Source organism: Ochotona princeps, chromosome 6 (assembly GCF_030435755.1).
Source record: "Ochotona princeps isolate mOchPri1 chromosome 6, mOchPri1.hap1, whole genome shotgun sequence".
NCBI classification, from domain to species: domain Eukaryota; kingdom Metazoa; phylum Chordata; class Mammalia; order Lagomorpha; family Ochotonidae; genus Ochotona; species Ochotona princeps.
This window is the reverse complement of record NC_080837.1, coordinates 68050026-68194204: the sequence shown is the minus strand read 5'-3', so window position 1 is coordinate 68194204 and position 144179 is coordinate 68050026. Positions and strand designations below refer to the sequence as shown.

General features: G+C 40.9%; 1 protein-coding gene across 2 annotated transcripts; it reads left to right on the top strand.

Annotated features, from left to right (window-relative positions):
- The first annotated feature begins 45295 nt into the window (after positions 1-45295).
- On the top strand, positions 45296-143780 carry TRIM9 (tripartite motif containing 9). 2 transcript variants are annotated; one of them, XM_012926846.2, is made up of 14 exons: positions 45879-46891; positions 97744-97839; positions 99643-99765; positions 112169-112279; positions 113285-113438; positions 120540-120697; positions 123121-123259; positions 130827-130862; positions 133418-133606; positions 135946-135987; positions 136420-136443; positions 137275-137578; positions 139944-140106; positions 143476-143780. In XM_012926846.2, exons 1-14 carry the CDS (start codon positions 46070-46072, stop codon positions 143536-143538), a joined length of 2424 nt encoding a protein of 807 aa, XP_012782300.2. In that variant the 5' UTR covers positions 45879-46069; the 3' UTR covers positions 143539-143780. The 2 variants fall into 2 exon arrangements, with proteins under 2 accessions (XP_004584873.2, XP_012782300.2); XM_004584816.2 differs by lacking the exons at positions 130827-130862; positions 133418-133606; positions 135946-135987; positions 136420-136443 and having other exon boundaries at positions 45296-46891.
- The last annotated feature ends 399 nt before the right edge of the window (positions 143781-144179 follow it).

Genomic DNA, 144179 nt, shown 5'->3' with positions numbered 1-144179 from the left:
AAGATCATCAGCATTCCCAACTGAAGTCATGTTATGTCCTAGGTTATCATGACCATTGCTTTGGGCTAAGACATTAGCTTCTACATGATTCTGAAAAACTGCAATTATGCCTTTCAGGGAGAAGTATGTTTTATAAATCATATTTGTATTTTACATTCTGCTTGCTTCTCAGAAAACATGAAGCAGCCCACATTAAAAACAAAACAAAACAAAATAGGATCTTTACCATAAGAGTATTAGTATAGAATCACATAAAGGAAAAACTAAGTCCCAAACCTAGATTAACATCATAACTGTGCTTAAATATTATATGATTATCATTTGCTAACAGGAAATACACTAGTTTTTTTTAAGCAAAGATGATCTGTTGCTAAATTATTGATTTGCTTTTCCTTATTTTTTATGAAAGCAGAGAGAGAGACTGAGACCAGCAGAGCTCTCATCAATTTACTCCCCACCACAGCCATGGCTGGGTTGCAACTGAACTCGGGAGGCAAGAAAGCAGCCCAGGACTCCCACATGGTGACCAGGCGACAATTATTTAAGCCATCACTGCTGCCTCCTGGATTCTGCATTAGCAGCAAGTGGGAATCAGAACCTAGAGCCAAGTGACAGATTTCATATGTTCCGATATGGGACATGAGAAACTGAAAGATCTTTCATTTGCTCATTCGTCCTCCTCATGCTCAAATGCCTGCAATAGACATAGAAAGGCCAGGCTGAACTCAGGAGCTAGGAATTGCATCCAGGTCTCCCAGATGGGTGGTAGGAATCCAAGCATCCAGGCCAGTGTCTACTGCTCCCAAGTATATCCACAGGAAGCTGAATTGCAAATGGAGAGGAGCTGGAACTAAAACAAGGCCCTCTGATACAGAATGCAGGCATCCCAAGCAGAGGCCTAATGTGCTGTGCCATCACAGTCACACCTGACATGAACATCTTCTCTGGTGTCTTAAGCATTTAGACCACATACCCACCAAAAGGGACCCTTGTATATATGAAACAAAATAATGAACTTTTCTTCCAGTTACTTAGGAAAAAATTAAAATCATGTCCACATAGCCTTGTATCATTGACTGGAAGATATGAAGCTATAACTTCAAAATAAAATGCAGTAATGTCAACAATAGAATTCCTTAAAACATTCAATGGCAATAAACATATGAAGTCACCCTACTTAGGTAGACTTAGTGAGAAAGCACTACTAGAACAAAAAAAGCTAGATTTTGACAGGAACACATAGCAACAAAGGCCAGCTTATGAGGGCTGTATTAACCAGAAAAAAAAGAACCAATATATTTCTTTGCTTACTTATTATGAGAATTGGCTCACAAAGTTATGGAGGACAAAATGTCTCATGGTCTGGTAAGCTGAAGGCCCAGGAAATCTGGTGATCTAATTCAGTCATAGTCTGAAGGCCTATGAATTGGAGGTAAGAGTAGGGTACTAGTGTAAGTTCAGGAGTCCAAAGGTTATAAAACTTTGACATCTGAGTCTAGTAGCAGAAATGGGCCGATGATTTCCAGGATCCACTCCAATGTTACAGTGGTGTATCTAATTTGATGACCAGCAGTTGACACACTGCTGTTTATATTTGCCTATAGCGCCATTGTGCATTAGGGGGAGTAATGAGAGGAGAAGGAAGGTAGTTTAAGCTTGAAATTCTCTTCTCCATTAGATATAAATTTATCAATGGAAGAGGACACTTTTGATCTCTCTTGGAATCTTTAGTTCCTAATATAACAGCCTACAAGTAGTTGACACTTACGACCTACTCATCGAATGGACTGATAGATAATAACCTCCGGCATCTCAGGAAACTTCACCCTGGCTGGGATTTCAGGGGTGCTACTCTTACAATTTTGGAACTGAAAAAGGAGACACCTAATTCTAAGGGGGTATGAGAAGGAGATCAAGGCACCATCCCTGCCTCTCCATTTCCCTCACCATGCTTTTGGGAGCAGCAGCTCAATCTATGTCAGCATCTCTTATTTGGCTCTGTAGATAGTTGGCTATTTCTGTAGCCTCTTTTCTGGCAAAGTGGTTCAGATTAAGGGATATAACAATATCCCAAGTTTAGCAGCAGGAGGAAGTGCAAGTACCTCCTGCAAGAAAGCATGATCAAGACCAGAGTGAAGGACATGAGTGATGGCAGGCCCCTGCAGGCAGCATAGTAAGAGAATAAGCCCAGAAAAGTCCAAGAACTGTAGGATTCCGCACTACTCTCCTAGGATGACTTCACTCACCCCTGGAATTCTGGCCCCTTCTCTGTATTTCTCCAGTGGCCACAGCTCCCTAGATACTTAGGCTTACAATGTTTCACTAAATGTCAGGGTATGATAAGGTGGACAGTTGACCTCATTCAGCTGAACTTGGCGAGTGTCCTTGGATGCAGCTGACTTTTGGGTCCTTTCCATCTTTTCTGTCTTGCCTGAAAATATGTCACCAGGGGCTAAAAAGCCAAAGGGCTCTCTCAAGGAGCAAGTCTGACTTCTTCTGATCTGCTATGTTTTGTCTGCAATGGTACTGATTCTGACAACTAATTGCTACCTAAAAATTTGCACACAGCATTATTTGAAAGTAAAATTCTTCCTTCCCTGGGAAAATTCTACCCACACCAAATCCCTTCTGTTGTTGTTCTTCTAAAGTTCTCTTACTCTTTATCCAAATGCCCCAATTTCCTAACATCGCGAGGCTTGACTCATTGCCTTACCTGATGAATGTTAACACATTTAGTGTAGGAATTTATCCCACTCGCATTTATTTTAACCATCAATACATTTAGTCATATTCCTGGCTTTAAAATTGAATTATTCATTTTTTAAAAATATTTCTTTTTTATTGGAAAGTCAGATATACAGAGAGGAGGAGAGACAGAGAGGAAGATCTTCCATCTGCTTGTTCACTCCCCAAGTTGTTGCAATGGTTGGAGCTGAGCCAATCCGAAGCCAGGAGCCCAGAGCTTCTTCTGGGTCTCCCACACAGGTACAGGGTCCCAAGGCTTTTGGCCATCCTCAACTGCTTTCCCAGGCCACAAGCAGGGAGCTGGATGGGAAGTAGGGCTGCTGGGATTAGAACCGGTGCCCATATGGCATCCCGGTGTATGCAAGGCGATGAGTTGAGCCCCTAGGCTTCTATGTCAGTCCAAAATTATTTATTTTTTCATTATTTCATTTTATGATGTTGTTTCTTACTTTTTTTGTGATTCCTGGAGGAATCAGCTTTGCTTTTTCTTTTTCTGTACAGCAGGGGCACTTTTATCTATTATGGGCCAGATGACACTTTAGGCTCTGTTGGTCATTCAGCCAGCTCAGCTCTGATGTTACAATGGTGAGACACACAGTGTATGTGAAAGATTTTGGCTGTGCTCCAATAAAACCTTTTGGTACAAAAACAAGCAATAGGCCAGATTTGTCCTGCAATCATAATCTACCAACCATTGTAGAAAACTAGATATCTTACACAATTTATTTTAAGCAAACACATTTATATTTATTAGAATATACATTTAATTTCCATAGCAGATCATCTAAACACTATGGCTTTAAAACAGATTTGTTCTTTTAATTTTATGTGAGCAAGTCAGACCTGCTGCCACCTTCCCAGGGTCCTTTGGGCTGGGATTCTCGCTCGTCATGCCTGGTCATTAAAATATTCCCCTCACTTATATCCACATTTTCATCTACATTTCTATCAGTGGGAAGGAGGAAGGGGAAGTGGACAGCACGGTCTTCTCCATAGTACAAAGCCAAGAAGATGAGCCCCTTGTTTGTGCATGCAGTGTTGAAGTCAGAAATTAGTTTAAATCTCACCTGGCTCAAAAGAGAGCCTGGAAGACATAAACAAACTTGCAGACCTTGGAAACTGGACCAACTTCTATGATTATTTAGGAAAGGGGAGAATGTTTGGGACATCAATCAATTTCTTTGGTTTTCTGACTTGTTGTATGATTAGAAACTAAAAGCTGCTATTAATAAAAACAAAATTGTTAGCATGTATCAGCCCACTTGCAATCCAGTGTCTTAGCCTTTCATCTCTATAAGAAAATACATAAGACAAGACACTTATAGAAGGAGGAAGTGGAGTTTAACTCAGGGGTTCAAAGGCACACAGTTCAAGACTGGGCAGGCCCCATTGGTTTGGCCACCAGATAAGTTCAAAGCACAATCATGGTGGTGTATGATGGAGCAAGGACCACATGGCAAGCCAAGAAGCAGAGAGGCACATCACATGTGTTTATGTTTTCTCTTCTCTGAAAACTACTATGCTTTGAACACAGAGGCTACACCCTACTAACTTAGTCCTACCTAATCACTTCTGATAGATCCCATCTCAGATAACATTACTCCATAAACCATAAATGTCAATCCATTAGCCACTAACATAAAACCTTGGGGACCAACCCTTTGACAGATGGGCCTCTGAAGGACACCCAAACTAATAACCAAGCTATAGGATCTACTCAGCATCTGTGTTGCACTTGTCTCCCCAGCTCTTCTAAATCTAATTTGAAGTATTGGTAATAGATCTGACTGCTTCCTTGATGATCCTTTTCTGAGGCAGGAACAAGGTTGCATTTCCTCCTCGATGATCCTTTTCTAAGAGCAGGCCTCGAAATGTTCAGAATAACTTTCCTGCATTTTCTCCAACTTTCATTGAGAAAACAGCAGAACATGTGTGGAACTTAGTATTTTTATTTTGAAAGAGCTGGGTTTTCATTATGATAATTTACATCTGAGATTTGTGGTACATGGCAAACAACATGAAATGAAATGTTTGTTAATGTGACATTACACTAACTGAAGGGACAGCCCTCCCCAGACAACATGTGTCAGTGAATTACCTCTCTGCAGTGGTAACTTCTCAGAATCCCAGTCATCATCCCCTTTGTGAATAATTTTCCATTTGCATGTATGGATGTCTGACAGTTTGTTTACATGCACAAATGGAAGAAAAGCCAAAATTATTTGGCTCGGCGTCAAAACCCATCTCTATTTTTGTTTGCAGTGCCCTGATTCAATGTGTTTTAATGAGTTCTTGACAATGCATGAATTTGAGTCAGAGGAATGACAGGAAAGGTTGCGACAACACATGCATATTAAGGGTATAAATGGCAGAAACGTCATCTATTGTTCACTATGCCAACAACTCTTAATGCCCTTTCCCCCTTCAGAACAGAATCATTCTCATTACGACTGGGTGCAAGAGACTTAATATAGTTTAATGTGCTCCCTCCCTACATAACATTAATGGTTTGGAGTTTATTCTGTGGGGCTGTATCTAGGTCCATGAGAAACACGGTGCTGTTTCCATACTAGCTGAAATAATCCATATTTCTTTAGACTTGTCCTCTGCTTTTTGTCATATGGCATTGAACCAATAACGAACCATAAACTCAAACTCTTATAGCATTGAGGTATATTTATTTTTTCTTAAATGCAAACGAAATTTGGATTCCTTCACTGAAGTCTCAATGAGTGGCCTCTACATCAATTAAACCACTTTATTTAAGCTGCCTACAGCTTCTTCCAGCTGATGAAGGCAGAGTTGAATTTTAAGTTGCCAAACACAGAAATGTGCCACCCAGAGGATCACAGCATCTCCTGGCACATGGAGGCAGACCCTGCGAGCATGTCTGTGGACGAGGCCTTGTGAGTATTCACACTACAGACAGATGTAAAGGTGATCATTCTAAAATCCGAAACAACACTAATATAGATGCCTCAGACTGAGAGGTTCTCATTCCACTGAGTAGCAGAAGTTGGGTACCTTCAGCAAAACTCTGCTTTGAAGAAACAGGTCTTTTCTCCAAATATGTATTGGGACTGAATTGAATATTATTCCAAAGGTGTAATCATTTTAGAGTGAACCACATAGACTCCAGTTAACATGATGCCCATTAATTACTGTGACTGCCTTGCAGGGGAGAATATGGGGCATCAAATCATGCCATTTTCCTCCTCGGCCATATTGGGGTGAACCTGGCGTGATGGCTCAGTTAGTGTCCTGGTTGCTCTACTTCCTATCCAGCTCCCTGCTTGTGGCCTGGGAAAACAGCAGAGGATGGCCCAAAGCCTTGGGACCCTGCACCCATGTGGGAAACCTGGAAAAAAGCTCCTGGCTTCAGATTGGTTTAGCTCCAGCCACTGTGGCCTCTTGGGAAGTGAAACAGTGGATGGAAGATCTTTCTCTCTGTCTCTGCTTTGCTCTGTAAATTTGCCATTCCAATAAAAATAAATAAACCTTTAAAAAAGAGAATTTCTCTCTTCGAATGACTAAGATGGTAGAAAACTAGGAGGAAAAAACATGTTATATGTTATTTGTAGGGCATTCAGGTGGAGCTTGTACCTGGTGACAGGGGTAGTGAACTACAGGGGACTTCTGTGAAGAGGCCTGATCCATTGGTCTACATAGTTCTTTAAGCCCAGAATTTTCCACTCATTGAGGCAAGGAACCTCACTATATAAAATTTGTTAATATACCATCAAATGCCTTTCTCAAGAACGTACCAAAGGAAATGGTACGAACCACATTTCTTCCTAGCAGGCATCAGAACTGCCTGAATGAATTGCTAGACCATATATGGCTGACTCCACCTCCAAAGTGTTAGATTCAATTGGCTAGACAGCTTTGAGAAATTGACCATTCTAGCAAGTTCCAGGCCCATGTTGATGCTGCCATGGCCAGGAACCACACTTCAAGAACAAATCACAGATGGAAATGGTCTGATTTCTCCTTTGTCTTGCTGGAGTAACAAAGCCAATGATGAAGTAATTGTAGAGTTTCCATCATGAACAGGATCTGCTCTTTCCTAGAAACATGAAAGCATCCTGATTCAGAGGACCTCAGAGCCAAAAAGTCACGGGCCTTCCTGGTTCATTGCAAGGCAGTTTTAAAAACCAGTAACACATGCCACATTAGTTACATTTCTCGGTTGCTTTGGTCATTTCACAGTACCATCATGTTTTTGTTTCAAATATAAAATCATTTAGAGGAGAAGCAGGTATTGTGGCGCAGTGAGTGACACCACCACTTGGAATGCTTCCATTTTGCATCAGAGCATGTAGAATTAGTTCCCTCCTCCTCCACTTCTGACCTAGCTATGTGTTAATGAACTGGCAGGCAGCAAATGATGACTCAAGCACTTGGGGCCTTGTCATTCTTGTGGGAGACATGGATGCAGTGCCTGGATCATGGGGTTCAGCCTGACCCAATCTTGGATTTTGAGGTCATTTGGGGAAAAAAGTCCAAATGGAAGAAAGGAAGAGCTTGCTTTCTCTCTGGCATTCTGCCTTTCAAGTAAACAAATCTTCTAAGAAATAATTGAGAGGAAATGGCATTTTATGCATTAGTATTAGCTCTAGAGCATTTTCTGAGATCTTGCCACCTGAAGAGCCATTTGGGCATGCTGGTTTATGTTGTCATAGCAGTCCAACAACTAGCCAATTAAATCTGAGGGAACCCAGTTAGTCATTAGGCAATTTGGAATGTGTAACAATAAACAACTGATTCTGCTGATTGCTGTTGAATTGATTAAATGCCTCTGAGAAAGAGTAGGAACACTTCAGTTAATATGGCATCTTTACATTTTTGCTTTCCAGTAATTATAGTCTCTGTTGAGCCAATACTTCCAGAGGAAATAGTGTGTAACGTTCTGAACTAGCCTCTCGTTTACAATGTGTTATTATCCTCATTATATTTACCTAAAATAAAGAATGAACCAAAACAAAACTGAAGTACATCAGAAAACTGAAGTACATCAGAATAGATTGGTTGACCATCCACAGCCAAAGTTCATCTAGACAAGTTTAAATACACAGAATAACTATTTTAGTTTCTGCAAGGCAAGGAAAAAATTATGCACTTGCATCCTATGAATTCAAATATGCTTTGTTCCAAGTTGCTTTAGGCAGTGCCTCTCGGCACAGCTGCATATAGCAATGTGCTTCAAGAAAATGTCAAGGTCAGTCACTCTGTGTTTCAGAGATTTAGGAAATCATCCAGCTATGTTCCTTCTTGTAATGTGTATCTTGCAACTGTGGTGACCTTGAATTTAGGCCACTCAAATTAACTAATGTGATGAACATCCTTGACTAGCAGCTGCTAGTCTGGAGCCACAATCATTTGTACAGTAATTCCCATGGGTGCTCCCAATCCATGACTGAGTATAATGGAGACACAAATGCAGTCCTACTCTCATGAGACATAAGTGGCCTTTCTGTGGTTTACAATTGCTGGTGAAAACAAATCACTAAGGTGACAGTATTGGAAGGTAGGGCTTTTGAGAGGGGATTGGGTAGGGGACCCCTCCTTCATAAATGGAATTGGGTTCTCTAGAAAGGATTTGTGGGACAGTTTCCCTCTCTTCTGCTCTTCTTTGGAGTGAGGACAATCCATCTTTTTGCCCTTCCTGTTTAAGGCTTCTACCAGACATAAGAGATCAGGACCTTGATCTTGAACCTCCCAGCCCGCAAAAACAAAGGCAATAAATTTCTTGCGGGGTCTCCCTCACAGATTCCTCTAGTACCCTACTGCCAGAGGGTGTGAGCCTACTGCCCCACCATCTATCCTCCCAACACCTGAGAGACACACAGATGTGACAGGGGTTCTCTCTAAGCAGTTCCAGTTTATTTGTGAAATACACACTCTTACATAGGGCAGCGAATAACCTCAGGCCAGGAATTCCAGAACTAGGAGCCAATCCTCATCAGCACGACTGCGGAAGCCACCTCCCATAGGCCAGGGCAGGTGAATGAAATGGCCCTGGCCGGTCAGTCTTTCTTTGAAATGGCTTGACCACGCCCTTGTTCACGCCCAGGGCTCTGTCCTTGGCCGCCATCTTGCTCGCCACGTGTAACATAGTGACCTTGACTGTTGATCGCTATCTTGTTGACTTATTGACTTCTTCATCCTTTGAGCCCCATAATTTGAGTTTTTTTAATGTATTAATTCTGCAGCTATTCTATTATAGTAGCATGAACAGAGTGTGTTCTTCAGTTGAGAACTGCCCTGGCCTGGTGTCCACATGGATCAGACCTTACTTTTGCTCTGCAAACTCAGCCTCCAGTAGACCTCTTCTCCTTGTCCTTCCTCAGCATTCCTCCAATAAACCTTCGCTGATCTAATCTAGGTCCTTACTTTTCAGAAAAATTAAGCTAGCTCAATGACCAAGACTTGTTATAAAGGACAAAACCAAAAACCTTGAAAGCTTTATAGTTTTCTTGTTAGCATCACAAGTTAAGTAAAATTAGTTGATGTTTTTACATGTTACTGACTTCATACTTAGTGTGTCAAATATCCAAGATAATGTGGTACTAGGATTATCTTCCTTGTTCTTAATGTACTGATTCTTTTTTTTTTTGACTTTTTTTTATTAATTATTATGCATTATGTGACAGTTTCATAGGCTCTGGGAATCCCCCCACCCCTCCCCACGCCCCTCCCCCCTGGTGGATTCCTCTACCTTGGTGCAGTATTACAGTTCAAATTCTTTTTTTTTTTTTTTTTTTATATTCATTTATTCATTAATTACATTGCATTACATGACACAATTTCATAGGTACTGGGATTTCCCCCCCTTCACCCCAAACCCTTCCCCCATCATGAATTCCTTCACCTTGATGCATAACCACAGCTCAAGTTCCGTTGAGATTCCCTAATTAAAAGTTTACACCATACAGAGTCCAGCATCCCACTTGTCCAGTTCAAGTTCAACCGCCTCTTAGGGAGGCCCTCTCAGGTTTGTAGGCAGAGCCAGCAGAGCGTCACCTCGATCAATTAGAAGCACCAACATATCATCAGCAACAGTCCAGGTATGATGAGGCTGGTGCAGAGTCCACTGATTGACATAGTCCGTCTTAGGGTTTCCCCTTGTCCAGTTTTCCGCTGCAAGCATAAAGCTGAGGTGGTTGATTCATCTACTCCATTTTCCATCTTTTTTTGATTAATGCTTTGATTCCTCCATTTTGTTCAGGGGAATCCCCCTAAAAAAAACTTTGAGGCATTCCCAGTCCAGGCTCCTACATGTACTACTAGTAAGCACAGTGCCCGCCACCGTCCATCACTCCGATCAGCTGATGGTTTTAACCCCTGGGTTGGTTCTCTTCTGAGCCCCGACCTCTATTGGAACCAATGAGTATCGCATCTCTCCCCGGCTCTGCCCATCACACTCTTGTCCCTCGCCTAAACCAGTGGGAGGAGTGCTGGTCGGGTGTTGCATTCCCTGCTAGCACAGGCCATTTCACCTTGGCATTTTGTGTTTTGTACTGTTTTTTTGTTTTTTTTTTTTGTTTTTTTTTTTTTTTTATCGCAACCAAACACGGCCAGGCCCCCACACAGTTTCAGCACTTGGGCTTGCCAGTGGATGACGTGAACCGACTCAGCCTGGTCTGCCCCAACCCGAGCCAAGTGTATTCCAGTGGGTCACATTCCAAAGCCTCTTCTGGGTTATTTACCTCCATGCTTCTTGCGTTTATTTGTAGAGTCAGTGTCCTGTCAGAGGATCTGTTCAGGTTCCTCCCTCCAACTCCTTCATGGTGTCGGGCTTCACGCATTCCAGCAGGTCCTTCGGCCAGCACCGCGCTTCAATCCATTCTGGTTCCTGCTGTTGAGAGTTTCAGCCCAGCCACGGCTCGTCCATACCCACGCATATCTCATATATGGCTCAGATGGGGTTGAGGCCTAGCCGAGCCCGTCCAACGTCTATCCTGGTCCTCCAGAGCACCAAACTGTGCTGTGGTCTAATCCGGCATGGTGCGTCAAAGCCGAATTGATATTTGTGCCAAGGGATTACAACTGTGACCCGACCAGAACTCAGCCTCCCTCCAGTTCCTGTGCCCCTTAGTGGTAGGCTCCACGCAGCCAAGGCCTCCACCACGCTCTCCAAACAGGCCTGTTGCCAGCCAGTGTTAACTATGCCAGAGGTTGCTCTGGTCAGCCCAGAGCGTCCTATAGACTGTCATGCCTCCTGCATAGACTCCACCGGCCCTTCTAAACCGTCCAATGGGGTCAGAGTGTCAGGGCATTGGTCCACGTATGCCTTACACATTCTAGCCCCGAGTATGGTTCTTGAATGCCAGTCAGTGTCATAGTAATGCCTTCTGTGACCCCTCTGCTGATCCCTCATCCTATCAGGTAATGGGGCATCCTGCTGGAAAAGCCCGGAATTTTGCCTTTTAAGTGAGCTGATGTTGGCGATCGGCACTATAAAGTGACTACAGGTTCTTCAGAGGAAGATTAAATGCCTTTGAAAAGCTTAAGGACTAATACATATTCTCAGAGTACTGTGGGTTCAGCACGGAGCGTCTCATGCAGCATATCAGAGAAACCAAATTCCAGAACTTCCTGGCCGGGCGGCCAGCAGGCAAAGCCTGGCGCCAAATGGCGCACTGGCCGCCCGAGAGCCTCGCACCCCATGTACCTGCGCAGGTGGTGGAAAGCTTGGCTGTGTTAGGCTGGAATCGTGGCAGGGACCCTCGCACCCGGGCCGCGGCCCGGGGCCAAGCTGCTTGGGCCCCCGCCTGGATCGTGCTAGCTAGCTCCACCCCCACTCCAGCCCCTGGCATGGCGGCTCAGAGGCGTTCCCAACCCGCTTCTCAGGGTCCTGGGACAACCTTCCCGCTACAGTTCAAATTCAATCAAGATTCTTTCCTTGCAAACATATACCAAACATAGAGTCCAGCTACTTATTGTCCAGATGGGTTGAACAGTTTCTTGGGGAGACCATTTCTGGTCCAAAGTTAGAGCTGGTAGAATATCATCCCAGTCAATTAAGAGTCCCAATATAACATTAATAGCAATTTGTAACATTATGGAATTGACATGGTTTTGCGTAACCAGTATGTTAAAAAAAAAAACAAAAAACAAGTTCTTAACCACAACCTATGATTTGCTCATTGACATTTCAATTTTAGTTTGTATACAGGACCGGCTGCTATATACCTTAAAATGGCTATAAGGTACCATTCAGCTGTCTCGTGTCTATTTCATTTTAGTATTTAGCCATTTGTTGTGTTGAAGTATAATTTTACTGATCTTGGCAGATTTTAGGATAATCTAGACTGGCTGTAACTCTAACAAGACATTTGTCAACTTAGTCACTCTTCACCGTGGTGTTGGGGACTTTCCTGTACACCCCCCCCCACCAAAAAAAAATGTACTGATTCTTATTCGAAGACTGACGTGGAGTCACGGAAAATGTATTCCTATAAAAATGCATAATCTCTGATTACTTTTACTAATATTTTTAGGTTATTTTACTCATTTTATCATTAGGACATTCTTATAGTAATAACGCAAAGTTTACTTTAGTTCCAACATTCTACGATGCTGGAACTAAATCACAGTTACCACTTTAACATGTTTTTGAATGCTTTTTTCTATGTGTATTTATCCATACATAGAGTTAATATACTATGCATATACAAGCTTAGTTATCTTTTTTCTTATTGCTAAAAAAGTCTGAAGGTTTGAAATATCAAAATATTTTTCAGCATATTTGGAAGTCTCATGGAATTCTCAGTGTAATTAACTCCTGATTTCCTTCAATATTCATGTATAATCTATATTTAGAAATTTTCCTTTTTTCTTTTTAAAATTATATTATTTTCAATTATATGTTTTTATAGATATAGGGATTCCCTCATCCACCACCCCTTCTTCTCTCCCCATTTCCCCCCCACCACTGTTTTTCCCCATATTATTACAGTGGTATAGTCATTCAATAACAATCATAAGTTCAACATTCTGCTATTTGAGTGTATCATAGCATTTCAGACACATGCAATGATAAAATGATAAAAATGATAAAAATCTAGTATCCGGGCCCAGCGGTGTGGCCTAGCGGCCTTGCTAAGGATTCCTGAGATAGTTAGTGGCATCATGTCTCTTCCCACTCCTAGGGCTGCGACCTACTAACTGCCATATGTATGCAGAGTAAGAGCCTGTTGATTTTTCTTAAGCCACACATTTATCAGGAAGCCAAAAAGGACTCCTAAGGACATACACTAGTACAAAGGTAACAATTCCAAAATGCAGAGAACATTCTATGGACAAAGATATTCATTGTTGGCCGTTAATAATAGCAACCAGAAGTAGTAGAATCAACATAATCAGAATGTCCATATTACCAAAAGTAACATATAGATTCAATGTGATCACAATAAAAAAACCAACAACATTTTTCTCAGAAATAGAAAAGATTATATAAAAATTAAACTGAAAACTATCCTGAAGAATAAAATAAAGCTGGACGAATCCAATTCCATATCTCAAGACATACTACAGAGCAGTAGTAATCAAAACAGTGTGGTACTTGTACAGAAACTGAGAGGAAGATCAATGGAACAGAATAGAATCCCCAGAAGTGAGGTCTATACATGTATAACCAACTAATTTTTGACAAGAGAACTGAAAATAATCCAGGGAAAAAGTTTGGTCTCTTCAACAAATACTGTTGGGATCTTCCAGTGTCAGCCTTCAAAAGTAAGAAATAAGACCCATTCCTCTCACCTCATATAGAAATCATCTCTAAATGGATCAGTGACCTAAATCTGCACCCAGACTCCACCAAACTACTAGAGGAAGCACTCTACAAGATTCAGGCATTAGTAAAGACTTGTTAGAAAAGTTACCAAACACACAAGCAGTCAAAGCCAAAATGAACAAATGGGATCACTTCAATCTAACAAGTTTCTGTACAGCAGATAAAACAACCAACAAAATGGGAGAAAATTCTTGCACACTACACGACAGATGGGGGATTAATATCAAGGATTTACAATGAGTTTCAGAAACTCAACAAACAGCAAAATAAACAATGCTATTAAGTAATGGGCAAAGGAAATGAGCAGGCATTTTTCAAAAGAACAAAGGGCTAAAAGACAAATGAAAAGATTCTCAGGCTCCCTAGCTATTATGGGAATATAAATACACACTGAGGGTCTCAGCACAATGTCTTAATTGACTAATTCTCCCTCCTTTGAGTGCCAGGTTCCCATATAGGTGCCGGTTCATGTCCCAGCTGCTCTACTTCTTACCCAGCCCCCTGCTCGTGTCCTGGAAAAGTGGTGCAAGGTGGTCCAAAGTCTTGGGCCCCTGCACCATGTGGGATACCTGGAGGAAGCTACCAGCTCCTAGCTTTGGATCAGCTCAGCTGGGGTTGTTGTGGCCATTTGGGGAGTGAACTAGCAGATGGAAGACTTTTCTCTCCCTCCTTATTTCTGTAAATCTATCTTTCCAATAAAAATAAATAAACCTTTAAACACACACACATGCACGCACACACACGCACACACACCCACACACACACACAGTTTCCACCTAATTCCAGTGACACTGGTCTACGATTTGAAATCTACCAACAACACCTACTATCATAGATGTGAGCAAAAAGAAACCCACTATACTCCACTGTTGATGGGAGTGTAGGCTAGTGCAGGCTCTATGAAAGTCAGTATGAAAAGTGCTAAGAACTGAAAATTGATCTCACTCCTGGAAATATATCCAAAGGAAGTAAAATCTGCATAAGAGAAAGTGACCTGCGATCCGCTATTTATAGCAACACAATCCACAATAGCAAAGAAATGGAAACAAGCCAGATGCCCGTCAGAATAGGAATCAATAAGGAAACTACTCCAGAGAATATTACTCAGCCATTAAAAAGACTGAAATTCTACCATTTACAACAAAATGGTCCCAACTGGAGATCACTATGCTCAGTAAATAAGCCAATTCCAAAATAACAAATATCATATGTTCTCTTTGATATAAGATAATCTTTGTGCGAAATACATGATAAATAGATATATAGGTAAACATATATATGCATATATTCTCATAAATAAACTATATAATGGAAACTAGCATACCACTAAGTGAAGATATGTTGCATTATTTATTTATTTTTATTGCAAAGTCAGATATACACAGAGGAAGATACGCCAGGAACCAGGAACCTCCTCTGGGTTTCCCACATGGGTGCAGAGTCCCAAGGCTTTGGGCTTTCCTCCACTGCTTTCCCAGGCCACAAGCAAGGAGCTGGATGGGAAGCAGGGCTGCCGGGATTAGAACTGGCGCCCATATGGCATCCTGGTGCATTCAAGGCGAAGACTTTAGCCACTAGGCTATAGTGCCAGGCCCTTCTGTAGAATCTGATCTTCTTTTTCCATAAAATTAAATAAATCTTTTTGTAAAAAAAAAATGTTTTAAATGAAGTCAAAGAATCAAGGATCTACCCTATATTAACTGTGTCTGGAAGGAACTCTTTATAACAGTATTTCAACTAACACATGAACAGAAAATGACTACAAACAAACCAGAAACAAGCAGTGGTCATTAAAAGCTAACTCACACCAAAGACAAAAGTCAGAGGCCTTTCTTGTCACCTTGAGCAACAACTCCTACTGCTTTGTTGAAGAAATCGAAACTAAGACTAATCCAGTTTCTGGATTTAGCTGCTAATTTGCAGGAAATATAAGAGGAAAGAGGAATGTGTACAATTGCACTAAAATCAACACCATAAGAAATTCTAGAAGTCCAAGAATAAAATATAAAGAAAATACAGGAACGATTAATTTAAGTCGTTAAAAGTTACATATTTTTCTCAGTGGTCAAGGCTAAACTATGATGTCCACAGATGCACAACTGAATGATACAAATACTTGCAGAGCAGCAATTACTATAAAAATAATTGAAAGAAGTATTAAGCAATTAGGAAAGGCTTCTTGGGTAGAAGTTAAATTTTTATTATTTATTTATTTTAAAGGTTTGTTTATTTGAAAAAGCAACAGAGAGGGTAAAAGAAAGAGAATGAAAGATGTTTCATCTACTGGTTCAAGCCTCAAATGGTTGCAATAGCCAGGTCTGAGATATGCAAAAGCCAAGACCCCAGAACTTCATCTGGATCTCCCTTGTGGATGGCAGGAACCCAGGTACTTAGGCCTTCCCAGGCACATTGGTCGGGAACTGGATCAAAAGTAGGGCAGTCAGCACTTGAACTGTTGTTCTAACAGGGGATATTGGCATCACAAGGGCAGTATAACCTGCTAGGTCACAATGCTGGCCTCAAAGTTTTATTTCTTGACTTGGGGAGTAGTGAAAACATTGTTCACTACTATAAAAACTCACAGCTAAACGAACATTTGTCTAGTTTTTTGTATGCGTTTTTTATTTAAATAATTGAGAGAACACTTTTTTTTAAAGATTTATTTATTTTTATTACAAAGTTGGATATACAGAGAGGAGAGACAGAGAGGAAGATCTTCCATCCGATGATTCACTCCCCAAGTGAGCCGCAATGGCCGATTCCTCACCGACAGGAAGCCAGGAACCTGGAACCTCTTCCGGGTCTCCCACACGGGTGCAGGGTCCCAAAACCTAGGGCCGTCCTCGACGGCCCGACTGCCTTCCCAGGCCACAAGCAGGGAGCTGGATGGGAAGTGGAGCTGCTGGGATTAGAACTGGCACCCATATGGGATCCTGGCGTGTTCAAGGCAAGGACTTTAGGCGCTAGGCCACTGTGTCGGGCCTGAGAGAACACTTTTTAAACATAGAAAATTACTTTGGCCGCACATCTAAATAAAATGGCTGGACTTTGGATCCTGATCTGAAGAAATCAGTTGTAGAAAAAAAATGTATTTATGATGTAATCAGGAAAATTAGAACACTAACTCTACCTTTGATGATACTATGAAATCATTCCGTTTCAAGTGTAGTGTCATAAAGATACTGCACATTTTGGAGAAAGAATGCAATTTTTAAATGTGCATATTGAAAATAATTTTAAACAAAGTTTGAGAGTTTCTTTAAAGTGAAGGCACAGGGATAAACATTGTGGTGCAGTGGTTTGAGCTGTTGCTTGGGATCTCCATATCCCTTATTAGAGTACTTGGTTTGCGTCCTAGCTACCTACTCTAGTCTGAATCAATTCCCTTCTAACACATTCTAGGAGACAACATGTGATGACTGAGATAATTTGGCCACTGCCAGCCAACTGAGAGACCCAAATGGAGAACCTGATTCCTGTCTTCAGCATGGCCTACCTCTGTTTGCTGAAGACATTGAGGGGGTTAACCACAGGGTGGAAGAGATCTCTTTGTCTCTCTCTCCAAATCACTCTGTCTTTCAAATAAATAAATAAATAAATAAACAAGTAAATAACCCAACTTTTTAAAATGAGGGCAGAAAATGCAAGTATGAGTATAAATGAAACAAGCTGACAATAGGGCAACGATCAGTGAATCTGATGAGTGAAGCTAGGAAGCTCAGAAAGTTCACAGAAAAATGAAATTAAACCATCAGCCGATTTTGCTGAAAAAAATTGACACCCATGCTTAGTGCTTTCATAATACACACTTTTCATGAACTATTTGAAGATCTCTAGCATGCCTTGATTTTGAAATATTTGTGCCAAAATAAACTTGTCTTTTAATCTCATTTTCCATGAGCTTTATTAATTATGTTTATAGTGTTCCCTGTATTTTTGTGGATTTTTGAAAATTCCCAAAAGTAAATAATTCATTTTTATTGACACAATTTGAACGAGTATCTCCCAAGCAGAAAATATATAACCCTGTTAAGTTCTGTATGTGAGTAACTCAGATGGCTTGCATCCCCGTCAATCAGCTGCTTGGAAAATGTCCCCTTAACGTAGGGCAATCAATTATGTCAAATGAAAATTCAAGGCCAGGTTCGTTTTCCAAATGTTCCAGTATTTTTTCAATATTTGATGGGTAAGATAAATTCATTTTCAATTCTCTTGGGAGGAGTAGGGACAGGGTGAAACAGACTACCGCTGGCATTTGGGACCTGAAGTCTAGGTTGTGCACCTTGCAGACCAGAATCTTCTGTTCCATTTTGCAGAGCCGCAAAGTCTAAGGTGCAGGGCCCAGTGTGATAGCATAGTGGCTAAAGTTCTTACCTTGAACACACTGGAATCCCATAAGGGTACTTGTTTTAATCCTGGCAGTCCCACTTCCCATCCAGCTCCCTGCTTGTGGCCTGGGAAAGCAGTCAAGGACAGACCAAAGCCTTGGGAACCTGCATCCACGTGGGAGACCCAAAAGAAGCTCCTGGCTCTTGGCTTCGGTTTGGCTCCTGGCTTTGGATTGACTCAGTTCTGGCTGTTGCGGCCGCTTGGGGAGTGTACATCCGACTTTCCAATAAAAATAAATAAATCTTTTTTTAAAAAGTCTAGGGAGCAGACCTCAATATATTCCTAAAACATCTTGCACATTCATAGAGCATCTGCTCAATCTCAAGTTAGAACCATAAGTAAACATGATGATGTTTTATCCGCTGCCTGGATTTCATGCTGGCATCAGCATCACATGCCTACTGGTGTGGCAAATTAAGAAGAAAATGTTTCTATGACCATGCCAGTGCTTTTAAAAATAACATCATATGAGCCAGCTGTGATGAGGAAAAAAGTATTAATAATCATTTTCGCAGTTCATTCCTTTCAAACAGTTCAAAAATATTGCCCTATCTTTTCAAAACTGTAGTATGGACATGCTGCAGATGGTGCACCTGATGCTGTCTATTTTAAACAGACTACCCGGAAATTCAGTTTTTTCTAGGTAGGAAAAATTACTTATCCTGGGTCAAAGGGGCAGAACTCAAAAAACTCAAGATTTTGACAAACTGAATCCTGTTTTTACAAGGCAGTGTTGCCAGTTTATGGAGGCAAAGTGATTTGTCCTTCTGCAGTTAGTAAGAAACAGAAATAAAGATGCAGGCCACATCATCAATAAATAATGAATGAAACTGTGCTGAGATGGAATGTTGAGTGTTATGTCATCTTTTTTTTAATTATTTATTATTTAACTTCATTAATTACATTGTATTATGTGACACAGTTACATAGATACTTGGGTTCTCCCCACCCCTCCCCAAACCCTCCCACCATGGTGGATTCCTCCACCTTGTTGCATAACCACAGCTCAAGTTCAGTTGAGATTCCCCCATTGCAAGCATATACTGAACATAGAGTCCAGCATCTTATTGTCCAGTCAAGTTCAACGAGTGTTATGTCATCTTTACTGGGGTCTACAAGAATGAATATGCAACTCATGAGAAGTGTAATTGGAAGGTAAGTATATTTTGGTGAAAAAATGTTTCAAAATTCATGCACAGATTTTTCATAACAGGCATTTTCCATTAACTTTTTGAAGACCCCTTATATGCATTCATTTCAGTTTGTTTCTGTACTAAACTCTCCACAAACCTTTTGAAGTACTCTTGAATGATGATACCCAAAAACATGTTTGAGCAAAACTGTGCAAGAACATGTGGAAGGAGGTGATGTTTGTCCCTCAGAGAAGCTTAAAAATTTAGGAAAATGAGTGTCACAGAATAGGTATTGGCTGTATGCATCATACATTGTTTAACACTGCCAGGGAGCTTCAGGCAACAATTTCAAGTTGGATTAGGTTTACAGCAAGACCAATCCTCCTGTGAGTTACGTGTACCAGGCTATGGAAACTCAATGTCAAGGTCCCCAGTTGGAGCTCTAGCTCATATGTCTATTTGTATATCTCCTGTAGGTTTTCTGGCTAGTATTCAAATTAACTGGAAGTCTTTATAAAGTGAAAAGTTTACACAAGACTCTCCATTTATTGTGTGTTTTTTTAAGTTTAAACAAAAAATTTACAGCACCATGGAGTTAAACATGCCTCTGAATTACTAATGTATCGATGGAGAAATGAAAAAGAAAACACAAAATCTGGGTAAAAGAATGCTAGTATGTGATCTACGAGTCAATGGAGGACTTGATAAGAGAAAAGTGACTATTTGGAAGAGATGAAAAAAACACAAGACTCTCCATTTATTGGTCTCTCTAAAACAATGCATTCCTCTGGGGCAACCACTAGTCAGAATCAGTAGGATCTGTCCTCTGCAGAATGCTCCTCACAGCCTTTGTGAAAATCTTCATGCTGCCCGCCTGTCTCATCACTGGAGGCATCTACCTTGGCTACCCCTTCCACTAGTCAGCTGCCCTCACTTGTAAACGGAGTCCACATTCATCACAGAATATTCTGTTTGCAGCCTGACTTCCTCTGCTGCTCTTCAACAAAGAGAGATCGTGCTGTTTGTGTTGATGTGTAGAGAGCTGCCTAGGTGATGGTTTTATGTGCCATGGGCACAGTGAGAAACTGGCAATCTGATTGTACTTCACAGTCTATCAGGCCACTCCTTGGCAGATGGGTCCTGTCTTGCCACGCCAATGAAGGCAGGGATCCATCTTCAAGGCAAAGACCAAAACCCACTGCTAGGGGCTGGCATAGTGGCATATCATGCTAATCCTATACATACGGCACCAGCATCCCATTTGGACAGTGGGTCTAGTCCTGGCTGCTCCACTTCCCATCCAGTTCCCTGCTAATGTGCCCAGGAAAGCAGCAGAGTCCTCAGGCCCCTACATTCATGTGGGGAACCCAGAAGAAGCTCCTGGCTCCTGGCTTCTGTTAGCCTGGCTATGGGGAGTGAACAAGCAGGTGGAAGATCTCTCTCTCTCTCCCCCTCTCTGCAACTCTGACTTTTGAGTTAAAATAAATAAATCATTTTTAAAGACCCACTGCTAAATTCCTGGTGGTGCTGATGCCTGGTAAAGTGACTTGTGATTGACTTACCCAGCGTCACCATCTAGCATCCCACAAATAGGAATTATCCCATTTGAAATTTTTATGCAGAACACACCTCGTGCGCTGGTTTGGCTGTATAAATCACATTATTTTACAATCTTATACTTCTGCATACAGGGTTATGAATGTGTAAAAACCCTAAAAGGAGAAGATTAGATTAATGCTAGAGCACATATAGTAGAAGTTTCATATCAAATATAAAGTAATCAGAGCCAGTGTAGTAGACTAGCAAGCTATTTCAATAAATAAATAAATAAAAAGAATCTCTGTCCTGGATCATCACCTTTTCCAATCATATAGCACAATATACATTTTGCTTTATTCTTTCGATTAGTGCCATACTTTATAGCTCTTGTGACGAAATTGTATCCTTTTCTGATTCTCTAACTCGGCTGTTCTCCAGTCTGTTAATGTCATTGCTGCTGCAGTCACCCACTAGCCTCCTTTATTTTACAATTTAGAAAATGCCCACCCACATACTGCACCTTAATTGTGTCATCTGCCAAAAAAGCAAGATGATTGGGAAAGAAAACGCTCAAAACACTTCCTACACAATCACATGTGGAGGAGGTCCTGCCTCGTTGGCATTCAGGAGCTCCACTGTGTTTGGGAGAACTTTAGTGGGTTTACACAGGAAGCAACCTTGAGAAAAGATGAACTCTGTAAGATTCTGTTCAGCATGGCTATTGCTGTGTTGACTCATGAAATGCTCCAGATTCTCAGCTCTTGCCACAGCACAGCATCAAATACTGACATCTTGTTCATTCATTCATTCACTCATTCAGAAAGTCTGTGGAGATTATGTATACTCAAAGATCTTTTTCTAATGGGAAGAGAAGTTTGCCTAAGCTATGAATCAGTGACAAAAATGACAAGGATAATAGCAATGGAATAGACAGGACAGTTAAGCTCTTGCAGTCAGATGTTTTATTTCCAGATCTCCAGGCAGCTTACAAGAAATTCCAGCAGGTGCCAAGTAGCTCTATGCCTAAGATGTGTGTTTTCCTTCTGCACAGAGGTGTCTGGTTATCAGACTGGAAATTGCGATAAAATGCAGGCTGAAAGCTGACACCTGCCGAGTTAGCATTTCTGAACACTGTTTCTCAAGGGTTTGAAACACACACTGGAGTGTCAGAAATTCTTCTTCCATCTCCATTTCAAAACAGAGATATACTGCTCAAATACAGAATGCAACAAAAAGTCTTCAATAAAGGCTTACTGAACAAAAATAGCAACAAAGATCTGAGCCCCAAAAGGAAGAGGGATGATGACTTCCCAAATTTCCAAGTTTGGTAAGCTGACAGTCAACGACAGCAACTGCTTTAGAAGCATTAACCTTTATCCCAAATGGGTCACAAGATGGTCCGCCTAGGGTGAGTGAGTTCTCGGCTCGGAACAGGGACCTGGGGCTGCTTTCCACTGAACATTTTCCCAAGTCCGGAATATCTGAGCTTTTGAGCAATAACCTCTGCTATTCTGACCAAAGGATCCATTTCTATTATGGTATCTAATGCCTTGGAGAGGCTGAAAGAACACCAGCAAGGTCTGCAGCATGATGCAAAGAAAACAGAAGGACCATATGAGATGGGATGTGTTAGACCTGATGCATTCATTTACAGAATCACCAATGGAAGCAACACAATCTAAAGGCAACTGGAAGCCAAGAGCTCTGTCTTCAAAAATCCAGCATATTGGAACGTAAATAAAGCTTAAATGTATAAACACGCACATGTTTAATCTTCTCTTCTAGCCTCCTTCTCTTTGTTCTCCAGCCAATTTTAGGCAAGTGAATTATTATTCTATACAAGTTCCTCTAAGAAAGAAAGAGTAAACTTAATTCATCTTCATTTCTCTTCTCTGACAGAGAAGGTAAGACAGTGGATATTTCTAGTTTTCTGATCAATCTTATTAACATAGATTTAATTCCTACCTATTAATGGATGGTGGTAATCAATGCAAAAATATGAAGCACAGCAAAGTGGTAATGGCCATGAATTACAAATTCCTAAACCAATATTAGTCAGCATATAAATTTGTTCTCAATACACTAAGATCAGACCAACCCTGGACACAGTGTCTTTTACACTCTTCTGTACATTTTAATAATGTAATTGATTAAAATATGAAGGAAGGAGCTATTTTAAATATAAATATCTATTCCTAATTTTTTGAAAAGTTATTTCTGTAATGAACAAGAGTAAATAACAGTCCTTCAGTGCTGAAAGCTGTCAAGACACAGGCATGTGGCACAGCAGCCGAGATGCTCCTAAAGACACCCATATCCCATGTCAGAGATGCTGGATTGAGTGGTCTACTTCCAATCCAAGCTTCCTGCTAGTAACCATTCTGGAAGGGAGCAAGTGAGAGTCTAAGTACATGGTCTCTGGCTACCCACGTGGGAGACACACAGTAAGTTAAAGTCCCAAACTTTGCCCTGGCCCAGACCTGGCTATTGTGAGCATCCAAGGGGTAAAAAAGCAGATGCACACTCTCCAGTCTGTGTCTCCGCCTTTCAAATATATAAAATTAGTACATTATTTATTTATTTATTCATTTATCCATTTATTTATGATATAGTTCCATAGGCTCTGGGATTTCCCTTACCCTCTCCCCAAAACCCCTCCCCAACACAAATTTTCCCTACATTATTGCAGTAGTATAGTCCTTCATAAACAGTCCTAAGTCCATCATCCTGCTATTTAAGTGTAACCTGACACTGTAGGTATGGACAAAGGCAGAGATCCCAGCATCCTGTTGTCAAGATATATTAAACAGTTTTATTGGAGTCCATCTTTAGTCTGCAAGTAGAAATGCATATTGCGTTGTATCCTAACATCTGGATATGATAGTCTCCATTACAGTTATTATACATCCCTCTAAATAAAAAGCCATAAAACAAAATCAACCACAGAACAAAAAATAGAAAATTATAACCACATGAAGTTAAATAACATGGTACTGAATGATCAATGCATCATTAAAGAAATGAAAAAGAAAATAAAAAATCATTTTGAAGAAAATGATGCTGCACTCTCCAAGAAATAGGAATGAGGAAAAACTTCTTAGAAAAGATGCCAAAAGCACAGGCAGTCAAAGCCAAAATGAACAAATGGGACTAATTCAAACTAAAAAGCTCTGTACAGCAAAGGAAACAATTAACAAAGTGAAGAAGCAACCAACAGAATGGGAGAAAATTTTTGCACACTACACACGTGATAGGGGACTAATACCCAGGATTTACAAAGAGCTTCAGAAACCAAGGGACAGTAAAAAAAAAAATAATAACCCTGTGAAAAAATGGGCAATGAAAATGAACAGACTTTTTTTAAAGATTTATTTATTTTTATTGGAAAGGCAGATATACAAAGAGGAGGAGAGACAGAGAAGAAGATCTTCCATCTGATGATTCACTTTCCAAGTGGCTGCAACGTCTGGAGCTGAGCCAATCTGAAGCCAGAAGCCAGGAGCTTCCTCCCTCCCAGTCTCCCACATGGGTGCAGGGCCCCAAAGGCTTTGGGCTGTACTCAACTGCTTTCCCAGGCCACAAGCAGGGAGCTGGATGGGAAGCGGGGCTGCTGGGATTAGAACCAGTGCCCATATGGGATCCAGGTGTGTTCAAGACAAGGATTTTAACTATACGCTATCGTGCCGGGCCCTAAATAGACATTTTTCATAAGAACAGATTCAATTGGCTAACAAGAATATGAAAAGATGCTCAGGATACCTAACCATCAGAGAGATACAAATGAAAACCACATTGAGGTTCCACTTAACTCCAGCGAGACTGGCCTACATTCAGAACTCAACTAATAACACCTGTTGGTGTGGATGTGGGGAAACTTGTACCCTCCTTCACGACTGGTGGGAGTGCAGGCTAGTACAACCAATATGGAAAACAGTATGGAGAGTAATTGCAAGTAAACCTGCCATATGATCCAGCTATACTGCTCCCAGGAATATACCTAAAAGAAATTAAAACTACATATGAGAAGGGGATCTGTAATCCTATATTTACAGCAGCACAATCTATAACAGCAAAGACATGGAAACAATCCAGATGCCCATCCAAAGAAGAGTGGCTAAAGAAACTGTGGTACATCTACTCCATGGAATATTATTCAGCCATTAAAAAGAATGAAATTATATAATTACAACTAGATGGTCCCAACTAGAGACCATTATGCTTATTGAAATAAGTCAATCACAAAAATAGAAATACCATGTGTTCTCTCTAATATAAGGAATCCATCATGTAAATTGGAATGTATAGTGGTGGCGTAATGGAGAGTACCATATCCTGAAGTAAAGAAACAATGCATCATGCATCTCTGTTTCCAAACAAAAGATGGACTCCCAACCAAAATGTTGGATATATCTAGACAATGAGATGATGGACTGTCTGACATTGTATCAGCAATGTTGAGGCACACTTACATAGCAGACTGATGGAATTGTAACTCCTTATGAAGAGCTGTGAAATTATGGGAAAAATCAATAAGGGGGTAGAAAATGAGGGGAAGGGAATCCCACACTAAACAAAATTGTGTAACAAATTTCAAAAATAAAAAATAAAATTACAAAAAAGAAAATGATGCTAATATATGAAGTCAGTGAAGAATTTAATAAGAAAAAAATTAATAAAAAAAAGCTATTTTGAAGAAATGAAAATAAAAACAAAAATATCAAAGTCCATGAAATGGAGCAAAAACAGTATTGAAAAGGCTATTGATCTTGTATTTTGCAAGGAGGTTGCCTTATAGCAGAGAGAATATATGATATTTATTCTTTGGGATTGATTTATTTCACTGAGCATAATAGCATCCACAGGCAGAAGGCAAAGAACCTGATACAGGAGCTTTGCTCTGAGTAGTAAAGGGAGGGTACAATTCCTCTTGTGATATTCATAAGCTGCAGAAGTCTCACCTCAGTGGTCAAGTGCTGGAGGGAGGGCCAAGACAACCAAAGGCCCAGCAGTTACCATGGCAGCAGCTGCATGACTGTGGCACGATTTCCAGAAGGAAGTGTCTTGAGAGCTTCTAATGCAGCTATACAATGTGTTCAACCAAATTAAGATGGACTCAGTCCATTTTCTGACTCCCTCCATCAGTTTCATTAGATGTTCTGAGTAGGGCCCGGCATGGTGTCCTGGCTTGTGGCCTGGGAACACAGTCGATGACCCAAAGCCTTGGGACTCTGCACCCGCATGGGAGACCTGGAAGAAATTCCTAGATCCTGGCTTCAGATTGGCGCAGCACTGGCTGCACCAGTCACTTCATCAGCTGGAAGATCTGCCTCTCTGTGTCTCCTCCTCTCTGTATATCTGACTTTGCAATAAAAATAAATAAATCTTAAAAAAAAGATCTGAGAAAATTATGGTGATTTCAGTTGGATGAGTTCTGTGGCCCAGTTTTCAGTTTTGCTTGCAAGGAGCAGGCCCAGCCCTTTCCACCAAGCCTGAATAGGAAATGTAGAAGCAAGCCAATCACTACCACTGTTTAGCACTCTTGACTGAAGTCTGATTATAACATGACTTTTCATGGACGCTACCTGCAAAGTGATTGATCTATTAGTAAAATGGATTGAATTCTTACAGTATTATTGGTATTGTTATTATTATTAATCAAGGAATGCTCCTTGAACCTGACTGTCCTTCAGCAAAAGCAACAAAGAAATATATCTATGTGTTTGTCTTCCTGTGGTGGCTAATTTCATGGGTCAATGTGAGTGCAACCAGGGTTGTCTGGATTATCTACAGATTCTGCATGTGTTTTATTTTGTTTTTGGGTGAGGGTAGCTTGTGAATCAGTGAACTCAGCAAAATACATTATCCTGCTCAATGTGGATGAGCTCATCTGATTAGCCTAAGTTACAGCAAATTTGTTTCTGCCCTGGGACTGGAATTTATTCCACCAGTTACCCTTGTTCTAAAGCCTTTGGGCTTACATTGAATGACGGCTGGACTTGGGTCCTAGCTTGCAGAGGGCAAGATGCAGAAATTCTTGGTCTCCACTATCTTATAGTGATGACAGTTCTAAATTTAGTGACTATACAAAAATTATTGAATAGTACATTTTAAATATTGAGTGATAACATTTTAAGGGCAAAGTATATAGACATCCGTCTCATGCCACAACTTCCATCGACCATGATTCCAGGTAGGCTTAACTGAATTCTCTGCCCTGGATCTCTCTTCAGCATACAGTGAATGTGTGACTATGTTTACATCTGGAGGTTTGATGATGGGTTGGGAGGGCAGTGAATTTGCTTCTAGTCTCACTCAGGTTATGGGCAGAATTCATGTTTTTGCTCCCATAGAATTGAGGCCTTCATTTTCTTGCTGTGTTAGCTAGAGATTGGTCCTACCTTCTAGAATTCACCTGCTATTTCCAACACATGGCCTTCTCCTGAGGCACCTCACAGTAAAACAGCCACTTGCTTCTGTGAGGGCACTTCAAACTATTCATGCAAAAAGGACTGAAGAGGTGACCCAAATTTGAAATTCATGCTTACGTTTTATATAATATGTATTCTACATGAACTTTTTGAAAACTTCCCTCATATAAAAACAGCAGGAGAGCAAGAATAAGAATCTATAACACAGCTCTCTAATGTCAGGATAATCAATCTCCTTTCCGAGGTTCCATTGGTTAGCAGTAGGTCATGGGTCCTGCTCACACACAAAGAGTAGGGGTAATAAGACAGTAGGTCTGTCTGCCACCATTCATATCTGAGTACAGACATTCTGTGGTGCCACATCGTAATAGCATATCAATCAAACAGTTCCTTCATAATGGCAAAGCAGCAACCAACATGTCCATCAATTAGGAACTGGTCACATTCATGATTGATCAAATGAAGCATGACTTATTCCCATGATGTACCTTTCTCCTATCTGAAATGATCTTCACTTTAATATCTTCCTGCAGGAAAGCTTCTCAGAATATTTCTTTTTGTTCAGTTTTTTTCATTTAAAATTTTTGAATTTTATGGTACAATTCCATAGAGTCTGGGATTCCCCCCATAAAATTCCCACCCCTCGACTGATTTTCCTCATGATGTTACAATAGTAGAGTTCTTCATAAGGAGTCATATTTCATATGTGTTCATTTAAAAACACTTATTTGAAAGACAAAGAAACAGAAAGAGATCTTCCACCTACTGCTTCAATCCTTAAATACAGAGAGCAGCCAGGGCTAGAGCAGTTGGAAATCAGGAATTTGGAAATCCATCTGGGTCTCCCATGGAGATGGCAGAGACTCAAGAAGTTCAGCTATCACCTGCTGCCTCCCAGGGTGTGTGTCAGCAGGAATTTGTAATTGGAAGTGAAGTTAGGACTGGAACCCAGACAATCCAATATGCGATGTGGGTGTCCCAAGCAGTATGTTAAATGCTGTGCCAAACACCCATTGCCAGATATTTCATATCCTCATGATGATTTCTTTAGTAAATGCTGGGATATTTTCCATTGTATTAATTTTTATTCACTTTCACTACCCAGTAGTTGAATATTGAGGGCATAATTTTCCAGCACTAATTACTTGTCTTATACATGCCTTTGCCTTTTGGTTCTCATCTAATCTGAATCTGAACTTGATAGTTTGGCTTGTCTTGGCCAACAATAAAATATCAAGCTTGGGCATGATAATGCATTGGGTTAAACTGCTTCCTGTGACTTACAGCATCCCATTTAAGTCTCAGCTGTTACACTCTTGATCTAGCTTCCTGATAATGTGCCTGGGAAAGCAGCAGAAGATAGACTAAGCGCTTGGGCCCCTGCCTCTCATGTGAGAGGCACAGATTTCTAGGGTACTGATTTTGGCCTGGCCCTGTCTCAGCTGTTTGGGCCATCAGGGGAGTGAAGCAGCAGATGGAATATTTTTCTCTCTTTCTGTCACTCTTTTATAACTCTTAACTCTTAAAAGGTACCAACCTCACTCTGTAGCTTTCTTTCAAACACACACACAACACACACACACACACACACACACACACACACACACACACACACAGAGCAGGCCTTTTCTGCTTCCTCCAGGCTACTCTGCTGAAGGATGAGAGACATCAAATGGAGACCAGTCACAACAACTGCAGTTGTCACTGATCAGCAAGCTGCCAACCAATTGACAAGTGAGCCAGCTTCATCCAAGATCAAAGCACTGCCCAGCCAGACCCTGGGGAGACCACAAGCAGCTATTACTTTAAGCTCTTGAATTTTAGTTTGCTACACAGCAACAGCTAACTCATTTACTTAGACATTCCAATTTATCTTTTTCAATAACATGAATAGATTTCCAAACTACTTGTGCTGATTAACTGACATTGACTAGCCTTAAAAATATGACCCACCATTAAGTTTAGGATAATCTACTATTCTCTTAATAGTTTAGTATAGCTTGTATAAGTGTATTTTTTAGCTGAGTTTTTTTTCTTTTGGTCTTTTTCTAATTAGCTACCTCCATTATTTGCAACAGAGAACCAAACATACAGGTGCAAACATATGTATATCCCTCTGAAGAGCAAAGAGTTCAAATGCTGTTTATGAAATGACTGGCTTTAAGGATTTAGTGGTTGAAATTTGTAAAGTTAGGCTGCACTGGTTTTGAGAGCATGGCTATCTGGAAGACAGTGATTGTGAGAAAGGCTGAAGAAAAACATTTGGGGAGGACATCTTAGAAAGTAATCAGTTTTTGAATTTTTTTTCTCTCATTATATTCCAAGTTTCAGCAGTTACTCAGGATCTCAGTTGACACAGAACTGATTTCAAATACAGAAGAGAAGTATACTCAATATCAGCCCATTGAGGTAAAATCATTTTTTTAAAGAGAGAAAAGGAGTTCTTGGAATCAGGGTGAATATGCCTGAATGTGCATTTGATTTTATCTTAAAAAAAAAAAAAACTACAGGCATTTTCACAATGTGGTATAAAACTAATTCATGTAAACTACCTCACACTTTGCATTTTAAAAGCCTGAGTGGGCTCTGGGTGATAGCATAGCGGTTAAGGTCCTCACCCTGAACGCACTGGGATCCCATAAGGGTGCCGGTTCTAATCCTGGCGGCCCTGATTCCCATCCAGCTCCCTGCCTGTGGCCTAGGAATGCAGCAGAGGACAGCCCAAAGCTTTAGGACCTTGCACCCACATGGGAGACCCGTAAGAGGCTCCTGGCTTCAGATTGGCTCAGCTCCAACCATTGCAGCCGTTTGGGGAGTGAACCATCGGATGGAAGATCTTCCTGTATCTCCTCTCTGTATATCCGCCTTTCCAATAAAAATAAATAAATCTTTAAAAAAGCCTGAGTAAGGAGAATATGCAAATATTAATGTTTGTTTTAAATTCCCAATTTTTATATCCACCTGCTACATGCCTTTCCTAGACACTGTCTTTTTCTACATTTTTAAAATCGCTCTAAACACTGATTTTCTCAAACAAAGGAGGACTGATTAGGACTTTGATTCATGCAACAGGTACCCCATTCTCAAAAAGATGGATGTTTTTTCAAAAATCCTTTCCAAACTCTCAAGGCGATTACTCTCCATTTTTAGCAATGCAAAGCAAATTGAACCATTAGTCATTTAATTCAAGTAAAACATACTTGTGAAAGCCACAAAACTATTTTCTTAAAAAACAAAAAGATAAATCAGGTTTATCTAATGGATGGAACTTGATAATTTCTCCATGTGTTATTACTAAAGTCAACGTGGCAGAACTTGCCAAGAGGAAGTGCTGAACAGTAACTCTAAAGAAGGAAAAGCAGCATTTTTAATTGCATCTGTGTTTTAAAGTTTGCCATTTTCACTTATATTTTTACCTAGAATTACGCAAATTTATGAAAGCTTTTTTAAATAATCATTTGTCCCAAAGCTAATCTACAGATAAAGCGGTATTACAATGTAATGTTTTAAGGGTAGAACATATAAATTGAAAAAAAATATTTATTTGACAGAGATAAAAAGAGAAACTCTCATTCATGGGTTCAATCACCTGGGGCTGGGTGAGGCTGAAACCGGGAGCCAAAACTCAATGTGCAGGTCTTCTACCTGGGTGGCAGGAACCCAGCCACTTGAGTCATCATTATATCCCCCAGGATCTGCATTAGCAGGAAGCTGGAGTCAGGAGCTGGAGCTGCACACGGGACAGAGGCATTCTGAGGTGGGATACCTCTGTCTTAATCCACATCCTGACCACTAGGTTAAACACTCATTCAAGTGTGACCTATCTTTTTTTGAAGATTTATTTATTTTTATTGGAAAGGCAAATTAGATGTATGGAAAGTAGGACAGACAGAAAGATCTTTTATCCACTGGTTCACTCCCCAAATGGCTGCAACAGATGGAGCTGAGCTGATCTGAAGCCAGGAGCCTCTCTTCCAGGTCTTCCTTGTAGGTACACGGTCTCAAGGCTTTGAGCCATCCTGTGCTGGTTTTCCACCCTGCAGCAGGGAGCTGGATAGGAAGTGGAGCAGCTGGGACATGAACTGGTACCCATAAGAGATCCTGGCACTTTCAAGGTGAAGATTTAGCCATTGAGTCATTGCACCTGACCCCAGCATGACCTTTTTATATTTGACAAAGCAACAAAATATGCTCATATCTGCATCATTTACTTTCCAAGATGGTTGACATCAGCAATTGGACAGGAAACTGGAACCCTTTACAACAAATGAACAAAGCTATAACAGCATTTTCCAAGTCCAAACTGGATCTCTCAAGTTCATTACCTGTATTCAAAGCAGACTAGCTTCTTCTGTCATTTAAACCATATGCCAAAGAATCTTCCTCTTAGAAGCTGAAAATTCTATTAATTTGTCTCAATTTCTTCTTACTTGACAATGATTTCCCCAAAAAAGTAGTTAAAAATGGCTGCACCAAATCACCTTCCCCAACAGCAGAACGCCACTATCAAAAATGCATATTTGCCTCACAAATCTCCTTTGTTTTAATTTTAAATAGTTTTTTGTATGTATGAAGAGAAAACAGCAAGAAATTGATGTTTCTTTTATAACAAAATGGCGTTCATATTTTGGGACACTGTGTTGTTGAAAGTACCATATTTCATATCTGCTAAACTGAAGTGTGATTCAGACAAAAGAAAATTCTAACAAATTAAGTATTAACATGAACCAAGTGCTTTACATGTTAGCTCATTTAGCCCTCATGAGCACACTCTGTAGTTTAAGTTGTTTAAAAGATTAAATAACTTGTCCAAATCATATGTGCAACCAGAATTTAACCCCACATGGATAAAAGTCCAAAACCAGTAATCTACCCACATCTTAACCAAATTTTAACAAACCTAATTTGAATAAAGCTCATAATCCACTAATAGTTATCTAACTTGGCTTCTTCATCTAAGATTTATTTCTCTTTTTTACTTGGTCTACAACTGGCTTGTATTTGACCCTTCTGAATTGCCCAAAATGTAATACGATTAATTTATGTTCCCATATGACAAAAGTCAAAGCAGGAAAGGCAGACCCTCTGCACATGCTCAGAGGAAGCATCAGGGGGTTAAATTCCCGTCATTAATTAAAATCCTGCTCTACCATTAAGCAACCCCACATTCAAATCATCAGGGGGCTGTTTGAGGACTCAACAAGGCCTGCTATGTAACCATCTGATAACATTATAATTCAATAACTGAAAAGCTGTTTATGGAGTGGCAAACAAAGCTGACCTGATTTCTGACATAATACAGCAAAGGGCTCTGAAAGAGAAGAAATGACAAGTGCAGTGGAAGGGGCAGAGGGAGATGGGCAGGTCTTTGGGGCCATGAAGCAAAATGAACCTCAGAGCCAACAGAGATGAAACCTTCCACTTGACAACATCAAGGGCTAGAGCATTTCGTAATAGCTGGGGCTTGATAAAGCTTTGCTTCCCTGTTAGAGAGCCGTGTAATACCCACTTGAGAGGAAAACCATCACACCTGACAACCAAATTGCTGTCTGACGACAAGGCTGATGAGCCATGGAGCTTGTTGACAGGATAAAATGAGAATATCATCCTCTTTACCCAGGACTATGATTCTCAAATGTGTTTTGCCACCTTCTAACGTGGACAGGCGTATTTGGGGGCAAATGATTTTCTTGCAAATTAGATTTTTCATGTGTTGCTCAGCAGCCCCTGCAGTTTTGACAGGTTCTGGAAAGGAGGTGGAGGTAGGTTTGCAAATCAAGCCATGACGCCACTCCCAACAGTGCAAGGTGGATAATCAGCACGAAGTGCCGACTCAGTTCCTGTTGGCATTTGTTCTGCCACTATGTGAGTGACAAGTTCTGCTTGCAAGAAGCCTTTCTCGGTGAACGCACCCCACCTCCATCTTTCATCCTTCATGGTGAATGGTACCAAGTACATGGCACCAAGCACTGTCCTAAGTTCTGTGAAATAAATTACTTTTCCTCTACAACAGCCTATGAGGTACAACACTGTACCACTCTCATTTTCTAAGTGAGGAAACAGACAGAACTGTTAGGTAATATGTCTGCGGTCCATGCTGTAAGTTTCTGAGCCAGGTGTTTAACCTAAGAACAGACACTAGAGTTCCCATGGCAATTGCATATGCGGCTTTGTACTGGAATCCAGCTCTAATCCCACCTTGGCCACTTTCTCTTCGAACAGCTGCATTTAATGATGGCACACATTGTTACTAGCCTTTTGCTGAAGTGTCTTCAAAATAGGTCTCATTTAAAACAACACCTGGGGAAAATGATTGCCATTATTTTCTTTACAAATGGGGAAACTGAAGCTGACATGATGTAAGGAACTTCCCAAGTTCATAAGATTATTAAGAATTGGAGCTAAAAAAAGTTGGAGCTGAAATTAAACTGACTTCATGCTCTTCATTACTTGCCTCTTGCGCCCTGCCTGTTCTCTTAAGGCCTAAGTTTCTACATCTGTTAGATGGCATCGATACCAACAAGAGCAAGATGTCACTGGAACAAGAAAATATATGTGAAAATGAACTGCAAGGTTCTATACAATGCAGAATTGCTTCAGGTTTGCCTCTTTTCAAATCCCTCATCACTATCTAAATACATGTTTCTTATAGGTAGAAGAGATTATTTCTCTCCTTGTAATGTTTCTTTCATAGAATCTGGCACTTCTTGGGTACTCAGGATTTGACAAATGCTGCTTAAAAACACGGAAATGAGACTGACGCAGTAGCCTAGTGGCTAAAGTCCTCACTAGCATACACTAGAATCCCATATGGGCACCAGTTCTAATCTCAGTGGCCCTGCTTTCCATACAGCTCCCTGCTTGTAGCCTGGGAAAGCAGTCAAGCACAGCCCAAAGCTTTGGGGCCCTGCACCTGTGTGGGAGACCCAGAAGAGGCTCCTGGCTCCTGGCTCCTAGCTTTGGATCAGCTCAGCACTGGCCACTGGGCCACTTAGTGAATCATCAGATGGCAGATCTTCCTCTCTGTCTCTCCTCTCTATATCTGACTTTCTGATAAAAATAAATAAATCTTTTTTTAAAAAAGCATGGACATAAGGGACAGCAATGTTATAGCTGTTTTTATCTCTGAAAGAAGCTTTGCTAAGGCAATCTGCAAAGTTTAATTCAGACATGAAGCCAATAAACAGCCTAGTTTCAATGACTCTGAAATGCACGTGCATTCTTTGAGTTTAGGCCAATAAACTAATAATACATAATAACGTCAATAACAACAACAAATTAAATATATCATAACAATGAATAATAAGACAATTAACTCAAGTAAATTAGCCTCAAATCGATGTTGAAAAAGTTTGGGGAAAACAACCTGAAACCTACAAGCTAAGGCGCCTTCCCCTCTACAGTTCTTCCCCACCACAGACCACGTGACTGGGATAAAGTAAGTCCACTTAATGGAAAACACATGATTAGTTTTTCATGGAGAGTAGAAACAACTTCTCCTTTTCACGTTTCCCAACACAGTCTCTATGAAGACAAATTCTTTAAGTTGCTTTCAGGAAAGTATTTTCTTCCTAATACTAGCTAGCTCACAGTGTGAGCAACATGGCATCAGCAGACACTTTCTTCAAGACATTCTGTAAGTTCTTTTCCTCCCTACGAGTGGATGCAGCAGTTCATAAAGCTGAGAGTTGCGTCACACATGACCCATTACAGTCTAATCAACACGGAGATGTTAAGGTTAAGGAGGGGAGGAAAGAAATGAGGGAGAGTTGTTAGTCTCTCTCTGTTTCACCAACTGGTTTTGTGCAGGAGACCTGAATCCCAGACAGCCATTGAAGCATGGCCCACATCTTCTGTCTTAAAGAAGAGCAATGATAGAATGGCAAATGATGGACCTTTAACCCTCCAGATGTGACAATGTCCTTAGCTGACAGGAGTTTTGAGTTCAATGTTCCCTCTTTCTGGGATGTGTGTTCTCAGCTTTTCCTGTAGCTGCTTCCTTCCCACCTTTCAGATCCCCATCTCATTGAAGTCTTCATTCCTTGGCTAAGATCGTACCCCCAATTCAGTCCTACCCAATAATTTCATTTAAGCATCTCTACAGCACTTATCTGGACTGAGGATACATTTGAGGAAGTGGAACCTGCTGGACTCTGGTGGTGCCCTGTAGTCTCATGGTGATTGGAATGCTGCAGCCATGCCTGCCATTTCCTCAACTCAAATCCTAATCCCACACCCTACCTGTGCTGTTTCAAAGAATCCCTATCATGACTGCCAAGGTTCAAACCCCTTGCTTATTCTCTTGCTGGCTGGATGACCTTGGGCTTGTTATTTGTGCCCACTTGCCCAAGCTTTTCTTGCCCAAGCTTTTCTATCTTTCCAGTAAGAATATATATAGCACCCATGCTGTACAGTCATGCACGTTTAATGAAATAATACATGAAGCCAGTACTTAACCCATTTAACCAGTACTTGGCACAATTCAAGTTCAAATAGATTGTAGTCATGAATTTATTACTGATAATAAGATCCTTTATGCTTATTCCACGATTTTCTCTCCCGAAATGGACCTTACCCACTATAACACTTGTTTTAAAAAAAAGTCAACCTTCTTAATGCTTCTCTTCTCTAGACAGGCATGACCAATCAATCATGTGAAGCTGACAAGCCAGCTGAAGCCCATTAAGCCTTTCTCCTCAGAAATGTCTTAACAGGCTATCAAGCAGGATTATTAAAAGAGCTCAGTGTCCTATGTAAAACAGTGGTTCATTTTGTTTCTGGATAAGTGACAAAGCTAGTAGTACTAATCCTGGACAGATTCATTGACAAAGGAGAAGCAAAGTAATGGGAAAACCTAGCTCTTGAAAGATAAGGATGGGGCCTCCATTGGCTTCCACTATGAAGAGGAAGTAGAAATCAGGACTTTCCAAAAAGTATAATATTGTATTTATTTAAAAGACACAGCTAGAGAGAGAGAGAGAGAGAGAGAGAAGGAAAGAGAGAGAGAGAGAGGTTTCCACCATTTGGTTCATTCCCTAATAGCTACAATAGCTGGGGCTGAGCCAGGCTGGAGCCAGAATCCAATAGCTTCTTTCAAGTCTCTCACATGTGTGCAGGTACCCTAAGCACTTGTGCTATGCTTTGCTGCTCTCCCAGGAGCATTACAGGGATCTGAATCAAAAGTGGGACAGCATTGCAGATAGCCCTTTACTCACTTTGTCATGGCATCAGCCCTCAAAGATTGTTGCAATGCAGAGTATGAGCACTGCTCTGTTTTGTTTATTTGAGAGGCAGAGCGAAAGATACCAAATTCCCATCTGTTGATTCACTCTCCCAAAGTCCAGATTTATTGGGTTGAGCTAGCCCAAAGCCAGGAGCCAGGAACTCAATACAGGTCTTCCGCATAGGCGTTAGGGGTGCAACCAAGCCATCACCATGCCCCTAGGGTATACAATAGAATCAGAAGCCAAAGTGAGCACTGAACCCAGGTACTCTGTGGCATATTGGCATGTTAATGGTTAGGCCAAATGCCTGCTTCTAATTTGTTTTCTGATCAACTTCTTTCAATAAAGCAGCTATGATGGGAATTGAAATTTAACAGAAAAACTTATCCTCGCTGTTTCTTGGCTTCCTGTGAATTCTTATTGAACGTTTGAATACCTCCTAACAATTTCTGGATTCCAATAGAGGTCTAAAATACATTGATTCATTTATTTTCATTGAAAGGCAGAGAGAGGGAGAGAAGGAGAAAGAGAAAACATGCATCCATTGGAACTAGGTCAGGCTCAAGCAACAACCTGGAACTCAATCCAGGTTCCTCGCATAAGTAAAAGGGACTCAAATACTTGAGCCATCACCTGCTGCCTTCTAAGGTGCTCATAAACAGCAAGGTAGAATCACAAGAGCCACGACTCAAATCAAAGAACTCCAATATGGGATTGGGCTATCCTAAGTGGTACTTTAAGTGCGAGGCCAAATACCCATCCCTATCGTTTTGTTTTGGAAGTGACAAAGGTATTCATTAGGAAGCTTCTCTAACAGCTGAGGATCCAACCAGTTTGGCTGGAAGGCACATAAGTTTTCAGAACAAGACAAAGAAAGAAAAGGGGAGAAAATAGCAAAACAAAACATAGAAGCAAAAACAGAAAATGAAGCTGTTTCACTTACTTCCAGAAATCTAGTCCAAAAGCAGAAAGAGAGAGAGATGTCTTTTAGCATCTCTCTTCCTGTCCCCACTTTTGGTGACTTTTCTTCATTCCCTCAAGGTTGCAGAGCCCTCCAATTTCTCCACTAGTGTCATCATCAAAATGTCCCTTCAGGAAATTAGTTGAGGAAAAATCAATTCATACATGAGTGAAAAAGTCTACCTGATTTGGTACTTTTTTCTTGCAGGCAATATCCAGACTGCAGGGTTTAAGTAATTAAAAACTTAGTTGGGCTTCCCTGACAGCAAGATTTCTATGTTCACATCCTATCCTTCAGTACCTCAGACTGGCTGCCTTTGTAGGTAAGATCTTTAAAGAAATAATTAAGGTTCACTAGGTTCATTGTTGTGGACCCTAACCGAACATGACTGGTGTTCTTCTAAGAAGGGATTAGGACACAGGCATAGAGGGAAAAAGATGTGAGAACATAGGAGGAAGATTTCCCTCTGTGAATCATGGAGAGAGTCTTCAGAGGAGATCAATGCTGCAGTTACCTTCATCTTGGACTTCTGGCCTCCAGAAGTGGGGAAACAAATGATCACTGTGGAAGCCTCCCACCATATGAAACTTTGTGATGGATGTCCCAGAAAACAAAGGTAAAGTCTCTGTCAGAATCTGGGCTCTTCTGTTTGGTAACTGTGACCATGCAGTCAGGTGGCAGAGTTGCAGTCTCCTCACCCATAGAAGGAGATGATAAGGCCAAAATGCTTACCCTATGGGGCAGTCCTGAGGGTCAAATAAGATGATTTCCAATATCACTTGGCACAGTGTCCACCTGGCACCAGGAACCTCCCATTTCAGAAGTCTATCACCACTGTGAGTACTATTCTATTGAAATTTTCTATATGAATACAAATGAGTGAAATCAGTACCTCTGTACCATCATTTACCTTTACACAGTAGATGCTAACATGTGAAATTTTTTAATATTCCTTTTAAAAAAATATTTGAAAAGAAATGTTAACAGAGAGGGAGAGAGGCACAGAGAGAGAGAGAGCGAGATTTTACCCACTGATTTACCCTCCAAATAGCTGCGACAACTAGGTCTGCTAGAAGGTCAATGTTAGTTAGAAGCCCAGAACTCAACCTGGAGCTCCCAAGTGGGTGGCAAGGGCCTAAGCACTTCAGGTATCACTGCTGCCTCCCAAGGATGTGCCTTAGTGAGAAGTTAAATTTGAAAGTGGAGCAAGGACTTGAACCTAGGCACTCCAACAAGTGATGTTATTGTTATCATCCCAAGCAGCATTTTCACCACCACACCAACTGCTTTTCCTTTCCTTCATCCACTTCTTAGTAACAGATCACAATGATAGGTAGTTTCCCACTACTAAGTGCCCCTTGATTCTCATTTATATGCCATCAGAAGCTACAGGTATGGCCTTGGTCTCCAAAACACACAAAGAGTTGCAGAAAACAAAACAAACAAACAAACAAACAAAAAAACCAGTCCATTCTGTAACAGCTAAGGTGGAAAACACCATTATTTGTACCAAGAAAAGAAATGGATTTTAAACTCATAGAACTTTGAGTGACTCTGGTTAAACTAATAGCTTATTAAATCATTAATTCTGGTAAGGGAGCACCTTATTTCTAATTAACTTATAATATAAGTCACTTAAACATCAGTTCTGAAGTAAATGCCAACTTGGAAAATAGCCGTCTGAAATTATCACTTCAGGGCAGGCACATTCAACTTCAAACATTCCAAATTTCAACATTTAATGAAATTTACTGTAAATGGTTTCTCTAGCAACCAAACACTTCAAGTATGAAAAGAAGATATCACCAACATTGCAACATTTTTCCTACCTTGCAGTTTTATAAAAACATCATGAGACAGATCACTCAAAGCTAATTACCCACAAGGCAGCATACACAATTAACAGAAATACAATTGTACCTCAGTATCCTCAGGGATTCATACTAAGACCCCTGTAAATTCAAAAATAAAAGAATACTCAAATCCCTTACATAAAATGCACAAAGTACATGTGCACATATTCCTATATACTTTAAATCACTTCTAGATTACTAATAATACTAACACAATATCAGAAGTTACTGTTTTATATTGCTTAGGGGATAATTATAGAGAAACAGTAGGTGGATGTTCATTACAGCCACAAGGCACAGTAATTTTCCCTTTAAATTACTTTTGATCCACAGTTTACTCATAGACTCAGAATCCACAGAGACAAAGAGACAAACATATGTTACATTACCTTGCTTTCTTCCAAGAAGTAGGAACAGAATTATCTTCAGCCTGTGGGCACTGGATCTACTGCATGTTTTTAGTATTAACGAATGTATTAATAAATGGATATAAAGCTGAGATTGAGTTCACTAGCCACATAACACATTGAAATGTAGAATGGGGTGCAGCCTCCTCCTGAGTCACATCCCACAGGTGCATAGTCTGTGTCGAGCTGTTACTCTCCAGCAGTAATGAACGGCCTCAGCCTTGTCTTTTTTACCCCAGTCGTGGCACCTTTCATCAACCTTGAGTCTATAGTGTTACCCACCCTGCAGTTGTGCACTCTGTTGTCTATCCCATGCTCCTCTTTCCAAGCCCTCTCCTCCATGCTCTGGTACCCACAATCCACCACATCTCCTCTTATTCAGAGCATTCTTTATTACCTGTCTCCTTTCACAACACAGTTGGGAGCACTGTGCCACAGCGTCAAGACATACAGAGCAGAGAGGCTTCCAGGAGGGGACAACTGGACCCCATCTGAGCAGGCACTAAGAGCTCCCAGAACTTGACTATGGAAAGTAGGTGTCAACCACACCAAACACATTCCTATAAACGTTAGCACCCATGCACTCACATTAGCTAATTTGGCCTCTTCTATACCTTTTGCCTAACATTCTAACTAACATAGTCTTTCAGTTCTCCAGTTTTAAAATCCTAAAAGAAGAATTTCTGTAACTTAGTGTCTTCCTGCATTGCCACAAACTGTAACAGCCTTTCATGCATTTCAATGGCTTCTACATTTCTCCACAATCTCTACCTACATTCCGTCTTTGACCTTGTCAGGTAACCATGGTTTATATGACGTAGTGTTCATACAATCATATGTATTGAGCTTATATGCCTACCCTTAAGCCACTAACACAGTATCTTCAATACTGTAGCTCTTAGTTAACTCTTAAAATCAGTTAGTATAAATCCTTCAAGTATGATCTTTTTGAAAATAGCTTTCAATGGTATAGATTCTTTGCCTCTTCTAGTAAATTCCAGACCTAGTCTGTCAATTTCCAATCCATCCCTCAGCCTCCCAAAAAATTATTGCTATTGCATTGAATCTATTTGGCATTTTTGGGAAAACTGAGTCTACCAAACTATAAACATGGTATTTATTGAAACAATCTTTAATTTCTTTCTGGAATGTTTCGTAGCTTTTCAGTACAAAATTTTGCAAGTATTTTGTTAATTCAGCTTCATCTCTTTTGATACAACTGTTAACATTATACTATTAGTATCAGTTACTTATTGCTGACAGTATAAGTAAATATAAATGATTTTTTTTGTATATTCAGTAAGCTCTCTTCATTTCTGGATGAAGGGATATGAATTATTCCCGGTTATTGTGTTTGAAGAATTGTTTTTACTAGTATTTCAGTTGTTGCCCAAACCTGGTAGAGTTCCACCCCAAGTTATATTTTGTGTTCAAAGATGCAAACTCCCAAGAAGATATCTGAAACCCTTGCTCTGCTTGGCTCTTTCCTCTTTTAGAATTCTAAGATTCACTATTTCAAAATTCAGTGTCTCCTCAACTTTGAGATTTCCTGGGTTCCACTTCTGTGTATCAAAGTTTGGAAATTGTTATCTGATACAAAGCCTGACTGAAGGTAGGGCTCATGTCTTCAATTTCAGGTAGCCATTATAGCCCTACACTGCCAGTGCCTGGCAAGTATTGTTCCCTGTGGTCAATATTGCTTTTTAGTTATTTTTGGAATGAAGGAGAGTATTATCATACAAGCAAAAGAGGGAATTTTGCTTAAATTTTTATGTAATAAATTGTGTTGCTAGTTCTGATGCTGAGCCACAACCAGTATTCATGGAAAAAAAAAAAACTCTGTTTACATATAGTCTGTTAATCTCTTAACACAATGCTGAAATTCATTTGTATATCCTATTTAACACTTTTACATCTAATATTTAGCTTTTGTCTATGGAGTTTTAAAATTTATTGTATTTATTAGCTATATAATCATATTTTGTAATTGGAGGTATGTTTTCATACAGTGGGCTAAGTAACAGTCTGCATTTCTCCTTAATTAGTATTATTTCAATAACATTTAGTGACTTGCTCTTAAGGTTAACAGAGCTCATTTATGCAATGATCCTATCTTCTTTTAATAAGGAATCTGAAATTACCTTAAAATTTCTTTTATTTGAGTTTGTATATTATCCAGGCTTTCCACTTTGAGTATTTAATTCAGTTAACTTACAATTTTTCAGAAAAGTACCCAATTCCATTCCTCCTTGTTTTAAAATTTGTTGTCATAGTTTCAAATGGTATCTCAAATAATATCTCAAGATGAATCAATTTACAAGTTTTATTGTACTTCCTATTTTATTAATAAATATATTTCCTTTTCTAGGCCTCATAATACTTGCATTCACTTATGACTGTATGAGAAAGAAAAAAAAAGACACTAATTCTTCAGTTCAAACATTCTATTTACTTTCCCATTTCTTCTTTCTCTCCAATATCAGCATCTCAGACTTAAGCCAAATCCTGAAGACTCTATCAGGATTCAGTTACTCAGTACTTAGGAAACCATGGGCAAATCATAAAATACTTGAGATATACCATGACTTAAATGTGTCCCCCACAGTTCACATGTTGGGGAACTCGACCCCCTTTTTGCAGATGTTGGGAGGTGGGTCCTTCCACAGGTGTTTGACACTCTAATATGGAACACAGCATCCCACCTCAATTAGTAGACTAAGTGCTTACCACTCTTTCTAATCTACAAGCTTTTTTTTTGTTTAAGAACTTTCAAGATGTTCATTTTCTTTTCAAAGTTCAAGAATTGTATTTGTATATTTCAGTCTTTTTTCATAAATGCCATTTATAACTGCAAAATCCTTTCCCTCTATAATGTCCTTTCTTTAACTCAGGGAAATACTTTTTTCAACTGTGGTTTTTCTTTACCTTTGATTTTTCTCTTTCTGAGGTTCCTATTATTCACATGTTAGATTTCCTGGATTTACATTCCAACTCATTAGCCTGAACATCAGATTCACTAAACCCCCATTTCCTCAGATTCTCCTTTCTATTTCTCCTAAAGCATTAGTAACTTGTTACTTACAAGTAAAAATATTGCTGATTTTGATTAAATGTATCTTCTCAGATAAAATGCTTTTAATCCAAAATAATAACACAACTTAAATTACCGAAGAATATTAATAATAATAAATGTATGCTATTAAAAGATGGCACAATATATTTTAAGTACAAATCTAAATATTATGGGGGGAAAATGCTCCATAAAAAGAAGTTTCTACAGAATTTCTTTTGAAAAAGAAATATATCCATCCCTCTTCAATGATACAATTTTTACCAAGTACACCAAATAGCACTTTTAATAGCTAAGTACTTGTGTATTTGATATCATAACATCTTAAAGAGTCACAGCCTATCAGCAGCTCCTTTCATTGATTTTTTTCTCTTCTACAACTAAGATGGGTAACTCTAGGAGACAATATGAAGGGAGAATAAGAGAATTCTTTTTCTCTGTTCATTCTTTAGACTCAAAGATATTGTCTGTTATGTTAAAATCAGGTATTAGAGTTGAAAACAATTAGAAAAGTGGCTCAATTTTCCATTTATCTTTTACAAAAATCAAGAAACTTACTGGTGCCGTCTCAGTTTGCTCTACCCTTCATTGACGAATACCATTTGGGGGAATACTAAATTTGAGAGTATATTCAAGTACTTCATACAAATAAGAACATCTGCAGTCACCTCAGGGATGATCAAAGTGGAGTGTTTCATCAAGCCGTGTGTTTCAGGGCACGGACTGATCACTAGCTGGAAAAGAAAGGACACTGCCTCATGGAATGGCATTTTCTATTATATCAGTAACTATGGCCAGATTTTCATTTCCCTTGAAACACAGTTCAGCCGGAGCTTTAAAGCACACTGTAGCTAAACAGTGCAATGTGAGGGAGAACAATCACCAAAAGCCCACCAAAAAGGTCAGAGAAATGACTTCAACAAAAAAAATCAACTGTAATGGAAGAACGATATCATAAAGGTATTTCAAAAATACTGTTTGGGCATTCATTATATAGAGCCTGACATGGAATAGAATTCAGTATTTGTTCAACAAATAAACGAACAGACTTACATGTACCTGGGTTCAAATTCCAGGCTAATACTTGATCTTGAGGACTCACACAGACATCTTCGCCACAGCTTACTCATCTGTAAAATGGAAATAATCATAATTATCTCTTCTTTTTCTCACAGAGACTGAACTACAAACATAGGTCTACTCTCTGGAACAGGGTGAGTTCTTACACGACAGCAATTTTAACAGCTCTATTACAACTGGTTTATAATTCTTGACCCAACAGATCCAACAATGAAATCAAATTAACATGCTATGTAACACATCAAAGCTTTGTATTTTGGCCATATTCGTATTGTGGGAAGGCACTTTGGGATGTCATATCATTATTATTGTTAAATCATTAACCATACACTAAAATTGCCCTTTACTTTGAAATAAAATGTAAGTTTTCTGCTAAAACACAGCCCTCTCACTGTACAGTGATCAGCAAAATTCAAATTCATAAAAATATACAGCCACTCATCCTGCTGGCCCAAAGTTACTGTGATTTGTGGCCAACTGCATACAAAAGCTGAGTGGTCTTGGCACTTCTAACAATTTCTCAGTAATTAGCTATTTGATACAAGTAAGTTCTCTTGAAAACTATAAGTTAGATGAACCCTATAGAAGGGATCGCATACCATCACACTCAAAGAAATTCTATGCCTGTATACTGAATATTACCCCTGTGGCTGCTCTGCTCTCCACTAGTTACAGGTTAGAATAAATCACATAGCACTTACGATTAAAGCAGCTTAAAAAACAATGAAGAGTCTTCTGCTCTACAAAATGATCACACATTAAAATTGGAAAAGGTATTGGACTATTTCTTCTAGGGCAGGCGTGTGTGTGTGTGTGTGTGTGTGTATGCATGTGGGCAATAAAGTGGTTTTAAATTATAAATGTAGCTGCATATAACCAAGTTATCATTTTCTGGAACCTGGAAAACTGGGCGATTTTGTGGAACTCAGGCAGTGTTTTTGCCATTAGCTCATGAATTACTCAGCAAAAGTCAGCCATGTATCATCCCCTATAAGATAGTGCCTCAGAATATCACTTGACTCAATAGATTTTTTTTCCTATTAATTTATTTTGGTCCATCATCAAACCAGTAGTCCAGCCTGCAAGAGACAGAGCCTGTTATCACCAGCTGTATCTGGGAAGAGAATGGAGAAAGTGGATATTTCAAAAAATGCAGGGGAAATAGAATAAAAAGGTTTTTTGATGTAAAACAGTGGGAAATGCTTGCAAAGCTGTTTTCGTAATACCGACTGCCCAAGAGCTTATCGAAGATCTCCCTCGTGCTTGCGGACTAAGGTTGAGAATGGCAGCCCACATCCACTGCCATGGCCCTCACTGGGGGCACCAGGAAGGGCCGGGGCTGGCAGCTGTGCAGACCCTCGGCGCACGTGGCATGGAGTGGCATGAAGGCCCGGGCTCTTGGGCACACTCTGATTTCACTCACAGGGCTAGGTACTAAACCGCAGGCGAACCCAGGCCCACCATCCGGGCCTATGCTGCACTAGAAGTCCAGTTGGCCTGAGGGAAAGAAAGCTCATTCTGGCGAAGGAGGCGCACGGGCCGGTCGGCGCCATAGCGTCGAAAGAGAAGCCCCTCAGCCAAGACTGACTGACTGGAAAGCGCGAAAGGATGACAGGTGCCCGAGCCTTCGTGTCGTTTACCTACTTAAATCTCCCGGCAGCACCAAAGTCCATGTTATTGTCCCTGTCAGAGAGGCCGCGCTGAGGGGTTCTGCCTCCGGCGCCTCAGACTCGGGGGAGAGCCGTAGCCGCTTTCCGGAGGGACAACAGCCCCACTCACCACACGGAAACCTAGGCCCGGGTGAGGCGACCGCCCCTGGCTGCCAGTCTTTGCGGCCCTCGCCCCTGGCGAGTCAGAGCTGGCGGCCCAGCGCACACCTATGTTGACAAGCGCCAGCCGGCGGCCTTCTCGCAGTGCGCAGGGGGTTCTCACGCTCCCTGGCTCCGGGCTGGCTGCGCCGGAGGTCGGAAGGAAGCGGGGCGAAGGATGAGTCATCCAGTTTAATTCCTTCTTTTCGAGCCCCGAGCCTCCGCTCGCCAGCCCCCTCCCGGGATCCTGCAGCTGGCAGCCGAGACACCCCCCCACCCCATTCTTAGGTTCCTCTACCAAACCCCCCGTGGCCTGCGGAGGAGAGGAGACGGACGGGACTCAGAGCCAATGAGAAACTCGCTCTCTCGCCCGCCGTCCAATGGGGCACGGCTGACTGGAGGGGCGGGACCAGGAAGGCGGGAGGGGGCGGCCTGGGGCAGGCGCGCGGCGCCGCTGCTTGGCTTCTCACAGAGCAGGAGCGCCTCGCGGGGAGCCGGCGCCAGGGCTACCCGGGAAGGCGCCACCACCACCTCCGCCGCTGGCCAAGGTGCTGGACGCCACAGGCCCGTGGGGCCCCTCACCAGCTCAGACACCGGTTGCAGCTGCCGCTGCCGCGCTCTCAGCCTGGTCCCCATGGAAGAAATGGAAGAAGAGTTAAAATGCCCGGTGTGCGGCTCCTTCTACCGGGAGCCCATCATCCTGCCCTGTTCTCACAATTTATGTCAGGCCTGCGCCCGCAATATCCTGGTGCAAACCCCGGAGTCCGAGTCCCCCCAAAGCCGCCGGGCCTCGGGCTCCGGCGTCTCCGACTATGACTACCTGGACCTGGACAAGATGAGCCTGTACAGCGAGGCGGACAGCGGCTATGGCTCCTATGGGGGTTTCGCCAGCGCTCCCACCACTCCGTGCCAGAAGTCCCCAAACGGCGTCCGCGTGTTTCCTCCAGCTATGCCGCCACCGGCCACCCACCTGTCCCCGGCTCTGGCTGCGGTGCCCCGCAACTCTTGCATCACCTGCCCCCAGTGCCACCGCAGCCTAATCCTCGATGACCGGGGGCTCCGCGGCTTTCCCAAGAACCGCGTCCTGGAAGGGGTCATCGACCGCTACCAACAGAGCAAAGCCGCGGCTCTCAAGTGCCAGCTCTGCGAGAAGGCGCCCAAGGAGGCCACTGTCATGTGTGAACAGTGCGATGTCTTCTACTGCGACCCCTGCCGCCTGCGATGTCACCCGCCCCGGGGTCCCCTAGCCAAGCACCGCCTGGTGCCCCCGGCCCAGGGCCGCGTGAGCCGACGGCTGAGCCCGCGCAAGGTGTCCACTTGCACAGACCACGAGCTGGAGAACCACAGCATGTACTGCGTGCAGTGCAAGATGCCCGTGTGCTACCAGTGCCTGGAGGAGGGCAAGCACTCCAGCCACGAAGTCAAGGCCCTGGGGGCTATGTGGAAACTGCACAAGGTGAGTCTTCAGCACCCTCAGCCCTAAGTCCCCGCGCTGGCCCTGTCTGGGCTTTGCGCCAGCTGGTCCCCTCTCATTCACGCATAGCGCATCGCAGCAGGGGCGCAGTGCAGGTGCCTGCGATGTTTGCCTCCCCTGGCTGGTGCATTGCAGGAGGCACAAGGGGACCTTAAACGGCACACGGGGAGAATCGAATACCCCCAAGATATACCTGCTCTATACCCCCAAGAGTTGTAGCGAAGAAGCCTTAGAAATCTCGAGCGCCCAGTCTGCGGGGCTGGCTCTGCCGCCTGTGGCTGCCGCACCAAGTGAGAAAGCCCTGTGTGCCTGGGCAAAGCCGCGCGAGTACCAGGGACTGCCAAACGCGCTCGAGGACCGCTGTGAGTGTCCAGAGAGGAGTGCGGTGGGATCCCGTGGATCGCTGAGGCAGACACTGCGTGCTGATGCGCGACTTGGCGGCAGCAGGGGAAACGCTGCAGGCAGAATACTGATGAGCCCCCGCTGGGCCTGGTTTGGATGCATGGTTGGGGTGGAGGGCGCCTCATACTCTAGAAGGGGGGGGAAGATCCTGCAGTCGCCATGGCAACAGGAGCAGCAGGCTTGGGTCTTGACCCTCTCGGAGGGGGACGCAGTGCTGGAGTGGGGGTGGAGTGGGGGACTAAGAGGGGGCAGCGTTACTCCCCCTCTCCCACGCCTTCCTCACGGCCTGAAAGCCAGGCCCAAGTGCGTCTCCCAGGGCAACAGCCTCTTTTGACCCATCCAGACATTTGTTTGCTGGATTCAATTCTTCTTTTAGTAGTTGCGAGTGCACAGTTTGGGACACCTGTTACCACATTTAAGATTCAGGGCTCTTTAGATGAGGCCTCCACCATGGCTATTCAACCAGAGCTCTTCACCAGCATGTTGAGTTAGGTCAACCCTCTGTCCACAGTCTTTTCCCAGGGTTTTCCTAAAATGGTCTGCTGGAGCATCGTGCCCTGACTTCATAGGCCTTCACGCAATGGTTGCCTCTCACTCTTTCCTTTTGCCTCTGTCGTAGTGTGCTGTTGCTGTGCCTCCACTACACCAGGCACTTTCTCACCCCAGTGTCTGCACCACAAAGTCTATTCCCAAAGACTCCTTCATTTACCTCCCTCAGATCTTGGCTAAGCTACCCTCTGGACCTTCCTGTCTGCAGTTGTTGCCACCCACTTCAGATACTAAGGTGGCTTAGTTACCTCCCTGCCGTTTCTCCCAGGTGCAGTTGTCACCACCTGGGCATGCTATATATTTTAATCAGAGTGTTACTTTGTTGCACCCTCGTACACACACACATGAAGTAACTTCATAATGAAAGAGACTGTTACAATATTATGCCTACCCTGCTCAAGAGGAAAGGAGCCAGTCTAGAGATACACCTAAATTTAACTTTGTAAATAAGCCCTGTAGACACGTGGCAGGCAGTGCAGGGGTTCAGGGTGATTGGGGAGTTTCTTTTTGTCATCGAGTTGCAGGTTGAGGCAGGGCAGTGAAGATGGTTTCAGGAATGCCTTGCGAGCAGGACAGGCTGGCCTTCCACAGAGGATAAAGCTGTTATACCACTATTATTGCCTTGTAATTTTAAATGGTTCAAATTCCTGTTTAATATTATTCTTGAATGGATGTATTTGTTTACAGCCAGAAAGAAAGTAAAATATCATTTTCAGCATTCAGTGGAAGTTTTCTTGACTCCTTATCACAGTCGAATGTGGGCTGTGCTTACAGTTGTTCGGGTTCTCTCATATAATTGTTGCAGACCATTTAGTACTAATGGAGATTTAATTCAGGACAAAATTTGAGCTCCATGAGGCACATGACTGCTTTAAAAAAAAAAGTTCTATTTCAGTTTTGTAAAACAACATTTCTTCTTAAAAAGTTTTTGGAACTTTAGTTCACAACCAGTCTTTTCTTCACATGGTGATTTTGCTGTGAATTGCAAACTGTAGTCCATGTTGAATTGTCTTACAAAGTAGCTAAGAAATTCATCACTATGGCTGGAAAAAGAATTTAGGGTTACTCAAAAATTAGGATGGTCAAACCATAGCTTCATTTTTCTGTGAAGAACCTCTCTGTTTTCCATGACGAAGGAATGTGTCAAGCCTGGTAAAGATCTGAAATGTTAAGCCATTTTTTTTTTTTTTTACCAGTAATGTGATTTGGAAATAGTGCGCTTCTGGGTCATTTAAGATTTGGATTTATGTTAGAATTATGTGAAAACCATTGAGACAGGAGGTAATTTAGCTGGAAGACCATTTATTCTCAGATCTTCTGCATATTTTTTTAAGGATTTATTTATTTATTTTTATTACAAAGTCAGATATACGGAGAGGAGGAGAGACAGAGAGGAAGATCTTCTGTCCGATGATTCACTCCCCAAGTGAGCCACAACGGCCGGTGCTGCGCCGGTCCGAAGCCAGGCGCATTCAAGGCGAGGACTTTTAGCCGCTAGGCCACGCCGCCGGGCCCCCTTTCTGCATATTTTGTAAGATTTATTTATTTTGATTGCTGAGTCAGATATATAGAGAAGAGGAGAGACAGAGAAGAAGATCTTCCATCCAATGATTCACTCCCCAAGTGGCCACAATGACCAGAGCTGAGCCGACCTAAAGCCAGGAGCCCAGAACTTCTTCCAGGTCTCCCAGATGGATGCAGGGTCCCAAGGCATTGGGCCATCCTGGACTGCTTTCCCAGGTCACAACCAGGGAGCAGCTGAATGAGAAGTGGGGCTGCCGGAATTAGAACCAGTGCCCATATGGGATCCTGGTGTGTGCAAGATGCAGACTTTAGCCACTAGTCTACCGTGCTGGGCCCTTGCAAATTTTTTTTTTGTTTCAAAATACTAAGTAGGTATAATTTTTTTTTCCTGCCAGTATCAGGAGTATTGAATTGGCAAAAAAGAATAAGCCAAAAATGATGACAGATTTTAACCTTTGCTTGTCATCTGTTAGATGAACAACAAACATTGCTCCCCTACCTTATTTCCGTAACAGGTAGTTAATGTGATAGCTTTTGATTTTCTCACTTAGTGTGTTTGAATTCACAAGTTAATGATACCTGTGTTATCACAACAGTTGAGGCAAGAATGTCTATGTTCTTCAAAACATATGAGAATGAAGAAGTGTACAAAGTAGTTCTTCCCACCTTGAGCAGTTCTTGACACCGGTTATTACTACATCTGAAAAATTTGCATTAATGTTCTAGATATTAATCATCTCTACTCAGAAAGAAAACCCTATGAATAAGTAATTTCCTTCAGGCATAAATCATGATCTTACAGGTTCAAGACAAAATAGCTGAAGTTTATTCCTAAATAGTTTTAAAAACAATTAGTTGAAATTTAGTAATTTTCAATTGAATTGAAATATTTTAAAGTATTTGTGGTTTTCACAATCTATGAAAAATAATAATACAAGAAGTGCCCATGGACATGGGGAGGAGTGGGGGGAACCCCAGAGCCTATGAAACTGTCACATAATGCAAAATAAGTAATAAAAAAAAGAAGTGCCCATGTAAGTTAGTTATCTGATAGCAATTTTAATTTAGCTTCAGTACTTGCTATAATTATTCCTTTATCTAATTGGGCTGTTATGAAGAATGACAACCCAAAACATGATTCTAGACAGTTTCAAATGAGCAGTTTGGATCACTGTTATTACTTTGTAATTGTAAACAATTCATATTCCTAGATTAATACTAATATGAATTCTTGGTTTGTTTTGCTAGTGGTCAGTAACATGTTTCCAGTCATTCTTTTGTGTCTGTGCTGTACAGCAAAGAACTTCTTTTCCTGTGTGTCTAAGTAATTGCTCATGTGAATCATGTCCCAAATGTCATTCTCTATTGCCTTGTTTTCTTGAAAGTGAAGATCTTTGGTTGAAACAGTATTTTTAAATTGTCAGTTGATACGTTTTCAACTCCAAAGTATTCTGGAAAAAAAATATCTGGTTAGTTATGTGGTAGCATGTCATCAAACGTGTAGCAAAATATATTGCGTAATGTCACTGAAATAATATTCAGTTAACATATGAAAATAGTAAACATTTTAATTTCTGTATTCTGATGGTAGATATACTCTCAAATCTTATGCAAATATTAGTGGTTTTCGACTTTTATCTTTTTACTTATAGTTCAATCAGATTGCTTACTGTCAACATCCTTGCAGGTCTTCAGGACAGTGTGACAGAGGGAGAACTATTCCTTTTTCTCCTGAGCCACAGTGGAAAGAGCTGGCTGACAGATGATCCAAGGGCTGGAACTGATGCTGCCACTTGTACTTGGAGACTCTTGAACAAGTCTCAATCTTTCCTTGCTTCCCACCCACAAAAATGTAAAGGAGTTAAGACTATATTTGTGAAAATATTTTCACACATAACATAAATGGTTACATTGTATTAATTTCAGTTTGGTACAAGTGTAAACTGTGTGAAACAGAAGTCAGTGTCTGTCTAGGCAACAGTAACTGCCTAGAAATCTTATCCCCCAACTTGATAGTCCTTTGCTTGCTCTTTTCTGAGCACAAGGTCCAGTCCATAGCTGCCTAAAAGAATAAGGCACATTCTCATGGGTCCAGAAATGATATTCAGTTGAAGTAGGTTCGAAGAATAAGAATATAACAAAGATTTATTTATCAAGCAAAGGTATTTTGTTACTCCTTAACAAAGCAAAAAATGATGGTTTACGTGACTGTTATTCTCCAGCAAACATGTTATCACTTTGAAATAGCAGAGTCTTCCCCACCCTTGCATACACCATGAAAATATTCTATTAATTGAAAGTTCAGGTCAACTCACAATTTGCACAAAGTAGGAGAAAATTACTGTAGCCATCTGTTCCTGGGTAATAAGAATAATATACAGACAGGGATTAGCCTTACCATTGTACAACAAATGGCATTTCTCTCCCTTTTCTTTGCATCTTCTCTCCGCTATTCATTGCATTGGAAAAATCATATCTCATCATCAGGTCGTTTGTTTGGCCCTGGCCTTGCCATGTTTTTAATTTTCCTGGTTTAAAGCACAGCCTGTCAGCTGCAGCCCCATCTGCCCGTCAGTATCTCCTCCTCCCCTTCCTCCTCTACACCACCTGGCCTTCCAGCTTCCCCTGAACCTATCTCTTCAAGTCCACCAGGCATTATTACCTCCACCACTTGATTAGACCAGATCATTGAATCACCCAGACAGCCCACCTGGCCTGGCTTTGCTCAGAATATCCTTGCACTAGACCAATCTGTCTGCCCAGAACTTGTCGCTGTTCCCTTACCCCACAAGAGTCCCTCCAGAACCTGCAGCCTTACCTACCCCAGCTTGATTTTTTTTTTTTTGTAACTATAGAGTGCAAGATAACTTCTTGAGTCTAGTCATGATAAACCACTGATTTTTTTCCCTTCTCAACCCGCCTGTCCGTAGAGATGAATGTACCCCATGGTTCTAATCCTGTTGCCCCTGAATGTCTAAAGCAGATCGGGGCATCTCAGCCTTCTTCTTTCTACTTTGATTTCAAATTGCCTTCCCAGCTTTTTCTTCTGCTCTCCCTCAACCACCAATGCTCTCATATCCATGTTCTATCATTCTTCCATTGCATTATAATTTGCTCATGTTAGACTTATCCCTATTAGGGAAAGGTCATATACTATTTCTTACATTTCTGTCCTCCCATCTCCCCTACTTTTGCACTTGGTAGGTATCACAGTTTGGTTTAATAAAGAAATCAATAAAATGAGTGTTAATGACAATATATTCCAATATTTTAGCTTTCTTTTAGCCTAACAATATGATTGCAGACCTGCTTTCATAATTTTTAAAATGTCCGGAGCATTTACTTACTATATACCAGGCACTGTTCTAAGCCCTTTATAATCACATCTTCCTAACAGAAAATAAGGGCACAGACAGGTAATGAAGTCACCAGTTGTAATGGCACAATAAGGACTTGAACCTAGGCTGTCTGCAGAGCTCACGTATTTAACTACAATTCTGTTGAACTTTCTGATAAGCCCAGGAAATGTATGACCTACAATGTTATAGCCTTAGGAATTAGAATGTCATAACCAACAGCCGAGAATCTTTAGTTCTCCCATATAAAAATCACAAATTTTAGAAGTTATTTTTCTGCTCAGTTTCCCTGTGACAAAACAAAGTGTAAGGAGTGGGAAGGGGGAAGGAAAAGCAGGTGCACTTTGTCTTCCATAGACCAGATCATCAGATGTGTGATGGGTATGAGCAGGTGGGTTTAGTTTGTGAAGGGTCCATCCTGCCTCCCATCAACTCTAAGTGACAGGTTGACAGTAGGGGCCTGTCAGCTCAGCTGTGGATTGTCCCTCTCCTAACAAAATAACATGTCCTGACATTGGTAGGGTAAAACTGACAAGAAAGAATACATAGGTTTTTGAAAAGATATATTTATTATTTGGAAGGCAGAGTTATAAGGAGAAGAAAAGACAGAGAGAGAGAGAGAGAGAGAGAGAGAGAGAGAGAGAGAGATTTCTTCCATGCACTGTTTCACCACCAAAGGAACACCACAGCCAAAACTGAGCTTGGTTGAAGTCAGGAATCTGGAGCTTTCTTGCGTGTTGGCCATGTGAATACAAGCACCAACTACCCAGACCGTCTTCCACTGCTTTACCAGGTGCATAGGTGGGGAGCTGGATCACAAGTGGTTCAGCCGGGACTCATGCCAGGGCCCATAGAGGATGCAGATGTCACAGGCTGCCGCCTAGCCCACTATCACAGTGCCAGCTCCAATAAGGAGATTTTTAAAAGGAAAGTGGTGCATAGATATTTTTGAAGATTTAAAACATTTATGTTACAACATTAAAACATTTACAAGTCCATTTTTGAAGATGCAAAAACATTTAAAACATTAAAGAAGTAAGAAACATATGTTTACTTATTTTTCCTTGTACCTTTTGCCCATGTGGTTAAAGACACATGGGAACTTTATAAAGTTTGTGGGAAAGTAGAATTAAAAGATAAGTTTATCGTGGTGCAAAAAAATATTTGAAATGCATGCACTGTTGTTTTATAATTCACATTTGCCATGAATTTTTTGAAGATGCCCCTCATGTGTATATTTTAGTTCAAGAACAGACTTGCTTGTGACCATAAATATTTTTAAGTTATTTGAGCTGTGAATGTTACTTATATATTATTCACTGTGAATATTCACATATTAGAATATGTGAATATTTTTATGTTTTGCCATTTCAGAATATAATTAAGCTCTACCAAATCAAATTGTTTTTCATAAGGCTTGTTTCTAAAACTTGACTGTGCCCCCTAAAGTTCTTGTGCTCGAGACTCAACCCCCAAAACAGTGGTGGGGAAGTGGAATTTTTAAAGGAGCTTAGGCCCCAAGGGCTCTGCCCTCTGAGTGGCTTAGTGCCATTATCCACCGTGTGGATTAGTTGCAGAAGGAATGAGACCCCGATAAAAGGATGAGTTCAGCCCCCTCTTCACTCCATGTCTTTTATCACATTATGATGCAGCAGAAGACCCTCCCCAGAAGCAGCCCCTCTATTTTGAACTTCCCAGGCTCCACAGCTGTGAGCCAAATACATTTCTGTTCATTATCAATTACTCCATCTACCAAAACAGCACAAACTGGACTAAGATGGTTGCATAGAATCAGAACTGAATATTTTAAACTAACAGCTCCAATGAAAGAACAAACTGTTTCTAGAAGAAATGGCTCTGGGGAGAGAATGCTGAACATTGTTCCTGGGTGTGGGAATAGCTACCTTCCGTCACAGCCAGCACACAGAGATGGGTGTTTCTCATCTGCTGTTGATTTATTCATGTGAAGCTGACTTCCCAGCCTCATAGCATCAATTCTGCTTTATTGGGAATTTTCTTCACTCCCTCTTTACTCTCTTTGATTGCAGCCTGCATTTTAAGAAGTAACTGAATCCAAATAATCATTACGGATTCTTGCTCCCACGTTGCTCTGCACTGTATCACGTACCTATTCTGGTTTTTTTTTTTTTAAGATTGATTTTTATTTTTTATTGGAAAGGCAGATACAAAGAGAGAAGGAGACACAGAGAGGAAGATCTGTCTGCTGGCTTAGTCCCCAAATGGCCGCAACAGTCAGAGCTGAGTCAGGAGCTTCTTGCAGGCCTCCCACACTGGTGCGGAGTTCCAAGGCTTTGGGCCATCCTCCACTGCTTTCCCAAGCCACAAACAGGCAGCCAGAGAGTAAGTGGAGCAGCCAGGACATAAACCGGTTGCCCATATGGAATCCCAGTGGATTCAGTCACTAGGTCATTGTGCTGGGCCCCCCATATTTGTTCTCTGAACAAGGTAGTTGCAGTATGGAGCACATGTGAATGTGAAGGAATAAACAGTTTCTACATAATGCAGGTTTTTTTTTTTAAAAAAGATTTTATTGTTATTGGAAAGCCGGATATACAGAGAGGAGGAGAGACAGAGAGGAAGATCTTCCATCCAATGTTTCACTCCCCAAGTGAGCCGCAACGGGCCAGTACGCGCCAATCCGAAGCTGGGAACCTGGAACCTCTTCCGGGTCTCCCACACGGGTGCAGGGTCCCAAAGCTTTGGGCCGTCCTCGACTGCTTCCCAGGCCACAAGCAGGGAGCTGGATGGGAAGTGGAGCTGCCGGGATTAGAACCGGCGCCCATATGGGATCCCGGGGCTTTCAAGGCGAGGACTTTAGCCACTAGGCCACGCCGCCGGGCCCATAATGCAGGTTTTTGTAATAGGTTTTGAGATTTCATAGGAAACAGAATCTTGGGTGCTTAAATATACAAAGGCTCAACTATAACTCCAACTCACCTAGAGCCAAATGGAAACGACTCTATAATGTAATCTAAATGGTTTGACTGTTCTCTAGTTTCTGTTGATCAATGTAAATAACCAAAAACTGAGTTTACTATAGATTTATGTAGTCTGTTACCTCATAGCATTGATATATATGCTATCACTAAGACACAAAAACTCATGAAACTGATAAAATGATGCTGTTTATGCTATGTACCCTTCCTTGTACACCTGAGATAATTCTCTCAAGAGCATTTGTCACATGAAATCAAAAGGAAAATTGGACTTCTGTCTAGTCTCATAAGTTTTACATAGCTCAGATAAATCCATGATGCTTTTAGCAAGCAGTTGCTATTGATTTATTGACCATCAGTCATCCAGTCAGGACTTATCAGGGAAAGATGGTAACAGCTTTCAGCCTGCCATCAATGCAGTGGGAAGAAGTGTGATGTTGACATGCCACCTGCTGCCACTGTGGAAGTGAATCTACCATGGATGGGATTAAAACATTGTTCAATATTAAGTAAAAAATGTCTCTAGTTTGAAAACCAACCAATATAAAATCTGAAGACTTTTATAACCATTGATTTTCACAAACTCAATTTAAAAAGACTATGACTATCTGCCCTTTAGAATCCTAAAATAGCGCACATTTATTTATTTATTTTAAATTATTTATTTTTTATTTGAAAGGCAGAGAGAGAGAGAGAGAGAGAGAGATTCATCAATCACTGCTGGTTCAGATCCTAAAATGCCTACACCATTTGGAGTTGGGCCAGGCAAGAGCTGGAAGCTAGGAACTTAATCTGGGTCTCTCACATGGATGTTAGCCACCCAACTACCTGCCGCCTTTCTAGGTACATGCTATCAGGAAGCTGGGAGAGGGAGCAGAGCTGAGACTTGAACCCAGGCAGTCCAATATGGTGTGTAAGCATCGTAAGCAGTATATTATCACCAAATCAAGCACCCACCCCAAAATGATACATGTGGAGTAGGATTTGGATTTCTCATTGCTCTGGCTGCTACATATCAAACCAAAGTGTGTTTATTAAAGCATTTGCTATGCAAATAAAAATGCATCACTAAAACTGGTGGTGTTCAGCAGCAAATAAGTACATAAATATTTCACATGAATTAAAAAAAAGATTGAGCTAATGGAGAAAATGAGCATTTCTGGTATTATGATGTTCAATTCTTGTTGACTTTACATTCAATATTTGATGTAATACTAACATAATATTATGAGGTAGAAATTGCCTAACAACAGAGCTTGGATTCAGAATTTCACTCAACTTGACAGGTTGTTCAGTGAATTACCTTAAATATTATTTTGGTTAAAATGTATTTCTTATTGTCCCACTTTGTAAAATTTTAGCCACCAATAATTTTTTGAGTTCAGTTTTGCATTGAACTCAAAATCTAAAGCTTGTTCAGTAGACCTATCTATCTCATACCAACATGCCCCAATGTGAATTCAGCATCTCCCTCCAAATTGTAACTCATAGATATCCTCCACTTGCTTTTAAAATAGGAACCAAAGAATGCAAGCATCTGAATTCTACAGACTGGTGAAGAGTTGTGATCCACAGTATTTCAAAGTATCTCATGTTAAAAATACTTAAAACCCACACTTATTCCAAAGTATTGTCAATAGCAAACAAAGATTTAGTTAATGGAGAAGAACTATAGGTTCTAGAATATTAAAGAAGGAATTGAGACTTATAAAGTCAAATTCTTAAGGTCAGAATCTAGATTCTGTGCTTTCAGTGCCCTAACTTGTACGGCATGGATCCTTTGTTTATGCTTACCCTGACAGAGGTAAGGTTACTTAGAGCACCAATAATGGGGGCAACTGCTCAGTTTCTCACTTTTTTTGTTTACTTGAGCTAAAATGCACAAACCATAAAAACTTACCCTCTTAAAGTATGTAATTTAGTAGTTTTTAGTACATTCACAGAGTTGTGCATTCAGCATCAATAATTCTAGAACATTTTCATTACACCCAAAAGAAACCACATTAACAGTTTGTCATTCAATGCCCTGTCCTTTCCCTAATTTCTGGTAACTGCTTTTTATGTCTGTGGATTTACCTAGTCTGAATATTACATAAACATGAAATCATACATAAACTTCCTTGATATTGTATCTGGGAAACTGGTGGAAGATGGCTCAATACTGGGGTCCCTGACCTGGATGAAATTCCTGAATCCCAATTTCTGTGTGCCCAGCCCCAGCAGGCATTTGAGAAGATGGAAGATATATATCTCTCTGTCTCTCCCTTTTACTCTGCTTTATAAATAAATAAAATAAAGCTTTAAAAATATGGAATCATATCATATGCAGGCTTTTGAGCTTGGTTTCTTAGCATAACATTTTCAATGTTCATTCTCCTTGTAGTGTATATCAATACTTCATTACTTTTTATGATCAGATTATCTACTATTATTGGATATACCGTATTTTGTCTATACATTTGTCAGATGATGAAGTTGGTGGTTTCTAGCTTTGGTTATGATGTGTAGTGCTGTTAGTAACATTCAAATAGTATGCGCTAGTGTGGACATATGTTTTCAATGATCTTTGGAGTTATGGCATGATAACAAATATTTGGAGGTTTTTTCCTTGGCTCCTGGTCCAAAGCACCTGAGACGCTGGGGATTTCTTATTCCAAGTTTGTGTTAATAAGTCTAGGCCTCCCATGAAGCTCCAGGATGGGTGCTGGGCACCAAAATACTAAAAATGATATCAGAGAGTAGGTGCTCTCAGCTCTGACTGCTGACTTCTGACTCCCAGAGATTGCAGGGAGACTGGATATTGAGTTTTATTAAAACTCTTGAATTTCACAACATATGGAGAGTTTCTAGGTTAGTGAGGTACTGGAAGGATGGCGAAATTAGACATGGAAGTACCACTCTTCCCCCATACCTTACCATGTATCTCTTCCCTTTGATCTGAGCTTCTTCTGTCAAACTGGTACATGCAAATAGTTTCCTGAGTTCTGTGAGTAATTCATTGTGATCAGTTATTGAGCATGAGAGTGAGTTCCTGAAGTCAGACAGAACTAGGATTAGTCTGAGAACACACAGCTTGTGACTGATGTTTGAGATAAGGACAGTCTTGGGGAGGCTCAGGAATCTAAAGGTGGGAGGCTAGAGTCAGAACAGGATTGAATTGTTGGATACCTATTGGTCTTAGTTGGAAAATCAAAGCAGTGTATACTTAGGAGTAGAATGGTTGGATTCCATGGTAACGATGTGTTTAATATTTTGAGAACATGTCCAAGTGTTTTCCATAGACAGTGCACCAACTTGCATTCTTATTGTGGTATGTGAAGTTTCCAGTTTCTCCTTGGCCTCAGCAATACTTGTTACTGTCCATCTTTTTTTATTAGAGCCATCCTGGAAAAAGTGACCTATTATCTGACTGTTTATTTGTGGTTCTGATTTGCATTTCCCTAATAATTTGTGGTGTTAATAATCTTTTCATGTGTTTATTGCTTAATTTTTGTCTTTTTTTTAAAGATTTATTTATTTTTATTACAAAGTCACGTATACAGAGAGGAGAGACAGAGAGGAAGATCTTCAGTCCGATGATTCAATCCCCAAGTGACCACAACGGCCGGTGCGCGCCGATCTGAAGCCGGGAACCTGGAACCTCTTCCAGGTCTCCCACACAGGTGTAGGGTTGCAGAGCTTTGGGCCGTCCTCCAGTGCTTTCCCAGGCCCCATATGGGATCCTGGCGCATTCAAGGTGAGGACTTTAGCCGCTAGGCCACGCCGCTGGGCCCTTAATTTTTGTCTTTTTAAAGAGAAATTCTTTGTCCATTTTTCAGTTATATCTCTTTTTTTGTAAGAGTTATTTATATATTGTGGATACTTATTTACTTTTTTTTTTAAAAAGATTTATTCATTTTGTTACAGCCAAATATACAGAGAGGAGGAGAGACAGAGAGGAAGATCTTCCATCCGATGATTCACTCCCCAAGTGAGCTGCAACGGGCCGATGCACACTGATCTGATGCCGGGAACCTGGAACCTCTTCCGGGTCTCCCACACGGGTGCAGGGTCCCAAAGCTTTGGGCCGTCCTCAACTGCTTTCCCAGGCCGCAAGCAGGAGCTGGATGGGAAGTGGAGCTGCCGGGATTAGAACCAGCGCCCATATGGGATCCCGGGGCTTTCAAGGCGAGGACTTTAGCCGCTAGGCCACGCCGGGCCCACTTATTTACTTTTAAAATGGGATGGACCACGGCCAGCATTGTGGTGCTGCAGATTATGATGCTTCAGTCTGTAATGCCAGCATCCCACAATTTATGTGTCTACTTTTAGTCCAAGTCCCTGCTAATGCATATGGGAAAGTTGCAGAGAAAGGACCAAGGACTTGGCATTCGACTATTAATCTGAAATAATCGATGACTTACATAAAGGTGACAAAACCAAAACAAAATTCCCCAATAGTAAACATCATTGTCTTTCTATTATTAACATGCAGAGCACTACATCTACATAAATAGATAAGGCCCAACAATGTGGCAAAGGCAATAAAGCTATTGTGTGTGATATCAGCATCTCACATCCAGCTCCCTGTTAGTGCACCTGGGAAAGCAGCAGAAGGTAACCCAAGTACTTGGGCTCCTTTACCTACATGGAAGGCCGGGATGGAGTTTGAGGACTCCTGGCTTCAGCCTGGCCCAGCCCTGCTTTGCATCTATTTGCATAGCAGACCTGCAAACTGAAGATTCTTTCTGTTTCTTCCCCCCACCTTACCTCTGCCTTTTAAACAAGTAAGTCTTTTAAAAATATTGATAGCAGGGCCCGGTGCGGTGGCCTAGCAGCTAAAGTCCTCACTTTGAACGTGCCAGGATCCCATATGTGTGCCAGTTCTAATCCCGGTGACCCCACTTCCCATCCAGCTCCTGCTTGTGCCTGGGAAAGCAGCTGAGGACGGCCCAAGATCTTGGAATCCTGCACACACGTGGGAGACCTGGAGGAAACTCCTAGCTCCTGACTTTGGATTGGCTCAGCTCCAGCCCTTGCAACCACTTGGGAAGTGAATCATCGGACGGAAGATCTTCCTCTCTGTCTCTCCTCCTCTCTGTATATCTGACTTTGCAATAAAAATAAAATAAATATTAATTTAAAAATATTTATAGCCACTATAGAGGGAATTGCAGATATCACACCCAATAACCCTCAAATAATCTGGTGTGTATTTACTAAGAACAATAGTATTTTCTTCTTGTTATTGAAATTGGGATATTAACACTAATAAAATATTAAATAAATAATAAGTAAAATATTGTTTTCCAATCTGAAGATTGCCTATTCAGAGTTTTCCAGTTGTCCCAGTAATATCTTTTAGTGAGAATATTTTTTTTCCCTAGGAGTGAGTATTTGAAACAGCAGTTAAGACACCATGAAACCAGCATCCAATGTCTGAATATTGGGTCAATTCCTGGCTGCTCTGCTTCTCATCCCACTCCCTGGTAATGCTCCTGGGAAGGCAGCAGATGATGTCCCAAGTACTTGGGCCCCTGGCACACCTTTGGGAGACCTGGGCAGATTTCCTGGCTTCTGTCTTTGGGCTAGCCCAGTTTTGACTGTTGTGGTCATTTAGTGAATGGAAAATGTCTCCCTCGCTCTCTGTAACTATGTCTTTAAAATAAATAGATATTTTTGTGAAAATTGAATGTACAGATATGTGTACCTCTTGTCTCTTAGAGACACTCAGAGGAGAAGAGAAGCCTACATAGACCCAGGAATGAGGGAAAATTTGTCAAAGATTGGCTTTAGGACCTACCACAAATTTTTTGTTTGATAACCCCTAATGAGCCAGTGTTGGGCCACAGCTTGGATACATTTCATCAGAATTGGTTCTGACAAATTGGAAACAGGGACAATTTCAGAAGGAGAATGAAGAGAAATATAATTATGTAGATCCCTAGATATGGCAGTAATTCTTCCTACCTACCCAAGTCTCACTTCTCCTGACTTTGGTAATCGAGATCACCTCGGTACGGTTTCATGGAGTTGCAGTGGTGCTGTTTCTGTCATTCCAATTTCATTGGAATCTTACTAATGTCTAGCACTCTCCATTTCTGGTTACCATTGTCAGAAAACTTTAGAAAACTTATTTAGAGTTTTCCCAAAAGATTAATCTAATGGTAGAATTTTCTATATAAGACTGGAAAAGACAAGAAGTGTAGACATGAGATTTTATCAGTGCTTCCTACACAGAAAGAATTGCTGCACTGCCACCTGGCTGACCTCTTGGAATGGCTGTCTGGTTGGCTTCTGCTCTGGCAAAAAGCACAAAGGAAGATTCTGGAATAAGCAAAACAGACTCCTAGTGCTCCTCTCCCTATTCTTTCACAAAATGTGTTGCTTTCTTGGAATCTTACTAATGACTAGCACTCTCCATTTCTGGTGTCTCCTTCCATCATGGCCTCCTGAGGATTTTCTGGTTCCTGCCTGCCTATCAGCAAGCACTGCTCTGTCTGTGCTGCAAGTGTCTTGCTCCTGACCATCTCCACAGCTTGCTCATATCAGAGTGTGTACAGTCTGCTAACCCAGCTCCAGATCCTTGATCAAGGAACTTCAGGGGACTCTCACTGCCCAGTCCGTGAGGCTTGTGCAACTCCTGCCTCCAGCCTGGTATTCGCTTTTCCAACCCTGGCATCATTCCCACGGAAGGTCCAATGCCAACAACGTCTCAAATAATGCCTTGTGGGCAGTATCTTTAGGGCTGGCACCAGTCCCAGTAATAGATTATTGTAATGTACTTGGCTGGTAACCTGTAATGTTAAAATAAGATTACACCATAAACATCTGGGTTGCATAGAAATGCCCTCACCTAACTCTTTTCTTTGAAAAAATGCCATAAAATTATTTTACTAAATGCAACACAGAATTTATTAATGTGAATCCTCTATTGAAATGAAATGTGACAGATATTTAGCATAGCCTGAAAGTTCTGCTTACTTTAAGAAAACAAAGAATGAACTTATAAATTTCATCTGCACGGAGGGATTGAATTAGTAGGTAGAAGTTTGTTACTAAATTTGGAGGCTAGTCAAAGACTGGACAATTACTGTCTTTTAAAAGGGTCAGGGAGGGGCCCGGCGGCGTGGCCTAGCGGCTAAAGTCCTCGCCTTGAAAGCCCCGGGATCCCATATGGACGCCGGTTCTAATCCCGGCAGCTCCACTTCCCATCCAGCTCCCTGCCTGTGGTCTGGGAAAGCAGTTGAGGACGGCCCAATGCATTGGGACCCTGCGCCCGCGTGGGAGACCCGGAAGAGGTTCCAGGTTCCCGGCTTCGGATTGGCGTGCACCGGCCCGTTGCGGCTCACTTGGGGAGTGAATCATCGGATGGAAGATCTTCCTCTCTGTCTCTCCTCCTCTGTGTATATCTGGCTGTAATAAAATGAATAAATCTTTAAAAAAAAAAAAAAAAGGGTCAGGGAGTTCAGTTATGGTGTGGTTTCTTTTCCTTAAGTCTTTGGTTAGCTTTCAAGAGAAATCAATAATCAGTTTATCATCCATATGATTTAATTTGAATGTTATTATGTAATCATCAATTATTAAGTTTTCTAAAATTCTAGGTATAAGAAATTAATGTGTAATAGCCATCAAAAATCAGTCCAGAATGCTTTTTGTTTTACTTTCTTAATAAATTTCATTACATTGTGTTTTGGTCTACATAAAGGTCACAAAATGATTATCATAATGAAGGACAATAGCATGCTTATCGTCTCATAGTCTTACCATTTTTGGAAGGACAAGAGCAGGTAATATCTACTTATTTGACAAAAAAAGCCTAATGTAATTCCATTTTTTATCTATAGTCTTCATGTATATGTTGCATCTGCACACTTGTTCATCTCACAGTCTTTTGACCCACATCTCCCTGTTTCTTCTCCCATCCACATAGTAACCACTGTCTGATTCTCTATACATTTTATAAATCACAGGTAAGTAAAGTATAGACTATTTCTTTTTCTGTGTATGGATAATTTCATTGAGCATATTGTTCTTCAGCTCCATCCTTGTTGAGCAAATGGCACGATCTGTTGTTTGGAGGCTGAATGCACCATCTCACCTTTTCCATACCTATTTCTTTACTGTTGGACTCTTAGGTCGTTTCCTTATCTTGGCTGTTGTGAATCCAGAAGGCTTTTAGAGAAATCCCTCAGTAAATCTGACAACATTGGTAAAAAATATATATACATAACTACTGGATTTGAAAGCCAGTTTCATGTAGTTGTCTGTATTTCATGATTTTTCTTCAGAGTGTGGATTCATATCTATCATGGGAGTACTATACTCACTGCATTCCTCCCTGCCAGCTGCCCTGACATCCTCTGGCCTTGTTACGGACGTTAGACAATCTTTATTCAGAGCTCCATTCTCACTGCAGTTACCTTAAGACCCAGCATAGACTGAGTGAGGCTACTGCTGCTGTGGATTCAAGTTCATGGAACTGGTGGAGTAACATAACACCCCTGGACTGTTCAGAGATTGAGTGTATCTGACTGCTCACTTGAGAAATTCACACAGTGAGGGAGATTTCTAGATTTCTATACTTTCACGTGAAGAATACATAATAGCTACAATGAAGATTGTATTTGATGTTTGTAATTCCCAAATGCCTCTAGAAGAACTTGTGTTTATAAGAATCTAGAAACTGGGCCTAGTAGCTAAAGTTCTCACCTTGCATGCACTTGGATCCCATATGGGTGCCAGTTCATATCCCAGGAGCCCCACTTCCCATCCAGCAACTGCTTGTGGCCTGGGAAAGCAGTGGAGGGTGGCACAAAGCCGTGAGACCCTGTACCCACATGGGAGACCCAGATGAAGCTCCTGGCTTCAGATTGGCGCAGCTCCAGCTGTTGTGGCCATTTGAAGAGTGAACCAGCAGATGGAAGATCATGCTCTCTTTCCTCCACTCTGTATATCTGACTTTCCAATAAAATTAAAAAAAAAAAAAAAGAATCTAGGAACCAAGTTCATGGAGCAACTGTTGGTTGTAACAAGATTTACTATGTTAACTATATTGTGAAATGTGGTTTCCTAACAATGTCATTCCCATTAGAAATACTTTGTGCAATATGAAGCCGAGACTTAGGATCAGGATTTAAAAAGGTTAAGAGTTTGTGATCACCTTACCTCAAACCTTAAAACAGCACTATGGCCACTATATCATCTGTAGGAAACATGGAAATTTATCCTCCCAACTGCTAAAAACAGCCAGTCAGGTGCACCATTGTACAATAGCCAGATTAATGTCTTTCTGGATTTGAGCAAATGAGAACAAGCATTCTGACAGTATATATAAGCTGGGGGAAAATGAGAAGCACAGAAGAATTCAGGTTAAAAGACAATGAAATATGAGAAACAGGAAATAGAATAAGTATGGCAGAAATGCAGAAATTGGCACAGATATAGATAGATGTAGGAGGAGAGAAAGAGCAAGCAAGGCTTTCCATCTCCTGATTTACTCCTAAACAGCCAAAACAGACAGTGTTGGGCAAGGTCAAAGTCAGGAGCCAGGAGCTTCTTTCCAGTTTCCCACATGATTGCAGGGGCCCAAGCACTTGGGCCATCTTCTGTTGCCTTCCCAGGAATGTTAGTAAGAAGTTGGATCAGAAGTGTAGTAGCTGAGACTCGATGCTTTGCCCATGTGGAATGCACTGCAGGCAATGGCTTAATGTGCAACACTGCAGCACCAGCCCCAGTAAATGTTTTTTAAGACGTGAAAAATTAGTCTCTGGGAAAATCCTTATATAGCAAATGCTAAGATGAACTAAAGCCAGACAATGGGAACCCAGCTGAAGAGATGTTTTCCTTAAAAAGTCATGGTGAGGATAGGCTACATGGTATCAGGCAGTTTACCAGCTAGCCTAGGGCTGGGAGTGCCCAACAAACTGGATTCTGTTCCAAGGTCTTTAACTGTTCAGACATCACAATAGAGGAGTTGATAATACTAATGTCAAAGCATGGGGTTGGGGTGGACAGTGGTTAGGTTAGCTGTGTGTGAACTTAGCTAAATGGGCTCCCTATGTTTCAATGTTCCAGTCCATGAGATGGAAATAATTATTGAACCTACCTTCATGGATTGTTGTACGGATGACAGAATAGTAGACACAAAACCCTGGGAACAGAGCCTGATCAGAATAAGCTGAGGTAATGGGAGCTATTGCTGTTACACAGGGCTGGTAATTTCCACCTATACTGAGCTTGGCAATGAAAGTCTTCTGTGGCAAATTAAGTTTCTCATGATGGATGTGTATCTGTGTCGTAGAGGGCTACACACATGCATCTTACTGGTTGGTCCCCTTCATCTTTGGGTCCCTTCCCTGGAATGAGGGAGAGACATGGTACTTTTCACAGAGCAGACAGAAAGTGAAGGACCAGGGAAAGGGGCCCAGGAGATGAAATCTCTAGCAGGAGATTGTGTCAGTGCCTTACAGTCACTCCTGATATTGAAAAGGCACTATTCCTTGGGAAAAGGGAGCCAGTGCCTTCCAAGAAGGAATCTGGGTTTTAGGGCTAGGAAAGTCTCAGATTGCTTGAGTGTCTTTTGTTAAGAAAATTAACCTACCTGTGCCTCAAGTTCTTCCTCTGTGAAGCAAGAAGCTCACCTCTTCCCAGAACTGTGAGGCAGCTTGTCTTTGAAAAGTGTCTGGCTTTTTTGTTCATAATAGCTTGTCTTTCTGCAAAGGTCATCCAACTATTTATGCTGGTGCTCTAGGAATCCAGCAGTTTGAAAAAAAAATAGATTGTAAAAACTCTGTGCCCATCAAATAAGCATTGAAAAGAACATTTGTTGAATTCCTGAGGCAATTCCCTTTAGGGTGAATGTTCTCTGACAAGTGAGGCCAGGACATTTTTTTTCCCATCCGGGTTTGTATCAAGTGAAGGTGGAGACTGGGTTAGCCAGAAATTTGGCTGAGAGCAGTAAGTTTAAATTGATCAGATGTGCTGCCCCTTCTCCGGAAGCCACCCCTGCTTTTGGTTCCTTGGGAATTATTTCATAGCTCCCTGTCTCTCACCCCTCCCTTCCTTCCTCTCATATTTAAATAGTAAAATTAATAAAGAGAAAGCAAGAAACTTAGAGCTTGAAGCCCTGTCTAGGTCCTGCCCTACACCTTGGACAACCCACTTAACTCTACTGGACTTCCAGCTTGTCATACATAAAGGAAGAATGCAGCATTAGATGAGAGGTAAGGTCCCAGTTAGTGGCAAATTAATTGGGAATTGGAATAATTGATATTCTTCTGAGTCATTTCCTGACAAAACTTTCTTGAATAAAGCTGTCTGCTACCTGCTGCTGTAGCTTTGTTCAGAGACACTTTCAGTTTCCTCCTGTTTTAAATTTCTCAGTGGGGGCTTGAACATTGTAGGATCAAAAGAAGGCAGAGCTGGTATCTGCAACATCTTCCATTCCTCTCCTTTTACCTGGCCTTTGAAAGTGCCCCTGTGGAAGCCAGGGCCCTGTGGGACCCTGTGAAGGAGGCAGAACAGAGCAGGGCAGAATAACTGGAGGCAGCTAAGTGGAGAGAGGAGAACACCTGCTGGCCAGCTTTGAGCTCGGCTTCCCTTTTCCAGTGGAACCACTGGTTGGCTGATCTGTATGTAATATTCTGGCCTCCAGGCCACACCCAGCATCATTTCCTGAAAGAACAGAGCTAGGAATCAAGGAGTGAATAGGAATAAAAATACCCATTTTGACTGTTTACTTCCTAAAATGCGATATCCTGGGTAAAAATGTTTATGCCATTTAATGCTCTTTTAAGGGGATTTTGAAGACAGAGAGTGTGTATTGCCTGGAGTTCCTTGTCTGAGGCCAAAAGCTATAGTGGCTAAATCTCTAAGAATATTGTATTCATTTTTTTTAGTTAATAGATCTTCTACTTCCAGTGATGAGTAGATTCATTTTTTTATGCAGAAAACCAGATCGGCTCAGGTGTTTCGTATTTTTTTTTTAATTGTGGTGTGTTGTTATTATCATTGCCAATATTTATAGTTATGCTGGGAATCTCTTATTTGCAGCTGAGGCCTGTTGCGTGAGGTCACTGACCTTGCAGTTGGGAAGAATTAGAACAAGCCAGCGTGAGCACATCACTGCTTATTTGTATTTTAGCTTAGTCAGATAGGAGGACTGGGTAGGTTGCAAGTTTTCTAAAATTATCTCTAAAATTATTTAATCCTGCAGCTGCCAAAAAAATGTATTTGATAGAGAAATTTTCTTTCCAGAAGTCGTGAATGGGTAGTTCATGAATTTTCCCAAGCTGATCAAACCTGTGTCATTAGCATTACTTCAAGGATCAGAATATCTTCAGTCCTTAGTCTCCAAGAGCCCTGTTCGTGCTACCAGCCACCCCTGGCCAAAGTGAGCCAGCATCCTAACTTCTAACAGCATGCTGATTTTGTTTTTGTATTTCATTCGATGTAATCGTGTAGCAGACAATCTTAGGGATGATCTCTTTTGCTCATCTTTATGTCTGTTAGATTCACATTGTTTATAGTTTAGGTCATTCATTCTCTTTGTTGAGCAGTATTCCTTTTGTGAACATTCCAGTTTATCCATTCTGCCATTGGTGGGCCTTTGCTTTCCAGTAAGCTATAAACCTTATGATATCTGTTGAATGTCTCACAGGAAGGACACTGCTGGGGGACAGGTTGTGCTGCATACACGCTCGGCTATGTACTTGCTGCAGGTGTACCCAGGTAGTGATGCCGTTGTGCTTCTTCACCAACAGTACTTCTCATACTCACTAGCATGTGCTGTTTGTCTTTTCATTTTAACATCTTGGTGAATATATGTTACTGGCTCCATTTTCCAGTAACAAGTAATGTTAAACATGTTCGTACATTTTCTTTATGATCAGAATCTCTTTTTTGGGTATGGTGACTGCTAAATAATTTCCCCAGTTTCCCATTGTTACCTGCCTTTTTCTTGCTCAGTTGTCTCTTTTGTCAAAAAATAATTAATTTTGTTTTTTAAAAGGCAGGCCAGCATAAAGAGGGGGGAAAGGAGAAGGAAAGAGAGAGAGAGAGAGAGAGAAAGATCGATCGATCTTCCATATGCTGGTTCATTACCCAAATAGCTACAGTGGTTGACCATGCCAGGCTTATGGTAGTAACCTAAAACTCTGTCTGGGCCTCAGAAATAGATGGCAGATGTGCAAGTACTTGAAACAACTTCTCCTGTTTTCCCAAGTGCATTGACAGGAATCTGGATCAGAAGAGAGTCAGGCAGACTTGAACCAGCACTCCCATATGGGATGCTGGCATTTGCAGAAAGTAGTTTAATGATGCATCAAAGCCCTGGACCTTCACTTGCATTTTACATTTCTTTACCAGCCACAAATAACAACAACAAAAAAACACACTTTTCTTGAAATAAGCTGCTTTGTCCTTATACTTTGTTGTTGTTTTAAGATTCACTTATTTTTACTTGAAAGAGTTACAGAGACAGGTAGAGAGATCATTTATCTGTTGGTTCACTGCCCAAATGACCACAACAGCCATAACTGAGCTGGTCTGAAGTGGGAAGCCATGGGCTTCTTCCAGAGCTCCTAAATAGGCAGGGGCCCAAGATTTTGGACCTTTCTCTGCTGCTTTTCCAGGCCATAGCATGTTAGCATGGAGCTGGGTCAGCAGTGGAGCAGATAGGACATGATTTAGCACCCATATTGGATGCCACCACCACAAGCTGAGGATTAGCCTCTATAGTCCTTTCCTTATGATTTTATCCCATGAGCTGGAGGCACTAAGCAGACAAGGTTTACCACATCCACATTCTCTAGTAATCCTTCTCTCCATGCAAATCATCTCCTACACTCTGCAGTGCTATCAGATTTTGTGCATATTTCATAGCCTCACTCAGAAATATTATAAAGTAATTTAAGAAAAGGGTTCTTAAGTGCAAACAGTGCAAAAGCAAATCGATTTTGAAAAGATCACAACTCTTGTTTAAATGAAAGCAGGAGCTATTCAAATAGCTTCTAAGAAAGTAATAATGAAGTCGTAATAACCTCAAAGATGTAATTCTGATTTCATAGCAAATGAATTTTAGAAAGTTCCTGGGGTAATTCTTTTTCCTTTCCATTATTTCAGTAGAAAAACCTTATTCCTTATCTATAAATCTTTTAAAGATTTATTTATTTTTATTAGAAAGGCAGATTTACAGAGAGAGGAAATACAGAGAGAAAGATCTTCTATCCACTGGTTAACTCCCCAAGTGACCACAATGGCCATAGCTGAGCTGATCCAAAGTTAGGAGCCGGGAGCTTCTTCCAGGTCTCCCACAAGGGTGCAAGGTCCCAAGGCTTTGGGCCATCTTCCACTAATTTCCCAGGCCATAGCAGGGGATTGGATGGGAAGTGGAGCAGCTGAGATATGAACCAGCACCCACGTGGGATCCTAGCCATTTTTTGTCATAGAGGGAGGGACATTATAGGCACTATAGGGTGGTGACGTTTACTCAGTGGAGCTGCCTCTTGACTTCATTACCGAACTCACAGGTCTAACAACCAAGCATCCCTCTATGTATTATGAAGTGTCCCCAGGACCTGGGGTGTGGCAGGGGTAGAACACAGTTGAGATCCACTGGTCTATATTCACACAGGGGAACAACCTAAAGGCCCTTATAATTCACCTTTCTGTTGTCAGGCTGCAGCTCTCCTCATTGTACAGGTCTTCATCTTCCAGATACATGGCTGCTTCCCTTTTTTGGTATTTGTTCCATTTCTAGACCCTTTTAATTCTCTCACATTCAATTCTTCCTAAATTCTTACCGAAATCCTTACCTCAATACCCCATGTCCTCTCACCTAGACTACTGAAATAGGCTCTTGACTGGGTACTTCACACTAATCTCTTCCTTCTATATTTCATCAGGCCATTCCTGCCAAATTGCTATTTCAAGATGCTATTTTTAATCATGTTGTTAGCCTCATACTACCTCAGCTCCCGCCCCAAAATGTTAATTAGTGCTTCTTTTCACAGAAATTATTGGTACACATCCAGCAGCCTCTGCTGGAGTGCAGTAGGAATAACCACACAGCAATAGACAGGAGCTGTAGAGAGCCAGGTGACCTTGGTTCTGCATTGAGCGCTAGCCTCATCACTTCTCTTTTAATTCTAACCTACTTCCATAACTCTACCTGTGGTGCCAAAGATATGTAAACAGAATTTAAAATTCTTTCAAAAGTTCCTTGACTTTTTTGGTCCTCATTTTGTTATTTGTAAAATGGTGGTAAAAACAATATGTACAGGTTTTTATGAGAATTAATTGATAGTTTCCAGTAATGCACACAAGGTTGTGAGCATTAACTGACAATTTGTCCTAATTTCTAAAGATTATGCCTTAGTGGCTACTCTCAAAATAATATGTAGTCTTAACAAATCATTAAGTACACAATCTGTGACATTATGCATCCTTAATTGATAATAGTCTGCCTAGAGGTAACATTCATACAAAATACCAGAACCTTTCAAGAGATGAGTTCTCCCATCTTTAACTTTTTTGCTCTTATGATACATATTTTAGTTCTACCTACTTATGTTGTAAACCCCCATAAAGTGCAATGATTTTATCTTTAACAATAATATGACTTTTAATAAATGAACTAAGAATATGTATTATATATGTATTTATACTATACTTACTTCCCTATTCTTGATTTATTTCTGCATAGTCCAATCACAATCTTTCATCGTAAACTTTTATCAGTTTAACATTCTCTTACTGTGAGTCTACTAAAGACAAATTCTCTTTGCTTCTATTTATCTGAAAATATCTTTGCTGTAATTTTTAAATTTTATTTATTTCTGCCCATGTAAAAGGTTTATAAGCAGAGGGAATCATTCCTCCCCCTCCTTTTCTATATCCCCTTTCTATTATTTGTTCCCCAAATTATTGTAGTATTATAGTCATTCATTTAACAAGCTTAACTTTCTGATATATAAACATGTCATGATGCATGCTCTAATTTTTGAACATTATTTGTTACGTATAGAAGTCTTTTTCTTTTTTTGCACCTTAAAAATTTGGTTCCATTATCATTTGCTTTCATTTTTTGCTGATGAGAAGCCAGCTATTGTGTTGCCTCTGCCATCTCTGCAGTGTGTCTTTTGCAGCTTAAAATATAATGATATTCTCTTTATCTCTTCTTGGAGAGAATTTTTACAAAGTAAATTTGGGGAAAAATCTTTGTCACTGTCTCATGAAATATTTTTCTGGGTCTGATGTTGTGGTATAGCAAGGTGAACCACCACCTGTGACACTGGCATCCCTTATGGGTGCCAGATTCCCTGACTGCTCCACTTCTGATCCAGCTCCCTGCTAATGCACCTGGTAGAGCAATGGAGGATGGTTCAAGTCTGTGGGCTCCAGAGCCCTTGTGGGAGACCCAGATGAAGCCACTGGCTCCTAACTTTAGCCTGGCCCATCCCTGGCTGTTATGGTCATTTGGGGAGTAAATCAGAGGATGGATGTTCTCTGTAATTGTCATTTTCATATAAATAAATAAATGTTTAAAAATGTTTTTTGCATTTTTCTTTCCTTTTCTCCTTATAACATGTAAGTAAGATGCTACTTATTTTTGTGTAGGTCACTGAAGTGTTCATTTTTGAACTTTTTCCCCCTCTCTTTACATGTGAATAATTACTATTGATTTCTTTTCAGAATCTTTTATTCTGCTAAACCTATTGAATTGATGTCTTACAGATGTTGTGATTTTTCTATTCTAGTAATTCAGTTTGGCTCCTTTTGTCACTTGTACTTTTAACTGAAGTTTCTCATATCGTAACAATTCATGATGATCATCTTAAGTCACCAAATATGTTTATAATAGTTGTGTTGAAGCCTTTGTTTGCCAATTCCAACATATAGGTCATTTCAAGTTCTGTTTTTATTCCTTGAATTTTCTTTTTAAACTGTGGATCTCATTTCCTATTTCTACATGTATCTTATAATGTTTTATTATATATTGAAATCAGTCATTTGTTATCTCATTTGTTCATCATAAGATATATTATAGAAGATGCATTTTTAAAACTCTGGCTTCTGGGCCTGGCGTGATAAGCTGGTAGCTACATCCTCACCTTGAATGTGCTGGAATCCTGTGGGTGCCAATTCCTGTCCTGGATGCTGCACTTCCCATCCAGCTCTGTACTGTGGCAGTAGAGGATGATCCAAAGCCTTGGGACCCTGCACCTGCGTAGGAGACCTTGGAAGAAGCTCCTGGCTCCTGGCTTCAGATAGCTCAGCTCTGACTGTTGTGGCCACTGGAGAGTGAACCAGCAGACGGAAGATCTTTCTCTCTGCCTCTCCTTCTTTCTGTAAATCTGCCTTTCCAATAAGAATAAATAATTTCAAAAACCCTCTGGCTTCTGTAAATCTTTATAGAAAAAGTGTGTTTTCTCTGGTTACACATGTAAATTATTTTATAATCACTTTGCCTTTATAGAGGCTTAGTGTTCTGCTTTGTTGGGATAAACTTTGGAAATTCCAAGGGGATTACCAAATGCTGCACAGTCAGGTCTCACCTTTGGACAGATGGCAGATGTTGTTTTCTTCCAGGCTCCCTGGAGTCTCACCATGCATCTCAGTTAAGATATTAGCTAACCACTGGCTGGAAGCAGGGTGTTAAATACAGGTTGTTGGAAACCTCTCTCTATGATATTCTCCTTTATAGGATAGTCTTTCCTTACCACTGGCCAAAGAGACCTCACTTTTTCTAGCTGCCCTCATCCCAGAGGAAACCTTTGTAAACATAGACCTACATGTAAATCTTTTCCATTTATATCTTTTGGTTGCTTTCCAGTATCTTTAAATTATTTTAATATATATCCGTATTTAACTCAGGGTTTATAATTTATGTGTACATGAGAGTTACTCTAATAAAGGTTGCTCCACCATTAATGTAACTGGCATTTCTGTTCTTTTCTATGTAATTTCTAATATACAATAAAAAACGGAGATATTGGAAGAATCAGGAAATATAAAAAGACAGCTCAGTTTGTTAAGAAAGAATTAAAGCAGTAGTACATACAGCAGACACAAAAATGGTCTGGAGGAACCTGGAGTAGCCTAGTGGCTAAAGTCCTCAGTTGCATGCTCTGGGATCCTTTATGGGGGCTGGTTCTAATGCCCCAGCTGCTTTACTTCCCATCCAGCTCCTTGCCTGTGGCTTGGGAAAGCAGTTGAGGACAGCCCAAAGCCTTGGGACCCTGCACCCATGTGGGAGACCTGTGAGAAGTTCCTGGTTCCTGGCTTCAGATCGGCAAAGTTCCAGTCATTGCAGCCACTTGGGGAGTAAATCAAAAGACAGAAGATCTTTCTGTCTTTCCTTCTCTCTGCATATCTGCTTTTCCAATAAAAATAAATAAATCTTTAAAAAGCATTTAAAAATGTTTTAAATGGCCTAGAGTTAGTATTTTTAGTTGAGGATCTCAAATAACCATATTAAAGGATTTCTTATAAAAACAGAGGAGTGATTTTAGCAGAGAGAAGAAAACCATAAGAAAGAATGAATACAAACACTAAAAAGCAAAAACACTATGACATAAAATAAGAATATGTTCGTCAGGCTGAATGATGGGTGAGACAAAGCCAAAAGAAGACAGTGAAACTGAAGATTTCATCCACACTGAAATATTCTACAGATAAAAAAGTGAAAACACAGCAACAACAGAAACTAAAACAGAGGGTCTGAAATCTGTGGGATAGCATTATGCCCCAAACCATATTAATGTTCTTAGAATCCCAAAACAGTAGAGAGGATGATGGAATAGAACAAGTATCTGAAGGGATGATACTTTCTAGCTTTAGACCCAAACAGCTAACAAGACCCAATGTGGAGTAACTGATGCTAAAATAATTTGATACTACATGCAAAAATAAATGTTAAACCATAAAAAGATAAGCTCCTACTCTGATACACACAAAAGCATCAGTTGTTATAGCATCATAGGCCTACAGTTAGAACCACAAGTATTCTAAAACAAAACTTGAGAACATAGTTTTAGTTTAGAATGTACAAAAAATTTCTTAAAGCACAAAAGTTCTAACTATACAAGAAAAAATCATAGAAATTAATTTTGTCAAAATCTAAATTATTTCTATAGATAAAAAGGTGTGAGGCCAGGTACACAGGCCACAGCTATAGTACTGGCATCCATATTGACACAGGTTCAAGTCTCAGCTGCTCCACTTCTGATCCAGCTCTCTGCTCATGTGCCTAGGAAAGCAGCAGGTGATAGCTGAAGTCTTTGGGACCGAGGATCCATATGGGAGACCTGAAAGAAACTCCTGGCTCCTGGCTTTGATTTGGGCCAGCCCTGGCTATTACAGCCACTTGGGGAATGAACCAATGGATAAAAGAAATCTCCCTCCTTCTCATGCTCTGTAATCCTGCCTTTCAAATAATAAAATCTTTGAAAAAAGAAAAAGAAAAGACTAGGAACAAGCATGACTAGACCTGCATTCTCTCTGTGTGTATGTATTCTGGTAATAAAAAGCAATTTTTAAATGACAAATGACCTGAACAGATAGCTACTCAACTCTTGCTAATGTGGATTCTGAGGTTACATTCATGGCTTTAGTAGTTGGGCCCTGCCACCCTCATGGAAGGCCCAGATTGAGTTCCAGGCTCCTGACTTTGGCTGTTGCAGGCATTTGGTGAGTGAATCAACAGGTGAAAGATTATTTTTTGTTATCTTTCTTTCTGTGTCTCTACCTTTTGGAAAAATGAAAGTAAATAGATTTTTAGAGGGAATTAGTTAGATGGTAACAGAGAAATAGATTGTTATAAGACTTTGAAATCTAGGCTGAATGATAATTGATTAAATACAAAATAAAATATTTAGATTCTTAGCCAGTGAAGAATATGATGAAAAGTCTATTTCTGAAATATTACTCTAGAAGTCAATTACAGTTTAATTTGTGAAAGAAACAGAGAGAAAACCCACTACAATTCTGAAGTTTTCCAGGCAGCAAGTGATTCATCTGTGTATTCCGATTTAATGAAAGCCTACTTTTGGAAAACACCTACAGAAACCTTAAAACAAGCATAAGATGGTTTTATCAAATTTAGTCCATATTTTTCCCTGAATGTACCATTAAGAACCTGGTCTTAGGGCCTTATTAATTATGAATAATCTAAAAGATCTTCACTGAAGGTTAGATAGTCCTAGTAGAGGAATAGGGCAGTAGTTTTTTAAAATCACTTCTTGGGCTGCAAATTCTATGCTGATTTGAATGTTGGTGAACAGTGAGGGGAGTAAATGTCCAAAGACTACATACCATTTGTATTTTTAAGATTAATTGGTTGATTTGAAAAGTATAGTGACAGAGGGAGAGATGGAGAGACAAATCTTCTACCCATGCTTTCATCTTCCAGGAGTCAGGAACACCACTGTGTTCTCCCATGTGGGTGGCAGGGGCTCAGGTAATTAGACCATCATCTGTTGCTTTCTAGGAGCATTAGCAAGAACTTGGATGGAAAGAGCAGAGTAGGTGGAACAAAACTCAAGCCTTCTGAAATGGGGTATGGGCATCCTTAGTGACTGCTTACCCCCACTGTGCTACAACATCCATCCTTGCATTTTTTCCCTCTTTTTTTTTTTTAAGTTGTTCCTCTAAGAGAGAGAGTGTGCTTCCATCACTGGTTGGCTCCCAGGCCCTGGCAACAGCTAGGATTAATGACCTGTCTGAAGGCAGGATCCCCAAATTCAATTCAGGGGGCCCACATGGTAGCGGAAAGACAAGTGCAGGAGCCATCACCTGCTGCTACCAGAATCTGCATTAGCAAGAAGCTGGACTCAGGAGCTGGAGTTGGGTATTGAATCTAGATATGTCTATATGGCACATGGGCACCTTAACTGGCAATTCCCACTCTCAGTGTGCAGATTTTCTTTTTTAACAGATTATCGTTTTCCTGCTATAATGAAGATACTTGGGCTACTTGTTTCCAAATTCTGTTTCTGCAGAGCCGAATCCAGAAATCATGTGGTAACCATAGAAACATGAAGCAAAGCAGTAGCAGTGGGGTTTAGGGGAAATGGAAAATCTCTGTGCCTCCTCTGTTCTCAGATCTTCTTTGCTCCACTGCTTTTCGCCTTAGAGAAAAAAGCTGATTTCCCAGGACTGCTACAGGAGGAGGTTGTACTGGAATTGGGGCTGGTTATTCCATTTCATCAGCTCCTGTTCAGGGAGAGTCTACCCTCAACAACTCAGAGGACTGTGTTGTTTACCTAGGGACCCCACAATCGTTGTTTATTACTACAGTCTCTGAAGAAATAGGCAAAACAGTATCTAAGAGTTACTAATCATATATGGAAAGCTAAGAAAAAAACCAGTAAAATTTGAGAATAAACATTGTTACAGTGTTCTGCTTCTTGAAAATATATCTTGAAGATTTATTTTACTTGGGAAAAGCAGAATTACAGAAGGAGAAGAACCAGGAGGAGGAGAGGAAGAGGAAGGAGAAGAAAGATGCTGTGTATCAGTTTGGCTCTACCAACCTCTTTTTCCACTTCCTCCATCTTGCATAAATGTGTTAATATCTGAAAATTTTAAGACGTCCAGATTTTATATTGTTATGGACAATAGGATACATTACTGGAAAAAAGATAAATAAATTCACATTTTTAAAAATCATGATTTTTATTTCACAAGAAAAATCAATGAAAGTAAAAAGTGATTTTTTTTTTTATTGATTACATTGCATTGTGTGACACAGTTTTATAGGCACTGGGATTTCCCCCCCCCTCCCCAAACCCCCCCCTCCCCATGGTAGAGTCCTCCACCTTGCCACACCACCACAGTTCAAATTCAGCTGAAATTCTTTCATTGCAAGCATCTACCAAGCATAAAGTCCAGCATCTTATTGTCTAGACAAGTTCAACGGTTTCTTGGGAAGACCATCTCTGGTCTGAAGGTAGAGCCGACAGAGTATCATCCTGATCAATTAAAAGCCCCGACATTAAATCAGTAACAATTTATAACGTTATGGAATTAGTTTACATGGTATTAAGTAACCAATATGTTAAAAGAGAAAAAAAAAAAAAGAATGCAAGTTCAGAACCACATCCTGTGACTTCCACATTGACATTTCAATTATTAGTTTATACGCAACCGGGTTCTATATACCTTAAAATGGCTACAGATTACTATTCAGCTGTCTTATGTCTACTTTAATTTTAGTATTTAGCAGTTTATAGCATTGAAGCATAATTTTGCTGAACCTGGCTGTTTTTGGGTAGTCTAACTCTATAACTCTAACAAGACATATGTCAACAGTTTAGGTGAACAGTTTTAGGAGGGGTGTGCAGAGAAATCTTCAATACCCCAGTGAGGAGTAACTAATCTTTGTGTCCCACCCAGTGAGTTATAAGTGCATCTCCGCTGACCGTTTCCTGTCTGTTTCTAAGCTTTCCTTGTTGTTTTCTATCTATTCTAGTTCTTTTGTTTGTTTGCTTGTTTGTTTTGAGGGGTTTCTGGAGCGATCCTGATGGTCATTACGAGAGAGGATGGGGACCCAAAGTCGGAACCAGCCAAGGACCAGAGAAAGCTCCTCTCCCTAGTCCCGAAGGAAGTTTACTGTTCTTCTATTTCTGCGGACCGCTCAGTGCCCCTGCTTGTCGTTCCGATGACCTTGGATCCTGCAAGGCAGGATTTAGGCTTCTTCCATCACATGTGGTAGATCCAGATGAGGGTGGGTGACCTCAGAGTTCTTGGCCTCCGAAGGCACTCCATTTCCCCGTGGTCTCCTTGGCAGTTGGGGTGTAGTCCTCGGTGCTCGTACTGATAGTCCTTGGTGAGGATCTGGGAGTCTTCAGGGTTGGGATACAAGCCTCCTCCTGTCCACCTGCTCCAATCTGGGGTCCTCCCCCGCTCTATGAATATGACCTCCTGTTAAGAGGTTGTTAGGATTGCTGCCTTTGTAGTTTTGCTATTGTCTAATGCTGATTCGAGTTTGTTGTCTATGAGTTACCAGTTATGATCCTAATAGTTTATACTTCCCATCTTCCTCACACCTTCTAGGGTGATGTAAGATTTCTCTGCTCTCCCTCCCCATTTCCGAGTACCATAGGTTTTACAATTCTTTAATGTAGATCATAAGCAGTCTGACTCATATCGATTGTTGGTTCATTGGTTACTTCACGATGTCTTATTGCATGAGATACAGGCTGTTTGGGGTTGAAATAATATTACTGTTTTTCGGATTTTCAAATCTGCTGAAATTTTGATGTCTACTACTATTTCTGCCTATGTATATTCTTATTTAGTGAAGTGGGTCACAGATAAGCAGCTGCTAAACTGGTTTTAAAGAAAAATTTAAGATAAAAAAGCGCTCTTTTATAGTGTTTTATTTTAGCCAACAGAGTATTACTATGAAAAATATTAAAACTCAAGTTGTAATAACACTAATTATGGTGATTTCCAGAAGACAAAATATTTTTACCTGTAAGAGGAAATACTATTGCTCCCATATGTAATCATCTTGAAAGCAATTAAAGGAGTATCTGTAGATATCTTTGGATTATTTTAGATGTCAAAACAATACTTTAATTCTATTTAAAAAAAGTGCAGCATGCCCAATAAGATGCCCTTAGCAGTCTCAGAACAGTGCACTAGATCAGCTGTCATGGCCACTCAAGTTATTTGCTTCTTGTTAGGAATATGGGCAGCATATTCCTACTAAAAAGTTGTGAGGGAATAAAAATAAGCATTGGGAGGCTGAAAACACAGCATTGATGGGCAGGGAGACTTTGTATGTTTGAGGCCATTTGCTGGCTACCTGAAGAGCTAAAAAGGAATCTTCAAATGATTTTGTTAGTGGATAGGAGGTGAGCAGAAGCTAAGCCAAGCCAGATGAATATTCACAGGCATAAAACATCACATTAAATCTCTCTTTCACCTTAGCAAATTCTTGCTTCTTGATCCCAGAAGTTGAAAACTCTCACCTTTGTTCTATTATGTATGAAAGGTTGCAGTGATAAAGGAAACAAAGGGGAAAAAAAATCAAGATCTTGCACAAGTAGCAGTTAAGACCATGGAATTGTAATTGAGAATGATAATGGGCTAAGAGTAGCAAAATAATGTTTTTGCTCAGGTCATTTGCTGAAATGTTGATGCAAATCAAATGACTGTGTCATTAATTTTGTGTTCAGGGTGATGCCCTTTGTGCACACATGAAGTGACATTTCCAAACTGCCTGGAAAGAGGCTGGACGCATTTGCTGAATGTCAGGTCTCATAGATGTGAGATCTGGGATCTGGCATATAACATATGTGACATTGGGGATTATTCATGATGAATTTATTTTAATTTTTTTGAGAAATTCAGTTTTAAATTTAGGAAGTACAAGGGAGACATTTGTATTAAAATAGTGCCTATTGTGCTGCACTTAGAAATACCATGTTGAATTTGATATTCTTTAACTGAAAAACAAAGAATATTTTTTATTTCCAAACAGAATACTCACTGGTGATGAATTAATTTATGATCTAGTTGGAGAGATTTTAAAGCTTTTAGATACTCTGATTTCTTAACCGTATTAAAGATTATCAGTCTATAGTCATACTTTCTTTTCTACATCTGTAATAAATAACAATGAACTAAACATCACAGATATGAGCTATATGTTGAGTGGTGAGATTTATTTTTGGACATGCTAATCTAAATATACACATCCTAGTGAAGGTTGCCCTTATGGCAGATGAATGCATTCTTGAGGTTTTTAGAATTGTCTAAAAATATTCATGAATTACAACTCAACAAATCTTGTGAATTTATATACCTAATAAAATATGAATTCCATAGTATTGCAAATTGCTGTTGATGTTATATTGGGACTCTTAATTGACTGTGATGATATTCTACCAGCTCTAACTTCAGACCAGAAATGGTCTCCCCAAGAAACTGTTCAACCCATCTAGACAATAAGTAGCTGGACTCTATGCTTGGTATATGTTTGCAAGGAAAGAATCTTGATTGAATTTGAACTGTAATACTGCATCAAGGTGGAGGAATCCACCAGGGGGAGGGGAGAGAGAGGGGTGGGGGGATTCCCAGAGCCTATGAAACTGTCACATTATGCATAATAATTAATAAAAAATAAAAAAAATTTTGGATTAAAAAAATAATAAAATATGAATATTATAACTTTGAAATTGTGCAAGTTGTGTGAGATTTGCTTACCATCATAAGCCACACATATTTTGTTTATTAAACAAACATAACTGTATTGCCCTTTACAGTTCTGTAGGTGAGAAGTCCATTGTGGGTCTTGCTGAGCTAAAATGGAGATGTGAGCAGAGCTGCTTTCCCTTCTAGAGGTTCTGGGAGAGACTCCCTTTCTAGCCTTTCCTGTTTTTTGAGTTCATTCTCATTACTTGATTCAGAGCCTTTTTCTGCATCTGCAAAATCTTCCAGCTGTAGCTCACCCTAGCTCCCTGCCTTCCTATTTTCAAGGATCCTTATGATTCCATTATGAGTTTAATCCAGGATATAAAATTGCCCTCACTTGCCAATAAACAACCTTAAATTCATCTGCAGCCTTAATTCCCTTTTGCTGTGTAACCTAACATATTCATGAGTTCCAGGGATTAGAATGTCCATGTGTTTGGGGCCCACTATTCAATTTACCACACACAGTTTTCCCCCCACATTTTATCATATTTGCAATTGGAATGTGTCTTGAACCAGTATGATAAGTAAACATTGTTTCATGGCTTCACTAACAATGCTTTTCTTTCCTATTCAAACCTAACATAAAGGTGTTGTTATCTTACAGTTGATAGCTTTTACATTTAATGAAATGACCATATCAATACCCTCAAAATAACATGACAAATAAGGATAAATTTTTCTATAAATAAGAGCTGGTACTTGCTCTTCTGTATGAGTCATAAAGCATTCTCTCAAAATTGTGTCAAAGTGATGCTGGAGGAAGATTTTTTGAGATGCTCTCTGGACTGGAATTGGTGAATTTTAAGATAATTTTAAAGTTTTTCTCTCTCTTCTTCTTCCTCTCAAATAAATAAGTTTTTAAAAAGAAGTAAGTAAGCCTTGTGATGCAGTCAGTTAAGCCACTCATATTAGAGTGCCTGAGATCAAGTCCCACCTCTATTTTTCCCATCCAACTTCCTTTTAGATACGTCCACAAAGCTCTCTAAGTCAGGGCTGGGAAGAAACTCAGGATTCACCTTTGGATCTTAGAAAGAAATAAGCATTTGAAAACCTGACTCATTAGACTTTTTAAGACCTAATAAATATAAAGGGTCTTCATAAAGTTCATGGAAATTCATATTTTTTTTAAAAATCTATACATAATTTCATCTTTTAACACCAATAATAAACTTTGGACTTTTTCCAAGTACCCCCATTCTGTTAGAGAACCTAAGATAAAGCTTGTATTTTATAATTAACAAAATATTTCATAGCTATGAAATGGAAATGTTTTGTACAGGGTGACTCACGATTTTTTTAACTTTATAAAATAATTTATTTGTATTTGAGAGGTAGAGATTGAACAAGCAACAAAGAGACAGGCGGATAGAGTTCCTTTTTGCTCATTTACTCCCCAGGCATCCACAACAGATACAGCTGGGCCAGGCCAAGGGGCTGGGAGCTCAGAACCCAATCTGGATCTTTTCCAAGTAGTGTTAGGGACCCAACTACTTGAGCCATCACCTGCTACTTCCCAGGAAGTTAGAATTGGGAGCTGGAGCTGGGATTTGAACCTAGGCACTCTGATATAGCATGTGGGCATCCCAGGATGGCTTAACCAAGAGGTCAAAAGCCCATCCCCCCCACCAAAAATTCTTTTTCATTCTCATGGTTTTGTTTTTTTTTTTTAAAGCTCTATAGGTACTAAAATAATGATTTATCTCTAAGAACTTCTATGAGGTATGGGGCTTTTTATTATGCCACAGTAAAACAATGTGACCTCAACACTAAATAATTTATGGGCAGCAGTGTTTGTTTCTAGAGTTGGAAAAGGGGTCCTGAAGAGAAATCAGCTTAAGTAATAGAGTCCGAGTTCATGGGGCAGCAGCTGAAATGAGTATTATAGAATCTTGGCAGCCTTTGCCTGTGTCAGAATTCCTACTTTGAAATTCAAGAATCATATCATTGAAGAGATGGTAACGTTGCACATCAGTGCTGCTTCAGGCAGTCAGAATCTCTGTCTTCTTCCCAAGGAAAATTCTGTCTGTAGGGATTAAATGCTAATAGCAACAATAGCCAAAAATAAATGACTCTGAAGGCTGGGGATGCTGATGATCAAATTTAATTCCCCCAGAGTAGAGGAATTCCAGCAGACACACAATAGGAGGTAAAAAGGCTTTAGAGAGCTGCTGTTAATGAAAAGTAATTCCTAATTAGGTTCACAGGGTTTTGTTCTTTTGTTATTTTTTTCAAGGGTCTGTTTAAGTGGTAGGGAGTTGGTAGTTTGCTTCCTAACACTTGTCTTTTTTTTTTTTAACCATGCATAAGAACTTCAAAAAGTTCATGGAAAATATATGTTGCAAAAGAACCATGCATGGATTTCAAAATTTTTGCACCACAAAAAACATCTGTTAATTCTGTTTTCTGTGAACTTTCTAAAGTGCCCTTCTGTTACTGATTCTGGAAAATTTTATGTTGAGAGAATTCATTTAAACTCAAGGCAGATACGGATATTAATGATATTCAGTAGCTGCATCATTACAGCTGCCATATAAAAGACTTGAAGTACAGACAGCATGTTGAGCCCATCCTTCTCTTTGGGGAGCCCACATCTGTAACCAACAATGGCAGTTTAGAATGATTTAGCTAATAGCATTATTACAATCTGCTAATTACACCCACGCTAGCAAGTTCCATGAATACATTTCTTCCTGGGTGCTTGGTGTGAAAATCTTCCATTCTCCGTGGGCAGCAGAGACCTGCCAAGTAGGACCTGCCTGCTCACCCTCCCCGCCCCACCCGTCCTCTCAGTCCTTTCTCCTGATGTTAGCTTTGGTTATAAGGATCACAGGTCCTCTGAGTGGATGAGCCCAGGAGCAAGGGAATGCAGAATAATGCATTGAAAGGAAAGAAACAAGATAAAGAGTAGAGAGCAAAAGAGAACCAGAGAGAAAAAGATTAAAGAGAAACTGTAGATAGAAGAGAGGAGATTAAACAGGAGCAAAGAGAAAAGATACTAAAATTTCAGGGACTGTGAGTGTCTCCTCCATTTTTTAAACAAGATAACCCGTTTTTATTTATTTATGTTCATTAGTTTAAATTCTTCAGGGGTTTGCATTCTGGGTATGGTAATATTTTTCCTAACTGGTAAGCTAGAACATGTGAATTTTTTTTTAAAAACTCCCTGTTTGTTATAGTCAACTTCAATCATTACCAAGGTCTGATTGAGGCCATTTATTTTGCTCTTTTGGACAGAAATCCAAATTACCTGTCATTTTCAATGAAGGTCTTTGAGATAATGCCAACAATGCATGATAATGACAATACTGTCACAGTTCCTGTGTTCCAATGTGGATTTATGACCTAATGTTCCTTGAATAAAGGATACCTAGCTAGTTGAAAGGAACCTTCCATGGTACCCCAGACCAGTAAGGTGGCGAATGCCTGCTACAGTGCTCCTACCTGGCCTCATCTGCCACCCCGACCTCCAGGGACAGGTAACAGTCCTTTTCCAGGCAGTCCAACTTGATGATGCAGACAGCTGAAATTTCCATGTTAAGCTAAAATTACATGGTGTTCAAGGGAGTGGAGAGTGATGCCTCACTACAGGCCTGAGCCCATGAACTGAGTTAGCACTAGCTTGCAAATGAGGCTAGACCACAGATGAGCCTTGAACAACCCCAATAGTGTCAGCCCACACAGTAAATAAATTTGTTTCCATATATGCGCATGATGACAATCAACAGAATTTGAGAAACAGCTGCCCACTTAGACAAATAGATTCAGCAATTCAACACACAGTCCTCGCCAGCAAAGAATGTAACAACTGTATTATTAAAGTAATTCCTTCTATTGAAGGAAGCTTGACTTTTTCTTCTTCCTTAGAAACAAATGTAAAAACAAAAAGTATTCCTAATAGGAGCTTTTCACCTAGTGGAGATATTAGGGAGTTATGGGAGTAGAAACTATTCACTTAACCCTTTGCTCTTTTATTTGTTTATTTTTGTTCTGTTCGGGATTTTGTTGTTGTTGTTGTTGCTGCTGGCCTCTTATAAAGCCAGGATCAGATTTGCAATTTAAAGAAAACGAGATTGGCCTAAATAAAATAAAGATTTGTATCTAACTCACATAATACAAATACAAAGATAGACAGCTCATGGTGGCTAAACTGCCACCAGAGACCCACGTTCCTTCTATTTTCTGCTCTGCCATTCTTGGCATGTCTCTTCCACCCACTAAGTTGTCTCATGGGGCCAAATAACAGTGAGAGTTCCTGTCACTGAGTTCATGGCCCAAATGGGGAAAAGATCTAAGAGAAAAAGGAATACAATGTCACACTTTGCACCTGAACTAGTTCCCTTTAAAGTACTTTCTCAAGAAGGCTCCCTGAGAAACATTAGCCAAATCTCAGTAGCTGATGATAGTTGTAAGGAAACTTCAGAAATCAGTGTTTTTATTATTATTTATTTTTAATTTTATGGTATAATTCCATAGCGTCTGGGATTTCCTGTTCCCAATTATATTATATAAGAGTCCTAAAAGAAGGGACATATTCATGGGGGATATGACAGATCATTAAGACCTGCAGAGAAATTCTAGTACCATGGATGGCAGAACAAATTGGACAACTCTCCCGGCCAAGCATTGACAGGAAGTATCTGATCAAGTTGAGACTTTAAGGTAGACTAAGTCAGCCAAGGGACCTTGAAAGATTTCTTCAACCTTGGAACAAGGAAATAAGCAACACTTCAGAACTACCGAAACCACTTAAGCAGTATGCTCAAAACATGCTCCACATCGAGGATCCTAGGATAATATTGAATGGCCGTCCCACCTCCCCAGGTACTGATGTGGTTAGGCTGCTGAGAAAAGCCCTCCGTCCTTTCCCCCAGATACAGGAAGAAAAAAAAATGGAAACAGTTGTCTCATCCACATTTCCCCATTCCTCGACTCTTCCCACCCTAATCAGTGGTCCACTTGGGTGTCCATCCTTCTCAACTATGTAGACGTCATCAAAAAATAATAAAAAAAGAACTGACCGGTGAACATCAGGAAGGCAGCCAATAGCCTCTGGAGGAATCAGTCATTGCTGCACATCTGCTTCATCAGTACAACCCAATGTTTTCTGCATCCACTTCATTGTGCTTTCCTGTGGAACCTGCTGAGGTCCATAAATCCTTTTACATATTTCTGTAAAATTATTCCTTATAGTATTGTACAGACTATTTTGTTTTGTGTTGTTTTTCGATTTTACGTCAAAAGCAAAGCACATAATCTGCCCCAAACAGAATTTCTTTGGATCCTAAATCTGATATCTTGCTTAAATACATACAAGTTTATGCATTGTCTCTGATGATGGCTCTCTTCTACTTGCCATTGAAATTAAAAATGTCAAATTCAACAGGATCAATGTTAGGACACTTCATTATGCCTTCAGAAATATCCCTTTGTGTAAAAAATGTTGATCTACCAAACTAATCTCTGTAAGGGTTCTTAGTCATTTTTATAAGAATATCATGTTAGACTCATCTAAATGTCTTTTTAAAATCACACTGTAAAGTTGCCTTTATAGCACTTATTTCCTAGGGATCACTGTTTTTCCTCTCAGTGAACAGTATTTAGTGATTGTTTCAGACTTCATGACTTCTGCTAGCTTACTTAGAGTGGACTTCCCTGAGGTCTAAATTTTATTTAGGTTTTATATAACTGATGCTTTTTTTTCATTTGTCAGAAAAATGCTGAACCTGGTTTTTCATAATTGCTTTATTGGGATGTAATTCACATTCTACAAAATTTACTAAAAGGTACATTTCAGTGGTTTGGGGTAAATTCAGTCTTGTGCTTTCCTTATAAATGCAGGAGTTCTTAATATTTTTAGATCTCCAAATAAACTGTATCTATTAGCAGTCACTCTCTATTCACTTTTCCCCACTATCCCCTAGCAACTACTAATTTATACTTACGCTTATTCATTCTGAGAACTTCATATAATTATGATCATACACAACATACGTGTGACCTTTTGCCTCTGGTTTCTTTCATTTAGTCTCTTTTCAAGGGTCTACTTTTTAGCCTATGAGTGGTCTTCAGAAGTTAATGAAAGATACCTGTTATAGAAGAACTATGCATGGATTTCAAACCTAAGCCAAAATGAGCTTATCTTTTCATTTTTTCACATAAATTAAAAAAATCTGTGCTGATGTTTGTTCATTTGAAACACAGAGCAATGGAGAGAGACAAAGAGACACAACACATTGGTTCATTCCTCAAATGCCCACAATAGTCAGTGATGGACCAGGCTGAAGCCAGAAGGCCAAAACTCCATTCATCCTTTTCTGTGGGTTACAGGACTCCATTCACTAGAGTTGTCATCTGTTTCTTCCCATTATACATTATCAGAACAACCAGAACTCAAACAGGCACTCAGATATGTCATGTGAGTGTCACAGTGCCCTTTTTGAATCACCTCATATATCAGGGCCTCATTCCTTTTTATTGTTGAATAATAATTCATGATGTGGATATATTATTTCATTTTTCCATTCATCAGCGGATGGACATTTGGATTGCGTCATGGTGGATGCGCATATATCCTTTCAGACTCCTTGACTATTCTGCCTGCTTGGAAGCAGATGAAGTGGTAACCCTGTATAACATTTTGTGGAGCTGCCATGCTTTTTTACAAAGTGGCTGTACCATTTCACATGCCGATTAGCAATCGATTAGGAGTCCAATTTCTCCACACTTGTCATGTGTCTTTCACCTATAGTTATCCCAGTGGGTATAGTCCAGTGGGTGTGAAGTAGTATCTCAATTGATTTTGATCTGCATTTTAATTTTATTTGTATTTGTTTATTGATGCATTCCTGTTTTAATTTGTGCCTGTGACAGCCACAGCCAGGGCTCTGTGTGTCATCACAGAACTACGATTCTGGCTCAACTCACCCTGAAATTCAAACCCATAACTCACACTGTCCCCGCCCCTACAGACAGCCAGAGACACCAGATCTATTAAAAGCTACTGACCTTCCCTCCACCAGGAAACATGCACCAGATAGGCTTGAGTGGGGAAGGGTATTGCAAAACAGGAAGAAATACCTTGAGGGAGAAGAGTTTCCAAAAGGACATGAAATTGCTGAAACTATTATGGATCTTTAAAAATATTTAATTATTTATTTGAAAGTTATGTAGATAGAGAGATTGAGAGAGATCTTCCATCTGCTGGCTCACTCCCAAATGACTGCAACAGACTGAGTTAGCCTAGAGAAGACTGAAGACAGGTTTGGAATAAGAAGAACTTCTCTCAGGTAGAATCTGTTCCACACTGGGTGGCTTCAAGGGTCAGGGAAAAACTTCATTGCCAGTGGCCCATAGAACAAGTCCTTCTGTTACCTCAGAAGACTGCTCTGAGCCCAGGAAGAAAGCCCCTGCATGGGCAAGGATGGAGGAGTAAAGCCTTACCCTAAACAGTTTCTGGTTTGCCTATGTAGCCAGCAGGGCAAAAATGAATGTGATTTCAAGATCCTTTCCTTGCTAAAGTTGTTCCTACTCTTCTCAACATTACTGAAAATTCTTTTAACTGAGACAAAATTTTTAATTTGACAGCTATAAGTGAAAGATTTAAAAGAGAAATCTTTGGTTTAGGTAAAAAATTAATCTGAATGATTTTGAGTGAAAGGATAATGGGTCTCAGATCCTTCCCAAGTCCTGAGAGGAGGAATGCAGGAGACCGTTGGCAGGACAGGGGATGGGGAGTGGGGGCAAGAAAAGTGCATAGTGTACAGAGGCAGGTTTTACTATGTTTAGTCATCATTGTCTTCCCTGGCTATGGGCAAGATTGCCTGGGTGTTGAAGGATTTCTGTCACACAATTGCAGTGGATTTTTAAAATAGCTCACCAGGGTAGGCATTGTGTCTCAGTGGGTTAAGTTGCTTCGTGGGATACCAAAATGCCTTACCAGAATTCCTGATTTAGTTCTAGCTTACTCCACTTTGAATCCAGCTTCCTGCCAATGTACCTTGAAGGCAACAAAAGACGGCTCAAATACTTGTGTTCCTGTCACTTGGGTGGGAGACCTAGATGGAGATTCTGGATTCTGGTTTCTGCCTGACTCAACCTTGTCTGTTGCAAGTTTGGGATAGAGAACCAGGAAATGAGTCTGTCTCTCTCTCTCTCTCTCTCTCAATGTGTTTCCCTCTCTCTCTAGCATAGTACCTTAAAATAAATAAATCTTTTTAACAATTCCTTCTAGCATAATACACCATTTTGCTAGGTTTGTATTCTACAGAGCATGGTTAACACAACCTTCAATATTTGTACCCTTATTCAATGTTATGTATTCATTCCCATTCCCACCTCTCTGCAGTATGACTTCCTGTTCAACCAGTGAGTCCTCTGTTCTGAAGAACCCTGGCTCAACAGATTGAATGATGACAAGGGGCTCTTACAAGTAGGAATAGGCCATTATCATTTGTGCAACTGTTATTAGAAATACGTATTTATTTTAAAAATATTTGAAACACTCTCATTGTGGCTATTTTAAAATGAAGAAAAAATATACAAAAATGTTTCTGTATTTTTATTCTTTTTGAATTTCATTTTATTTATTTGAGATGCATAGTTAGAGAAAGAGAGAGGAAGAGACAAAGGAAGATCTTCCATCCAGTGGTTCACTCTCCAGATGGCTACAATGGCCAGGCTAGGCCAGGACCAGGCTAAAGCTGGGAGGCTGGGAGCTAGAAGCTTCTTCTGCATCTCCCACATGGGTGCATGTGCCAAAGCACTAGGTAATCTTCCTCTCTTTCCAAGGTATGCTAGCAGGGAACTAGATTGGAAGTGGAGCACCTGGGACTTGAATTGGCACTCATGACATGCTAACATTACAGGTAGAGGCTTTACCCATTACACCACAGCATCAGACCCAAGTTTCTATATATCTGTTTTTAAAATAAGGTGAATTATTAAGGAGAAATGGTAGTAAAGAAAATAGAAAAGAAAATCTTATGTAATATTAACATTTTAATCGCATTACAAATGGATAATAAAAAATTTAAATATATACCTTACTGGAAGCTTAAAAACTTCTCTGAGAATTTCATCTCTTCAAGGAACCAATACTAGCATACTTTCTGTTTTCCTGAAGGGGCCTGCCATGTACATAGTTGAATAAGCCGTCATTTGCATCACTGGAATCCCATATGGGCACCCGTTCAAGTCCCAGCTGTTTCACTTCTGATCCAGTTTTCTGTTAATGCACCTAAGAAATCAACAGAAGATAGCACTTGGGCCCTTGCCACCCAACATACATGAGGTTCCTGATTTCCATTGGGTCCATTTGGCAAATGAACCAACAGATTAAAACATTCTCTTTCTCTCCTTCTCTTCCTGACGTCCCACTCTTTCTGTGTAACCCTGCCTTTTAAATACATAAATAAATAGTTTAAGAAGTTTGTAGAAATATGGAATTAAATGGTAAGCTTATTTTGGTGCCCAAAACCTTGGAATCCATGCATAATGGCTTCATGATGTGAACTTTTTGAGACCCTCCCCTAGTTTTGGAACTAAATAGAAACGCAGTTGGGAATAAACACTTGTCATTTGCTGTGGATGCTTTCTTATCTTGGATTCTGACAGGTCAGACAAGGGCAAGGTTGTGAAGCCCACAGTTTGTGGGTAGAGAACAGCACAATCTGCAGCTCAGAACACACATTTCTGTGCATGCCGTGTGTGTGTGTGTGTGTGTGTGTGCGCGGGCACAACAGTCACCTCACATAACCTGCCTGTGTTTGTGCAAACTTATCACAGGCTTTCATTGGGAAATGACTGCACAATTATTTATTCATATACAATATCAACCAGTTCCCCTAGCCAAATTTATTTCTGTGGGAGTCAGATCCTAGATTCTAAGTAGCAGAGAGAACACTGTTGTCATGGAAACCATCCCTCTTTTCACCAGGCTAGCACTGCAGTTCACTTGCAATGAAATGAACTGGCGAGGATGCTGAGAAAAGGGTGAAAAGACATGCCCCAAATCCATTTTTCTGAATGATATTTACGGTCACTCTTAATTCTACTGTTAATGGAAATTGCTGTGTTAGTACTGGATTCTAACAGACCTTCCAGTACTGACAAGGAAAACCAAAATGTATTGTAGAAGCTATTTAAGATGACTGAAAGAGCTTCTCTTTGGCCAATGAAGGTGATCAGTTGCTAGAATAATAAAACATTGTTTTTGTTTAGTCTCAGAATAATTGAAGCAATGGTAGTGAACTAGAGAGTTATCTTACAGATACCTTAATTTCCATATAGTCAGATTTTAGAAATGTGATGCTAGGGCTACCAGAAAGGATTGGTGGTTCCTCATTAATGTGAAACGAGTGGGCACTTCTCATACTATAGTCAAAGTAAAGGAACAACCACATCTGGACATACAAGGTCTTATAAGAAATTTTTAAAATATTTATTTGTTTTAAAGGCAGAGTTGCAGAGAGAGGGTGTAAGAGAGAATCTTGCATCTACTGATTCACTTCCCAGATGGCCGCAATAGCTGGCAGTGGACCTAGCTGAAGCGCAGAGCCAGAGAGCCAGAAGCTTCTTCCACATCTCCCACGTGAGTGATAGGGGTCCAAACACTTGGGCTATCTTTTCACTAGCTTTTTCAGGCCAATAGCAGGGAGATGGATTAGAAATGGAACAGCAGATAATGAAACTAAGCCCATGTGGGATGCTGGTGTCTCAGGCAACAGCTTTACCTTGTATGCCACAATGCCAGCCCCTTCTTCATGTAGATTATGGCATCATTAGTAGACCAGACAGAACTTGTGTGCATTAGAGGGCTCATGCTATTCAAACCTTCCTAAAGCATTGTGGTGTTTCCAGAATGGGTGAAGATATGCAAAAATGTGGTATGTGGCATATAGTTCCTATTCCATGGCTCTAATTGTTGCTGTTTCCCCTAAGCAATTTTGTCTCCTTTCAAATGGAGCATAAATAAAATGAAGTCGTTGTGGGAAGGCAGATCTTAGATTCTATGATGTTGTGACTGGATTTCAGGTTCTGCTGAATGTCTGCAACAATTTCTTTCAGTATCGCACCACACCACACGAAAGCCACAGAGACTTAGGGAGCCAATGTCCCCCCAAGAAACTATGAACAATGTGTGAGGTAATGATTTTCATTTACTGTGCCCTAAGGTAAAACGTGTCCTGCAGAGCTCATATGGGGAGAATTCTGCTGCATTCCTGTGCATCTCCAACATCAGAGCTTGGCTGTGAGGAGGGTAGGAGACTTGGTGGTTGGGCCAGACAGAGCCTCTCTGGAATTCACGTGGTGGTCAGAGCTGTCTGTCTTGCTGGGGAAAAAGACATTTGTTTTGTTTGAGAGGCAGATAAGCCACACTTCTCTCATTGGTTGTTGGACTATGCCAGACTTTGACTTCATTAGAAAGACTGTATGAGAGAAACTCCCTGATTAGTAGGAGGTTCATGTTGTGGTGCAGCAAGTTAAGTTTTCACTGCCTGTAATACCAGCATCCCATTTAAACTTCCGTTTGAGTCCTCCCCCTACTGCCCCATTTTTCAATCCATTTCCCTGTTAATGTGCTTGGGAAAGCAGTGGAAGATGATCCAAATATTTGGGCCCCTGCCACCCATCTGGGAGATATGTGGCTATTTGGGAAGTGAAAGCATGTAAAAACTGTCTGTCTCCCTCCCTTTCTGTAATTTTATCTTTCAAACAAATAAATTTTTTAAAAAAATGAATTGTCATCATTTCAGAGCAGCAATGACTCCTGAACACAAATATCCTGTTCTTTCTCTCTTTTTAGAGGTCTTCCTTAGATTTCAACAACAGCCAGAGCTGGAGCAGGCCCAAGCCAGGAGCCAGGAGGTTCTTCCACATCTTCCACAGGGGTTTAGGGGCCTAAGAACTTAGGACATTTCCCATTGCTTTCTCAGGCACATTAGCAGGGAGCTGGATCGTAAGTGAAACAGCTGGGGCACAAAGCAGCACCCATATGGGATGACAGTACAGCAGGTAGCAAATTAATTGCTGTGCCACAACATTGGCTTCTAAAATGAAATTTTTAAAATACACTTACAATAGCATCAGCACAGGACACCAACATCACAAGCAGTTGCTTTATCTACCCAGTCGCAACACCAGCCTGTGTCTATTTTTTTTTTATCATTGTTTTCCTAGCACGGATTACTGTCTCAGTTGATAATATTGAATAGATACTAGTTAAATTAATAAACCACAAGAAAAATTAAAAATTGCTCCATTTAGTCATTTGTGCAGCACTAACAAATAACCTCAGCTATCTCTGTGACTTACCAAATACAAGTGTGTTTCTTCTTTATGTCCTATCATGCAGACAGTCTTAGGTTCTGTTCTACCTTTCTTCCCATTCCAAGGACCACGACCACTATATGGAGTATGTCCAACAGTAGGTAAGCTGGCTCATGCAAATCTCATCTCAGAAGAACCCATTTACATCTTCTCAGCTTCATGTTCAGTGATGTCATGTTGATGGTCTAAAATAAATGGTGTGTGTACATGATGAAATTTGGCAAATATTACAAATTGAAATTTCAGTGGCTTTTGTGTGTTTTTTCCTTTTCTTCTTTTTTTCTTGAGAGCTGGTTGATCAGTACCCCATGATTCATAAGATTAAGAGGAAGAGCAAAACAGCTGACAGAAACTTTTTAGCATCTTCAGGCTTGAGAGTGTAACTTGGCCAAGGACAACAATGGGACAGGGTCACATGTTCCATCTGTAGGAGACTCTGCGGGGCATATGACCAAAAAAAGGGGGCGGGGGAAGGAAACAAACAATTGTGAATGACATTACAACCTAACCTATTGTTTGAATAATTATGCTTGACCAAACCCCAAATTGGGACATGAGGTATGACAAAATTTTTTAATATTTCATGTACATGTATATTTTAATACTATTCCTTACCATAAGAATAATGCCATTTACCAATTTCTTATAGCATGTTAGGCATTGTGTATGTGATGAAATCCTCATCATGGTCCTGTGATGCAATTACTGTTTGTAACCCCAAGTGGCAAATAAAGAAGCCAATCTGAGCATTATCCATTGAGTTCCCTAGATACAGACTGTGAGAGAGATGCACAGGCTATTAATTGTTGAGTATTCTTGATAGATCCACCTATGAGAAAGTGGGGAAGCCAGGATTCACCGGAAACTGAAGCCACCATACAGAAGCCTAAGTCAGTCCAATATTATTTCGGAGCTGGAGGGTCACTTCTAGATTACTCCCAAAGCAAAATGGAGAGACCCATTCACTGTGCATCATCATGGAGGTCTGGGAGGTACCCCATGCTCTGGGAGGCAGCACAGTCATCTTCTGGGCCATCAAACTGCTGTTGGTCTAGGTTCCCTTGTCTGTTTTGCACTAGTTCTTTGACTGACCTTTTTTGACCCATCCCATACCTGTAAGTTAACATCGTTGACAGCCAGGACACTTCATTCAAACTTCTGAGTTGAGAGAGAAATGACAAGTGATTTATGTGTACAGCTGGGAGAGTGAGGGAAATACTGTCTTCTGTCCGGGTTGCTTGGGCTGATGTATAGTTAGGAATTGATCAGGATGGAGTGAATATTGTTAGTCATTTACTGAGCCTAAGAAATAAATTCTGAACCATCCCTCCAGGATCACCTCCACGCTGAGATTCTGATCTTTGGGGAGCATCACTACTTTGGGACACAATGGAAACTGGGTAGGAAGTTGAAAGGGGAAAGGTATGCAAAAAGAGAAGGAGGAGATGAGTACTTTGTTTCTCTCCTTCAAGCTTGAACAACTGGGCCTCCTTGTGTGAGGCCATGTCTATTCTGAGCATGCTCTGATTCAAGTACAACCTAACTGGCAATCCGTCAGTGCCTTGCGGCTGCAGCGTTTTCCAGTCTCCTTCACTTTAAGATTGTGACAGTAATCAAACAAACAAACAAAAAAGAAACCCAAATGCCATTGATGAGGCATTTTAGATGGCTTTTAAAACCCTACCTTTCTCTCTTTAATGACTCCGTGAACAGCTAAACATGTTGTAATGAAAACACACCCTGCATGTTTTCATCTTCAGTGTTCTGGTCATCCATTTTCTGTGCTGCTCCATGTTCCTGAATACAGAGCGTCTGCTAGCACAGAGTAGGGATTTAAATGCTTCTAGGAAGCTAAATCAATCAATCACAATGGCGTTCTACATCAGATGTAGCTTATAAATATAATCAAAAGGCTATCCTATAAAAGCAAGGCGCACATCCTTACAATGAGAGTACTTCTACTGATAAAGAGTTCCTTATAATTTTTCATAATCTTGTTCACTTTCTACAGTCAGAGCTTAGGAGAAAGATTTCTGGATTTTTATCTTATAATGTAGTTGTTTATCAAATACCATTACAGTCATTAGCTAAATAGAAGGCAGTAGAACTGAACATACCCCCCCCCCAAAAAAAAAAGAATCTGGAAATAAATCAACTTTTGTACTTCATTTATTGCATTACAATATAAAACTCTGGGAATCAATGAAGCCAGCACTTTTGTCTGACTGAATAATTGTTTTTCTAGTATGTAATAGCATCTGGTTAGCACATCTTTATGAGTGTCAGATAATGACTTGCATTAAACAAGCTGGCAATGCAAGGAGTCACACAGATAGATAAACTTTATAGTCAAATGAATTTGGCCTCTGTGTCCAAACCCCCAAGAGTGATTCCTAGGGCGTGGATTATGATTAAAGGAGGAGGAAAACCATATCCTAGTAACCTTTGCTCATTCAGAAAAATTAGATAGAAAATCCTCATTGAGGAGAAACTTTTACCGCAAATGATGGGATTGCTGGCACCTAGCAATAAAGGATGTTGCTGAAGGCTCATCTTTGCTTTCTGTTAGTCTATGCATCTAGCCTCCCAGAGCATTAGTACATACAGTCAAGTATTGGTGACCAAGAATATTTTCCAGTAGCTTCTGCTTCAGTTAGCAGGTGTTTGTGTAAGCAGGCATGAGCACAGCAAATAGCTTCTGTTAAGCATGGATCTTGCCCTATACCCCAGTGGAGGGTCTGAGTATTGGATACAAGATCGTATGTACTGCCCACAATAGTACCTTTATCCTTCTCCTTTTATGGATGAGGTAAAACCATATTTTTTTTAAAATGTCAACTACAGTTAAGCATGTGCCGTTTGTTTTTCTTACTCAGGTTTTGTAATTTGATGGAATGTTTGTATCACAATTTAGTAAATGTTTGCTTTATTTAAAAAAAAATGAACAGCCAGTAACTGGTAGCATTTATAAATTCAGAATAGCTTTCATGTTGATTAATACATTCAAAGCTTGCAGTAACCCAACTACAAAGTATTGTTATTATTCCCATTTTTTTCCATTAGAGTCATTCAGCAGATGAGCTTTCTAGTAAGGGTAAGAGCCACAGTTTGAACCCTTTGAAAGCCTATGTTCTTTCCACCATCCCTCATTGCTCCCACCAGGCATTTGGCATGCATGTTTTTAGGGATGGTCAGTGCCCAATTTTGAATTTAATAAGGCAAATGTAAAAGAAAAAACACTTCCAGGTCCAATAGCTGTAATTTTAAGATCCTATCCTTTTGCTGGATGGATAGGGTAGATGAGGTACTGTGTTGACAAGGAGGAGAAGTGCTTTAGTTTTCAAAGGCATTCTCTGTGCATGAGGACTGATAGGATGTGCCCAGCCTGCCAAAGAGAGGGAATTTTGTAGCCAGTGCAGTGGTAATGGCTACAAACAATGGAAAATTCGAGTGCAGTGACTTAAACAGTTAACTTTTCACATGTAACAAGAAGCCGAATGACAGGAGGCAACAAGTGCTGGCTCAGTTGCTCCAAGATGTCATTGGAACCTAGACTCCTCTCTCTTCCCCCACCCCAACCTTTACCATTTTGATCCTTTTTAAATGAGAATCAGAAGACATCACATCCATCATAAAGTTAGAAGCCCAAGGTCAAAGGAGAGGCTGTACCAGCCATATTCATTCCAAGTCAGCAGAAGAACATGAGCTTTCTCAGGCCTTTCCATCCTCAGAAGTTTTCCACTTAGAACCTTTGGTTCAGCAATCTGTGCCATGGCTATCCCAATAGATAAGAGATGCTGGGAAAGCAGGTACTTTACTCAGAAACACTCTCTCCACATCAGAAGTGCATCTTTATGAGGGTGGGGTGGAGTGGGAACTCAGAGAGTAAGCCTTCTGAACTAAGAGGCTCAAGTGAAGGAGAGTTAGTGCAACAGGGAATACTTGGGAGCAGGTAGAGGGGGTTGGTGGAGTGAGGTAGGATAGCATCATGCCCATTGTGTTTGTCTTTCTACCTGAGCAGTCCCAGAGCATCACACCAGTAGCAACACCTTCTCTCCTTGGTCCTCTTCTTGACACTCTTTATTTTTAATATTCCAAGCCCAGACCCTTAGAGTGTGCTAAATAGTGTTGGCAATTTTGTATTGTATTGTATTGCATTGTAGTATTGGCAATACTAGTTTTGCTCATTATTGGGTTCTGCTTTCTTAATCCCCAGCAATAGGCATGACATAAACTATCAATTAAGTAATTATGAACTGAGGAAATTCTAGGTAGAGATAGCAGCTGGAAGAGACTTTCACCTGTCATGGCCAGGAAACTACTCAGGAACCCATGCAAGGATCCTGGATGCCATTATTACCAGAATCCACTTGTCCAGTTGGCTCAATGGCCCAGCTTTACACAGGAGGAATCCAAGCAGGCTGATGACTCCCGGTTCTGGGAATCCTTTGCTCTGAGAACAGCCTTATGTGACCTTGTTACTGCTCTGTGTAATTCCAGCCCCGTGACATCCCTCTCTTTCTCTTTGCAGAACCAGCTCTCCCAGGCACTGAATGGGCTGTCAGACAGGGCCAAAGAAGCCAAGGAGTTCCTGGTGCAGCTCCGCAACATGGTGCAGCAGATCCAGGTACCTGCACCCCTAGGGAGGGAAAGCAGCTGCTGGGTGTGAAAAGGTTGTCACATGACTTTGTGCAGGGAGAGAGATCTCTTTTCTTGTATGTTTATGTGCCATGGGTAGATTCCTGTTTCTCTTTGCTGTCTCTGACCTTATGGGGACACTTCCAAAAGCCAACAGAAAAACAGAATTTAAAAGACACTTTGCCCATCTTACTGACCTTGAGATTCAGTTCATGGAAATAATCTGACCTGCACAAATGATCTCTCTGAGTTAATATTTAGTTCATATCAAGGTGTAAGTTATTCTTTAAATGTAACCCAAGCTTTGAAAGCATCACTCACTGACTTCTTTTCGGTTATGCATACCCCTGTTAGAGCTTTTAGTTCCCTAACAACCCAGCAGTTTTTATGCTTTCTTCTGTTTTGGAAAGCAATGGAGTTTATCAATCAGGCCTTTCTTTGCTTGTACTGGCACAAAATGTGCAGCCCAGGCTTGCCCCCACCCCTCTTCACCCATAGCAAACCTTCCTTTCTGTTCAAAATCACTGATGGAGCCTTCAAAGAGAACACACATACACACACAAACACACACACACCAGATCCCTAGTGTTACCCTGCCTGGGGCTTTGAGAACTCTTACATGATGTTTTCCAAGGTCTCTTCTGAGAATTCAAAAGCAGTTGCCTTGAAAGGCAAAAGGTATTAATTATAGAAACTGCTAATGCATTCCTTATACAAAGACCTTGCACTTGAAAACAGTTACCAGTTGGAAATACCTGCCAGTAGATTCTTCCCTAAAGAGACACAGTTAATTCTTTGGGGCTTTGGGAGTACATTGCAGTCCATTAGACTCCATCCTTGCCAGCTCCCAGAAGTTTGCATTGGCTTAGTTGGGTGTTCTTTTCTAAGCATTACCAGTATACACGTAAGTATTTGGCCTTTTTTACTTACAAATTCATTTTTTTCCTGATCATGATTTTAAAATCAAATTGGTATGGCTAAGTTGTTGAAAAGATTACCTTTAGCAAACGTTCATATTTCAGTGAGGAAATTGTTTATAAGAAATGTCTATGGCATATACAGATTTAAAAATTTTTCAGATTTTTAGAAGTAAAAAGTTTCATGCCCAGCATTTAATTTAAACATTCTTGGGACACTTGTTCACTTAGTACAAGTAACTTTCCTCTTGCAAACTGCTGGCTTGTGTCTGGTTTTCATAAAAGGAGATTATTTGTGCAAATATTGATTGTTCTTAACTGCCTACCTGTGTGCACACTTTGCTTTCCTCAATCGGAGAGCCACCAAATATGTTCTCCCATTGTTGCTATGTCTCAATACTTCCATTGTTATTGGGCTATTGTTTAATATTGATAGCCATTGCCCTCATCTTTCTTCCTTGGATGTGATAGTTCAGTATCTCCTCCAAGTTGCCTTGCTGACTGCCACATTTTACCATATGTGATTGAACTTGCACAGCCTTCTGGGAGACTCGTGTGCAATGCCACAGACCAAGGAAGGCTTTATAGTACTTAATATCTTCCAGATTGTGCAGATGGTTTCCTTTTGATAAAAACAAACGTAGGCAATGAATAGTTGTCATTTTCCATCTAAATCTGAAACAAAAACTCTACCACTGTAGAGGGAAGCTTGCCTACCTTTTATAAACATCAAAGTGTTTGCATTATGGACCGAGTTCTTTGTAATTCCCTGCAGCAGGGGTTTCTATGCCATGCACGGCCAGGGGAGCTCTGGATGCTCTGACAGCCTGAGATGCCCTGTACCCTGCAGCTGAGAGATGTGCTGTCTCACACAGGAAAACAGTGTGGAGTTTGAGGCCTGTCTGGTGGCCCAGTGTGACGCCCTTATTGATGCCCTCAACAGAAGGAAAGCTCAGCTGCTGGCCCGGGTCAACAAGGAACATGAACATAAGCTTAAGGTGAGCACTGCGCCCGCTGTGCAGAGAGCGGCAACCAGAGAGGCCGGGGGCCAGGAACCGTGATAGACTTGCGGGCTGGCTGCCCACAGCCCTGGGTGGCCAATGACCTGGCCAGTGAGCAGAAAGCACAGTTCTTCATTCACCACTGAAATATTTAAATGTTTACCTAGCAATGTCTTAGGTGTGAAACTGCTCTGGGTACAGCAATAATAATAAATCAAAATTCCTGTCCTTGTGGGGCTTCTATTCCACCTAGATAAAGAGTAAGCAAGAAAATAAGTAAAATGTTCAGCATGTAGCAAAAAGCACTAAGGATAAAAAAAAAGTAGAAAAAAATAGCAAAGGAGGATGGTGAGTACCTGGGGTTGGTGTTGAAATTTTTAGATGGCCACATAGACTCAAAAATGTGTTTTTGTGTAAGAAAATGGAATATTTGCCATAGAGAAAATAGACAAGCTTTATCTTCTTAATTTCTGAAGGGAAACTTAACGTTAGACAGCTGTGCAGACTTCTGTCACCATGCCATGAAACTGATTGATTACAAGTCTAGGGCAAGACTGGTTCTCCTGGAGGCCTGGAATAGTCCCTCATTGCTCCCATGAGAGCAGAGAACCAGAATGTGTGAGCAAGGGTAGACAAATGAAGATAACCAAAGGGAATCTAGCAGTGGGTAGTCAGTTGAGACCCACACAGGCAAACCTCAGAGTGACCCCAGTGGCTGGAGGATGGGGAGAAGGGGTTGGGCCATCCTGGCCTGGGGTGAAGAGATAAGTGATATCTGAACACAGGCTGTCTGTAGAGGTCAGGCACTCCACATTTGGAAACTTCGGTAGGGGACAATAATGAGTTGGTGACAAGGTGACAGCCCACCAAGTGGCAGGTTAGCAATAGGTGCTAGTCCCTAGAGATTAGGAGAAGGCCCACTTGTAAAAAAAATGAAGTTACTGAAGGTAAATCAAGAAAAAGTTTTCAGAATGAAGTAACAAAGGAACACAGTTTGCAAACTTCAGGGTAAAGCCTGGTGGCAGAGATCCATTAGGTGGACCCTGGTTCGTGACTACCAGAGACAAGGCAAGGCAAAATGCCATTGTCAGCTGGGACAGGAGAGGTGGGCAAGATCTGGCAAACTGGCAATGCTAAGCCCTGAAAGGCAGAGTCCCCATCTCTTATAGCCCCTGAGGCCCAGGGAGCTCTAGTGTGGAGACAGCGTCCAGGCATGAGGAAAGCAGTTGCCCAGGGAAGCGTCGTAGTTCATGCTCAAGATAAACAAACTGCAACTGTGGCTTCCCTCTCCATTTCCCTCCTGTGCTCCCCATCTGCAGGCTCCTTAAAACACATTCAGATCCACACACCTGCTCCTTCCTGTCCCGGTGCTGGGGCAAGGGTGCAGTAGGAACACAACCCTTGCTTCCTTGGCTTTGTGGATTGCCTAGGGCAAGGGGAATCTGGAATTGAGGTAGACAGAAGGCTGAGCTGTGACACTGGGGCCCAAGCCAGCATGACCCTGAAGTCAAGGTCATCTCTGTACCTCTGAGGTTTTCCTCATAGATGGCATCAACACAAAGACAATTGTGTGTCTTGAAATGGACTCTGATTGTGAGCTTGGAAAGGAAGACATCCAGGGCTCCAATGTTAAAGGAACACGAGCCTGTTAGTGTGGCAGGAAACAAAGACTGGCAGTGCTTATGCTCCTTCCAGAACAGCTGTTGTAAATTGTTCCTGGTGATGTGCCTAACCAGCAGGTCCTGTTGGGCAGATCTTAGGAAAAACTCAGGCCATTACAGTCCCACATGCCAACCCAGCCTCTTGGAATCGTCCAACTGGAAAGGAAGCTAGTAATAAAGCATGGGGCTCTCCTAGGATGTCATCCTCTGTGGCATGACACACATCATGCATAATCTGTGAAGTGGTCAATGATAGGGACTTCTAATGGCATGGCTTGCTGTAGTCCCTAGTTCCTATTGGCTGTGATAAGCTTATTTGTTTTTTAATTTCCCCCAAGAGATACTGAGCTATGATTCATGGCACCATATGTGGTAATTCTTGAAATGTGGGGGCAGTCTAAAAGATACTAACTTTTTTTTACCCAAAGAGTTCTGAAAGTTTTGCCATGTGGATTTCTATCTTACAAATTTACTTGCAACCATCTGGAAAATGGTTCTGTTCCATAAGTTTTCAACTAAGAGAAGTTGTGTCTGAATGATTTTTTTCTTGTGGAATCACCATTTCTTATCCGGATTAAAAGCAGAAATGTGATTCTGTAGTCACCTAGTCAGCAATACTGGATGAGTATCCTTAGTGACCAAGTCCTGGCTTTAACAATGGCAGTAGCAGGGGTGGTGCTGTGTTGTGGGTAATGGCAATGTCAGCCTCCTGTATAGGCACCAGTTTGAGTTGTGACTGCTGTACTTCCATTCCAGCTCCCTGCTAATCTACCTGGCAAGGCAGTGGAGGATGGCCAAGTGCATGGATCCTTGCATTCACATAGGAGATCCTGGCTCTGTTTTGGCAGTATCACAGAGGATATTCATGATGATAACAGCTAAGCTTCAGGTGATGTCTCTTCGAGGCAGTGATGTACAGATTCATGTGGCAGGGATCAACTTGGTCCCTGTCTGCAGTAGCTCTGTGGTGTTATTGTCACCATTATCTCCACACTAGAGCGACATGTACAGCATCATGACACCGTGCACTTCAGCCAGAATTTATGCCGTGAACACTTGACCTGGAGCCCAAAGTCTGAGGCACAGCACCCTACTGTGTTTAGTTGGTAGAAGCACACTGTGGAGAGAAGGCATTTCTCTAAGTCAGCCAGGACCTCAATGATACACACCCTTGAGGGGCTGAGTATACCCACAAATAATGCCCACACAGGTAGCGGGCAAGCTTCTCAGACTGTAAGGACAGCTATAAAGGTCACAACAAATCATGGAAGAGCGAGGCCCAGAGTAGCTCAAATTGTGATAGTATGTGTTGGTGGCAACTCACAACCTTTTTTAGCAGGTTTTTTGTTTGTTTGTTTTTTGGGGGGTTTTGTTGTTGTTGTTTTGCTTTTATATTTTGCTTCTGGTTTTGTTTTTAATTTAAGAGGTAGAATATAAGAAAGATAGTGATCCTGCTCATTTTCCTGTGCTGGTTCACTTCTCACTGCTCTGAAGTGTAGGGGCATTTTAGGATTAAGTTGGCTGAGGCCCTTCTGGCAGAGCCCCCAGGACTGCCTGCTGGTGGTAACTTGAGAAGCAGAGGGAGGGAGGGAAACTGAGGCTCTCCCTCTCTCCTAGCCTGCATGGCCTGGAGGCTCTGCCAACAGTACAGCAATCACCAAACGAGACTCCACAGGGTCCCTTCTTGAAAACCAAATAGCCTGCCTCTGATATTTTGTTACAGTGATGAGAACCAGACCAGTGCAAGTGTCCCACTGCAGCTCGGCAACTGTAAAAGCCAGCAGTGGGCTATGCTGTGGGTGCTCGTGCGAGCAGCATGAATGCAGAGCTGGGATTCCCTGGTCCAGGCCTAGGTGGGCTGCCCCAGCCAGACACAAGGATGCCCTGATGGGCTGCAGAACAAGGCAGCTGTCTGCCCTCATTCTACTCAAGGTCCGTACCCCATCTCTCACAGGATTGGTGAAGCCAGAGCCAGGTGGTTGGTGTCCCCTACGGCAGCAAAGCTGCTCTGTCCTCTGTCTCCAACAGTTTTTCGCTCTACAGTGCTCAGCTGATTTTGTATCTGTCACCACATTTAAAAGCTGCCACCATCGCTGCCAGTACTGGCCCCACAACCCTCCCTCTTCAGTCCTCCCTTGCCTTTTCTCTTTCTTGTCACTTTTCTTGCTTCCCAGATTTGTGAGAAAAAAAAAAAAAACAAAACACAAAGACAGCCTTTTATAGACTCTCCTTCCGAGCACAGTACTTCTTTCTCTCTTCTTTGGCTAACTCGTCCTTCACTATGCGGTGAGGATAATCATGTTCTTCCGTTTCCCTTTGGCCAACTTCTCTGGGGGCCAGCAGACAAAGGAAGAATTGTGTGTGTGTGTGTGTGTGTGTATGTGTTTTCCTGGTAACTTTCTCTCTTTGAGCCAATCCAAAAGACTTAGGATGCAGGAAAGTGGGTGAGCATTTACACAATCTTTATAATCTGCTTGTGTCCCTCTCTGAGAGCACTGATTGCTCAAACAGATTTAGTTGTTCTGCCCTGGTCTGAGGCTGGATGGGTCTCAGCTGGGAAGAGCCCAGATTCTGTGTGGCAGAGACCAGACCGAGAGGACACATTTCATCACTCAGTCTGCAGCCACGGGAAGGTCTGTGCCCCCTGGCTTTTGTCTGTGTTTAAAATACAGGTCAAGGTGGTGCTCACTTTCTAGAGCATGGTAGAGCACCTAGTACAGCATTTAGTAAATATGAACCATAATGGCTATCTCGTTGAAACAGATTGATGGGGAATATTGTGTCAACCAGTGTTTTAAAGAAGTGTTTCCAGGAGTTTGTCTTCCACAGTACTGTAATTCACAGTATTAGAGTCAGCCCAGGCTCTTATGTTCACATCTCTAGACCTGGGGAATTCTTTACTGGCTTGCGTTTATAATCCATCACTCCATAAAATGGTTAACAAAGTTAAGTGAGCTATTTTTAAAAGCTAAAAACAAATTTTAAAAAAAGGCATAGGGCTTGGAGACATATGTAGATGTGGTCATGTTTTAAGAAGACTGTTTGAAATGTAAATTATAGTTATTACTCCTCTGTGGTTCGAAAAAGTACCGGGAACAAAATATGTATTTTCAAGATGTCATGAACTCAAATAAGTATCAGAAAAGTACTGAAACAAAATGCTTTTGAACTTGCAAGAAATACCATTAGCTCCTAAATGGAACTCCTTGAGCAGTATCCTAGCCATTGACCCCCCAGGTTTCTGTCCTATCTGTGCAACATGTCAGCATCCTACCCAGGTCTTACCTAACTGAGGAGGGCCCTAAAACATCTTCACTCACTGTAGTCTTCATGGACAACTTCTGACAGCACTTAAATTGTAGTGCTGCATTCATGAGATCTTTGCATGTAACCTTACATATGTCATTTTCTTTTGATAAGCTTGAAATAGCATCTGAGCATTATTTTTGTTTACGTAACATTTAGAATTTGAAATAATCCTGATATCACCTTAAATGTGCTCTGCATCCAGTATCTTAGAATAAATGGATACAGTGATTGGTGCAAGGTGACATGTTTCTTTTTGGTTACTTTCTGACTGTAAAGTCCCCAAATGTGCGTGTGTGTATATTGTGTGTGTACATATATATGTAGCACATGTGTGTGTACACACACCTGTATATATATATATATATGGAGAGAGAGAGAGAAACACTTTGTAGTTGTTCAGAAAAATTTTGCAAAGAAATCTCATCTTTAATGTCCATGTATGGTTGGTAAAGTTAATGTACCAACAAGATGACTCAACAAGGATGCTGTGAGGTGGTGATCCAGTGTTATAGAGCTCACATTTTCACAGAGGACTCCATGTACCAGTTGTAGCTTTGTGAAGCATACTTGATTTTTAGTTCCAGTGTACTGTTGGATTTTGTTAAAATCATTACCATGTTTTTCATATTGAATTTGTTATTATTCTCATACATTCCCTTTATGATTGCAAAAATAATAATTGGAAGTTCTGTGGCCCTATTGCTAAAAGCATGAGTTTGAATTGTAAACATTGACTTATGAAAAGTGTTTGATGTGGTCCCACACACTCTGACATTTACTAGTGATTTTGCAGCCCACCATTAGTTGTAAATGTTCTGAGTGGGTGGAACCACACCAAACACTTTTCTCTCCCAATGGCTTGTACCTCCTTCATCAGCTTCTCCATACATCGATACTGGGTTCAGTGCCATAAGCGTGCACTTTGTATGGTTCACTCAGTGTTTTGATACGTTATTGATGGCATTTACACGTCTGGATTTGAAAGTTCACAGCTAAAACATAGAGCCCTTCTAAAATAGGGCAAATTTTATTTAATAGTCCTGACTGGTTTTATTTTAGTTATTTTTATTTTTAAGGAATTTATCAATATGTTAGATTCTCAGGATCACCGCAAATGCACGATAATTACTATAATACAATTCAAATAAACTCTGATGCTAATGTTAATACTAATACAAACAGAATATGCTCCATGTTCTTCATAGATGTAATTCTAATATGGTAATTCCCTTTCTCCCTTCCTTCCTTTCTTCCCTCTTTCATTTCTTACTCAAAGCCTGACTTGTTCTTGAAATGATTTGTTGCCAATGTAGATAAATTAATAGTACAGAGAGCAGGATCAAGAGAATGGGAAAGAGTTGTATATGAAACTGTGTAGGGAAAAAGTGGCATATGAGAAACCTAAAACTGCTTTTCCTTAATGTAAGTGCCACTAAGTTTCAGTGAATCAGATGGTATATTAGAGAATGTTCTACTCTAGAGGGGAAAAAAAGTGATTTCTTTATTTTGTCAAATGAATATACTATCCAAAGTACTTCACCTTTAACTCACACAGAAGTCTATTCTAAGTATCTAAGCATTATGTGCTTACAGACATGGTATCAAGGTCACAGGTGGATAAAATAATAAAATCCTGTGTAGTTAGCTTTAGGACTTGTTACGGGTTATGTCACAGGAGCTAACTGGAGGAAAGAGATTGGCCTAGTAACAGATTGGAGTTGTGAACAGGCAAAGCAAAACTCCTTTGGGACTGATTGTGTAAACTCTCCCGGATGCTATAGGCTGCTGAAATGTCTGAGAAGAAATTGGGACAAAACAGCCCACTCTGTTTCTCCAAATGTATATCAGTATCACATCCTGACCCAAGTAGTGACCTTTATAAGTGTACCACTTAACAAGATAAATTGTTTGAATGATAAATAGACATTTGACATTCAGAAGAGATGCTGACTCTTGTGATACAATTTTTTGAAAGATTTATTCAATTTTTCTTGGAAATATGGATTTACAGAGAGAAGGAAAGACAGAGAGAAAGATCTTTCATCCACTGGTTCATTCCCCCAAGTGGTTTCAATGGCCACAGCTGAGCCAATCCGAAGCCAGGAGCTTCTTCTGGGTCTCCCACGCAGGTGCAGGGTCCCAAGGCTTTGGTCCAACCTCTGGTGCTTTCCCAGGCTATAAGCAAATATCTGGATGTTAAGTGTGGCATCTGGGTCACGAACCCATCTGGGACCCTGGCATGGTCAAGGCGAGGACCTTAGCCACTAGACCATCATGCTGGTCTCTCCATGTATACAATTTTAAAGCTTATGAAACTGTAGATTAATTTATGGTCTCATTAGTTTTAATTTTTAATGAAGGACAAAGTGAGAATATTGTTCTCTGTATCATTTTTGCAACTTGCATAGTTCCTAATCAAAAGAGTGTAGTCCAACCATTTGCAAGTATGGTGTCAAGGGGTTTACAAAATACAAATTGTGTATCTCAGCAGTGACATGACCTGACTGCCTAGGAATTATTTACATAGGAAAAAATGTTAAAATAAGTGGTAAAATAGGGACTGGCATTGGGCATAATGCCACTGTGTGCAGCAACAGCATCCAATATGTGCAACAACTGTCATCCCAATTGCTCCACTTCCACTCTAGCTCTCTGCTAAAACCCTAGGAAAGCAGTGAAAATTGCCCCAAGTTGTTGGACCCCTGCTACTCTTGTAGGAGACCTGGATGAAGTTTCTGGTTCCTGTCTTCTGCCTGGCCATCAGGGCAACTTGGGTAGTAAACAAGCATAGAGAAGGTCTCTCTCTCTATCTCTCTCCCAGCGCCCCTCTCTCTTTATGACTCTGACTGAGAGTTATTTGAAATAACTGAATAGATATTATAAAAAAAATAAGTGAATTGGTGATAAAAGTGGTTGTGGATAGCATGGGTTGAGAAAGCTAGCGAATAAAAGTTTATTAAAAAATTCAACTGTAGATAAAGATCTTTATGTCCTTTTAAAAATACATATTTATTTATGTAAAAGGCAGAGCACAGTGGTGGGGGTGGCAGGAGATATCCTGTCCTCTGGCTCACTCGCCAAATGGCTGCAAGAGCTAAGATTAAGCAAGCTGAAATGGGAGTCAGGAACTCCATCCAGTCTCCTACATGGTATCCAGGACTCAAGTACTTGAGCCATCATCAATACCTTCCCCCATGAATTAGCAGATAGCTGGAGTGGAATTGAAGCAGACAGAATTCAACCAGGAATCCAGTGGAAGTTGTAAGCCTCCCAAGCTGTGGTTTAACTCACTGTACCACATAACTCACTTCAAAATCTTTACACTTTTCAAAGATCTCATTATCTGCCTGATCTCATAAACTAGGAAATCTTGCTAGACTTGTTCAGAAACTTGAAGTCAATTACAAAGTACCAAAATTGCTGTTCCAACAACCCAGAATGTTAATTTTTAGCAGTGATTCTACCATAGGTGGTTGTGGCTGTTATGCAGTGAGTGAAATTCTGCAAAGAGGTAGATCATAATCACTTGTAGCAACACTGAATGTTGAGAGCTGGGGAACTTGGGGATATGGGTGTGTCTGAGAAATGTGAGCTGTGGAATCAGGAACCCGGGACAGACAGACACAGGTGGAAACAATGAGTCCTTGGCACTGGCAACACTTCTACTTCTCAAGGGCAGGCACAGAACCCTAGCAATCACACTGCTCCTCTGGCAGTTCCCAGTAAACCTTACTTGAAAAGGAAACTCCAAGAAACAGATACTGAATTTTATAGGGACCAAGTATTATATTTGTCTCAATGCCATTATTTTCTAGAACTGCTACTGACCCGCATGACCTGGACAGTAAACACAACAGCTAGATTTATTTTGTGGAAAGCAGCCACTGTGCAATACCCTTTCAGCTCATCCCTGTGCTTGCTGTTTAGACTTTTAGCACCAGTGGTCAAAGGATAGTTGCCAGTGGGGTAATGCAATGATGTGGCATCTATGCATCTCCTTAAATAAGCCTCATGAGGCAGAAGGAGTAATTTCACCTGGGTATCCTGTCTTGAATTTGTGTTTTACTTGTGGAGCACCTTGCCACCATGCATGAAGCAGAATCCTAACATCCTTCTTTATTAGAAAACAATCATTTTCACTCCATGAGCCAAGACCAACAGATGGTGGTGGTAATGGTGATTGTGGTGGTTGTCAGAAACACATTGGATGGCAGGAGAAAGAATTAACTAATGGATTCCAAATTTCATTTCCCCTCCCTCCTCAAAAATCACATAAGTAATCCTCCCATCAAAGTCAATTTCTTCCACCCATAATGATAAAGTTTCAGGTCATATATTCTGTTTTTTTCTCATTTAGAAAGCAATAACGAATCACCTGTCAGAATTAGGAGATGTAAATAGCCAGAATAGTCTTGAAAAAGAATAAAATTGTGGCACCAACAAGTTAAGCTACCACCTCCAACCCTGGACTCTCCTATTGGAATACTGGTTTGAGTCCTGGAGGACCCACTTTTGATCCCTGCCTAAAAGAGCACTGAAAGGTGGCCCAAGTGCTTGGACCCCTGCCACCCACATGGGAGACATTGAAGTTCCAAGCTCTTGGTTTCCACCTGACCCATCCCTGATGGAGAAGTGAGTTAGTGCATGGAGGATTTGCTCACAAACATACACTCTGCCATTCAAATAAATAATTTCTTAGGAAAGAAGGAAGAAGAAAAAAGATGCAGTTCTCATGTTTTCTGATTTGAAAAGTTACTGCAAAGCTATGATAATCAAAACAGTATGACACAAGCACAAATACAGACATATATACTACGGAAATTGAATGAAGATATAGAAATAGATTCTTGTACCCCAAGGGTGCTTGACTCTTTAATGGAGAATGGACAATATTTTCTACAATTGATATGGTGAAAACAGTATATATGATAAAAAAAAAAGCACCACAAATTGAATACCTAGCAAATAAATACAAAAATTAAAATGGATCAAAGATCTAAAATTATAAAACATCTAGATAATGTAAACAAAGGCTGCAGGGTTTGGCAGTGATTTATTGAATCTGACACTGAAAGAAAGCACAACAATGCCTCAAAAAATAGCGGTTAAGTTGGACTTCATCAAAAGTAAAGACATTTCTGGGCCAATATTGTAACATAGTGTGTAGGTGGAACTGGTTTGAGTCCCTGCTGTTCTGCTTCTGATCCAGCTCCTGCTGATGGCCTGGGAAAGCAGTGGAGGATGGCCCAAGTCTTTGGGGCCCTATACCCTCATGGGAGATCCAGAGGAGGCTCCTTCCTGGCTCCCAGCTTCAGATCAACTCATCTCTAGTCATTGTGGCCATTTGGGAAGTGATGCAGTGGAAGGAAGACCTTCTCTCTGTGTCCCTCCCTCTCTCTGTAAAATCTGCCTTTCAAATAATAACCAACTAGCTAGCTAACTAACTAAATAAATAAATCTTTTTTTAATGGAAGTTTTCACACATAGGTGGACCTTGAAGACATTATGCTCCATGAAATAAGCTAGCCACAAAGAAAACAAATACTGTGTGAGTGCACATATATGAGATTCCTGGTATAATCAAATTCATCAAGACAAAAAAGTGAACAGTGCTGGTGTGAGGCTAATAGAACCTGGCTGAGAGGCAGGTTTCAGTCTGGGAAAATCAGTGACGATGGCTGCACTACAGTGTAAATGCATTTGATGCCACAAAAAAGAGCACTCAGAAGTGGTTAACCTGGAAAATGTTATTGTTTGTATATTTTACCTCAGTAAAAAGTTAGAAGTGAAATAACCCAGAATTGTAAGTGGATGAGTTGTCAAAAAATATGAAGAAGTTAGCTATCGAATAATAGAGAAACAGAAATGATTAGATAAATTATGACTATGCTCTCAGTGAGATATGTTTGTAACCAGTAACACTTACCAATGGTGGCAACATAGAAAATTACTAAGAAAAGATATTGCACAGGGTGGGGTTATGGAGGGATTGTCATATGCTCTAACCAGAAGTATAAATATGGTTCTGGGAAAAAAGCCTGAAAGTAAATTTCAAAATGCTTCAAAATTTTATGTCAAGATGCTGATATTACTTCTTTTGTTACCTAATTCTCAGTTGTTTTGAAAAGTGAATATTATCACTTTAGTGAAAAATAAATTTATAATTAAAAATGAAATGAAATGAATGAAATGAATAAGAAAATGTATTGATGCTTATTAAAAGCCTTTGTAGCTTTTTTTCCCAGAGAACCTGAAATGCTGGGTGTTTTTGTAAAGTTGCATAAACATCAAGATACAAGGAATTGAAGTTCCTGGAAAACCCTTGTTCTTTGCTTCAAAAGTCACTCAGGATTCAGGTCACTGAACAGAGGACACAGAAGATGAGCATCTTTGAAGAAGGACACTTTTCAGGGAATGTCCTGCCTTTGTCACTGGGTGAAGACAACTTCCCAGAGGCAGAAACTGCACGCCTATCTAGGTTAAAGCTGACTCATATCTTGGCAAATAGAGCAGCCTTTGAAACTGCTTTCCAAAATCAGGCTGTGAGTCGAAGTGGGTTATTCTTAAAACTTAATTATTCATCCATCTCTGTCTCCAGCTTCCTTACTGGAATTATCTTTTCTCTCACCAACTCCACTGTGACTCATACCAGCCCATACCACCCACTGAAGGCAAGAGAGTCAGAACATGTGCCAATGGGACCAGGGGGAAGGGCAGACAGGGAGAGCACTGGGCTTGAAAGATGCTGTCTGTGCTTCAAAAGGGGCAGGCAGAGGACAGGAGAAGGTGTGTTGCAGTCACACTTCAGAGTGGACACAGCTCCTTTACAGTCTGACCTTGACCTTACCTATAGAGCAGCTCACAGGAAGATCAGCTTCCCAGAGACTTGAGAAACATGTATTTTTATTTTTATTTTCAGTTGAAAGAGTTACAGAGAAAAGAAAAGACACAGAAAGGGAGATCTTGAACCTACTGGCTGACTGTACAAATGGCTACAGAAGCTGGAACTAAACCAATCCAAAGCTAGGAATTGGGGACTTATTCTGGGTCTTCTGCATGGTTGCAGGTGCTGAAGGGCTTGAGCCATCCTCCACTGCTGTTCCAGTTCATAAGCAGAGCTGAATCAGAAGTGAAGCAGCTGGGATGCCAACTGGACCATATGGGATGCTGGCTCCACCAGCCCCCAAGAAGGTGTATTTTAATATGTTAGGGTCAGCATTCACCTTCCTTCTAATAAGTCCTGCTTTCTCTGAGTTTTCAGAGCTATGTGTCCCAGAGTCATATCCATAGCAAATACTGCTCACAAAGTCTCCCAGCTTAGCTCTTTTCCATGAAGCTCTTTGATTCTATTATGAAGAAGCTTTCCAAAGCCCCAGTGTGCTTGTTCTGCTCTCTGCCATATTGAACCGTTGTCTCCTTATCCACCCTAGGTGGTTCGAGATCAGATCTCTCACTGCACTGTGAAACTGCGCCAGACCACAGGCCTCATGGAGTACTGCCTGGAGGTGATTAAGGAAAATGATCCTAGTGGCTTTTTGCAGGTGGGTGTAACTCATTTCTGCCTTATCTTCTAAGTGTCCCATGCACCTGAATCTCAAACCCCCAGGAAGGACTTCCAATGGCCCTGTATTGGTAACAGACCTTCATCAATGGGTGGGTGCCTGCTGAATAAATTCCACCGCCTTTCTGGAAGTGCCTGTTACGTATACTGCAAAACTGAGACATACATGGGCTGTGTTTGTTTTGTCCCTGTATTCAAGTTCCTCCAAAGGTAATGCCTTGCAAGAATTTGAGTTTTTCTCCAATTATGTCCCTTGGATAGTTTTATCAGCTGGAAGTGTACAACTATACAAGGTTTTTATTTTCTTTGCTACCTCCCACTGGCCAGCAAGTCTGTGACTTCTCAGACATAATGAAGGTTTTTGTTATTGTTGTTGTTGTTAGTGTCATTTTAGAAGGATGCAATAATCAAAGCCGAATTTTGCTTAATTTTTATCCTTGTAAATATCTTCCAACTCACATACTGATAAATTGGTTTAGATGACAGAGAGACCGAATATTTAAAAAAAGTTGTCAACAAAAGAAAATGATAATCACATAAACATTATGCACTGAAAATATAAGAAAATCTATATGCAGTCTCTCTAAACTGTTTTATAAAACTTATTTGCAAGTCTTAATGAGATAGCCACAGCTAAAATTAGATACTGTTCACTTATGAGAGTAAGTAGTCACCACTGTATCATTATTTGAAGTTGCTGTCTTTTACTGATGATGAGCACGATTCTATATCCAGGTTTGTTTGTTAGACCAGTGAACATCTGCTGTTTATTTAGAGTTGCTCCTGACTCTCAAACACGCTTGGATATGCTGCCTAAGGCGTGGATCACCCTTGTGGTGATAGTACCCTTCTCAAGAGCTGCATTGCAGCAGGAAGGGCAGGAGCCCCAAGGAGGTTTGGGGGTGACACACCCCAGGGTCAATATGCAGCATTATGTAGGAGTATGGTGTTGTATTTCTTAGGCTGTGGTCTTTGATGTGATTAGATCTCTGACGCCCTCATAAGGAGAGTGCACCTGACTGAGGACCAGTGGGGGAAAGGCACCCTTACTCCCAGGATGACCACCGACTTCGACCTGAGTCTGGACAACAGTCCTCTGCTACAGTCCATTCACCAGCTGGACTTCGTGCAGGTGAAAGGTACGTGCTTAGATCCCCGGGTCAGGCAACAGCAGCCCAAGGAGATACTGGTGCTTGAGGCAGGTTCAGTATACCTGGGTTAATGTCACAAAACCCTGAAGTAGCTCCCATCCAAGGAGATGAAAACATCTCCTTGGAGCAGTGTGACCTTCCTCTGAGCAAATCAGATAAACTCAGTGCTTGCTTGTTTGAGAGTCTTAGAGATATCACGTGCCCAGCATCAGGGAATAGCAAAAATTATCCAGAACATACCATTATTCAATGCAATTATTTATGAAATTAAAAATGAGACTGAATGATCTCATCTATCTTTTCAATACTTCATCTTAATTTACTTTACTTTTATTATCACTCTGCCAAGTTAATTTATATGCTCTGCTTTGCACTAAATTAATTAATTCAGTAAGAGCACATTTCTTTTCAGAAGCTGAGTGTTTATGTGTCAACTGCATGTGATGGAAGGAAAAGTCAAAAGTTAAGATGCAGTAGGGCCTGATTGGCCATCATTGACATTTCTCCTAGTGTCCCCTGTCATATCTGTTAACACAAAATATAGCTCTTCCTGGTGGAGTGTTCTTGTCATTTTGTAAAAGATACTTCAATAATCTGTACTTTTACAGTGTGTCCATAAAAATTATCGCAAAAAAAAGATAACCATAGGGTTCAGTGCAGTGATCTAGTGGCTAAAGTGCTCACCTTGAACGCCCCGGGATCCCATATGGGCGCCAGTTCTATTCCCATCTAGCTCCCTGCTTGTGGCCTGGGAAAGCAATCGAGGACAGCCCAGAGCCTTGAGACTCTGCACCTGTGTGGGAGTCCTGGAGGAGGTTTCTGGCTCCTGGCTTTGTATTGGCTCAGCTCCAGCTGTTGCGGCTCACTTGGGGAGTGAATCATCAGATGGAAGATCTTCCTCTCTGTCTCTCCTCCTTTCTGTAAATCTGACTTAGCAATAAATATAAATAAATCTTTTTAAAAAACATAAAAACCCATATATAAATGGCCAAAATTAGGGCACTTCCGAGCTGATGTTAAAGCAGTCTGACATTGTGAAACTAACAATGTATGTGCTTACTTTTGTTCTGAAAGTGTGCCAAGTAGATGGAAATAGAAAGTTAAATATTTTCAAAGTTATTTAAAATATGCATTTGAAATTACATTGCAAAATGGTAACCAAAATAGGAGGCCACTTAAAAATTATAAGAAAATGATATTTATTTTCTGACAGAAAATTTAACTCGTGCATATGAGAGTTTTTTAAATGTTCATAGACAATATGTATGACTAAAATCTATATGTAAATTTTAACATGCTTTTACATAAAGTTATCTTTTATTTTGCTCTCCTGGAAGCCTTTTGAAATATTCGCTTAACTTTATTGCTTTGGCTCACAGTTTTAATATTCCATTTCTCTAGTCCTGAAATTTCACTAGAGATGATTTTATTGTTGTTATTGTTGATTCTCAAAGTCTGCAGTTGGGTTTTCACAGTTCCTTTAGGCAGCCAAAAGACAGTGCCTAAAAGTCATTCTCTTATTAGCTAAAAGTTGAGCTGGTTTGCTGTTCCTGACTCCACATCCACTTTCCCCACAAGCAATTGTGATCTCTCTGTGGAGTGCTGGCACTTTCTTCGTTCAAGAACACCTAAATTGTAATGACACGTGTTCTGTTGAGTAGAAAACCATCTTATACTCTTTCCATATTTCCTCATTTCCAGATTGGTGTTTGAGGTTTCAGAGTTGTCTTTTATGGAAAAACAAAGTATTAAATTCATCTTCTGTTTTTGTTCGAGAGTGATAGAAACATTTTCCCTCATAGTTTTAGGTTGGTGTTGGCAGCTTTCCCAGATCATAGAAAGGAAATTGTAAGAGTCTTCTCCTACTCTGCCAGGGTTCTGCTTCTAGGTTAAGAACAGAGTTCAGACACCTGATCCTTCTGTATTAACATTACCCAAGAGTCATCTAAATATGGAGTATCCCAAGGTTCACAAGTTGTAGTGCTGAAATGAAATACCAGTGTATTTATTCTGAACCAGTACAAAATGATGACCCAGTTCTCCAAGAATGGTTGTTAATCCCTGAAAGTGCCTCTACTCACCTAAGTTATCTTTATTAAATCATCCTGAATGTAAGAACCCTGAGTGTGCCAGTGACAGCGTGATCTGAACAAGCTCTCCTATAAATCATGGTGAGGGCCACCAGAGGGCTGGCAAGGACCCTCGTGTGCTCCATGTCATTTGTTTCTGCTCCATGTTTGGGGCCTGAAATGCATGTCCTTCACCCATGTATTCATCTTTGTCAATGACAGTGAACCAGTGACAGCTTCCTGAATGCAGCCTGCAGTGCCTCTAACATCCAGCTTTCACCAGCTACTATTTGAATTGCTCACCCACCATAAAGAGGAGAGACAGTGTACAAAGGAACCTCAAGGAGGACAGTACAGTAAAAGTACATTTCCAGCCATTGTACTCTGAACATGAAATGTCACATAAATTATTACCAGTGACAAATGGGTATTTTAGGAAACAGAAACTTTTGGCATTAGGCATGGAGATTTTTCTTCTGGACACTATTACTAATTACCAGACTTAGGAAGTAATATAATACCTCAGAAAGTTCATGGAAAATTATATTGCATGAGAGGCGGGGGTGGGGAGAGAGCACCCCCATCTGCTAGTTGAATCCTCAGGAATTGGAAAGAGCTGAAAACTCAGTCCAGGTCTCCCAGGTTGGACGGCTGGAACACAATTACTTGAGCTTTTATTGCTGCCTCCCAGGCACCCCATTAGGAGTTAACTGAAGTCAGGAACCAGAGCCACATATCAAACCCAAATATTCCAATGTGGGATGCAGGCATCTTAAACATTAGGCTAATAAATGCCTGCCTGTCTCCCTCTCAGATTTCGAAATCATATCTGCAACTGGTCTTTTAAAGTTCCCTGGAAAATGGGCATCATGAATTTGAATTTTTTGTACCCAAATAAATTTGTCTCTCATTTCCATTTTCCATGAATTTTCTTAAGGTATCTCATATAATGCAGTGCTAAATAAACACCTCTGGAGCTAGCCTGCTTGGCTCGAATCCCAGTTGTGCCACTTGCAAGCCATGGAAAGTTTCTGTGGGTCAGGTTCCTTGTCTACAAAACAGAGATGATAATAACAACTCTCTTCTGGTGTTGATAATACATGGGAAGCTTTCACTATACGTGTTTAGTCAGTGCTTAAAGAGAATCTCTTAGGATTAGTGTCCCCTAAATAAGGTGGGAAGCCAGCTTTCATTATCATGTGAATTGTCATAATAGTCTATTTTCACAGAAGAAATCTGGATGGCTGTGAAAGTTCACAATGTGAAGGGTTAGAGACAGAATTAAATAGAAAAAATGTGAACTATAATTTGGACCAGAAAAGTCCTAAAAAAAATAGACATGGCTACTTGGTCTCTTTGTTAAAGACCAAGTATAAAAGGGAAAGACACTTGGAAGCCACTGTTCTGGAATTTCACTTTGAACCATGTCTCTGGCAGCCCCCATCCAGGAAGTCAGTAAGAATAGCTAACCTTTTGTATTTAAAAGGAGAATTTTTAGCCTAAGGTTAATTTTGCGAGCTAAGGAATGCTGAGTGCTAGAATTCTGACCAGATAGGTCAGGACAAGTTAGTTCTTAAAGAAAAACCAAAGATGTCCCGGAATGAACATAAAAGTATATAGATCAAGAAAGCTATGGAAGTGCCAAAGAAAGGGGTTTTAGTAAAATAAAATGCTTCCACCTATTCCAAGCCATAAAATATAGATTCATTTGAAAATTCTTAGTATTTCTTGTGGGCTTCTTCTTTATTATTTAATAAAGTGAAATGGAATAACACTCATCATAAAATCTGTTTTTTTCTAAAATATAAGCATAAGTCTTTGCTAATGAGGCTACGATTTGGTCTCATTTGCCTTTTTATACACCATTTGGTGTGAAAAAAGGGGGATAATAATGCTCAGCATATTAAGAAATAGGATTAGGCAACTGCAAGTGTGCCCGGGTTGGTTCTTCTGGCTTTCTCAGTCCCCTCCTCCCTTTGCTTTTCTGTTCACTTACTTAAAACTTGTTTAAAGCTTGACTAATATTAAATATGAAGATCAGAAAGAAGTTAGATTTTTCTAATCCTTTTGGTCTTCTATGGTGCGAACACTGAGCATTTATAAATTAAAGCCTAGTATTTTATTTTAATTGCATATTATATCATCTATCTCTATTAGTATTCTTGTGAGCAATGATTCAAATGTTGACCCCAAAGATTGATAAGACCCCCACTGTTTTAGACTGGCGTCATGTCAAATTTGCTTCTGTAAGTTTCATATCCTTTAGGTTCAAAGTTTGTTCTCTCTCAATCTGCTGTAACCTCCTAACCCTGTTCTGCAGCAATCTGCTGCAACCTCGTGGCACCATACCTGATGGCCCTATCCACCAAACCCTCTTGGCCTGTATCCCTAGTACCTGCCCACAGTGCAATCCACCGATCCTTCTACGCCCCTATTCCCAATACCTGCCTCTTGCCACAAAAGCATGCACCCATATGCATGTTCTCTCTCTGCTCTTTCTTCTTCCCTGTGGCCACCTTTTGTGTTGTAATGAAGACCTCCTGTGTGATTCACAGAATCTGGCAATTTTGAGCTTGTGGCAAAAATTCCTAAAACTTCTAGTTATAGCTATGTCTACATGGAGACATTGGGATTTCTTATCAGAGTCACTGAAAGCATTTACATGACTCAGTTTGAGATGATCTTTTGATCCTGTTCTACGGCTTTATAATTGATGAAATGTAGACCTACCTTAATCACAGACATTGGGCACTTAGAAGACTGACAGTTAACAAAGTGGAAGAGTCAAAGAATTGTTTTATGGAAAGCACTAACCGAGGAAGATCACTCGTAACAAATGTCCCAGGGATAGTCAGCATGTCTCTGGAAGCCCTTGGAAGAATGGATGACTTACACTTGTCATATTTTAATGTACTCTTTTAATAAGTTTCAAATAACAAAGTAGGTCCTGAATCCTTACAGAAGTGCGGGTGACCCTGCAGTTACAGCTCTGAGTGTCACTGTCTGGAAGACACTCTGCTTCCTGTCTTCCCCTCTTTCCATCTAGCCCTGGAGTCTGTTTATGGAACCAAGCAGTGAATTCATCTTTTCTGCAGTAGTCATAATCCTCTGATAAGATTCCACCTCAATCTTGTGCCATTCAAACTTGAAATCTGATTTCTTTTCTCAAGCTGATTGCGTTTAGTTTGTTAGTCATGGATTTTGACTTAATTTATTTAATTCTGTAGTTCAGTCAAGATTTTACTGTAGTATGTCAGTTCTTTTTCTTAGTTAACCTGTTTATAAACCTTAGTTTACCCTATCTCATATGTTAGCCACTGCTTTTGTTTTCTAGAGATTCCACTATAGAACCTGTTTCCTAAACTGCTGTTAAAAATAAATCTCTTCTGAGTTGGGGTGACTGACAGAGCAGATTTAATTTGAAGCATGCATGACACAGAGAGCCTGACTTTGGAACAGTGTACCAGGTGTCCCATAGTTAACATCTATTCACCCAAATGTCCCTGGGTGTTGGACTAGTTTCATTAAAGTGTTCTTTTGATAAAGCTGTTCTGTTACTAAAGTTCAGAAATAAGTAAATGTTTTGGTCTTAAAATAAAATTCAAGGGCCCAGCGGCGTGGCCTAGCGGCTAAAGTCCTCGCCTTGAACGCCCGGGATCCCATATGGGCGCCGGTTCTAGTCCTGGCAGCTCCACTTCCCATCCAGCTCCCTGCTCGTGGCCTGGGAAAGCAGTTGAGGACGGCCCAATGCATTGGGACACTGCACCCGCGTGGGAGACCTGGAGGAGGTTCCTGGTTCCCAGCATCGGATCGGCGCGCACCGGCCCGTTGCGGCTCACTTGGGGAGTGAAACATCGGACGGAAGCTCTTCCTCTCTGTCTCTCCTCCTCTGTGTATATCTGACTGTAATAAAATGAATAAAATCTTTAAAAAAAAATAAAATAAAATAAAATTCAAGCATTTGGTAAAAATTATTTCCCAGCTACAAACATTGGGTTCATATGTCAGTAACTGGGATTATTTATTGAATAGCATACCTTTTTAAAAATAAATTAGCTATATAATAATAGTTAATAATAAACAGTTAATAATAGTTAATAATAAATAGTTCATTTATTTTAAAGGCACAGTGATACATAGAGAAAAGGAGAGACAGAAATAGAGTTCCCCAGAATTTTTCCAAACTGAGAAACGATGATTTTTGTCACATGGCACAGAACCTAATGAAGAATCACAAGGGTATGGAGGTGGGTCTTGCTTGGTGGTATAGCAGGCCAATCCTCTGACTATAGTGTCAGCATCCCTTATGGACACTTGTTTTAGCCCCAGCTGCTTCATCTCCAATCCAGTTCCCTACTTATGACCTGGGAAAGCAGCAGAGAAGGTGGTCCATGGCCACAGGCTCCTGCACCCATGTGGGATTCCTGGAAGAAGCTCCTGGCTCCTGGCTTTGGAGCAGCCCAGCTCTCACCATTAAAGTCATTAGGGTGAACCAACAAATAGACGGTCTCTTTCTCCCCTCTCTCTGCTTCTCCTTCTCTCTTTCTCTCTCTGTAACTCTAACCTCCAAGTAAAGTAAATAAATATTTTTTTCAAAAAAATGGGCAATTAGAAGAAGTCCCAGCTTTTAAAATAAAATGTCCATCTCAAAACTTATGGTAAACATATTAACACCGTTTCAACCATGTTTTCAGTTGAATGGGCTTTAGTAGGCTGAATGCAAACATTTCCATTGAGTACAATGTCCTATGCTCAAGGGGAGAGAACAGAGCAGTTGTGTGCATTTACTCATCCCCTTCCATATGCCACAGCTAAGGTGGACATGTCAGGAGCTGAGGGAAGGGCATCCTCACAGTTTAGGAGCCAATCCCATTGGAGACTCTGAGACAGATCCTATTCAAGTCTCCCAACCAAACTGGGTACTTCTAACCACATGTTTACCAGGGAGATGTTTGCCACATCAGGATACTGAACTATTTGCGACACAACAGAAGCCAGGGTTACACTAATTTCTGTTTAGCTTCCTCTCCAGTCCCAGCAACCCCCATCCTACAGCTGGAGGAGTGTTGCACCCACAACAACAGTGCCACGCTGTCCTGGAAACAGCCGCCTCTGTCCACGGTGCCCGCTGAAGGATACATCCTGGAACTGGACGATGGCAGTGGTGGTCAGTTCCGGGTAAGTCAAGAACCTGTGCTTCACTGGCAAAACCAGTGACTCTCTTGGGAGGTTGTGCCTTGGAAGCTGGCCTGGCTTTCCGATCTTTCATGGGCATGGTCCATCTTGGCAGGCCCTACCTCCTCTTTGGCTAAAGGTCTGCTTTGTGCTTGGGCCATCAGAGGTGTCTCTACTGACATGTCCTGTTCTTCTTACAGACAGTATAAGCAGCACTGCAAACTCTAGATTTATACAGCCTATGCTCTAATTAGGTAGCCTCCACTTTGCTGGGTGACGGGGTCTGCTTCTTACCTCTTTGAGGTGACATGATGACAATAACCTGAATCTTCTTACAAGTTTATGATCTGTGTGCATGGCTGCTTGTCTCTACATATCTGCTTCTCAGGCATCCTGCCTCATTCTTATCCATCCTTTCTTCCCCACACTGCCTTCCACCTGCACTGCCCAGTTTTGCCTGAGTTTGTCTCTCTTGTGAGTATTGATGCTTGAGAGCTCTAGAAAGAGGAACAGCCTTTCTGTGTCGTGAGCCTTTCCCCGCGGACATCAAGCCCCTGCAGACCAGCCTGCTCCCAATCATCAGTGCCCGTCCCTAGACACTGGCTTTCAAGAAGGCCTATCCAGCCTCCTTTTCCTGAATGTCTTTGGCTTTCCTCAGGACTTGAATGTCTAAGATCAGAGACCATATCCTATACAGTTCTCTGTTTTGGTGGGAAAGCCTTATTTACATAGGTGTCAATTTATTGGCATGATAAAATCAGGTTCATCCCTCTGCAAGATACAGATCTCAGGTTCCATTTATGTTTGTGTCTTTTGTATTATGTGTGTGTATGTGGGTGTGGGTAGGGTGACCATGTGTGGGTGTGTGTAAAGACCTGTGTCAGTTTCTCATCCATGACTTTGCCTTTTTTAACGGGTTTCATTTTTAAGACATTTCTTTTTCCATAATTATTATTTTGGCTGGAAAACATTCTCCTGACTTTCATAGTTCTCTAAATGAATGAATTCCCTTCTTTTGTTTCAACTTTTTGTTCTCAATTCCTACCTAGAGGAGTGCCTCATACTTTAGCCAGAGTTCAGTCCCCCTCCCTTACTGTCCCATGGCATGCTGCTCCTTCTCCTTGCCTCCACCTGCTTGCTGACCATCTGAGAGTCTGGCCTAGAAATGCCATGAAGCTTTCTTATACTCAGTGTGCTTTCAAATAAGCCTGCCATTTCTTTTATAACCGAGTCCTGTCCTTTCTACATCCCTGCTTGTCCTTACTTTGATATCAGACTCAGACTCTTAGCACCATCTGCCTACTCCTTCCTCCAGGAGCCACAGTTAAACACTGATGAAGTCCTTGAATCCTACTGATCACTTCTAGTGAACACGGGGCTTTCTCATCTGGATCCCTTCCGCTTATTCCACAGGCTACCCCAGCGTGCTCCCAGCCTATCCCTTCAGGTTATTCCTTGCTGTGCCACTCAAAGAGCAGTCCTCTCCAACATGGAAACTTATTAAAAATACAAATTCTCAGACCACTACCCCAGGAACCTTCTGGTTGGGAAAACAAATTTTAACAAGATCCTCAGATGATTCATATGCAACTAAAGATTGAGAAGAGACCTGAATGAGAGGGTGTGATATTCAAATTTGTGTTATTGCTGAAATAGTAAGGAATGGATGGGCAACCCAAGACTCCAGTCTTCTATTAAAAAGTTGTCACTTTAAGACTGTGCTTTGAATGCAAATCATTTCCAGTCATTACATCAGCATAAATTTTACAAAGTGTACAGCTAAAGAGGAAAGTAAATGCCTAACCTATGCTAAAGATGCGTTATGCTCAGATTTATTTTAAGCCTTTGAAATGTCAGTCTTCCTCCCTCCCCGATTTCCTCCCCCTTTCCCTCTGTACTGTGAAAGAAACCTACGCCCCTATGACTTGGAGTGTAATCTTTGTGGTGGTACCTAAAGATTTCAGAAGAGTTGTCAGTGCACATAGAGATCACCTTTCTTTTCATACATGTATTTTAGAAACCATAGCAATGGATCAATAGCTTAGGAGGTATAATGTCCTTTACAAATACCAAGTTGCTGTTAGTAAGCATAATCCTAACTATAAGCATCCAATTTTAATTTTTTAAGCCCCAGCTGCCAGTAATTTTCACTCGTTAAGCTGCAAGGTCCATGTTAAACTTGAGGCACTAGGCTATACACATATAACATTATGTAATCCTCATATCAACTTCATAAGGTGCCCTCATTTTGCAGATCGGGAGATTGAGGCTTAAGAGGTAAATTCAATGGTCCCATATCTCACAGGATTCATATCTATGTCAGGCTAATGCCAAAGCTGTTGTTCCTAACTTAGCCATATTGCCCCCCCCCCTTACTCCTCAACTGAGTTTATCTGAAATGGGTTCTGCTACTTTTTGACCCTCAGGAAGTGTATGTGGGAAAGGAGACAATGTGCACCGTGGATGGTCTTCACTTCAACAGCACGTACAATGCTCGGGTCAAGGCCTTCAACAAAACAGGAGTCAGCCCCTACAGCAAGACCCTGGTCCTGCAGACGTCCGAGGGTAAGGCCCTTCAGCAGTATCCCTCAGAGCGAGAACTGCGTGGCATCTAAAATGGCTGGCAAGCCCGGAGGTAACCCGAGCAGTGCCCACATTCCTGAAGTGTTTCCATGACTTGCTCTGCATTCTGGCACGGAGCTGCCATTCCTCTCCCACTTTTAGAGAGCCCATGGGATGTAGATGTGACCAAACCAAAGCTTCCACATCGACAGTTCCAATGGCTTGGGCCGGCGGCTTCCTTTGGTAACATTCTAAATAAGCTGCAATTGAAGAAGCTGAACAATGAAGGCCTGAATGTGTCCCCGGTGTCTAAGACGAATGTATTTAGGCTCTAGAGCAGGCTCCCATTCTGCACCGACATACATCACTTGCCAATTTTGCCCAGATGATTCTATAACTCTGTAGCACGTGCTTGTGCCTGGGGTTGGGGCCTAGGTTCTTTGCAGCTGTGGATTTGTGTGACTAAATGTGTTGCAAATGGGTGAGGGGTGCTAGAGCTGATCAGAGAGGATAAGGCAGCCACTTATGCCTGAAACAGCGTGGACTGCATCCATTCCCTATCCCAGGCTGAGGCTGCTGGCACCAGAACTGAAACTTCCTGTGGGCAGCAGCAGGAAGAAGCCAGCAACTCATTGTCTTGTCGTTTTACCTGTGCCAGTCCCCTTAGTCTAGGGGAGGCTGGTTAGGACCACTGTACAAGGTTACTCTCTCTAGAGAACTTTTGCTTCTTGGCTATACTGTTTGATGTTTTGGCCATCAAAGATGACTAATCCATCTCAGATGAAATGCTTGAGTTTGATGGCCAAGTATAACCCTCTAATGCTTTTGGCATTTTCATTTTGAGAGTAATGGCACCAAGGAAATTAAACTTAGGAAGAGACATTTATGCTGGTGCCAAAGCATTTTGAGACCTTGAGGGTGTCATTTTAATCAGAGAAATCAAACCCCCACTGGCATTCTGTAGAACATCCTTCTGCAGAACTAATTATGGTGATTTTGTACAAGATGTTAGGTACAAGAACTGGGATGGTGTCTTGTGCTTCTCACAAACCTCAACATACACCAGTCACCCCTGAAAATGGTTCACATGGTTAAAAAAAACAAGCACAATTTCAAATACCATGGCAAGGGCAAAGGACTCTTGGCCGTGAAGATGATGCTTTGAGGAGTGGTTGTTGGTCTAAGAGGGATGCTACTCCAAGGGAAAATGCCTGCATGCCCTAACCTCTTTGGATGAAGTGACACTGTAGCTGGACTTCCCCTACCATAGTCATTTGAACAACTGTTCTCTGGAGTGACCTATGTGTTTAAGAGTTTCTTCTTTCCTAAAAACACCATGCTAAATGCTGAAGCCCTCTAAGAGGTTTTCCTAGGTGCCACGCAGAAGCTATTTGATGGTGATGGCCTCATTTCCCATGTGTGGACAAGGTTTGATTGAGGAGTGAAGTGCATGTCCACAGAGCAGAGAGGAATCCGCAGCCATGTTGCTAATACTGTGCCATCAGACCGGCGGGAAAACAGTTTCTTTCCGTAATACATCATAAGAATCATGCTATTCCGCTAAGATCACTTACTAGCATAGCAGCCTGAGTGCTTAGGATGTAGTCTCTCAGTTTCTTTCATGTTCATAAGATTATGGTGTTTAATTTAATAAATTGCAGGATTGGAACTGCGATCCCTGGTACCACAGTCACAGAATTGGGGGTCATTTTCTAAATGAAACTAATGGAACAAGTTTTCTTCCAACAAAGAAACTGTACTGTAGAGATTAATTTCTTCCATGAATTTTATATATTGTGTACAAATGTAAGGTATGTATCCAATACAAAGAAAACTCATCATGTAGATATCAGTATTCTCTGTTACTGCACAGAAATGATTTTCTCATGATGAAATAAAGTTCACATACATACTTTCTCCATAACCTTGGTTTGTTCTATTTGTTTCTCCCTCATTCTAGTTTATCCAGTGAGACAAGATTTAGAAAGCAAGAAAATATATAGGAAATAATTTATTTTTGAAATGAAAGATTGTATTATGTCATAATGATAGAGAAACACCTATAAAATTAAATAATTATATCCCTTTTTGTTTTGTAGAACTCAGTGAGACAGAGCTATTCACAGAATTTTGATATATTCACTGCAGTTTTATTTTATTAATCTTGTTTTCTACAGTTCCTGGAAAGGTTTGCTTTAGAGATTCTTGCTCTTCGCTGATCTTGGGGGTTGGAGGGGTGGTTCATTTTGGCTCTCTACTGTAATGAAATCCTTCATGTTCTTAGTTAACCTTTTTCCAAAGTTCAAGACAAAATGTATCACAGAAAGGTATAATTTCATATGTGATGGCAAGTCTAACTTACTACAAGCATGCTGTCTGAGATTTAAATCATGCATTACATATATTATTTTGGAACCTTCACAAAACCTCTGACAACTTAAAGTTGATGTAATGTAAATGATACTATAGATTTCAGAAATCTACGGTTTGAACTGTAATTTTTTTAAACCGATATCTCTCCCTGGCTCTCTCTCTCTCTTTCTCTCTGTCTCAGACAGTGCTTGATAAGTAGCTACTGAGTGCTGTCCTGGGAGTACAGAGAAGAGCTGCGACCTTGCCACCATGGAGCTCACAGCCTGAGAAGAGAGACAGGCCTTACACAATGACCTCCTTACAAATTGCAGTAAACACTATGAACACAGGAAAGAGGACCCACAGAAAAACACGATTTTGATAAATTTGGTCAAGAAAGCAATGAAAATCAGTATAATCTAAAGGAAATGATAAAGAACGTGTCATTGGAAAAGGAAAGGAAATCCCATTACTATAGGAGTTCAACTTGGATAGTTCCTTGTAACTGAAGTTCTTGGAGATAGATGTATCTAAGGCAATCATGCACACAAGGCCATCTGCAAAATTACCCTTAGAAATAAGTGTAACTGTCAGCAGTTGAAATTTTCAATGTCTTTAAAAAATAAGGCTCACGAATGTAACACTGTGTATAAGAGTAATTCACTGAATGGCCATTATGGCAGCATCCCCATCTTTGAAACCATCTGCAGAAGAGATGGTTCTGTTAGAAACATTCTGTAAGAATGCATCTTGATACATGGAGTTTTGAGACTCTTTCTGTGTGACTGACTACCAAAAAAAAAAAAAAAAACTAAGACTAACATGATAAGAGACATTCTGCTTGTATTTTCCAAGTTCCCTCTAAGTAAAGTGTAGCGCTTTTTTTGTTTTCAATCTGGAGACAACATGAAATCAAGTAAAGGTAATGTTCCTGGGGCTGAAATAACTCACTGAGGTCCTGTACCCCTTGGGCCCTTGCTGGGCTGGATAGTGACTGTAGGCAGCCTGCATAGCAGAGGTGCAGCACCTACTCACCACACTTCCAAGGGAAGCAGAACCTGCAGATTTGCAATCTTTTTAACACAGTTCGCTGTGTAAAAGGATTATTTCCCTTGGGCAGATTCTTAGACATGGAATTACTGGGCCAATGAGGACAAATGTTGTTAAGTCCCTTGATTAGTGTTCCCAATTGGTTTCCAGCTAGATTTTGACCCCGGGAATGAATGTGTCATTCCATTTCATTACCTTAACTCCGCCACTTAGTTTAATTTCAACTAGCAAGTAGGCTCTTCTAAAGATAAACATGTTGCTAAAAGAATCTATTTATTTTATATGTTTAGGATTATCGTTCTTGCCTTTTTATCTTTACTAGTTACATGATACAAATTGCAGAATATTTATAGGAAAAAAATGAATGTGACCTGGTGAGCAGAAGGAGTTCCCAAAGAAGGTGAGACCCAGAGGGCAGAACTATATGAAAGACAAATGTGAATGTGAATCAAAAACCACAAACCTACCTTGAGCTAATAGTGAGAAGAAATCAATGACTCCAGTGCATCAACTGAGCACCTCAGTTAGGTCAGGCACTGATTTAGGGCTGCCTGAAGCCTAGCTTCTGCCAGTAGGATTTAGGGAGGCCTCACTGGTCCTCTTTCTTAAATTTCCCTGCACCTTCCTAAGATCCCCTAAAAACCATGGATCCCACCCTATAGTCCAGATTGTCAGTTTACAGCCTGGAAGTAAGAACAATGGACTCTGGCTGGCACAAAAATAAAAGACACAAAGTGCAGGCACAGATGCCCCCAGCCCATCCCTGGAGCAGAACTCTCGGGTCTCACTCAGTTATGCAAGTCCTACAGAGCTCACTGACCTGTTTGCAAAAACTGTTGCAGACTGAAGTGAGCTGAGGCTGTTGGTGGTACTGACCATGGAAGGTAACTAGAAATACTGAGAAAAGACTTCCAAGAAACCAAGTTAGCAGTCTGTGGCAAATGATCTTAGTAAAGAAGTCAGAAAGCATATATCCTATCAGGAAAAGATTTCCATCCAAAACATTTAATTCATTGCATGCTCTAGAACCCGTGATGTGGAAAGTCAGGTGTATCTCAAAAGGTGTATGGAATCCCAATTGAAATAAGCACCCCCCCAAAAAACTATTAGATCAAATCCTTGATTTTGTCAAGCTAATGAGAACTTTATTCATTACCTGTCAAAAGAATCCATGAAAACTGATAGTTTTATGATACTGAAACCTTTTCTTCCTATAGAAGAAAAGGGGCGGGGGGGAGAGTTCTGTCCACCCTGACATTTACAGAGATACAGAGCACACCCCTATAATCTGCCATATCTAAAACTCTCTCCTGCTCTTGTACTACAGCAGGCATCGGTTTCCTACAGATGACCACCAACATGGTCAGAATCCTAGGTGGAATGCAATACCCTAGTATCAACAGGTTAGGTTTCTTTCAGGAGTTGCTGGGGGAAAATTCTCTGGCTTGGCTTTTCCAGCTTCTAAGATACATATTCCTTGGCTTGTGGTCCCTTCCTGCATCTTCCAAGTCAGCAGCCTAGCATCTCCCAATCACTTTCTGGCTCTGATATCCATGCCTTCCCCTTACAAGGATGCTTGTGACCACCTTGGACCCACCTGATATCCAAGGATCCTTCCTCCATCTGAGATTCCTTAATCTAATCACACCTGCAAAGTCCCCCTTGTTGGGGACATAACATATTCACAGGCTCTAGGAATTAAGATGTGGACATTTTTGGATAGATAATTACTCTGTTTACCATACTCTCTGAGGAAGTTATTATTGTTTAAGTTATTATTGTTATGAGCCATCTGAGCATCAGAGAGTTATATAATGTGCTACACCTAGGATTTTTCAACCTCCAACACCCAGCTGAGCTCCCTTTATTGCAGACACTTAGGAAAGTGCTGTTTGCACTTAGACAAAAGGAGTATTAGCCCAAGTCTATCTTCTAGATGCATGAAGGCATATCGTCAAAATGAAGCAACACTGTGCAATTGCCTCATGTTCTCATCCAGAAACCCTGGTCAGAAGTACAGCCTTAAGCTTAGCAAAGTATGACTTTCAAGTTTTGAATGTGAGTGCCAGTTAGCCTCGGATCCATCTGCCCAGAATCTCTGTGCAGATCATATATGGTGATTTTGGTCCAGTGAAAAAAATGCGCTTTAAACAGTGATATGCTGAGATGCCCAGAGAAGAGAAAATGTAACTTCATGAGAGAGAAAGACCTCTGTAAAGCACAGCAGGAACCGCGCAAGCCACCTGCCTCCCCATAGCCAGAATTCTACAGGGGAATGATGTAGGTTGCATTTCAATCCCATGAATTTCTTTATTCAGGGAAGAAAAGATTCTACCCAGTGTAATTCAAGATTTGCAGATGATATCAATCCATCTATACATACCCTAGTCAATCCTGAAACCACTAGAAGTTCCCCTAAGGCAAAACAGTAGCCTTGTCATCCTCCAAATTTCTGTCCACCAAGAACTGATCTTCCAAAATTTCTGTCCCATCTCCACCACAGCTGGCAAGGTGGCTTTGATGCCTCCTTTCCTCTCTCTAAACTTCAGTTTTCTGGTTTCTGAAACCATAGAGTTATAGCAGACGACCTCTAAGTTATTTGCAGTTAGTACCTTTGTGGCCTCTCCAAATTACTTTTGGAAGCTATTAACTATTTCAGAAACGTTAGAAAAAAGCACTTGCTACCTCTTACTTCCTCCAAGGGGTCTAGTGTGGTTCTAGTGTGGATCTGCCTATGATGCTGAATGTTTGGCACTCAGAGCAAATAGTTGACAAAGGAACATGTAAAGAAAAGCTTATGGCCTACTGAGGATTTTTTTTCTATGCCTCTACTCTGCTTTTTCAAAATTAAAGCATCTGGCCTCTCCAAAACTAAATTTTAGTCAGAAGAATATAGATTTCTAGAACAAAATCCCCACGTAGATAAATCATATACCTGACCAAATTTGGGTAAAGCTTACAAAATCCGGAGCCAGTGGTATCATGATGGACTTCAGAATTCAATAGAGACACTTTGTTAGTTTTCACTTTGACCTGATATTCCAGGTAAATTTCCTGGATTTTTCCATTGGACTAAATTGGATCCAGAACCCTAGTGTATTGTGGCTGACACTATGGACTCTTCTGCATTTAATTAAAATGTAGGAATTTTTGGTTCTTATGATTGTTCCTTACAATAATGCCATGGGTGTTCTAGTTTGGAATGGGGCACTTGGGCGAGGAGGTATGCAGTCATTCTAGTAGTGGAAAGAGTTATTTCCTTCTTCTAAAATGAAGTTTTCAAAACAGACTTGTTTCACCCACTCCAACTGCAGTTAATGCTGTGCTCAAGAAAGCTTAAAATGCCACCTTTTGTTATAAATTATGTACCAGTTGGACATAATTATGACTTAGGCTGCTTATTAGATCATTCAAGAAATCTGAACCTCCTTCTTCATTCATTTCTTTGTCTCTCTTAAAATCTTCCCCAAAAAGCAAATTATAGCTGGTTTATAATAGAACTGAAACTCATCTTTAACACAGCTTGTGCAGTTCATAACTGATTTTTTTTTTTTGCTTTACCCTGTTCTATAATACAACCATCTTTTTGGATCAAAACCCAACACCTGGTTAGTTTGTGGAGCTGTTCATTGCTAGACAGACAAACAAGACTTCTGCCTGAATATAAAAGAAGCTGTATTAGTGTCCATTGCCTTATGGAAACTGTTTGCTTTTCCTGTTTGAATTCCAAAACTAGTACCTCAAAGACAGTACTTTACATTTTCAAAATTTTCTACAACATCCATATAAAACTTTTGTGTTCTGTACAGGTTGGAGTTGGTTAAGAAAGTCCACCTCCAGAAGTAGAAAAACCCAATCAATCATGCTCAAATTACCCTTCTTATGATCAGCTCTCCTGTCAATTTCATTTTTCCCAACTACTCAATTCTGAAGTAATGTCTGACACATTATAGGTATTTCATCATGTTCACTAAACAACAAAGGAAATATTTGAGGCCTCTTTTGAGCAGAGGCCTCTGCCCTCATGTAGGCCCTTACCCTACAATCAGGTCAGTCCTACATATGGAGAAAATAAGTCCAGGAAAGAGCAAGGGGAAATAATGGTAGCTGGCAGAGTTGATGGAAGGCAAGTCTTGGTCCATTCTCTTTTTGAACACAGTCCCCGTAGTGAGTGGGGAGAGCCACCACAGCAAGCCACTGACATGTTACTTTCCATTGCTCTCCCTCCTAAGCTGCTTTCACTCAGCAGAGCTCTTCAATCAGATAGCATCACTGCATATGACAACACATGATGAGATATTAATAATCTCCTAAGGAGCAACTTAGCTTTCTTTAATGATTAATAGAAAAAAATGATAATAATCATCCTGGATGTCAGCCCAAATCTAAAACCTAGCTTCATATCATATATTCTACAACAATTAAAAACATGAAAATTTTATTCATCATTCCTCTGATAATAGAATATTATGACTAAGAAGCTTCTCTAAAGGTGAAGAAGTAGGCTATATATCCTACCTGCATCCCATGGGTATAAAACAGCATAAACACCAGGATAGTTGTAAGTTTAAAGTAGGTTAAATATTATTTGGGCAAACCATATGTGGTAATAACCATTCTCATTATTGCCACTTTGCCTTTGGTTCATACTTTTGATCATATGTTCAAGAGAGTGAAATATTTAAAGTCTATACATAGAGCAATGGCCCCCCCAAAAGGGAAGTTTTAAGAGGACTGGTGACTGGCCTCAAACGCTTGAACAAATGATTTATTATTCCATGTGGCTCCAGCTACTAATACCACAGCTGAGGACATATCCAACTCCAAGGCATCTTCAATAAGTTCTTGGAAAATGCCCTATGAAAACACTACATAAATTTCAATTTTTAATGTATGTAAATTAAAGAAGGATTTGTTTAAAGTGAGAGAGTCAGAATATATTCAGGCATGAGAGTTGGCAGTTCATGAAGAGATACTTGCCCTGATAGGAGCAGAGAGCCACCCATGAGGATATAGTACAGGAAGAGGAAAGAAAAAGGAGGCCAAAAAAGAAGGCTAACTTTTTTTTACTCCAAAACAAACTTACCTTTTAATTTCTTTTTTCTATGAACTTCTTGATGTGCCTGCATATATAAACAGTATGTATGAAGTGATAGGGAGTGGTGCTAGTTGGAGGCAATGAGTTTCTCATCCCAGGGAACCTACAGGTGCAACTCAAGGGTTGATATTGAGCTAACTGTCTTCCCTCCAAGGCTTATGCATTCTAAAATAATATGGAGGGACAGAGATGACCTACAGGAAGTGACCAAATGTTTACCCCATGTGCCATGGGGAAGGGTATGAAGGAAGAATTGTTTCATTGGATTGGGTTTAGGTGGAAAGTTTCTCTCTCTCTCTCTCTCTCTCTCTCTCTCTCTCTCAATTCATTTGGAAAGATCTCATGGCAAGGTAGGATTGGTTTTTTGTTTGTTTTTTAAGAACCTGTTTATAGAATGTGGAAAGATCCCAGAAGGTGGGGAATGGAAAGTCATAGGTGGGAAAAACTGCAAAATAAAGATGGAATGGTTCATAGTATGGATATTATGTAAGTGTGCTTACATGAAGAATATAAAAAGAGGAGCAAAGGGAAATTGGGTCTTTAGTTAACAATGGATCTAAATAAAATATAGGAAAATAATACCATTTCAGCATAAAGTTATTGATCCCATGAATATACATAACTGCCCTCAGCCCTCACCCCACTAAGTGGTACCATCGCCAACTCTAAGTTCCTCCTGAGGCCAAGACTAGAAAAGGTGAGTATGACTCATGATGGCATTGCACATCTCTCCATGGTTTTCAGGTCTTCTTGGGGATTCAGTATATTCCAAAATTAATCTTATCATGTGTGTCCTTTCTGCTAATTTTTAAAGCCACAAATATTTTCAAGATAATGAATTGATTGTTCACATCTGGTGAAAATATGTTTCCTAGAATTAGCCCATGTCAGTCTGCAGTACTGTGTTGTATTTCAATTAAACTAAAAGATATTATTTCCTTGTTAAGAGGATTATAATGTATAGTTTTAAAAAATTGTTAACCAAGCAAAAGGAATAATGATATATGTTAAGTCATCCAAAGCGTATGAAATTTAAGTAGAAGAAAACTTAAATGTATTATTATTGAGAACACAAGGATTTAAATTGATAAGTAGTAATTCCCTTTCTCTGAGATCTGGTTTATACATTTATTTAAAAACAAAATCTTCCTCCAAGTATAAGTCTAAAGCTAACTTTAATATTGTGAGATTAGAATAGGAAATGAGCTGACACTTGGCAGTATGAAAACTCACCAATGCCCTTTTCTGGGCTCTTCAAATAGGACCATGTTCTACACACATGCCAGTTATCTTAGGTTAAATATGCCTTGTGCTAGGTGAGAGCTGTGTAACAAAGCAAAGACACTATAAAACCCAAACCAGAAAAAATATTCACAGAAACACACTCTGATCAACAACAAAGTCACTTTTCGTGAGTAAAGTTCCTCAGTGGTTTGAGACATGGAATATTACCTTCATGCCATCTGTATATCCTGAATGATTGCAGTTGCCATGTACCTTGGGTTGCTCTGACCCCAGGCACAGTGGTTTTGTTCACACCTGCTTATATGACCAGAGGGACAGATGAGACTGGGGTTGCATCCCAAGGGCAGGTCTTGGGAAAGCATGCATGGGCAGGAAGCAGATTTCTGATCTCTAGTTTGCATTGATCTTACGTTTAGACCCAGACTCAGAAGAGCAGACTCTCCCTTTTCCAGTGCCTTCGGAAAGATTGCCGCTCCGTAGAAAGAGTCCTTTCTCCTCCACCCTTAATCTACAAGCCAGCTTCCCGGGGAGATCCTACTTTGGTCTCAGATCCTCACTCCACCAGCCGAGCTTGCATTCTTCCTTACAGTCTCTCAATGCACCCGGTGAGCCGAGCTCTCTTAGCCCTTTTCCTCTTGAGCTCTGTGCCTTGGTGGCCTCTCTGAATTCCCTGTTTTGTTCTTGCCGTTCGTGTGTGCACAGTGAGGGGGATGAGCTAGTCTTTGTGTCTGTGGCTGCTTCGGGAGGAGGAACACCTGAACTATGGAGTTTTGTGGCGTTCTTGTTTGTGTGCTGTGAGGACCAACCATGAGGCTGTGGCCTGCATATAACGGCATTGGAAAGCGATGAGTGAAGTAGTTCTTTTTGCACAAGCTGGTCCGGCCATGGATAGCCCCACTCTGTCATCACACGCAGTGGCCTCGCACGGGCGCAGGGAGGGCTGGGTGAAGGCTGTGGCAGTACTGCAGAGGTTGGCAGCCCTACTGTATCCAGGAAACCAGCTATGACTGGAGACTGGATCAGCGCATCCAGCCTGGAGTGGTCTGATTAAACATAGACTCAAGAGATCTTCACTGACAAAATAAATTTTTTTTAAATATAAAAAAAAATCACATACAACAGCAGCAGAATTCATCTTACAAAACAAGCAACTCAGCAGAAGGCAAAAGCATTTTCTGCAGAAGGCTGTGCTCCCTAGTAGGACTGTCTGGGCTCATGGCTGACAGTTTCCTAACAGGAGAGAGCACCACTGGCTTCATTAGAAACCCTTAACGCCCAGTGCCCAAAGATCTGAGTAATTACAAGTCTGTCCCCTGCAAAGTGTCCCTTTACCAAGCCAAAGACACAGGGCTGCTGGCTGACTTCAGGGAAGCCACACTTGTACTTGGCAGTGAATTCCATCTAGCAAACAGAATCTTACTAAACTATCTAAGATACAGATTTGATCTCTTTAGGACTATATTGTAATCATGGATACACCTGATGTACATTTCACATTTCCAAAGGTTTCTTTTGTTGTTTATTTTATTCCTTTGGCTCATCCCACATCCTGGAATGAAGAAAGCCACAGCATGTCAGTGCAAAAAGGATGCGAGTACTTCCAACCCTCTTGAAAATGACATTTTTCCTTTGTGCTTTCTGTTTCCTATTGTTTTTCTGTGCACTACTGGCTTTTCAACATGCTTTGTTATGGAACTCTTCTCACTGTGTCTAATGTACTGCAATATTGTTACAGTCTTTGTAATGTATATTGTCTTAAGAATAAAGTGAAATGTGGGATTAGTGATATTTGATGGCTGTATAAAATGCACTGTTCTAGTTATACCAATGAATATTAAATGTATGATGGTGGGTTGAAAGTAGTGTCAAAAATTTCAGAACACTTATTGTGAAAAAAAACTTGCACCAGGCGTGATTCATTTAAAAATTGTTGAAGCCCTATTCAGTCTACGTATTTATCTGCAAAGCTGGCTATGAGATCCAGTTTTAAATCTTTGAACGTTTCAAACTCACCATGAACTACCCATGAGCGGGAATGGAAATGACAGTGAAGAGACTTTAACCATGAACATCACTGAGTCAGAAGAAAATGATTTTTAATGTGAATTCATCACAGGGAAAAGTAAACTAACCAAAATTAAAATCATAACCTTTCAATTTTATTTTAACTTGGTCATTAGTTCTCTTTTAGTTTTTAAATCTTGTAAATTTATTTTAAGTAATTTTAGAAATTATCATATAGGGCCTTACTAAATTGAAAAAAAAAATGATCTTTTCTCTGGTGATAATCAAAACCAGATTTTCTGGATCCAACACCCTTGGAAATTATAGGTTATTCATGTGAAGCATTTTTAAATGAGACCATCCTCCTCCATCCTGAGGCATCTCCTCATGGCGTAGGGGATCTAAATCTTAGGAAGGGAGAAAACTGTAAGACCACATGCACTCCCAGCACCCCTTCTGCTCCTCTAGGTGAAGACTGATGAGTCAAAGAAATGGAAAAGCTGTTGGTGATTTAACTTGGACCCAGCCACAGGACGGATTATTCAGCACGGCCACAGTTGGACAGGCAGGAAAGAGTGAAATAGAGCAGTTTCTCCAAAGACCTAGGACTTTCTACATTTCAATGGGGGATAAATTTTTCTCTTTCTAAAAACAGTGTTCTCAATATGGAAGCACTAATGGAAAAGATTTTAAAATGTAAGCTGCAGAGTTTAGAGTCAATTGAAGGAGGACTTAGAAAATGGTAAGAAGATGAATTTTTGATTTTGAAAGAACTGAGGAGACATTAGTACCCAGCCAAATATACTGACATGAAAAGGGCATTGTTTTTTCATGAATCAGGCCTCAAGCGACTATATTCAGCTGGTGCTCTTACAAGTGTGTACAAATAATTTGTCACATTGGTTGTTTCGTAGTTTTGATGTGTAGTATCTCTTCATAGGATGCAATTTTGAGACACAGTCCGCACCTTACTCTCAATTAGGCAAGTATACCTATTGTAATTGTTCTTTTACTTGTGGGATTGATGTGTCAGTTTCCTTCATGAAATAAATGGCAGCAGCTTAAATTATGTCAATAAATTTGTCTACTTGTCCTTCTAACTCCATTAAAACGGTTTCTCAAATCCTTAGAAATGGAAAAGATGCTTGGATTTTTTAATGTTATGTGCCCCTAAACTTACTTCAGCCCCCACTCCCTTTTGTTTTGTTTTGTTTTGTTTTGTTTTGTTTTGTTTTGTATTGTTAATACATCAGTGCAAACAATCAGTAATCAGATCGGCTGTTGTAGTACATGGAGTCTTTTAGATTGAGGCCTTTTTTTGGTAAAAGTCTACCTAAAGAGACATGCTTTCATATCAATATCAATTTTGCTTCCCGTTTCTCTCCCTCATGCCTTTCACTTGGAATGACCACAGTTGACATTAAAAAGCTGTTGGCAGGTATGAAACCACCTTATTCTGTTAGCAGGGTGCATGTGAGATGCCTCACAGATTTCGTTAATCAGCAATCCTGTCTTACCAGATCATGGTATTTGTCAGCAGCTTTTAGAATTTAGGAAGTAATAACTTGTAGGAAAACCTCCTTCTATCTGGACCTAACAGCCACATACCTATGGCTCCAGCAAATCATTTTACATGTTAGTTGTAGAAGCAACCCATAATTTGAATTTTCAAGTACAGAGGAAGCAACCTGTCCTACACTCAAGTCTCACTCAAGAACATCAGTGTGTGAGTTGCTTAGAGTTTCATGGTCTGAGCTTTTATTAGAGCCATGGTAATCTTCCAAATGACTGCATTCCAGCACTCTGCTGAAGGGATATTTCCCATTTTCATTCCATGTGTTTTATCCCCGTCCATCTAGGGCTCTAGATCCTAGTCTCCCCACTTCAGGGCTCACACAGGCTCTTAGTGCCTTCCCTCTCCCTTTATGTCTCTGGTGCACTGTTCTGCCGGTCACCAGGTGAAGGAACTTGCACCTTCCAAAATCGATGCCACTTCACTCCTGGAGCGCTTCAGGGGAGTACAGTCTAAGGCAGGTAACCCCTGTTGACTCGGTCATGTGTCCTGTGCCTGCTTCTGCTGCAGAGGGTACCAACTCCCAGGCCATGCCCCTGTCTGATCACTTATGGCCCCTCCAGTCCCAATCACTTTCTTCCCGCATGACAGCATGAAAATGCAACACAGTACTCCTCATCCCACCCAGGAGTGTTCTCTGACACTTGAACTTGTTGGATTCACCTTAATAACCCTACTCCTTTCTGTTGTTCCCAGTGGCCTGGTTTGCTTTTGACCCTGGCTCGGCACACTCAGACATCATCTTCTCCAATGACAACCTGACAGTGACCTGCAGCAGCTATGATGACCGGGTGGTGTTGGGGAAGACTGGCTTCTCCAAGGGCGTGCACTACTGGGAGCTGACCGTAGACCGTTATGACAACCACCCTGATCCTGCCTTTGGCGTGGCTCGCATTGACGTGATGAAGGATGTGATGTTAGGCAAGGACGACAAAGCTTGGGCAATGTATGTGGACAATAACCGGAGCTGGTTCATGCACAACAACTCGCACACCAACAGGTACCCCTGCAGCCCCCAAACCAAGCCTTCTTCACGTTGGCTTCTGGTCAGCAGAGAAAGCCCAAGTGCGAAGAGCTGTTATGTGGACCACATCAAGGAGGAGGGGCAGGTGCTGGTGTCCATTTAAAAATGCAGGAGATGCACTGCTCTTAGTGGAGTCCATCCAACGGTTGGTGGTTTATTTTCTGCAATGCTAAACTCCACCTGTCTCTGGAAGGTCAGAATGCCCATGTATATGCACTGCAAATCACACAGGATTCTAAAACCTATACCTGCATCTTAACACAGACGCACTTAGAGACAAATTACATTTCTCAACCTAAGTTTCCAAATCCACCAAATGAATATAATATTTTTTCTGCATAAGAATGTTCTAAAGATTAAATGAGCTATGTAAAGATGTCTCCCACTGGAGACACCAGAATATACAGTGGCTGTGGTTACTGTGCTTATTATGAATATAATGCTCAGAATAGAAGCCACTCCTTAGACTAAATTATGTGGATGCTCATCTGGATAGCTTTTTTCTTCTTGGAGCATTCTCTCAATGTCGTATGAAAGAGGACATCCAATTTGCTGAGACCAAGAGGACACTGTAATTTTCTTAAAATTTTCTTTATCTTCAACATATAGATAAAAGTAATTTAAAGATGTATTTATTTTTATTGGAAAGGAAGATTTACAGAGAGAAGGACCTCTGTCCATTGGTTCACTCCCCAAGTGGCCGCAGGGGCCATTGTGAGCAAATCCAAAGGTAGGAACCAGGAGCCAGGAGCTTCTTCCAGGTCTCCCACACAGGTGCAGGGTCCCAAAACTTTGGACCATCCTCTACTGCTTTCCCAGGCCACAAGCAGGGAGCTGGGCACCCATACGTGATCCCAGCACATACCAGGCAAGGATTTAGCCACTGAACCATTGCACTGGGCCTGATAAATAGATTTTAATACATTTTCTCATGGGATTCACTGTGGAGACAGGGTAGAGTCAGAAAATTGAACTGTATTCCATTGGATCAAAAGGAAAGCAAGCCAGGACAACTGGATTCTACCATTTCAGCTGTTCCTATAGGCTCATCACTGACCCCTCTGTAGCCAGGAAGCTTCCAGGGCCTCGTGTTCCCCAGGATATTTCACTTGTATATCTGTTGAAGGGAGCACACATGGTTTCCAGTGGTTGACATTTTGGGGAACTCTGTGTCCCTAGACTCCTTTTGCCATCACCAATATACTCTGCTTACATTTTGTCCTTTGGGATTCATTCCTTTGGAGAAAAGGAGTAGATAACACGATTATCACACAAAGCAGAGAAACACGTTCTTAATGCTGAACATGTCTGCTTGCTGGTTATCTGCATGTCACATGTGGTGTAATTGTTAAACCTGGTGATGACAAGATTCTGTGTATAAATCTGTCCTTCAGTGGCTGTGAACTGTTTGTATTCTGCATGCAAGAGGAATTGAATGATACTTTTCCATTCCCCTGCTCTGCTGAGGTGAGGATGACATTCAGTACAGTTAGATCTCAGGGAAGAAACGTGAATCTGATGGTCCCTGTTTAGTTGTCCATTGGTATTTTGTGAGTTCATCAGTTGAAGTACAAGACACAATTCTTTGTCAGAGGACAGTGCTGTGCAGGTTCCTTAACATCACTTCATTTCACACCATGTAATTATTTTACCTTACCAGGAAGAATCCTCTTCTTCTGTGTTGTCATTTTAAGGGCAACCTCTAGCTTCTTAGTTCAAATTCAACATGCTAAAAATTATAAACTTTCTGCAATGAGTTTTCTATTTCATAGGTAGTATAAAATCCAAAATCCAGTGTTTATGCATATGGATTTTGGCTCAGCCTACATACATCTTTATTTTGATTTTCAAATGAAGCTATATTTAACGATATTTAATTCACACCATTTGTGCAAACCTTGCCATATAGCTATAAGTTAGCGCTCTGATAGCGAAACGTCTGCATTTTTGTGTCTCTTTAGTGTTTTGTCTTCTACTGCTATGCCTTGGTGGTAGAGACCCCATGTGAATGCATTCACCCTCAGCAACAGCAGAGCAGCTCCAATGTTCTCACCAGGGGCCCATCTCCCTGCCCTGGGAGGGAACATTGGTGGGTGAGGGACAAAACAACCTGCCCTTTATAGCTGTGTGAATCACAGATATACAGTCAGCACCTAAACAGATATATCTGTGGTATTTAATTTCTGTATCAGAAGGAGTGATTGGCAACAAAAAAAATAATAATATTTGGAAAGGTTGGGGGTAGTAGGCTGCAGTCATTTGAAACAGGCTATAAAGCACTGATTTACTAGAAAAAAAAAAAAAGCTTCTGGAATGAAACCTAGTCTTTCTTTTCCCACAGAACTGAGGGAGGGATCACAAAAGGGGCCACCATTGGGGTCCTTCTTGACTTAAACAGAAAAACGCTGACCTTTTTTATCAACGACGAACAACAAGGTCCCATTGCTTTTGACAATGTGGAGGGCCTCTTCTTCCCTGCTGTCAGCCTCAACAGGAACGTGCAGGTAAGCAGCTCACTCACACCTGAATGCTGCCAGCTTCAGCTTCCATGGCTGCCCACGGATGGTGCAGGCAGGCCTGAGAGAGGGAAGCCGGGAGGGTAAGGCCCAGGCTAGGCCACAGAGGAGAGGGGCCAACATAGACAACTCATGTGACTCCATATCAGCTTAAGCACCTTCCTTATAAAGGGGGACCTCACAAAGGTTGTAGGAAAATGGAATTCAAAGACACATTTATTTTGGTGCCAAAGTTTTAAAATCTATGTATGTAAACATCATAATTTCAAATTTAGGGGCATCAAAATGTACCTAACCTTTTAATTCCATTTTTTCCCATGAGCATTGTGAAGTTTCCTCTTACTTGAACACAGTCTAGTTAGCATCACACAGGAAAATGGAAGTATATTATGGTTTGCAACGACCATTCATCCAAGTTCAATGTTACCTCTAAGAGCAAATGAAAAACTTTAGTCAATCAGTATGTAAGCAAATGAAATTGTTTCCATGAAGCTCTGGGTACCTGAAAAGAAGATAAGACGTAGCTGGAAGTTACCAGAAAATCCAGGCATCTTTCCTATGCTCTTATTTAGCTCAGACAGCCGCCATGGAAATAGAAAACCCAGTTTCCACCTATACGACCGTTATTTTTTACTTATTCTAGATACAAAACAAGTTTCTCTCATTCATCTATTCACTTGACAAATATCTAGAATTCCTTTAACATATCCATGGGGAGGGGAGATAAAAAGCTTGGCATCCTGTAGTGTCACCCCATTACTGGGGTCAAGGGAGACAGATGATGCAATACATACACAGTTATAGCATTAGTTACATGGTATGTTAGAAGGAGACACGAGCCATGGAGAAAAAACCAAGGATGAGTGAAGGAATCAAGAGTGCTAAGATGCAATAGAAGGGCCAGTGCAAGTAGGCCTTCCTGCAAGCACAAGTGAACTGAGCCTTAAAGGCCATCAGGAATGTGCTTCGGGGAGCCTCCCATATGGAGGGGACAGCCTGTGCAACGTGTCTAAGGCCTCACATAAGCTTACAAGGGCAAAAAGGCTGGTGTACTATGGGTGGGAAAGGAGAGATCAGAGCCAAGCCGTGCAGGGCCACATCCTGCCAGCTACCATTAGAACTTATGGTGTAGGATTTCACTTCCCTGAGCAGCACTGCTCCTTAACAACTATCATCCTCATTCAGCAAAGCGCTGCATTAGGACAAGGCTTGGAATCAAATTACTATATGGAATGTTTCAAAACTCACTGTTGTCTAACAGGATGTGTAATGAAACTGACTGCAGGCCAGGGAGCCCTGCTTTCTCTTCCTACAAGTAGGTTACATTTGATGGGAAGCTGACATCTAATCTGTCCAAGTTAAACCTTTGCATTGCTAGAAATAAAATTTTAGATTTCTCTAGAAGTGAAACTCAGGAAACCTCATTCTTCAAAACTCTACATATTTTTAGTAATTTCCATCCAAAGAATACCGTACTTGATGCTCCTCAAGAAAGTTCCAGGATGTTCTTAATACATTTAGACAAAGGCACCAGCCAGGAAAGACAGAGTGAGCATCCCTCATCTGAAAACTAAACATCTGAAATGTTCCAAATCCAAAAGCTTTTGTTTTGTTTTTTAAAGTGTATTTTTATTTGAAAAAAGGCAGAACCACAAAGAGATCTTTCATCCACTGGTTTACATTCCCCAAATGCCTGCAACAGCCTGGGCTAGGCCAGGCTGAAGCCAGGAGCCCCAAACTCCTTCCAGGTCCTCCTCATTGGTGGCCAGGACCCAAGTACTTGAGACATCATCTACTGCCTCCACAGTGTACAATTAGCAGGAAGCTGAATCCAAAGCAAGGTTGGGTTTCTGATATGGGATAAAGGCATCCCAAGCAGTGGCTTAACCCACAGTGCTATTACACCCTCCCTGCAAAAGACTTTTAAAGTTTTATTGATGTATTTCAGAGGCAGAAGACAGATGGACAGACTCTCTTAGAGAGAACTGCCCTCTGCTGGTTCACTCTGTAACTTCCCACAATGCTAAGGGCTGGACCAGGTTGAAGGCTGATGCCAGGAGCCAAGCAAACATCCAGGTCTCTCATGTGAGTGGCAGGACTCAGTTACTAGTGCCATCCTAGTGAACTACCAGGGTTGTCATTGGCAGGAAGCTGGGACTGGAACCCAGAGCAGAAACTTAAACCTAGGCACTCCAATATGGGATGCAGGCACACTTACCCACGGGCTGACAGCGCCCTAAGATCTGAACCATTTTGAGTACTGTCAGGATGCTCAGAAAGTTTCTGATTCTGGAACACTTTAGACTTCAGATTTTTAGATTAGAGATCCTCAACTAGTCACGTCAGTGCAAATTTTTCAAAATCTAAAAATCTCCCCAGTTTGTTAACACTTTCAGTCCCAAATATTTAAGAGAAAGCATGCTCAATTGAATGAAATAGTTGTAACCTGGTTCACATGGGTAGCCCTGAGACTGGAGATGTAGCTGAAGTTGGTGAAACAGTATGAGAATGTTTGAGAGAATTCATGGAAAATTGAATTTAAAAATAAGTTTTACTTTGCTGCAAAAAAATTGAAATCCATGCACACAAGGGGTTTTCAGAGGTTCGTAAAAAATGCAATTATGGGGAAACTTGTTATGAAGTTCAGCATTTTTACACCAAAATAAACTTTTAATTCGATTTTCCACAAACCTTGTGAGGATCCTTCGGGAAGCACACCAAGCTTCTTCATAATTGGCTGTCATCTATGCAAACTCAGGAAGGGCTTGCCCTGGCTGGGGTGATTGGGGGGTCCCCTAATAAGAAGGGGCCATTCTTGTCACCATGGCCACAATGTAGGAAAGGGTAGTGACTCTTGCAATGTACCTGACAGGCATGCCTACCCTCAGGTCAGTGCTTGTGTGTGTCCTCAATAAGACGTTGCACAGTCTCCCCAACATCTTGTACAAAGGCTGAGAACAGTGTGCAGGGTCTCCCAAGAGTTCAAAGAAAAAACTTCTTAGCATCAAACTGTATGATTTCAGGATTTTTTGTTTATTTGTTTTTTGGCTTATTTGTGTTCTTGTTTTATTTTGGTTTGGTTTGGTTTTGGTGCTGAAAAAAAAAAAGCCTAACTTTCAATTGCGTTTTTCCATGAACTCCTTGAAGCAGCCTCCTTTACGCAAGTCTCACCAGGATTTGAGAACCCACCCAGGTGGCCAGGCTCTAACCGCAGGGCAATGTCTGCTGCTAAATAGACATTGAAGGGAAGCAAACAGACCCTGTTCTGCATTACAGGCACACCCAACACGTGCCATGTACTGCGGTGGGGTGGGGTTACCCATGGGACGTTGCAGCACTCACAGTCTCCTTCCCCAGGTCACGCTGCACACCGGGCTCCCTGTCCCCGACTTCTACTCCAGCAGAGCATCAATAGCCTAAGGACGTGCTGTGGAGGTGCCAGCTGCCCGTATTACCTCCGCCCAAGAGAGCCACAGCGAGAGGCTGAGCCAGCCCTGGACGGATGCAGAGAGCTGGCAGAAGAAGCAGCGGCAGGAAAGAGAAGCTGGTCCTCCACAGCCTTCACCTCCAAAGCTCTGCCCCTTTCCTTTCCCTGTCTCTCCACTGCTGCCACGCCCGTGTTCGCTTCCATAGCCAGTGATTCTAACCTACCATGGACCTACACAGCCTGCCATTGTCACTTCTCCTCCACTCCTGGATTTTCCTTTGATTTAACTTGAGTTTCTAGGTGAGTTATAGTTTGTTTCTCTTCTGCTCATGTAATTGGTGACTTACTGAACTGGCACTGCCAGGAGACTGTTCTTCTGATAACTATTTTTCTTGTGCTTTCTGTTGAGAAATAGGCAGTAGGGAGAGGCCGGGAAGAAAGAGCTGACTTTGGAGCTTGCAGCTTGCCTTGTTCCCTCCAATGCAGGGTCAGCTCCGTATAGCTGTGTCTTTGGGAAGGGAGCAGAGTGAACCAAGAATTTTCACTCTTCACTGAAGCCCCAAAATGTCTTACCTCCAGGCTTACCTCCTGGTAGGATCATTAGATGACCCTATCGTTAGGGTCTTGATGTGAA

Coding starts and splice junctions, on each gene's coding strand:
- TRIM9 (XM_012926846.2), top strand. CDS start 46,070: ATGGAAGAAATGGAAGAAGAGTTAAAATGCCCGGTGTGCGGCTCCTTC. Junction 113,439..120,539: donor GGACTTCGTGCAGGTGAAAG/GTACGTGCTTAG, acceptor ATTTCTGTTTAG/CTTCCTCTCCAGTCCCAGCA. Junction 120,698..123,120: donor GCAGTGGTGGTCAGTTCCGG/GTAAGTCAAGAA, acceptor TTTGACCCTCAG/GAAGTGTATGTGGGAAAGGA.